At 39.5% G+C, this 144,179-nt stretch overlaps 5 protein-coding genes across 10 annotated transcripts in view; 3 read left to right on the plus strand and 2 right to left on the minus strand.

Moving 5' to 3' along the window:
* Nucleotides 1-1,556, plus strand: part of LOC105704076 (inner nuclear membrane protein Man1) — a 29,567-nt gene extending 28,011 nt beyond the window's left edge. Inside the window, exon 11 of the mRNA XM_012432965.1 lies at nucleotides 1-1,556. This exon is cut by the window's left edge and continues 1,577 nt beyond it. The gene's annotated coding sequence lies outside the window, so the exon portion shown is untranslated.
* A 10,316-nt stretch (nucleotides 1,557-11,872) lies between these two features.
* On the plus strand, nucleotides 11,873-36,829 carry LOC105703964. The gene is made up of 3 exons (XM_012432789.1): nucleotides 11,873-12,857; nucleotides 31,153-31,427; nucleotides 35,444-36,829. Exons 1-3 carry the CDS (start codon nucleotides 11,873-11,875, stop codon nucleotides 36,248-36,250), a joined length of 2,067 nt encoding a protein of 688 aa, XP_012288212.1. The 3' UTR covers nucleotides 36,251-36,829.
* Nucleotides 36,830-46,700: 9,871 nt separating this feature from the next.
* LOC105704177 (tubulin alpha chain) lies at nucleotides 46,701-51,439 on the minus strand. The gene is made up of 5 exons (XM_012433187.2): nucleotides 51,291-51,439; nucleotides 50,618-50,840; nucleotides 49,360-49,661; nucleotides 47,446-48,027; nucleotides 46,701-47,022 (listed from the first exon to the last, which is right to left on the minus strand). Exons 1-5 carry the CDS (start codon nucleotides 51,291-51,293, stop codon nucleotides 46,783-46,785), a joined length of 1,350 nt encoding a protein of 449 aa, XP_012288610.1. The 5' UTR covers nucleotides 51,294-51,439; the 3' UTR covers nucleotides 46,701-46,782.
* Nucleotides 51,440-54,141: 2,702 nt separating this feature from the next.
* On the minus strand, nucleotides 54,142-81,886 carry LOC105704112. Of its 2 annotated transcripts, none has more exons than XM_012433060.2 (6): nucleotides 81,555-81,886; nucleotides 61,355-61,560; nucleotides 58,537-58,672; nucleotides 57,170-57,303; nucleotides 55,807-56,047; nucleotides 54,142-54,588 (listed from the first exon to the last, which is right to left on the minus strand). In XM_012433060.2, the coding sequence occupies exons 2-6, from the start codon at nucleotides 61,517-61,519 to the stop codon at nucleotides 54,494-54,496; spliced, it is 771 nt and encodes a 256-aa protein (XP_012288483.1). In that variant the 5' UTR covers nucleotides 61,520-61,560; nucleotides 81,555-81,886; the 3' UTR covers nucleotides 54,142-54,493. The 2 variants fall into 2 exon arrangements, with proteins under 2 accessions (XP_012288483.1, XP_012288482.1); XM_012433059.2 differs by lacking the exon at nucleotides 81,555-81,886 and adding an exon at nucleotides 68,851-68,971.
* On the plus strand, nucleotides 79,371-107,718 carry LOC105704111 (dedicator of cytokinesis protein 1). Of its 5 annotated transcripts, none has more exons than XR_002762231.1 (23): nucleotides 79,371-79,515; nucleotides 83,179-83,420; nucleotides 84,435-85,180; nucleotides 85,918-86,071; nucleotides 86,148-86,318; nucleotides 87,105-87,485; nucleotides 87,568-87,783; nucleotides 87,977-88,299; nucleotides 88,394-88,742; nucleotides 92,488-92,586; nucleotides 95,740-95,930; nucleotides 96,648-96,998; nucleotides 97,805-98,081; nucleotides 99,131-99,378; nucleotides 99,963-100,094; nucleotides 100,261-100,540; nucleotides 100,646-100,869; nucleotides 101,044-101,340; nucleotides 101,542-101,851; nucleotides 102,470-102,579; nucleotides 103,347-103,602; nucleotides 104,713-105,295; nucleotides 105,397-107,718. XR_002762231.1 is itself a non-coding variant. In XM_012433056.2 (22 exons), the coding sequence occupies exons 1-22, from the start codon at nucleotides 79,473-79,475 to the stop codon at nucleotides 105,166-105,168; spliced, it is 5,856 nt and encodes a 1,951-aa protein (XP_012288479.1). In that variant the 5' UTR covers nucleotides 79,371-79,472; the 3' UTR covers nucleotides 105,169-107,718. The 5 variants fall into 5 exon arrangements, 2 of the variants coding, with proteins under 2 accessions (XP_012288479.1, XP_023288564.1); XR_002762232.1 differs by lacking the exon at nucleotides 105,397-107,718 and adding an exon at nucleotides 103,685-103,910 and having other exon boundaries at nucleotides 104,713-104,786; XR_002762233.1 differs by lacking the exon at nucleotides 105,397-107,718 and adding an exon at nucleotides 103,697-103,910 and having other exon boundaries at nucleotides 104,713-104,786.
* Nucleotides 107,719-144,179: the final 36,461 nt, after the last annotated feature.

Here is a 144,179-nt window from a genome sequence, read left to right on the forward strand (position 1 = left end):
ATGTCTCCACTATATAGTAATACTTTTCGGACATTTAAGTTTATCCTCGAGTTTTATAAGAAACATAACAGATATCATTTCTTTAAGCTCTTCTTTGTAAACATTATTTTAGACCACTGACATGTTTTAAAGCAATGAAATACCAGTTAGTAGAATGTTGACAAGTCGTAAGTCTGTGTATATGTACTGTTTCAGGATTTTTTCCCTTTCGTATGTACAAAATGTTAATAAATGTTGTCAGTAGCCATCAAAAGTATGTTCCGAGATGGATATTATCATCTGTTAATTTAAAAGATAGGAAGGATTGCGGGTATTAACCCTTTACACTCGATAAACGACTGCCGGTCGCTACAGGCATCTTCGAGTACAAATAGTTCCAAGTTTTAACGTTAGAGGACTTACGATGTAAACTTTCTACTAGACGAAGCATTTCTAGAAAGCGTGCATGGCTCGTCATCAAACTCGTCTTGTAAATTATAAATCATCCGTGCACCTAATGAGCTAATTTACGTATTAACCGAAAAGGCTGTAACTGCACTTTCCAATGGGTGTAACGATCTGCCTTACCCTCGCGCAATAATGGAAAATATTTTAGACAAGTATTTCATTCATTGAAATAAGGAACTTTCAGAAGAAATATTTTCTTGTACCATGGACCGTAAAAAGAGACGATTACGTTTATCTTATTCGATACTAAGTACAGTTACAATCTGTTAGCGAATAATCGGACTAATATTTTTGAAGCACTGTCAAACTTGGTTAATTTGCGGACTTAGTAAATTGTGATTGCAGTAGAGGAATTTTTATCATCTACATCGTTACTCCGGCTTAAAGCAAGAATGTTTCAATGAGTTTAAAACCATGTACCGATAAGGAACGTAGGCACTATATGATCGTTTTCACTACGGAATTAGGTGATCTAATGTACAACAAAGAACCACATAATTGTAACAGGATCTGCCTTAAACAGTAACGATGAGCACTTTGAAATGGCCTTCCATTTTCTTGGATGGAATTGTGTCGAAAAATCGTATTAGTTTCATGCTCAAGCGAATATGCCGAATTGTGAATAACGCGTTGGTAGATTAAGCCATGTACACGCTTTATCTTTGTCAAGGCATCCACTAAAGTAAACTATTATAAGGATCGTCCATGTAGATAACTGAAAGAAAAGCTGTACCTTACGCGCATTCACCTGCGAACGCACGAATATGCACTTGTGGGTGCATTGCGTATGTTAACATGTGTGTATGTCACACTTGGCGGAAATATAAGCCCGCCACGCATAGAAAACAATAAAGAAAGAGGTATCGCAAGCGAGATTGGGATGATTTTAATAGCAAGCTTGCGATTGATTTCCCATGTCTGTTATTTTATAAATTTTTCTATGTGCAGCGGGCTCTATACTTAAATGATAATACACGCCTCCATGTGAATGCGAACGCTAATGCATATCGCATAGTTGAAAGTTAAGATAGAACAATTAAGAGCAAACTATATATGAAACTGGCGGCTAAGTTATGAAATGAACTATCAATAAAGTACATATTTGTCTACTTAGGTCTTTAATATAATCCGGTACAATACAACCGTATGGTTAGTAAGAACACTAGTTTTCCTTTTCGCCGCTAGAGGTCAGGTCTGCTAATGGTTCGTTATGATGCAATGGATTTGCGTAACGGTACCTTATTCATTTTTATAATTAGCACAGGCACAGCCTGGTCGTTATTATTTCTTTTCATTCCGAAGGCATACAATAAGGATGTAATTCTGAGGTTAGTAATTTCAATCTGCCTTTTTGCTAGAGCTACTCATTAGAATAACCCTAAATAGTAAGAAATAGTTGTAATAATATTTAGCACAAATATGAACTAATAACCTTTTATAATGTACATCGTGTATACAAGGTGTTCAAAGATTTGTGTCCATTAACCTATTAATCGGGGAATTAACTTTTGTACACAACTCGTTTCGCAATGGGGAATTTTTTTCTTCGCCTAATTTCCATGACGAAAAAAGTCGTCATGCCCATTTGAGTTGTCTTTCTGTTATGACGAAAAATTTCGTTACACCCAGTTAACAGGTTTAAATATGGACAAGATTTCTCACAAGTCGGGCCGGAGCGGTGGCGGTAAGTACCGAATTTGGTTATTTTATCATAGCATCGGTTGGCGACTCCCGGGGTCATTCTGGGCGATCATTAGTTGCAAGTATTTGTTGTGTTTATAAGTTTCATTATAGGGATTGTTATATACCGTGCTTTCGAGGCCGATAAGATTTGATATTTTGTCCCTATCGGTTCGAGTTGAGAAGAATTATTTTGGGAAGGAATTGCCATTTAGCGAGCAACAGACGGAATCTACAATAGAAGAAATTCGGGCATTTAACTGCGCCGCAATATCCTTCCCAAGACCTAGCGAAAACGCCGTTAATAGGTGGCGTGTCGCGGAATCCGTAAAAGAGTTTTTCCGAAATTCGGTGGTCCTGCCGATCCTTGGGGCTCATCGTCTAGAATGCTCCGAGCGTCGCCAGTGCTACCGATTGCCACTCTACTACCATTGCTGGCGTTACTTTTCCGCCTCCGACTGATTTGGTGGGCAAACCCAATATAGGTTTCTGTAGAAGTCCGTCTCTGCTGCAGTTTTAAATAAAGTGTAACCCGAAAGACCCTCCTCGACCCGCGGCCCACCTTCCGCTCTCTTTCGTTACCGCGTAGCGCCTAATGATAGGATACGAGGTATTAATTTGTGACTTTTACCGCCGCTTTCTTATTTCGCTCGGAGTTCTTTTACCGCGGGTAAATATCGATTGTTGTGTTTCGTTGATGACCCCCCGGTTTATCGATATCGACCAGCCCGGCTAGTAGACGTCCGTGTATCGTTGGAGTCCGCGCGGAATTAGTTTTGGGCTTTGTACCCAGTTTGTCTTCCAGAAAAAGAAAAGAATATTGATTGATATTTCTAAATTATCACATATTCTGTCCATTGATAATCCGATATAATTGCATTATCACTTTGTATAAAAAAAAAAGACAAATTCATAGCCTGATATTATTTCACCTTCGAAAACATTACGAACCTTCCTCGAAATAACTAGCTGTCATCTCCTTCATTTGAAAAAAACTACAACAAACCTTCAGAAGTATCAATAGTAATTGTAATGAGTCGTGTGCCTCGGATTTGTGCGCCTGCATCCGAGGCATACGACTCGCACAAACAGTGCGGATGAGCTCCGCAGCGCGGCGGCAACCGAGTAGTACGCGCCGCGGCCGCTAGGCGGCTACCCACGGCCCACGTCTCTCGCAGACGCACGAGCTTCACGGAACCTCTATATGGTGTCAGAAAAAAGAGCACAACTAGACGTAGAAAGGGAAGAAACCTACCTACACATAGACCTTCAAATTAATTCGGAAGAAGAGATCTCGAATCGTTATAGGCGCAAATTCACGTCTCCGTCTAATTGTAACCTATACCGTCGTGTCGTCTCTCCTGGCCCGGGAGTTCGAACCATAAGACCAGGTAGATGGTTACCGTTACCGTAGTTGAATACTAAGCAATATCATTACAAATATTAGTCAATTAATTCCTTGTATTTCATATTAACACTTTACCGACCGGAAGCCTATTAATCGGTTTTGCGATCCCTGTGATCGCCATTACTTCCAAATTCGCCGGTCGGTAAAGTGTTAATCATTGTAGATAATTAAACCTTTCGATACCTTTCTGTTAGGCGACAATTAGGATTAAGCATGTTGTCATATGTATCCGGTCTGTTTTCAGTGACGCTGACAAGTTTAAAACATTTTAACCTGTACAAGGTAAGTGTACCAGTGGCCGAACGCCACTTCAAGTAATTCCCTTTATAAAGCATTTCATGAATGTAATTGCAATCGAAAAAACTGTAAGAGGACCGTCAATATTTAAGCTTTTTAGCTTTTGACGTCTTTTTGGAAACAGTTACAGCTTATCTTGTTCAGGAAGAAACAGAGTATCTCATGCAGCTGTTTATTTTCGTGCAAAACTAAAATTAGCGATATAATCTTCGCGTTCGGGACAGACAAAATATACAATGTACCTGTATCAGAACGCTGTTCGAATACATCCGGACGTGCGTGGTGGGGTGGTCTAGTAACAACGTTGTGTAATTCCGTATTGGGATCGCCGTTTTACGAAGTTCCAATTAAATGAAATTAAAGAATTACCGTTAATCGTCTATCGTTATACGCTGGGGTGTGGCACTTCAGGATAAATGCGCATTGCCTCCACCTATGGAGCAGCAATACTCATTGTTACCCTTGCTCGCCACCCTTGCTCCCATGCACGAGGACGTTCCGCCGTGATGCTTTCACAGTCGGAAACAACTCCACCAAGGGATCGAACACCTTAACCACTTGCGGTGGAAAGACGTGGCACGCACGTCAACATGCTTTTGTTACCGGAACGTCAGCGACGTGTTACGCACGTCGGCCGCTGAACGCTGCCTGAACGCACCGCGGTGATTCCCGCTCGACTGTTCTGGCACGCGCAACCGAGAATTTCTTTGCACCGCAAGTGGTTAACGAGCCTTCTTCCAATCGGTTGCCCGTTCGAAATCGAAACAATTTCGAATTGGCCAAGGAATCTTCGAGCAGGTCCATCGAGGAAGAAACGCGGACTCGGGGTCCGGAAAAAGAAGTTAGTCAACCGGGATCGACGAAGGCGTCTTAACCTACATTCCAGTATCGGTGAAACCCACCCCCAGGACGTAGAGGAGCATTATCCGTAGTTTTATTATCGTTTTCTAATTATTCATAATCATCCCAATAATCAGTATTTCTCTTAGTTTGCGTTTATTTTGTTTCCCTCTGTTTATTTTCTCCATTTCACTGAGCGATCGTGTGTTAGGGTGTGCCAGGGCGACACGGCCATGATCACCATCATCCCTAGGATAATAGGAAGGAGGATAATATAGAGAATAATATCCGAAAAACAGCTCGGTAAGTATTCTTCTTTGATAATATATGTTTAATAGACCTTGTAGCATATGCAATATATATTAAAAAAGTTGTTTATTTTATTAATTTAGGGGATACATTGCTTTTGATATCTGTTATAGAGGTGCTAAGCGAATTTGAATAGGATTATTTGTTTCTAAGCTTGAAATTATAAAAGTGATAAGCCCCTGAGCAGCTAAGAAATTGTTGGAAATGTTTCTTCAGCCTTCTGAGAGAAAAATCCAGATCCATGGGCGTTTGTAATCTACGTCTCTTGGTGTTCGAACACTGAGATGTAATAAATAATGGCTGTTTGGACCCTGGTACATTCGACTTTTCTTTACTTCTCGCGACACAAATAATAAATTATTCAATATTTCTATGTACATAGCATGTGTTTTGGAAACTAGAAATCCTAATCTTTTCGTTCATTTAAGTCATTTGTACCTCGTATCGGTCTTTATATGTTAAATCTTTATCGGAATCTGAACGACGTTCTTAGATGTTCGGCCACTGGTACACTTACCTTACCAACGGCTTCTTAAAGTAATGAAATCGATTACCGCGAGACAAGTACAGACAAAGCTTGATTAATAATCGTTTTATTTTTTCACGTTCTTACTTACATTTTGGCATATTTTAATAAATATTGTAATAATTTAATAATTTTAATAAAGACACCAAAATGTAAGTAAAAACGTGAGGTCTGAATGTAAATAAAATGGCGGAGCTAGGAAAGTAGCCAAAAGTAACCGAAGGTAGCCAAGTATGTAGCATTTTTTTGCTTTCTTCTCTGCACATATCAAAGTTGTATGAAAATCGGAGGGGATCACCCTTTTATGCATAATTACCATATCTTTCAACACTAACGACGGATGACGCAATACCATAGCCCTGTCGTTAAAGTTGTAATGAAGCATTTGCTACATGCACACCTCTAAGAAAACTTGCATTTCTAGATAGATTCTGACAATCTTACATTTGCACGTTTCACTTATATAAACTGAATATAAAATCACGTTCCTGGATTCCAGAGATATAATGGAAGATAAATAAAAATTGTTCGCAAATAATACGTTTGAATTGCTTATTTAATATGCGGACATATATAAAACGTATATCTGCATAAGCATTTATCTTCATATTACACGTAGGTAGCAATTTTCATGAATTTTTTACAAGAAAACTATTGTTGATGTTCAAATCGTTTCTTTTTTTAATATGGAGAGGCATCCTTAAAATTTAAAGAAATATTTTTTTCTTTTTATTTTCTTTATGTATCTGCAAATAGGATATAATTATCTCAGCCACTTCCGGTAGCACAGCGGCTGTCGGTGGGCGGTGTAGCACCTGTCACATTCATCTGAATGCCAAAAGTAAAATATTTTCTTAAAACTAAATAGTTCGCACAGGGTGTTAACCTATTTCATGAAGAATATTCGTAAAATTGACAAACTTTTAGCGTTTGGAATAAAAATGAATTCTTGTAGGCAAAAAAAATCGTCTTTAGTTTGCTGATAAAAATGTTACAAGTGAATAATACCGTTGATATTAGAGTTTCATCCCGTGGAGAAATGTATTAGGAATTGAATGAGTTTCGTGCGAAGTTGATCGGTTGATTAGTTTTTTAGTTATTCTGCCCGCCAGTTTAAAGAATGTAGTTTCGAGAAAAGTACGTTCAACAGTGGCCTAAGTGTTAGTTCAATCTTTTATCTGATTTTACATTCAGCACGAGTATTCTTAATTCTAATAATCATGATATTAAACAAATACTTAATTTTATTCATTATAATATTAAATAAATATTTCATTTCTAAGGAATATTATTCCAATCGATATGTTTCATGAGGCAGTATCGAAAGAAAGTATCAATCGTTGATATAGAATAGAATCCAATCATTACAATTGCATCTAATAGCTATTATTTAATAAAGAATTATTAAAATATATATATTGATTATTACTAAAGAAAAATAATATCGATTGATATTTCTAAAATATCACACCCTTCTGTCTTTTGATAATCCGATATAATTGCGGTATCTCTTTGCAATAAGAGGAGAAATTCCAACAAAAACACCTTTGGTGTAAAAAAATGACAAGTTCGTAGACTGATGTTACTTCACCTTAAAAAAATACTACGAACATTACTAGAAACAATTAGATGTCATTATCTCCTTTATTTGAAAAACAAACTACATCAAACCTTCAGAAGTATCAATAGTAATAATGTTACTTTTACAATAAAAGGGTAAAACTTGTTATGCACATTCAACCTACTACAGGCATGAGATCAAATGTTGCTGACAAGTTTAAAACATTTTAACCGGTGTACCGATGGCTTCTTAATATAATAAAATAAATTACCGTGATACACGTACAGACAAAGCTCGATTAATAATCGTTTCCATAATTTTTAATCGTTAATATATAATATGAAAGTAATACATAATAAGAAAGAAAGGTTAATGAAGTTTGAAAAATATGTAACAATGTATCTTAATCCAAACTGAGTATGTAAAACATTCGTACATGAGTTCGGTACCGCGGTTAATAACCCTTTAAATGGTTCAGAATAAAGATTAGTCACTTATACAATCGATCGAAGGCCACAAAGTAAGGAAAATAGTGGACTATGAAAACATTATACTAAGATACATTGTTGGATATTTTTCAAACTTTATTCCCTGTTACATTCATATTATATATTGGCAATTCCAAATTATGGAAACGATTATTAATCGAGCTTTCTGTGTACTTGTCTCGCGGTAATTGATTTCATTACTTTAAGCGGCCATTGGCACACAGGTTAAAATATTATAAATTTATCGGCAACACTTGATCTCATAACTGTAGTAGGTCGAATATAAATAACAATTATAGCCCTTCTATTGTAAAAGTAACATTATCGATATTGATACTTGATTTGTACAAATGGGCGATTTCGGGGAAAATGATCATTTTTTAAACAGGTGTACACATATTTGATGCAAAACAAAATGTACCGTGAGATTTGATAAAAATATTTAGTTTCAGTTTTTAATGGCATGATTGTTTTATCGTGTTCAACAAGTGGTTAATTTGTACTATTTATGGAGCAAAAGCGATATAACCTTTTTTTGTAATTTAATTAATAATTACAATGATAATCCATAATTTATTCTACCCTCGGGATGCAGTAAAAGAGCGATCAAATGTTAATTTAAGAAGAGCAGCGTCCACGAGACAGAGCTCCGAAAACAATAGGCCGATTTACAAGTGGCGCATGGAGGGGGTCCAGGGTTGGGTAAGTATAATACCTCATGTAATATACGTGGTTTTCTCCGTGTATATTACAACCTATAATACGTCCCTAGTTTTCTACGCGAGCGCAAAGGACGTTACTCCCTTTTCATTTTAAATAGAAAATAACAAATCCAATTAGAAAATGAATATCGAACAGAACTAAGTCAAAGAAATTTAAATACAAACGGCAAATGAATTATTTCTTAACAATTTTTACGTGTTTATATGTGCGGTAAAAGACGTTAACCTCTCGAACGCATATATCGTGCATCCGTAAAACCCGCCATATTGAAAACGTAAAATTCTAAAGAATTTTAAATACAAGCGCCAAATTAATTCATCGTCCCTTACAATATTTCCTTGTTTACACACGTGCTAAAAAACGTTTATACCCCAGCAGAAGCCGTATATCGTTCACCCGCGGCATTCTTTACATCAAAAACGTAATTTATTAGTTTTCTAGGATTTTCTCCGGTAAACCACTTTCTTACGCAATGTACGCGAATAGTCTCGAAAAATGGGGAATTCCCCAACCCTTCGAAAGAACGCAGCGCGAGCAGGTGTCGAGAAAGGTCTATCCGGCCTCCTAGTGGACCGCCAGCCCGTAATAGCGTCCTCCGGGCGAGGCATCCGCGAGACCGTTTTGGCCCGGCGTCGGCAGGTCTCCGCTAGGAGCATCGTATCAAACTCCGTACAATTGCGCTTGCTCCCGCCAATGCGTGTCTCGGTGTCCCCACTCCGCGGAGGGCGGCGTAACGCTCCCGCCGGCCCGGCCGCCTACCCTAAATCTTGGGACAATCAGTTAGTAATCGGACGTCAATGGGCTCGCGCGCGCCGCGCGTCCCCTCCGCCGACACACGCGCGCTTCCGATACATCCCCACGTGGGGGCGGGCTCGGCGGGCACGGCAGGCACCGGGGCCGCAGTAGAGGGCAGTCGGGAGCGGCCGCGAGCTCTCGGTTCGCTTCCGGTGCGGAGGAACGCGTGCTCTCATCACGGTCCGGTCGGTCGACGGCCGACCGACCGACCGACCGACAGACCGACAGGCTCGAGGCTCGGCCGGAGTGTGCTAGTGATCGTTGCGTGCGCACGTGGCCCGAGCTTCGGCGCGGCTATTGGCTCCCGCGAGCGGAGCTAGTGGGCACGCCGTATCGCGGCGGCGGTCGCGATGGTGGCTATTTAGGTATCTTCATAACATTACCCTCGCGCGTATGCACCCGCGGCGAACCCGGGATCGCCTCCTCGGTCGATGGACGATTCGAGTCGTTTGGACTCGTTTCATCTTCCCTAATCGGGCCGGTAAACGGCGGCTCGCTCGGCGAGTGGGCCATGTCGATGATATCGCCTCCTCCGAATTGCTAGACCTCGTTTCGGAGAGGGGACGGAAGAGGCCGAGCTAAAATGAAGGACTCCGTGGTAGGAGAATCGGAGACCGACAGGGAGACAGAGGCGAGCCGTCGAGGTGGATCTTGATTACTCATGACGCCGGGTAATGCGAATCGCTCGTGTCGGGGCGGTTTACTATGATGTGACGTTAACGCGTTTCAATGTACGGAGGATATGTAAGCGGAGGAATGGTATTTCACCGCGAGACTCGATGCTCGCGTGGAACGACCCGCCTTTTGCGGTGCCTCCACCAAATGTTCTCGCTTTGGCGGATACCGTCAAACGAGCTGGAGAGTGCTCTCGTTTTGGACACGACACCGCGGAGGGACAGAAAAGCCGCGAAATGCTTGGCGATTTTGAATAAAACCAAGGAAACCTGCCGCATACTTCCGATGAAATGCGTCATTGTTGACGCCATCACCTTTTTTCGAGTGATAATGCGCGTGTGCGAGATAATCATTAAGTATTAAGGGCATTGCGGAGCGTGAAGCGCTGAATTAAACTTAGTGCAATGGAAGTTTACGCCGGAACGTTTCGGGAGGATGGACAAAGACGCACTTAATGAACACCGTTTTCCTTGAAAAGTGAGTCCTTGATTCGTGAACTCTACGCTGCATGCCGCATCCCCGACAGAACCGATTGCCACGTGCAGGGGCAACGATTAATTTCTTGATTAAAAGTTAATTAAACGTTGGTCGAGCCAAAGGACAATAGTCGACGCACCGATAAATATCGTTCATAACCGTAACGCACAAAGTGTTAACCTTACGAAAATACGTTTGGTGTGTCCATCGCTGGAGAAGAATCAACGAATCGAACTAATTCTTCCTCCTGCGAATATAACATTCCCTAATCGACGTTAAATATCACAAGGAATTGAATCTTGCCCGTTCGCGTTGAAAGTGAGACTGTTTATCACCTGACGGGAACTGGGTACTAATCTTCAATTAGGAATCGATTAAGTACGAACGAACGGGAGGACGGCAATTGGCTTTTTTTGGGTGCTAAACGTCATTCTCGAATAAAAAGGACGGCTGTTTATTCCGAAATGTGCATTTAAAGTATTTAATGCTTGAAATATATCGGTATTTTCAGTTTAATTTCACACGTTACAAAGAAGTACCTTGTATCGTGGGAACGGGAATTGCTGTTACGTACGCTGGTGAATGAAGTTTTGTTCGACCACATTCCGAGTTTAACTATAATGGTTTATGACAGTAATATCAAAATTCCTGGCAGAATTTGATGGAATACAAACTAACCGGAGAAAGATAAGCAGTTTGCGGATGTCCATTACCGTTGCGTACACAACGCGTTACCTGTACGAAACTGCATTTAACAAATGAGATGGTCTCGACGTTGAATCGTTGACCACAAAAGTCTCTTTTTCTGGAAAAGTTATTTGCCTTGCAGATGGTATTACCGATTATCGCTAAATATTTGCAAAAATTAAATTTTAACCGTTCATGGTGCGAATAAAATCGTTTAACGTGCAATATGAGCAGTGATCCATTCTTGCCTAGAAATACATTCAGTCTTTGATAAAAAAGCAAGCTGACCTGCTAAAAAAACTACCGTCGATAGAAAGAAGAATAATGTACGAAGTTTCAATTGAAGAATCAGATATAAAGCGTGATCAACTTGAACTCCTTTCATTTTTTAATGGGCTTGAACTGCCGCCATCAACCGAAAAATTGATACGGCATTCTTAAAGAAATTACGGGTTATTTATTCGCACTCTAAGCACACGATATCTCATTTTCATAAGGAAGGATTCATTTCCATATAAAACCTAACGTTACACCCAAACACCGGAGGATGGTAATAATCGGTTTGATAAAAATGTCATCACCATTACATAAAAAGAACGTTAATGGGACAGAGTAGCAATTAATGCCCTGGCGACTTGTAGAATGCCGATTGGGGCGACTTAACGGCGTTCTATTTGGGATTGCGGACGATATTCTCCGGGATGCGATTGATGCTAGATACTCCGGGGAATTGATGTCGCGAAGATGGACACCGCAGGAGAGGCGGCGATCGATTGGGAAGTGATCCTTGTCGTGTCGTCAATTATGCATTTTAATCCCGTAGGCAAATCGGATGGATGGAAGTTGATTTAAAGACCGCGGGAAGATTCTCGCAGGTTAAACACCTCTTTACCGCGTAATCGTAACGTCGAATCGCAAACCGCCTCCTTGATCGGGATCCTGGACGGTAACGTTGAATTATGCAGCAACAAAGGCAAGAATCGGAGCACTGGCATCAACGAGAAGAACCAGGGACGAACGGGCAACAATCGTTGAAATCATCCGTGGACGAGAGCGACGTCAACGGTCGAAAAACGGATGGCGGTAATGACAAAACGGAGGACGTTCTGCCGGAGCCTGGTAAAGCTCTCGGTGCCCCGACTTATCGGAATACCCTGCTGAGCTGCAGAAGTAACGCAAATGCTGCCAATTCCGCTACGAATACGGTAAGAATCAACTCGTGGCACAACCACGTTTACGCGGTTCCCCCGAGGGTGCCTACGCCCCATGGGATCGGCGACATCCTCGGCTGGAATAAGTCTTCGGATAACGATAAGTTTATCGTTAAGGGCGAAGTCGGAGCAACCTATGGAAATACGAACGACCACAACGGTATGGGTGGTGGGAAGATACTCGCGCCTACGCCCAGGAGGCTTAACGCGAATCCTTTGATTCGAACGTCCCTGGCCCTGTACTCGCCATTGTCGATACACACCCCAAATTCCATTCAGGGATCCCTCAAGTCGCAGGCCTGCACCCCCAGCCCTGCGACTCCATTGAGGTCACCGTCCTCGGATGCTAGTCTGTCCCCGAAATTGCACCGTAGCGTGTCCATCTTGAAACAATCGATCCACCACTGCCACGAGATCGCCAAGACCGAGCATTCCTCGTTGGAAGACATCGTATCCGTTGGCGAGGAGGACGAGCGGCCACTCAATCTCAGCACCACCTCCAGGACTCAAAGCCCTCGCGATTCCTTCGACGCGAATGAATCCTCCGTGTATTCCAAGATGCTTCCCCTGACTTTCCGAAAACCCGAGTTGGAGTCCCTGCATCACCATTCGCTCGGACTTCATTACGTACCTCACCGAGGCACGCATCAGTCGTACCTGCAAAATGGCAAGGCTCCCGCGGATGAGACGTCACTCGCTCTACCCAGGAAGCGGGCCAGAACTCCTTCGAAGGGTAAGATTTTTATGCAATTGTGAAAACTGTTTTTTATATCAAAGTAAATGTCACGCTGGAACATATCGTTACCCTGCGGAGGTGGAACTTGAATATTTTATTAAACTCCTTGAATACAGGCTTTTTTACTCAGCACTCGACGCTGGGATTTCCTCGCTCAAATGTGTATTTGGCTCGGAACTCTACCGAGTTTCTTGACGTAAGGATATCCGATCAACGTCACACCGTCACTCAAAATGCTTTTTTTTTTTATAGTAGGCCTTTTTATAGTAGAACTTTAAGGGGTTATATGCGGTTGTCATAAGCGAAATTCAAGAATTTTTTGTCGTGACCAAAATGCATTTTTTAATCGAACACAGAGCGTGATTTCATGGTACAATTATTGAACTTAATATATAATTTCTTTTTGTCAAGATATATGTAAAATTTGGTGAGATACAGGAATTCTCTGAAAATGTTTTTTTGCGGTGACCACGATACCTCAAAAAGTATTTCACCGATCGGCTACAAATTCTTGGAGCTCATTATACATATGGAGGTCTGTTGAATGAACGAAGAATTCTTTTTTTTTTCTATGAAAACGCTGTTTTTTTTAAGGAAAAACGAAAATGTTATAAGACGAAAAAAGTGATTTTTCAGGAAAACCCCTGCCATTTTGATAAAAATCGGAATTACGAAAAATCCTTCGTTCATTCGGCAGTTCTCCGTGTATAGAATGAGCCCTAAAAATTTGAAGCCGATCGGCGAAATACTTTTTAAGATATCGTGGTCATCGCAAAAAGAAACTTTTCCGGAGAATTGCTGTACCTCGCTAATTTTGGTAATATATCTTGACAAAAAATGATATATTAAGTTCAATAATTGTACTATGAAATCACGCTCGGTTTTCGATTAAAAAATGCATTTTAGTTAGGAAAAAAGATTCTTGAATTTCGCCTTTGACAACTGCATATAACCCCTTAAAAATACGAGGACAAAAGCAGTTTTAAAACTTTTATCTGCAGGATAATTTTATCATCTATCAGTATATCGTTTATTTTTACCTTATTGGGGACTTGTATTGTGTTCATCGTGGATATTTAAAAAGAACGCTATTTTAATTTGCAACTCTAAGCCTTGGTAGGGAGTCCATCGAGTCTCCAAATTCATTCGATTAATAACGGCAATTCTAAAGACATAAGCTCATCTCTGGGCTTGTTTAATAAGTTCGTGAATAAATTAAGTGGCATTACAAAAACATCATAAAAAACCGGAGAAAATATTAAAAAATGTATTCTTTATCGAAAAGGGTGTAGCCGCATAAACATATGAAAAGTGGCCCTATACCAAATTAAACGTAGTACAAATTAGTTATTAACTTGTTACCAATAAACAAGTTTACTGAAGATTCATCGCTGCATCTTTGTTGTGACGATAGTTAGAGGTGAAAATGTGATTTTTAGTTTTCATTTAATAACTTTTTTTTATTAAAGCGTTAAAAATTATGAAAAAATCGTAGTACTTAACGTATAAAGATGTACGCTGAAAAATTGTTGAAATTTTTGGTTGCATATTCGACTTGGAAGAAAAATGTTTACATTTTTAGTTGCAATTTTTACTTGCGAGTTTTTCATGGCCCTTCTTTATTCAGCAAGAATATCATCTTGTATTTGTTTATTTGTAATTTTTACAGACCTTTCAAGAGGGTGCATCATTGCTTAAATCTAGAACATGCACGTGGTTCTCTCTTTGATCATTTTTGCTACAATGTTACGTGTGGGGAGGGGGGATGTTTTGACGTCTATGCTAAGAATTTGTATCATTACATCCGTCGGTCGCTTCTAATCAGTCCAGTAGAAAGCAACTTATTTTTTCGGAGTCACCGTGACCCACCTACGAGTAAATCAAAGTTACTTCGGAGTTACTATGAATTACTATTTTTTAACTTTGGAACTGCTCCGGGTATTTTCTCGTAAGTATACATATTATTTTTGGAAAAAGTGACGTTTTGAGCATTCATATACAGGTAGCCCTCCTACGACACGGCAATATAACACCGATTCGCTCTAACACAATAAGAAACTTGCGAAAACCTTTGGGCAACCCTGTACTCCTACAGTACTGGATAACATGATTTTTGTTTAACATATTTAAAACCTAAATTACCTTAAAATAATGACGGGAAGGAATAATAAAATATAGTGCCTTTACGTGAAAATAATATTTCTTGTTCTTTTTTTTTTCGTTTTGTATTATACATACATTTATATTTTTAATAAAAATGAAGTTGCTTATGTGGAATTAAAAGGAAAAATGTTTGTCTTTAATGGGTTTTCGGAACGTAATCCCACCTTTTTGTCCTGGCTCTGAGTCTTATATAACACGGTTTCATAGCACGGCATTTTCTAGAAACCTATCTACCGTGTTGTAGGAGGGTTACCTGTACAAATATTTGTATGCATGTCGGCCAAAAGCGATGTTCTGGTATAGCACAATTTGGGGGAAGACGGACCATTTGTATCATTTAAACATTAAACACTAAATGACGTTGCTGTTGTCGGCAGTCATTTGTTGTCAGCATGAAGATGCCTAGCAAACAGTTGGAGTAATGATTTTGTACACGTTCTTGATGTAATTTGTGTCCAAAGTTTTGTAGAGGATTTGACATTTTTCGTGGGCGGAAATTAATTATTGTTTTTCACGTCAAGTATCTCCTCTGAATCCATGATAGCGTGGTTTGAAGCACTATAATATATCTCTACAACAAAATCTTGTAATATTATATACTATGCAGATAATGCTAAGACAAGTACCACATTACAAATTCATGTGATGGTAGGTAAGTTAACAAAACGTTTAGATTTCAATAAATTTCAAAAATTTCTATCCACGTCGCGATTCGTTCACATGCTTAATCCGGCGGGAGTAAGGCTAATGAGTGGCATACCCTAATGAAAGAACTAAGTAGTAAGCTGTTATTTTAATTAAATTAATTAGGTTCGTGACACCCAGTCTTATGCGCGCTGGTTAATAAGGAGTGAGGAATTAACCTTGGAAGAAACTGTCCTGGGTCCGAGTCTAAGTGTGGCAGGTGTGGTACTCGTGGTCTTGGAGTGTTTGGAGTCACGGACGTGGCACTTCTCGTTGCACGGACAGTCCGGAGGCATGGGTGAGTCAATTCGCGGCTACGAAAACTATTAGGAAGACTACCCTTCGAGGCCCTCCGTCCTGGTTACGGGGCTAAGTGTGCAAGGAGGCGTCGGGCTTGTCGAGCGGTGTGTGGGGAAGCCTGAGTGGCCGTGGAGGCGATACCCTGGAGCTGTCGTGTCGTCCGCGAGGCAACGGAGAGACCTTGGTTTCGGAAGGCTCCTTCCAGGAGCCAGGTCGCTTAGCCGCGCCTTGTCCGCTGGTTTTTGTGGACCTGGAACCTCGCATTGTGTGGGGAGTATCCGATGTGCTAGCCCGCAGACGGGACGGGGTCACCGGCGATGGTGGAGGCATCAACAGCCTACCCGAAACCTTCGTTCGGGTCCGACAGGGGGTCCCTTCCTGGGACCGTGTGGACGCTTGTTGACGACAGTCCGGGTCAGCAGCGACCTATCATAGGGTGGAAATAATCTTCCCTGTGGCCAGCGAAAAGTTTGGGGCAGCGGCCGGTGAGAACTATCCCTCTGATTGAGTCCGGTCGAGTAACAATAACTGCACGATTGAACTCGAGAGGTTTTTTTGGGATAGTTTAAATACTGAATTTTTCCCCGCGTTCGAGGACTGAAACTTCGGCGGGGGAAGTGCAAAGGTCCAATGGGAGAAAAAGTCCCTTATTAGTTGGTTTCTCATTGCTTTTAGAAGGTTCTTGGGGTCATTGATTGTTTGTAACTCCCTCCGAAGTTTATAGTCTGCACGTGCGCGGAAGTTCCACTGTATCGTAATCTAAACTCTAGGCTTTGTATATTTCAATTCTTATGACCTATGCTTCGGGATTCCTTAACTAGGTGCTGTACAGTGAATATTAAGACTTCGACCTAAAGAGTTAAAATAGAAGTGCCCGAAGCAGTATTAGTATTTAACTAGGTTCGAAGGGTGTCCCAAGAAATCGGGGATCGCGAGGTCTAATTAAAAAGGATTAAGTCGTCCTCTGTCTAGGATGTATGGAGGTTACGTTCTGTTACGCGGGAGGTAACAGTGTATTAAAATGATTCATCTATTCTCAGCACCCTTATTTAACATCATTAACAGCGAACGCAACATCACAAGAAACAGGGCGGAATTATCACCTCTAATAAACTCGATATTGTCCCGAGCAATAATTTATCTCGGTGATTCTTCTCAGCAGTTGGAAGAAAAAGGATTTGAAACGTGCGAACCATGTTTTAAATACAGTTTTCGGTATTGTTTCATTCAGTACGTTTCCGCGATTCGGTGGGAAAAGTTAAAACTCCTCGCGGAGGGAAACGGTTGAGTCGAACAGGCCGATTCGACCGGTCCAGATTACCGAGCTCCATTGACCATTGTCAGTTCGATAGAAGACCGCAACAAAGGTAAACCGGAGATCAAAGAAACTAATAATAAAGTGAATATTGCAAGAAGGAAATGAAAGGCGTACAAAAAATGGCAAGGCGATGGGCGGTCGCGATTAGCTATATCGCGCGAGCAGTTACAGTTAATAATTGAAATGTTACCGAGCGTGACGTTTTATTCTTTTGAAGTCGCTTCAAAATAAAACGCGGCTCGGTCGCAATAGCCTGTTTGCGCTCTTCGCAATCGCAGACAACTACTCGAGGACCGCTGACAATCGACGATAAGCGAAGCGCGTCCTCATAGAAACTCTTCAAAATTTGCCATTTTACATACGCAGTTGCCACTTTGCCTATTTATGCGATTTTAGGCGTTTATAATTTTCAATTACGATTATAATTTCAATAGTAACAATGTTCCGAAGGCTATGATGGGCGGTATATTTAAGCTGCTCAATCCCGTTCTAAATATCAACCTGAGTTCAAAGTTACGAAACACATCATTGTTAAAAGATATAGAAATTGAACGATTCTATGAACTATATTAAACCATGAACGAAAAGTATACGTAGTTGGTCATTACCAAGCTACGAAGGAAAATTGAGCAAGCTGAAGGAATACTTTCGTTTATTTAAGATTTATTATCGTTGAAAACAAGGGATCTTTAAACTACTATAAAACAGAGGATGATTCAGGAATCTGACCACCTGAAAGAAATTATTCATTTGTCGTTCCGGAAGCTTTGGTGAACATATCAAACAGCAACAGATATCTACTTGTATACTAGTAATCGGCGAGAGGCGAGGTTGTTCCGATTTTTGATCCTGCAGACCGGGAGCAAGCTTCAAAGGATTGGTATCGCAAGGTGGATGAGCTAAGCGAGGTTTTTGGATGTTCCGAAAACATAACCATCTATGTGGCACTGGCTAAACTACGTGGCCTCGCCGAGGTATGGTACAAGGGACTTCCCACTGTACATTTCACCTGGTAAGAATGGAAGGATAAGTTTCAGCTTGCGTTCCCATCTGCGCGAGACCTTCAACAGACTCTTGGGAAATTGATGCTCCAGCGAAAGCGTCCAAACGAGAGCTACGCTGAATATTTCTATAAGAAAACCACTTTTGACCAATGGGAAAAAATTCGGCAAGGACGCTGTGTCGTGTGTCATCGGGGGACTTGAGGACGAGGTAGTGAAATCTGGTGCAAAGCCAGGCAATCACGAAATCCCGGAAGAGCTCTATTTCTATCTCTAGAGACTCAGAGAGTCGACTGGATAGATCTTACATGCCTAGCACCTCGAGGAATCAGCCATTATCAAGGTCCGCTTCCGAGGTAAATGACAAAAGATCACGTACTAGGGTCGAATATGTTATTACGTGTTTCATATGTGGGACGCCAGGTCATAAAGCTGTAAGAGGTGTACCTTTTGCCGTCGATGGGGTCACCTAGAAGCTGGTTGCCACGTAATGAAGAAACTTATGGAATCAAGAACGGTTGGATAGCTAGACGCCACGACGGAGATTCAGAACCAAACATTTTCCGGCGACATCCAAGTCAATGGCCATCCCTCGATAGCGTATGTTGACTTGGGCCGCTCGTATACCTTCACAAGGTTTAGCAAAGCTCAACGATTGTGCTTGCAACCATCAGATTCCGTTGGAAGAAAATTCCAAACAATATACCTCCTTCGTCACCCTGTCTGGACAATAGGAATACAATCGAGTGCTTCTCGGGTGACCAACGCTCCTGGAGTATTGCACAGGTTTATGAACAAGATGCTGCGACCAGTGCCAATAATTGTGGCAGTGTACCTAGACGACGTCTTACTGCACGCACGGACCGTGGACGAGGCTCTCCGAAACCTTAGAGTAACCCTTGACGTTTTTCGGAAGGAGGGGTTGACTCTGAACATCGAGAAATGTTATTTTCTTATGACGTCCGTTTCCTTTTTGGGTTATGAGATTGAGGAAGGCCGAGTGAGACCAGGTAGACAGGAGACTGATGTGGTGGGGTTATTTCCGGTTTCGAAAACGATCCAACAAGTGAGACAGTTTCTCGACCTGACGGGATAATTCCGTTACTTCAGTAGGGACTACGCCATCATTGTCAGACCATTGACGACTCTATTACGGAAGGAAAGCCGTTGGAGTTGGGGTGAGCGAGAGGCTTTGACATTTAAAGAGTTGCAAAAAGCACTGATAACGCATCCAACATTGGTACTGTTTGAGCCGACCGCATCAACTTAGGTTCCCACACACGTCAGAGCACTGGGGTTAGCGGGCAACCTCCTGCAGATGCAGGAGGAGCAGCGTCTACACCCTATGGCATACTACAGTCTCCAAACCACAGATAGTGAACGGAAATATCGCTCATATGAATCGGAAACACTAGTTGTTGTGGAAAGCTTGAGGAAATTCCGTTCCTATCTGTTGGGAGTTCAATTTACGGTGGTAACCGATTGCAACGCTCTCAAAACTACAAATGAAAAGAAGCAGCTTATACCAAGGATTGCGAAGTGGTAGTTGCAGTTACTAGAGTATAAGTTTACGGTGAAGTACCGCCCAGGAGATCGGTGAATTATACCGATGCTCTCAGTTACAATCCTGGATTGTGTGATTCCACCTCGGAGACTGAAGTCGTCATGTGGATTGAACAGGGCTGACTCAGTGCTGTCTAGTCAATTAACTCACGATAAGACCCGACAGATACGGGAAACATGATCGAAGAGCCAGGTATCTGACTTTGACAAACAAATCTACAAAAACTATGCCCTTCGCGATGGTCGAGTGTATAGGATTACCGCTCAATGGGTGGTTCCTAAGGGAATGAGACATGAGGTTGTGAGGGCTGCACACGATGATTTTGGACATTTCGCAGTCGAGAACACACTACGCCGCTTGTGTGAGCATTATTGGTTCCCTAGGATACGACAGTATGTTGAACGTCACATTTCCTGTTGCATACCCTGCCTGTAGAACAAACGGACGGCGGGCAAAAAGGACAGCTATCTTCACCCCATCCCGACGACAGTGCATCCCATTCAGGTTCTCCACATAGACCATCTAGGACCGTTTCCGAAGAGTCAACGGAGTAACAAGTTCATTATTGCTGGGATTAATGCCTTCACGAAGTTCGCTTTCCTCCGAACGGCAAAATCAACGAAAACGAAACACTTGATAGATTACTTTAAGGGCATTTTTGCATCCCACGACTTACCAAGGACAATAATCACTGACCAAGGAAGCGCTTTTATGTCGAAGAGTTTTCGACAGTTTTACACGCAGAACGATGTCCAGCGTGTGCTCAACGCAGTAGCAAAGACAACAGGCAATGGGCAAGTTGAATGACTAAATCGGCCCATTTTGGGGGCGCTTCTAGCATAGACATTGGAGGAGGATCTGTAGGATGACCAAGTTAGAGCAGTACAGTTTGCGATGAACAACATGCCTAACGGGTCCACAGGCAGGAGTCCAAGCGAGTTGTTGTGTGGATTCAAACCCAGGGGCGAACGTGACACACTCTGGCAAAATGCGATCACCTAGATTCTAACCATCATTAACAACCTCATGGAAATACGACAAGCAACCCAGAAGGCCGCTCATGACAAGAAGAGGAAGCGACCGCACCGGTACAAGGAGAACGACCTGGCCCTGATAGAGAATAACCTCATCAGCACCGGCACCAGTTGGAAACTATAGTCCCCTTTTAGTGGACCCAGGGTCTTCAAAGCTGTTGTGCGGCATGACCAGGCATGGCACCTATGAGAGAATCATTGCTGTGGATCGGATGAAACCATGGCTTCCATCGGGAGGAGTCTCGCATGATACCAATAGTGACAGCGGCGAAGACAACGTGGTCCTATCAGACGATGGCCGTGACGAAGTTTAGTACGTCGGAATGAGGTAAATCCTATCAGACGATGGCCGACTGTGAGATGGCCACAATGATAACTGGCCGGGGAGCCATTGGAAGGGGTTGAATTTAGAGCCTGGGCTCAGCGGGGACTCACTCCCCCCTGTTTAGAATATGACCTCAGTTTTATAAGGATGTCGAGAAGAAGTTCGGTTGAGTTGAGTTTTGTTGTGTTGTCATAGACCAGCGGGTTTATCGTGTGTACAAGCGGGATGAACCTGAGTAGCGTGTTTGGAGTAGGGTGATAAGCGATTACTGTAAGCCACAGATCTTGGACTATATGTGCAATTTCTGTACATTGAGCTTTGTAGAACCTTTTGATTGGGCCGGGTCATGCCCGCCCAGTCCACCTGGCCCCTTGAGTGCGGTCGTGCGATGTCCACCAGTGGGTGGACCAGATTTCCCTTCCGCACTCACAACTATGAGACCAGTGTTTGGGGAAGACGTTTCGTACGTTGATTCCCTTAGTGTCATTCACTCTATATTCACTATATATTCACTCTATATTCACTATAATTAAGGGGTTATATGCAGTTGTCATAAGTGAAATTCAAGAATTTTTTTTCATAACTGAAATGCATATTTTAATCGAATACAGAGCGTGATTTCATCGTTCAATTATTGAACTTAATACATCATTTTTTTGTCAAGATATATTTAAAAATTGGCGAGGTATAGCGATTCTCTGAAAAAGTTGTTTTTTTTTTGCGGTGTCCACGATATCTCAAAAAGTATTTCACCGATCGGCTACAAAATTTTAGGATTCTTTTTTTCTATGAAAACTTGCTGCTCTACTAAGGACAAACAAAAACGTTATAAGACGAAAAAAGTGATTTTTCAGGAAAACCTCTGCCATTTTGGTAAATATCGGAATTCCAAAAAATCCTTCGTTCATTCGGCACCCCTCCGTGTGTAGAATGAGTCCTAAAAATTTGACGCCGATCGGTGAAATACTTTTTGAGATATCGTGGTCCCCACAAAAAAAAACTTTTTCTGAGAATTGCCGTACCTCGCCAATTTTTTAATATATCTTGACAAAAAAATGATACGTTAAGTTCAATAATTGTACTATGAAATCACGCTCTGTTTTCGATAAAAAAAATACATTTTAGTTATGAAAAAAGACTTCTTGAATTTCGCCTACGACAACTGCATATAACCCCTCGAGAAGTGCCCACGCTTAACCCTTTCGTTACCTTGGACGAGATATCTCGCGACCCAATATTGGCCGATTAACGCTTTTGACGAGATATCTCGCGACCCGATACTGACCGATCACCGCTTTTGAGGAGATATCTCGCGACCCGATACTGACCGATCAACGCTTTTGACGAGATATCTCGCGACCCGGTAGTAGCTGATCAACGCTTTTGACGAGATATCTCGCGATCCGGTAGTAGCGGATTAACGCTTTTGACGATAATCTAGCTTTCTAGCACCAATATTTTGACATTCTAGATGAATATATTTTATAACTAATTCTATTCGTATAGCTAAAAGGAAGAAATAAATACAGCTACTACCGGATCGCGAGATATCTCGTCAAAAGCGTTAATCGGCCAGTATCGGGTCGCGAGATATCCCGTCCAAGGTAACGAAAGGGTTAAAGGTAAATGAGCATCGTTTTCCCATTAGCAAAACGCTCCGCAGATTCGTATCTATAGGCATACTCGTCCGCTGCAAATCCGGCGCAAATGCCCATTCCAGGGGACAGCGTGTTCGGCCGGACATTCCAGCGCGAGGCTGACTATCCGAAATCCACGCGATCGTTATCGGAAACACGAGCGATCTCGCAAGAGCGAAGATTCTTTCGTGCTTTCGCGAACGAGGGTCCCTTGGTAGGGCGCAGTCTCAGGCATCACTTTATAAGAAATAAATTAGCCGTCTAAGGATCGGATTTAGCGGTGATAGGACGGTTCATTTTAACCGAGAGCGGGCATTAAAGTGAAAACGGGCAAGAGCGATGGTCGGACGAGGGTCGGGTCGGGGGTGCGGGATAAGGGATAAGGGGTGAGGGGTAAGAGGTGAAGGAGGCGCGGGAGGGGAGAGCACGGTGTGGCGTGGCTGCGAGAGCGCTGTAAGTATCCAACTGTAACGAAAGGCGAATCAAACGGCAGCGAGACCAGGGGTGCGTATATCTGCCGAACGCGTATCGATAAGAGGGCACGAGCGGATCGACAAAGTCGAAGGTAACAAGTTGCCCGATATCGTAAGCGAGGAACAAAGAAGCCCATAGGAGGCGAATCGAGACACTCTGTATATGAGAGAAAGAGGGAGAGAGGGGGGGAGGTCAGACGACGGCGCGTGCGCGCGTTTGTGCCTCCATCAAACCACACACGTTTAATACTCTCTCTCCTTCTCTATCTCTAGCGATCATTCCGCCGTTGCGTCCTTCGTTCGAGCGCGCGCACACGCAACGCTGAACGAATGGAGTTTGGCCTTTTAAGATGAAGCGAAACGTGTCAAGAAATTTGATCAACGTCGGGGAAAAGATCGTTCGAAATACCTACCTTACCGACGTTCGTATCAATATCGAGAGCCGTGTAGAATTATATTGGGTATTTTAGGTATACACGACACGGCATAATCGATACGTCGTTTCCGTGCAATAATTGTAAATTCGATTAGAAGTAAATCTCCTGGATGCGTGGTTTTTGATGCCCTAATTGACTGCCGAGTGCCGCCTTACGCCATCTCTGATTTCAGTGCCAACTAAATTTCTTACCCGAGACCTCACGTTATCTTCCTTTTAGCATTATAGCGCGTAAGACATTTTTTGCCTTTATCCCGTTTGTCGATTACCAGAGTGTTCTATAATCGTTGTACAATTGTCCCGACGCTATCGTTTCTCATATCGGAGCCTTCAATAATTGTATATTGATCGAAATGTGGGAGCTAGGCGCCATGTTGGTTTTTCCCTGGGAAATCCAGATTTTGAAAGTGGCAGGATGATTCTTAGCTCTTCGCGAGTCATGCGTCAAAGTTTGAAACGGTTCGGTACAATACCCTTAAAAGAAGGGTCCTGTTCGAATGAACGGACTCGAGGGGGTTCCGTTTCTCCTTAAAGGGTGTCGCGAAAATCCGACGTTGGCGGTAAAGTTTGATCGAGGGCTCCATCTTCCGCAAAAGAGACCGGGTCGTCCTCTCGCGCGCCAACTGGCTGCCTAGTTAACGGCAGTACCGTGTTTAGGGGTGTTAATTGGGTGGTATATCAACTCCCTCGCCCCCTCCTGGCGCCCAGGCCCGCGCACACCCGCGCACACCCGTGCACACCCGTGCACACCCGCGCACACCCGCGCACACACGCGCACACACGCGCGCGCGCGTGTAACGGGACGGCGATAGGGTTACGTTGTATTGGATGAGTCGGTGAAACCGATCAATAGGTGGTTCCCGCCTAAAATGTTTCAAAGGCATGCCAGGTATATTACGGACTCCCTGATGAGTTCCGCGGATCGATTTAGTCGCACGATGGAGCCTCCGCTCTTGCGGAGCCCTCCTCGATTTAAATGCCTCGCTGGGAATCCGAAGTGCGGCGGCTCTTTAAACGAGCCCCGCGTACGCTGTTGCTTTTCCCCGACACAAAGACGCGGCGCGCCTAGCCAACTACAAAATCGATTGTCACACTTAATATAACACGAGAGTCAATTTGCTTTGCGTGTGGTAAGCTGCCTCGACAAATCGAAGCTGCGTCGTGCCGTCTCTCTCCCTCTCTCTCCTCGCAGGGTCGACTCGTGTAAATGATAACTACGCATTTATACAAAGGAAAGGGTCTTCTTAAACTCAAGGTATACGATTGGAGTTCAATGTAACAAACATCTCGAGACCGTTATTTAGGACCTCTAAGGATTTCTGGGGTAGAGTTGTTGGAATCGAGAGGGCTCGTAAAAGGTTGACTTATTAAGGTGAAGTGAAACACGTCGAGGTACTTGATCGACGTCGGTAAAGAAGATTTTTCTAAATGCCTACGTTGCCGACGTTCGTTTTTGTATTGACCGCTGTGTCGAATTATATTGGATATTGTACCAAATGGCATACTCCACATGTCACTTTCGTACAATAATTATAAAGAAATCGAAGTAAAACTCCAGAAATCCTCTGGATTCGTGCTTTCTGGGGCCCAAATTGACTGCAGAGGGACCCCCTGCGCCATCTGTGATTTCCAGACCAATTAAATTTTCACTCCGAGATCTCGTATTCCCATGGTTTTAGCATAGAAACGCATACATCACTTTTTTTGCCTTTATCCCGTTGAAATGCGAGTTAATCGATTACTAGAATGTTCCTAATTGTCGTAAAATTGTCCTGACCCTTTCGTTTCTCATATCAGAGTCTTCGATAATTAGATATTCATAGAAATATGAGTGATCGACGCCATTTTGGTTCTGGTCTGGGCTGAGTTAAAAAATTTTTTGCAAAAATCCAAGTTTTGAATGTGTCAGGACAATTCTTAGATGATCAGGAGTGATGTGTCAAAATTTCGGACAGTTTGGTCTAATACCCTTAGAAAAAAGTGTTGTATTCGAATTGACCGATTTGAAGGGGGTTTCACTTCACCTTAACGCTAGGTCTACCGATAGTTATCATTTAAGCTAGAATTTCTTCCGACACCCGTCTAGTCCACGAGTTCGATAAAACTAGGGTTAGAGCTCTGCGTACTTCCTGCACGATCAGGATTGGTCGCTACCGAGTTTCAAAAACGAACCTCAAACATGGCCCTTTGGTCCAATAAGCTACTCAGCCAATAATCGTCGAGGTTCCGCCACGACTTAGCCTATGGCAAGGTATGGATCAATATTGGCTATCATGGTTGAACGTACAATAATGACACAATTTCGGTAACATCTTTGGTAAATATATTTATATCTTTGGTGGAATTTAAAAAATATTGGCTATCAAAGTTGGACGTACAATGATGACGCAACTTCGGCAACATCTTTGGTAATACCTCAATCATTCGAATTTAGAAATGAACGATAAGTTGAAAAATCCGAGGCCCAAATTTGGTACTAGGCTAAATCATTCTTCGGCAAAATCTTGGCTTAATCATGGTCCAATTTCATTGAAACAATAATCCCAGAAGTTTAACTATGATATGATTCTATGGCATACGTTTTGGCCAATTCTGGACATACAATTGGTGGCAAGACATCGGTAAAATCCTTGGCTAAAGTTAAAAGCTTGGGCCGAAGTCGAGCTAACTATACAAGTTTAAAAAAAAATGTGGCGATAGAACGTTTTAACCTCATTCGCTTCAATATTGCCGTTACATTTCACGTATATTTTAGTTTTAGTAGTTTATCGTATCATGGAAAAATCGTGGTCAAAATTTGGTTGCAGTCTGTGATTAAGGTTGATATCCAACAAAAAATATTCACTTTCACTCAACTTTAATAATAGTAGTAGACGAAGTTTACTTTATTCCTCTTGATCACTGTAATTTACTGATATTTGCAATTTGGTGATATTTAAATACCGGTAGTTCGTAAACAATTTGAAATAATATCTGGAATCCACGATTAAAATGATACAAAAAACACCACGTTTTTGGAGTTCGTATATTAGTCTAGATAACCGAGAGATGATGTATCCAACTACAAAGCCAAGAGATCGGTCCGTCGATCGAAGAAAAAAAGGAATCTTCGTTTCCTAATATACATGAATTTTTTCGGATGATTTGAATAGAGAAGTCAAATATGAGTCTTTAAGTTCGGTAAAAGCAATTGTAAATAACATTTGTGGGACATATTTTTTCAACGTTTACATTTATTATAGTCAATATTGTGCCAATGCTGGGTCAATGGCTCGATGATGGCAAAACTGTGGCCCAACAATGGCAAATGGGTCCGCGTTTACTAAAATCGCTGTTATCATTTCCGGAAAGGGGGCCAGGCATAGTTGGCTAACTTTGGCCAATGATGAACAATATTGTGCCAAAGTTGTGGTGTTGTTCAATTGTTGCTTAGGTATCGATCCAGCTTACGTACACGCATGTATATCCATCGTTCGTGTCGCATGGGTCCAACAATAAAAAAAATTCGGAATCTTCCCGATGGTACGACAAACGTCATTGCGCTGATCGTTACGATGTCCACTGCTCGATGGCCCTAATAGCTTCGTTTTAGAATAAATTGACTCTCGATACATGTTCGTCAATTAATGTCCCGCACGAAATGATATACCGAAATAAATATAAACGATATACGAGAGTATTGATGTGGGTCGCAATTGTGAATCCAAGTAATGTTCATTTAATCATAATTATATTATGGGTCACTTATTAATTCTTTTTGTATTTTCTTAGCAAGATGTACGGATAAATACCGTTTTACCTTTTTATCTACCTTTATTCGTATACTTAACTTTATTTTTATTTACCTAAACGTGTGGTAAATACCTTTCTCCTTAATTTGAAATTAATTCACTAGGTATTTGTACTATCGACTTCACTGCGTATTACGGTCAATACACGTGTCGCCAAAAATCTTGAATAGCTTCCAAATGCTTTGGAGTAAATAGAAATATCATAGCTAGAATGACTGATAATATCAAGGGACGCGGTAGAGAAGTTTAGTGGCGTTGACTGTACATTGGTCGATTGACACAGGCGTCAACTGAGCGCTACCCTCTTTTACTCTAAATGTCGCTCTAATGGGCATTTAATTTTTCTTTAAACGGCCAGAACTACTGTAAGAAGATTCCAGAAGCTTTTTAATCGACGCGAGTGGCTTTATTGAATTTTTCTCCTTTTTTGAAACCGATATCGTCCGAATCGATGTAGTTATTCAATTAAAGTTTCAGTATAGACAGTTTGATTATATTCGGTCGTCGCCATCTTCCTCACCTGTGAAATCGCCCATGGATAAAAATCTAACTTACGAACCGACGCACTCAAAGTCGAGATGTTCCTCGAGCCGTATTTTCATGGCACGGGTAGTCCATGAGTATGAACGATAGAAGATAGCTCACGATGTGTATTAAAATGGTTTCGAAACTGTTACATTGAGTCTTACTTTCAACGTGTATTAGGGCGAAATGTAAATTTAAAAGTCTAAAACGCATGAAATGATAGAAATTGTTCAAAACTCTGTGGCCTTTGGTTATGTTCGGTGACGGGTTGAGGTTATAACCTCCCTGATTTTGTGACGTAAAGTAATTATTGGAGACAGAAGAAACAATTTTGTTCTTGAGCCCAAGGAAAATGAATAAAAACTAAACGTGATCCAGATTCTCAGATAAGTATTGTTAATTATCGATGCAAAAATTAACTCAATATATAAACCAATACTTTGTGAAAACTTATTTTGTTACAGGATGCTTACTAAACCAGGAGATAATTATTTGGGGAAAAAATATCCAAGGTACCTAGGCCACGACGTCGAGTCTAAAAAATACAATTATGGATATATCTGAAAGGTTCGCTCCGAAGAGCAATATGGCAAATGGTACGCTTAAAGATAGTATCAAAAGAGAGTATTAGATTCAAATCTCAATGCTTTCAAGTATCGAAATCAAATTTACTTTATGTATAGTGCATTATTTGTTATCTCTGTAAAATCTATTTCATTTTCTATTTTATCTAATCAAATAATAATTAAAAACTAAATGTAATGAAATAATGAAAATATTAGAAACTCAATTTGAAAACATTTTATTTGGCGAGGTATTGAATTTTGTTTTACGATGCTTTAGGAATTGAATGAAATCCTTAAATTACATTCTTTTTGAATGTGCGATACAGGACGATTCAGGAAATGATTACATTAATAAGGTTAAGAGTACAATGTACAAGTTCAATGTACATTCAATATTTACTTATCGTCTGTAACTCTCTGCTTAATGGCGATGCTAACGGATCATTCATCCTTCCATCTTCTGTATTTCTGCCCGCCACAGGCAGCCGAACGCAGCCTTACCGATGCCCTCTGCGCTATGCCTTCCGTTCGGGAACGTGATCGATTGGCTGTGCTTCAACTAGTTATTACAGGAAATTTATGCACTGTGGGAAAAAATAGTACAGGCCTTTTCGATTCCTTTTTCAACAAGGATAGTGCTGTATCAACCATGACTACGAGTTCTTTTTGCCCTATGCTATATTCGGTATTAAAATGTGAATTAAGGTAATTGATCCTTATTACATCTTTCACATTAATAAAGGTGACGGATTAGATTACAAATGAACATATTTGTGCCACTACTTTATCATGTGTATTGTACAATTTCACATAATAAAAATTACAATTTAATACCGTATTGTATGTAATTATTTAACACAACATAAGGTTGGCAAACTGTTTTGTTGTGTACTATAGAGTGCGTTATAATGTAACAAGATTTGTTATTAAGTAAAAATGAGTTACATTATATTATAATGAAAAAATGTGTTAATATCATATCTTATGCTTTACCGCATGTATTATCATATTATAATCGATTCAATATTCTTGGTTGTAATCTGTAATTTACATTACATTCTGACATAATGAATCGCTACACTGTTACTGCGCTATATTTTTAGACCAATGTTTTGACGTAATTGAGTTATTCTTATAGATTATTTTCTTATGTAGATGATAGAATAAAACATAAACTAACAAACTCATTGAATCATGTAACAAATAATGTAATTAACATGTTACGGTATATTGTATTTACAAAAATCACTGTTTCTCACCTACATTAAATTTCTGCAAAAAAGTCCTCCTCAAAAATTAATATTTTTATGAAACGTCCACAAAAAATAACTCTTCCAAAAATGACTGTTTCTGTCTTACAATAAGTTTCTGCAAAGAAACTATTTTATTGCAGAAACTCATTGTAGGATAGAAACAGTGTTTTTTATAAAGGATTTCTTTGCAACCCTATACTTAGCAATACTTTTTACACGGAGGTGTTTTTGGGTGGGGATTTCACAACTTTTTGATAATTAAATATTATAATGGTAATTTAAAATCGGTATTGATGAAAAATGCATAAATGTGAAATGAAATTGTGTATCAAAATATGCACCGGACATAATTACAACGTGACGGTTGTTATTGAATAAATTGTTTTTGGAACTCACCGGTTGAACATTGTATAAACCTCAATAATGTATTAACTGATTTTCCTCAGGAATACATACATACGTATCCATCAATATTTTAAAGGATAGAGAAATCTTCAGTGAAGTTTGCACTTTATCTGGAACCATTAAACCTTTATCACTCCAACGGGCAGTAATGCTGCCAATTTCTAACGCTCTTCTAATATTCTTGGAGTGATAAGGGTTACGTATAATAACATAATTATTATCTAATTGATAGATATATTAAGTGAAGAATCAATCACAAGGACAACTCACGTTAAGGGAAAGATACGATGCGTAGCATACTATTAAATGGGTGCATTCAGAGGAGAAAAGCAGTTACCGATGAGTTGGGAACATGTTGCGATTTCTGGTGAAAATGCGATCTGATTGGTCTGATCGGTAAACATGTTGAGTGAACGTATCCACTCAGCAGGTGAGCACTAACCGATCACTCAACAGTTGTCTCTTCTGAATGCACCCAATGATCAAATGTTACCCATTATTATTGATCGATTTTCCTCCTATGTTGTCCGCCATTTTTTGTTTCCATTGAAATCTTCCATGAAAACGTTAATGATTTAATATTTAAAATAATGTTAAACGTTAATGGTTTCAATCTTTGTGACAATGAAGTGGAATATAAAATATAAATTCTCATTATATAGTTTTATAGTAGTTCCAGAAGATATTCATTATTCCACGATTTTGCTGCAAGTTAATGAAAAGAAATGAAAGTTCCAGCTTACTTGTGTTTCATAATGTGTTCGTTTCTCTAAACAATTACGAAGAAACTACTTATACGAAATGTCGCACATTTCAGATAACGCCGTGTCGGTCTCAAAATCGTCCCCTGGGAAGCGGAAAAGGGTTGAGCCCGTTGCGAAAGAGTCACTCCCGTCTGGAAAGGCGAACATGGAGCTACGACTCAGTGCACCAGAAGACGCCATAGAAGCGGATAGGAAGAAGAAGAAAGCTAGGACAACATTCACCGGGAGGCAGATTTTCGAACTGGAAAAGCAATTCGAAATGAAGAAGTACCTGAGCTCGTCCGAAAGGGCGGATATGGCAAAACTACTAAACGTCACCGAGACACAGGTTATATTTTATATCTTCTTTATTCAAATACAACCAATGGCTATTTGGAATATTTCTATAACATACATTTAGAATGTTTTCGTTATTTCTTACAATATGCAGCGATTTACAGTGCACGAAATCAGATTTTATACATTAAATTATTTCCTTGGACAATTATATGATATTCGTATGTCGTGCAAATACATGTGTAAGTATAGTAGTTCATGAACTTCGTTCAACAACGAAATTTTTATTAAGATGAACATAAGTTCACATAATTGAAAATTGGTGGACAATTTCAGTGTATGAATACCAATTCTAATAACAGTCCAGAGAAAAGGGGTTCAAACAAGTTAAGATAAATGCAAATGTCGGTCATCCACGATTTAAGAATTTTAATTAATTAAGGTGAATACAAATACAATCATGACGATCAACGAATGCAAATTAATTGAACCAGACAGATTTCGGTAAGGAACGACCAAAGAATTTGAATTAAACAAGGTAAATACATCATTGAACGATACAAAATTAGGGTTAAATAAATTAAGTACATAGAGCTCATTAAAGTAAGTACAAATCGGCTTGATTCAAATACGTAGAAATTTTAATAACCGAATCAAATCAGTTCGGGAGTATCGTCGAAGGAAACTCTCTCCTGCTCTCTTATGTCGTGCCCCTTACCGTTGTATCTTGTTGTATCGCATTGTACCGTAACTCCCAAAACAATGAGTGGCTAGGCAGATCGGATTAAGTAAATTAAGTACTGCGACGAGAATTACTCATTCCCTTATCGACGAACAGTCGTACGCCCTGTGGATTGCGAATGGTAGAGGTCAAGCCCGTACTTCGACCTGTCCGGAATTCCGCTTTCTTTAAGGGCTCTAAGTGCGGAATCCCTCTGCCCGGCTGCTGTTAGATCGGGAATCGTTTACTCGGGAGCAGTGATAGCGACTACCCGAGGATGTCGATCGGACCGTGCCTCGTGAGTTTGTTTTTGGGGACTCGCTTCCAGATGGTTGAAACCAGTCAAAGACCTCGTCGAGCAAAGTAACGAAGATACTTTATTTTCGATGCCTCTTGGTTTTACAGGAACGACTCGTAGACTCGGTCAACTCAAGGGAACCAGCGCTCGCCGAGAGTTACAGGTGCCTCGCACGCAGGTTACAGAATGGAGACAGTTCAAACTTCGGTAGATCAGAGAGCGAGCCCTTCGGAGCGGGCATTTTTATACTGACCTAGGATGTTCCTAGGCGCGGAGGAGGATGCTTATTGGTGGGTTTTTAAGATTGAGGAGGGAAATGTCTCATGTGATTGGCTTGGGGACAGGTCGAAGGGGAAACAGGTGGAAAGTGTCTTTTTCCAGAGAATCTGAATGTTTGACGTTTCCCAGGGCTGTCATCTAGTTTGGGGTGCGGAAGTACTCGGATAAACAAAGGGGAGATAAGAACGAGGGAGAGCATGTCTCCAGGAGCGCTTTGGAGCGCGAGACGCGTTGCTTAGTCTCTTTCTTAATATTACTTAAAATAAAACGTTAGGTAGGGACCTAACACTGCCCGAGCACTTAGACCCGGCCCGGTCGACAGGACCTTCCAGGCTACGCAGCCCCGGGAAGACCTTGCGGCCCTTCACGGGACGGCAGCGAGATACGATACGATTCCGGGGTCCACGGGACGGGAAACTACGGAAAATAAATTATAAACGCGGATATACGGTGAACGATCCCTTCGGGAGTTTATTACAAAAAATAATCGAAATTACAGGGACACGACCCGCGAATTGGGCACACTGCTCGGAGCCGATCATAGGGTACAACACCCTAGCGAAAGCTCACTTGGATAGGGAGAAAACAGGGTAATGGAATGTATACGAGAACTGACCCTACTCCACGGCTGGAGTAGGTCACAGGGCACGACGCCCTCCTCGGGAGGACCTTTTTTTGACCCCTAAGTGCCGCTGCCTGATCGGTACATGCACGTGGCTTTCGCGAAATGCACGAAATCGGGACGGTAATGGTAATTAGCGCGAACGGGAAAATCTTTATTCGGAAACACATCGGAAATCAGCTAAGATCGAAATGGACAATGGCGCCGGCTTCAACCGGTCGCTGGGTAGGCTTCGTAATGCTAGGATGGCCATAGCGGCCAGGGCCACTTACTCCACGCCCTACATCTCCTTCTTTAGGGCCTGAGGAAGTCCAACAAGCGTTGGGCGTATGATAGACCAACCTTCATACGACTTGTACGACATTCGACGGCGCCCCTCACGGGGTGAATTTCAGTATAAGTGCTGCATTACTATGAACTTTTCAAGTGCAGTCCGAGCTGTCAAAATGGAATAAAGTTCACTCGCAAGGTTAGGAGAAACCCTTGGTAATAGGCTGAAAGTTCAGCGGCGAAATCCATTTCACTATTCATGAAAGGTTAGGAATGGTGAATGAAAGTACCGATCAACAGAAAGTCAGGTATTAATTGCACACCATGAAATCTCGGGCACGAACGTATTCTTAGACGAAAATGAAAATGAAAAGAGGATCGGATTCGTCCTTAAAATTATAAATAAATATTACATTTCTTGTAAAGCTAAAGATAAAGGGTTAGGTTTTATAACATTGATTCTTTGTGAGATTTATTTGATGATTACTTCCGTTTCCCAATCTTATCATGTCACGTTATCGTGGCCCTGAATCCGATTTGCTCCTTCCGGTCTCCGCCGAGACGTAAATTATATTAATAATATTGTGGCAATACTAGACCAGTAGTGGCTTGATAATAGCAAAACTGTAGCAGATGATTGTCAGCCTTAGTAAACTCTGTTGTCTTTGCACGTCTTATCCAGCCTCCGAGAATAATCATGTGGCAAGATTTGCAAACGATTCCGATTCGAGGATATCAACTGTCCGCGATCGGAACTTGGGCATCAATTGTGGCCCAACTATTGCAAATAAGTCCGCCCTTACTAAAATCGCTGTTATCATTCCATATCTGAGCCAAACTTGATTGCCTAACTTTGATCAATGATGTACGATATTGGGCAAAAGCTGTACCGTGACTTAATCGTTGATCGGGGTGCTGCATTTTACAGCCAAGAAGCTGGTAGGTAATTCAGGAAAATAGACAACCACGATAATGCATAGGATGTGTAAAGGATGAGACAGATTACGCGCACAAGCCAGTGCAATAAGAACAGAACTACTGAGTTGCCGGCGCGGATTGCTTCTGATTGTCTGTAATGGATCTGATAGCCGCTTCCACCCACCAACCACAATCACATCCAACCACCTACTTATCGACCACTTATGTGCATCATTATGCACGCGTGGCCCGTTAAACAATCGTCACACATTCTGAAACTATTATACCATTTAATGTGGTACGAATGTCGGTAGTCGTATAACAAACACGATCGTTTGCGCCCGTTAGAACTTCCAAGTGTAACAATAAAATATTGTACTCTGCGAAGTATTTTACACGGAAGTGTTTCCATGGGGATTTCAGAAGTTTTTGTTTTTATAACATTAAGAGCAAATGGGGTCTGAAAGAGATGGTAGGCTTTGAATCTGCACAAAAAATGTAGTAAAAATAAGTTTCATAATAATCTATAATATATAAGTAGGGTAGGCGACCGCGCCCGATGTCGCTTAACTTCGGTGATCTTACGACGTGGCTTGAGCGTTGACTAAATAAACGTTTAGAACTATGCGTAACGAGTTTCTAGTACACTACGCTTGTACAGCGTCCGAAATGTAATGGATTTCTGATCGGGGAGAACGGCGAGAGCGAAACAATACTTGCGCGTGCACAAATTGGGCTTCTACGGTTTTCCTACCGAGGTCTTTATCATTTTCACTTTCGAGCTCGATAACGCGCATTAGTTGCCAACCGCGGGACCGATGGTATTCAGCCCCTATTTCGCTTCGTGCTGAAAACTCCACGCGTGTCCTACAAATGCCTATTTTCTCTCGTTTACACAATGTATTACCGTGAAACGACCATATTTCTGCTAAAATATTAATTCTACATTTCTGATTTCAGGTGAAAATCTGGTTTCAAAACCGGCGCACCAAGTGGAAAAAGCAAGATAATATAAGCAATGCGGAAGCGGCAGAGCACAAGAATCAAATGAATCCGAAATCCATGCAACAGAAGACGAAACATAGCGGGAAGATCGGAACGAAAGACAAGGATCTGTACCAGCAGTCGGTGGACTGCAGTTCCGATTCCAATACCTCGATGCTGACCGGTGATGGGTCGGTGCCCGACTGCAACTCGTCGGAACACGGAACGGAACCAAACCGGATGCTACCGCCACTAGATGGCGCGCGCATTCCGGCAAGTCTGGGCCTGGTGACGCTGGAGCGCGGCCCTCTGGCGGCTAATCTGGGAATTGGAATTCGGCCGTCCGACCAGAGTACCCCGGCCGACTCGTGTAATCTTCAGACACGGCTGGTCCTTTCGCCGGAAAACCCATACACTTTGTTGAACCGCGAGAGTACCAGGGACCTTAATACGGGGGATTCCCTCCTGACTGAGTGCGACGTTAACCAGGACATAAGCGCACCTCGGACCGCTATTTTAGATAAGGTAGAGGCAAAAAACGAGCGCGAGGTGAGCAAGGAGCGTGTAGTGATACAGACTGCGTCACCCGAAAGGCCAAACGAGGACGCCAAAGACGTAGATTTAGTTAAGCCAGCTTTTGCTCCCGCGGTTATGTTTCCTACGTCGTTGGAGGGCGAGCCGCTGGAGAGCAACGTTCGTGAATTCGACGAACCGGCCTCTCCGCAATCCGCTCTCCAGGTCAACGAGAGCGAGGAGATGGCGCCTTCGGAGACTTCTAGCTGACTAATGCCTTCCATGAGCGAGAGCAAGGATTATCTAAGAAGTTCGAAAGAATGATTTGTCACGTAACACTCAACGTTGCCAAAATATAGGGTACAGAAACAGAGGGAAATCGGGACGGACCATTCATGTAATGCCTTTACTCGCATGTTTCGATATGTTGAGAGTACGGCAACATTGCTCGTTACGAGTGCCCGTTTTTCATTATTCCGGTAGCGATGAATTCAGACGTGATTGAGAGTTTATTTAATCAAAACAAGGTGAGACTATTTTCAACGTGGTATCGACTCCATCCTCGGATTACATTGTTTCATTAGATTAAAAATTCGCGGGGCTTTAGAACCGAAAACGCTATGTGCATAACACAAACAATTAGAGGGACTGAGACGCTAACTCGATTCCATTACAGGCGTAAAATAAAACTTTGCATTTGCCGTGAAAAATAGTGAATTGGAGAGACATTGATATCGTATTAAGTATGAATGCAAAAAAGCATGTAGTCTCGTAGACCGAGAAAAACGAAGAGGAATGTGACAAACCGAGATGGTTAAGGTGAAGTGAAACCCCCCTTAAATCATTCGCGAATAAGACACTTTTTTTAAGGGTATTGGATCGAACTGTCTAAAAGTTTCACACATGACTCGTGATCATCTAAGCATTGTCCTGACACATTCAAAATTTGGATGTTTTATAATAAAAAAATTAGTTAAATTAGCCCAGACCAGAACCAAAATGGCGTCGAGCTCGCCCATTTCGTTCGATATTCAATTATTGAAGGCTCTAATATGAGAAACGAAAGGGTCAGGACAAATGTACGACAATTTAGAACACTCTGGTAATCGACAAACTCGTATTTGAACGAGATAAAGGCAAAAAAAGTGTCTTACGCGCTTCTATGCCAGAACGATCGTAATACGAGGTCTTGGAGGGAAAATTTAGTTGACACGGAAATCACAGATAGCGCAGGGTGTCTTTCTGCAGTCAATTAGGGCCCAGAAACCACGAATCCAAGGGATTTCTGGAGTTTTACTTCGATTTCTTTATAATTATTGTACGGAAACAACAGATGGAGTATTCCATTTAATACGATACTCAATACAAAAGTGTCTTACGCGCTTCTATGCTAGAACGATCGTAATACGAGGTCTCGGAGGGAAAATTTAGTTGACACGGAAATCACAGATAGCGCAGGGTGTCCTTTTGCAGTCAATTAGGGCCCAGAAACCACGAATCCAAAGGATTTCTGGAGTTTTACTTCGATTTCTTTATAATTATTGTACGGAAACAACAGATGGAGTATGCCATTTAATACGATACTCGATACAATTTGACACAGCTGTCGATATAAAAACGAACGTCGGCAACGTAGGTATTTAGATAAATCTTCTTTACCAATGACGATCAAATTTCTCGACGTGTTTCACTTCACCTTAATGGTATAGTCATCGATGCTACGATGCATAGAAAAGATAAACCAAACTCGAAAACCACATCCTTCTTTTCCCGCATTCTTCGAAAGATATTTTTATCAATAATATTTATTTAGTTACTTCTGAATTCATTGCTAATAGCGTTCAATTGTTTTGTTACCACCCGAGCTGCTACCTTAGAGGGTGAATATCGTTGAAATTTCTTTGTAAAATTCTGAAATACAACAAAGCAAGCATAAGGTTTATTAATTGTGTCTCGCCAATTTCGATTTGATTTCCAAGGATCCTGTGATATTATCTAAAAGACGAGTGCAAGTATAGCTATCAAAATATCCAAGGATTTTATTTAAGTGTTAAAACTTTTTCTGAAATATTTCTGGTATATATTCAATTTCTTTAAAAAATGTACAATTTATACATTACTTCGCAATTAAATTCTTTACATGTTTGGACTACCGTAAAAATGCCCATGTTCTCTTAAAGTGTTTGATATAACCTAAAGTAGCACGAGATAAAAATATATTGTTCCTATATTTTTACGAAATAGCCTTGAAGTGTGAGAAAAAGTGTTGTATGTTCTTGGTTGTATGTAAAAACAGACAAGTGATAAAATATTCCTTACGTCAATAACTCGAGTACCCTTCTGCTTCTTTTCATGTCGATGTTTCATATTTCCCGATCAGACATTCAGAAAGGTCGCCCTAAGTTTTTTCTTGTACTTTTCTTTCGGTGTTTTTATATACAAGGAAATATTTATCTTAATTACCGCATTTCCAAAATATTGATCACAAAAGTCGTCTATACGGTTGTTCGGTAACCGGGTGTTAGGATACCATGTCATGATTTTATTGAGAATGCAGAAGTATAACGTTTGTTAATAAATGTTCTGCGACAAATTGGTTCCTCGAAGGATTTTATGCAGCTAAATGCTCAGTTCCGACGCATGTACACCGGTGGACATGAATGCCTCCCTTATGGGTCTGGTACCGGAAGTGCAGGAAGAGAAGGCATTCATAGCCGTCACTGTACAGTATTGAGACGTCAGGCGCAGAAACTAAAAAAGTCAAGTGGACTAACGAAATGGCATTCCTTCTATTGGATGAATACCCGAAAACTTTCATTTACTCCGGGATAGTAAACACGTAAACTTAAGAAATTGATGCACGGGTTACGATATCTATAAATTTGGGAATAGTTGTGTCCCGAGTGAAAGAAAAACGTTGGTTTCCCTTTTTTCAGAAAATAGTATGCGTTGCAATGGGTTACAATGCTGCATATTCTATGGCGACGTCTTTTCTGAACGAAAGTTTGTTGGAGACAATGTCACCACGATTACCATGCACAGCTTGATAGCGATTTTGGGCGTAAATTTAATAATTAATTTAAGCAAAAATTTAAAAGAACTAGAAGAAAGTACACGAATGAACGGTCGTACGCGAAAAAGTACTCATTCTGGATACAACGTTAGATCTCAAATTTACGAGGTCTAAAAGTAAAGGGATATAGTCCAAGTTGAATTTTCACTTTCATTAGATACATTATGCATAATAAAAAGATCTTCTGCCTTTGACATACGAAACTTCTGCGATGGGTATCCGGGTGCTCGGTTATTGAATGATAGAAACATTTTTAGTCATTGTCATAAAGGGAATAAAATAATTAATCATGACTACCAAGTGCAGAATATCTGCACAATCAAAATACTTCAATAATTTCCACTTGTGAAAGTGTAATGTGAGTATCTTGTGACGATTCGCGCGAGGATCACTTAAAATTGCAAATAACAATAGCTAAGGCAGAAATTTGAGAATTTACAAATACATAACTTAAAAACGGGGTTCGCGAAACGATAAAAAATTTTTCTGGAAACAAAAATGTGTAATAGACCATTCAAAAGGGTGAATCACTTCACGGCCAATTACCTTGGCGAGAGTTCCAACATTATTATATTTCAATGTGTAATACTCCTCTACATTTCTAGGTCGCCAGAATTAATGTCAGTATTACGATATAGATAAATGCACTATTCATTGCTACCCCCATTGTTCCTATTTCTCACTTTGTATGTGATGTCTCTTACACTTGAAACGTGAAATGGAATTACAAATTACATGTGAATTTTTCACTTACATAGTAGCATTCTTTGATCTTCAATTTTATACTGAAATTGTATTAGTCAATTTTTCAGCAGAATTAACTATTAGTTATGTTGCCTCTTCTAAGCATATCATTCATTCAGCTTAAAGGATTTCCATTAGAGACTTTCCCATGACGACTAAACAAAATACATGATAGATATGTAACTTAGAAATCCTTTAGATACTGGGCTCGTGATCACTATGCATAATCCAAGGAAATCCCACTATAAAGATAGTTATAAAAATTCAGAAAATGCTTTGTGGAATTTCGAACATCGTGCGGGTTATATGGTTTTTGAATATCAAATAAATGAATTGTTTAAATGTATACAGGGTGGGGCGTGTATGGGAAGGACGTAGATAACGAGAGATATTTCAGAATTTTCCTCAGAAATTAAGTCAGACTTAGCGAATTTAGAATATTTTCAGAAAACTGTAACGAAATGTAATAGACTTTCCTGTAGAGCAAAGTTTTGTTCCTCTGAATTTCTTTGATAAGCATTAAATACGCGTAACAAAGTTATATAAAAGTCTGCGAAGTTTAAGGAAAATCAGCGAAATTTCACCAATCGGATGATGTTATAACTATTACGTTGTATGTATGTAAATGTGACTTTATTGTATCCGAATTATTTTTATTTAACTTGTAAGAGATGCTAAGGATTTTGTAAATTAAAAATCGTATAACAGAATGTAATTAAAATAACAATTTTCTGTTAAGTGTTATCATCATTTATGGCCAACGGATGGAACTGCAATAAGATTTCGTACAATATTTCACCGTCATTAAATTACCACGTCGATATGCTTAAAGATTGAATTTTGGCGTTGAGATATCAACTCTCCAAAATCTCGGGATTCACGAGCAAAACCATTACATGCAACTGATTTAAACAAATTGGAAATTCTCGGTCGATCACAACACAGGATGACAAAACAGAAGTGTACGCAACGTTTCATTCAATAAAATAATTATCAACAATTAATAATGATAAAATAGATTTTTAGAAATGACGTATTCAACCGGATTCGATGTGATCCTTATTAGCACTGATACAGGTGACGTTAAGGTGATATGAAAGAGTCAGCCTACAGAAGTCCGAGAGGTCAAATCGTAAGTGAGAGTATTCTCCGAATTGGATGTTCCGATTCGTTTCAAATTTTACCAAATCAATATATAGGCCCTAAAGTAGGTCCTAAAACTCATGAAATTTCATTTTTCATAACAAATTTATTTATTACGGACTCGAACCAATATGGCGTGGCCAGGCATGTTTCCGATGTTTTACGCTTCTTGGACGCTTAGAATCGAAAATTAAGAGTTTCAAGATCTAGTTCGAACAATTTGGGGTACCGTAGAGATGAAATATTGCAGAGTAAGATGGGAAAATATAGAAAATACTTTGACGAACGATTACAAGAGGATGGTTTGTCTCGTGGCTCGAACGCGTGTTTTTAGAGCATACATTTAGTTGCAGCAAAACGTCACAGATGGCGACGTTGGTCCTAAACAGTCCTTAGAATAATGAATTAGCGGGATTTCGACAGTTTTACATCGATCTCTTCGTCATTACTTTACCGAAATGACACATGGAACTCTTCAGTTCGTATAAATCTCAAGCTAGACTATAAATGACTTCAACATAAATATAAATGTCGGTAACGGGCCGCGCCAGATTATGTTACCACTTGAGTATTCAAAATGTCATTGCCACTGAAAAGGGTATTTTACTTTATCGACGACGATTAAATTTCTCAGCGTCTTTCATACTATCTTAAATGCACGTAACATTTTCGGCTACTCGCCGCATTTCCTGCGCCGATATTCGATCCCCCTCCCGACGCAATGATTGTTTTAGCAATTCCAAATTTTTGGCATTCACGTTAGCCATTTTGACAATGTGATCAAATCCGGGAAATCGGTTCTGCACTACTCTCGAGTCGTATTCAATTTGTAAGCTCGATCAAAGTATTGTTGTTGTAGTCTCTTAACGGTTGTCAAATATAAGACCATCAGGGGAAAAACGAAAACATGTACAATATGTTACGATACAATAAGGACGAGTACAAATAAAATAATACTTTCGTGTCAGGATAGAAACAACTTTGTATACACTTATTTTTTGTCACCCTGTATGTCAGTGTTAACTTCTAACTAGAAATTCGTCAGCATATCATCAGAAGCTATACATCGTTCTCTAAGTTCCAGGACGGTTTTATACATTCCAAATCTATACAGATTCTGGTGTTTACATATTCGAGAAATCCAAGATAGATTTGGAATGTGTAAAATTAATGACGCGTTGATTAAATACCAAGGATTTGTGCTCGATAAGATACAGCAATTCAGGTATAAATTAAGTAAAGATGTCCTTCAAAACTTGGTCCATACTTCTACTGTGATTTCACTTATTTGTTTCAAAACAATTGAATTGTCAGTATTCGTATAGTAAACAGGGTCTCGCTGAGAACTGCTATATTATAATAGCCTCCATTTTGGAAAGAGAATCATCCTATTATATCATTGCGCGCTAAAAATTGGAAAATGAAAAAGAAACTTCGCTGTACGGACCAAGTTCCGCAAATTCTATTATGGGCGATTTCCCTTATAATCTTGGATGGGATTTGTTTCACATGTGGGAATTCAGGACTTGAATAAAATCACAATCCCACGTCTCAGATAGCTTAACAGAATGTTTGCAATCTCATTAATAGCATTAGCTCAAAAGTCTTAAGGTGATATGAAAGGGTGAGCCTATATATACATATGAGAGGTCAAATCGTTCGTTAAAGTATTTTCGGAATTGGGTGTACCGATTCGTTTTAAATTTTATTACCTAAATATGGAAGCCCTAAAGTAGGTCCTGAACCTCAGGAAATATCATTTTTCATTAAAAATGTTTTTATTTATCATGGACTGAAACCAACATGGCGTCGTCCGTGCATGTTTTTTGATGTTTCACGCCTTTTGAATGCTTGGAATCGAAAATGAAGAGTATCAGGATTATACTCGAAGAATTTAGGATACTATAACAATGGAATATCACAGAGTCAGAGAGGAAAATATGGAAAATACTTTCACAATCGATTGCAAGAGATGCTGGCTTGCCTCGTGGCTAACGCATATTTTTAGAGCAAAAATTTAGTTGCACCTAAACATCATAGATGGCGCCTTTGGTCCCTTAGAGTATCAAAAATCATGAATTTACGGGATTTTGACAGTTTACTTGGACCCCTTTATGATTATTTTACCGAAATGACATATGGAACGCTTCATATCGCATAATTCTCAACGTAGAGCGTAATAGACTTCAACATAAATATTAAATATCGGTAACGTGACTCGTCAGCTTATGTTCTTACTTGAGAATCCAACGTGGCGTTATCGCCAAAAAGGGTATAGATGGATATTATTTTATCGACGTCAATTAAAATTCTCAGCGCCTTTCATTCACCTTAATATTTAGAAAAAGTATTATTACAAGAAGCTACACCTCGTACGAAACAATTATTTAATAAAACGTATCGTGTCGCCATAAACGTATTTTTAATTTGTTGAGAAACTAATACATCTACATTTTTTATTCACGCGGTGCCATTAAAGTCATGAGAGAAAAAAAATTTTTTTATAGATATATTACATCTCAATATATATGAGAAACGATCACATGGAAAGATGAAATTTGTTCAACGGTTGTGCTAATTATGCAATTCTTCGAATAAAATATATAAAGAGTTTTGTTATTTTTTATTTTGTTGTACCGTAATTTATTTCTGACGTAGAATTTATACCAAAAGTAGTGTGCAAAAGATCGAACCCTCAATTTTTTACATTTATTTTTTTATATAAGTAAGATAAAATAAGTAAGACACTCTAACTACAGGTATTCGCAGAAGTGGATATATATTTGCCAAATAATAGTTAAGGATTGCGATTAATGGCTTACCTGAAGAATAATATGTGGTGCTTTTGTTACATATCATACACGAGTTTTACTGACTTGACAATACGCGTACGGAACTATTTTAATTTAAATTTTATGCTTCTAAATTGCGTAATGAACTACATCTTAACTGTATTAATATTTATAGAAATTCTCGTTTGGAATTATAAACGGTCTCACTTTAGTTTGTGGAAATGGAACATGGTCTTCCTTTATCTTATTTAAAATTATCATCCCCGACGCGACTTCACTCGTGATATGTACAAGTAGAATTTGAAATTTATAATCTTTCTTGTTTATCTGTTTACCCGCTTAGGGGTTGGTTACAGCAAAATCCTGAAATTGGTTTTTAAGCATTTGTATATTTACGCTATTTAAATAAAAACCAAGTCGATATCTCAACGGGCTTGAGAGATATTAAGAAATTCGTAAAAACATATTTTGCCCCTTTTCACCCCCTTAGGGGTTAGATACAGCAAAATCCTGAAATTGGTTTTCGGGCATTTGAATGTGTACTCTTTTGAAATAAAAATGAAGCCGATGTGTCATCGAGCTTCAACGTTATTAAGAAAATTATAAAAACATATTCTACCTCTTTACATCCTCTTAGGGGTTGAATTTCAAAATATCCTGTCTCAATGAGCTCCTATGTTACGAAAGGAACATAACCCCTAAATTTCACATTGCTATGTTTAGCGGTTTGGGTTGGACGATAATCTCTTTTATATATAGATAGATAGATAAGGAAACGTCCCATTTTCCAGGCAAACATTTAACAAACTACATTTACTAAATGTTGGTTCCGTATTTGCGAATAGTTAAGCCTCCAAAAATAGCAAAGAAGTTATGACTTTTGTCTACATGCAAGCAATTCCACCTGTGAAACAAATTCCGTCATATAATAGTAAAGCGACTTTGCACATTTAAAACAAGTTTGATACGCAGGACGAATCTTTGAACACTTTTTTGTCATCGTGTGCTATTCATGGATTGGTCCGAAGTAATGTGACAAAATCAGGAAAAGTTGCTCCGGTTTGATAAAAGGATTTGATAGAAAGAATTTCTGTGGTGATAGCATTTTTGATAATTAGAAAAAACTATATATGAAAATTAAGAAATGGAAATTAATAATTTTGAGATGAACTGCTTACACGGCGAGAGAACCAAACGGTTGCCAAACGGTATCGATAATTTGTCAACTAGTATTAGACCGCACAATATACTAATCTTTAGAATATATTTTTTGTGAATGGTGAAACATATCTGGAATTAATAAAACTACCGAGATACTGACAGAGATGAGTGATAAGTGAAATCCAACTGATTCTTTGTGATCGGATTCATATTCGATGTGGATGCGATAGAGGGGAGTTGTCTATACCGTACAATTTTTACATTTTTTACTTTTATCTGCTCTAAATTATTAAACAAATGTTTTATACATTTTTATCAATACCTAAGTACATTTCCCGATATACTTTTGTGAGTTAAGTTCCGACATTCACCTGTGGAAAATAAATAACGCAACGTTTCGAAGAGTCTACAACTCGTACGACTTAAAAAACGGGTTTCCCAAATCATACCACCTGTGTCCTAAATCTTACTGCTACATTATGCATTAGAGCAAGTGGAAGATTGAAACTATTGAACATATAATAACGTATAAGATTTCTGTAGCGGTTAAATATTAATGCAAGTTATGTATTTCATGTAGTAAATATAAGAAATATTTAATTACTAGCATGCCCCGTCGCGGCTTTGCTCGCGACACGTGCAAGTAGAAATTTGTAAAAACACATTTTACCTCATTTCACCTCCTAATGGGTTGTTGACGGCGAATCCTGTTTGGGGTTGTATTTTATTCGCTACGCAGAGTATCTTGTAGAAAAAGGATATATTTTACGAGAGCAGAAAGCAGAGCGCATACGAAGCGGGAGGAAACACGCGAGTAGCGGGAAAACGACCGAAGCGACGCAGTTCCGAAGCGGCGGCCGAACGAAACGGTAACGCCCATGCGCAGTCACACCGCTCAAGCTAGGCACAGTGAACAGTGATTCTCGACATCCTGAAATGGTCTTTTCGGCATTTGTACGTACCTACTTTTTTTTAGGGAGCTCCAAACTCGAGATCGTTGCCTAACCTCGACGACGATAGCTGATGGCAAAAGGCCCCAGGTGAGGGCGGTGTTGCCGGGGCGTTCCGATGTGCCGTAGAGTCATCAGGGGAGTCATCTTGTTCGATGAACTTGCCGTACCAGGTAGCCTGAATCGCGACTCTTTCGCAAGCGTTTCCTAATCGCGTGTCTGTATTTGGACTTCCATGGCTAACGTCCGGTAATCGGACTACGACATTTTCCCTACATCCGGAGGTTCAAAGGGTGCCTACGTAACAGGAGGTTTACAGCATTCCTGTACTCGGCGAAGTATTTTATACGGAAGAGTTTTTGTGGAGATTTACAATTACTGCCGCAGTCCCGTCCTTAAGGGGATGTGAAAGTGGCATCCGAAAGGTCAATCCTTCGTGAAACTTTCCTTCAAACTGGGAGTACCGAGACGTTTCAAACTATACAACGTGGATGTGGAGGCACCGAGGTATATCTTGGAACTCATGAAATTTCATTTTTTACTACAAATTTTGAAAACATCTGTAAACAAATTTTTAAAAAATTCAAATTTTATGGGTGTCAAAACCTTTATAGCTTCCATGTTCACATTGTCAAGTTTGAAACGATACGGTACACTTAGTTCTCAGAAAAATTTCATAAACGAGTCCTCTTCCGGCACTTTCACATCACCTTAATTCCGACGGCTGAATTCTGCCACGTCATAGTGGTGAACCGTGGTATACTCAAGTTTTGTGCATTTTTCTATCCTATGTTCAATTTAATTGAGCGTACCATATACAATAATATCCTAAATGTTAGAAAATTTTATTAGGAGCGTTAAAAGATCCGAAATGTAGCATTTTTATATAATCTTTGATGGTGACCATTGTAAGTAAGGCGGAGTATATTTGACTAATCATCAGTATTCTATGGATGCATCGGGAGTGGAAGGTGATTCCAACGCAACTTCTTCGTAGTCTCGTTCCAAAGCAGCTAAGTCTTCACGAGCTTCCGCAAATTCTCCTTCCTCCATACCCTCACCGATGTACCAATGTACAAATGCTCTTTTATTGTACATTAGATCAAACTTGTGATTTAGTTTAGCCCAGGCCTCCTCGATGGCGGTTGTGTTCGACAACATTGACACGGCTCGTTGTACCTACGGTAGAGTTGCAATTATTTATCTACGAAATAATTAAAATTGAAAAACAGATTTCCTCAATTTTTACCGGGCATTCCCGATAACTTGTGCATGAAAATAATTAATGTTAATGAGGTATTTATATTCTCTTTGATCAAACTATGCGTAGAAAGTTCCCCGAGTAAATAAAGGAACTTTTCGGAGATTGATCTCCTTCATTAACACATGAGAGTGATATGAACAGTTTAACACGTGATATCAGTATCTTAATTTATCGTTATTTTTTCGACTTTAAAATCATTTTTTATCATTTTAAGTTTGAATTTAAAATGAAGGTTACTCGCGCTTTGATTGGTGGAGGCCAAAACGAAAAATCTAGAAAAATCTTTTACGCTCCTAAAAATATGTAAAGTTTACATCTGAATTACTGCAGTTGATTACCTTCGCTAGATCCCCCCCAGGTACAACAGTTGGTGGCTGATAGTTTATGCCCACTTTGAATCCGGTTGGACACCAGTCAACGAATCGTATGCAACTTTTGCCCTTCATCGTAGCTATGGCCGCGTTAACGTCCTTAGGAACGACGTCACCCCGATAAAGCAGGCAACAGGCCATGTATTTTCCTTCCCGTGGATCACACTTCACCATTTGATTTGCAGCTTCGAAGCATTCGGCTGTGATTTCCGCAACGGACATGCCCTCGTGGAAGGCCTTGTCCGCCGAAACAACGGGAGCATATGTGGCGAGAGGAAAATGTATTCTTGGATAGGGCACCAAATTCGTCTGGAACTCCGTCAAGTCGACATTCAAAGCTCCATCGAACCTCAGGGACGCGGTAATGGATGAAACCACCTGGCTAATCAATCTGTTCAGGTTGGCATATGAAGGTCTTTCGATTCCTAATTTACGTCGACAGATGTCGTATATAGCCTCGTTATCCACCATAAATGCACAATCGGAATGACCAATCGTCGTGTGTGTCGTTAAGATCGCGTTGTAGGGCTCTACCACAGCTGTTGATACCTAGAAAAGTGTTCGATACATATTCGCCTTCTTTCAACGTACTTCAATATGAACCAAATTGTGTTTTAGAGAAGCTGAACTGAGTTCGAGGGACGATATCGCGGTGAAACCGAAAAACGGACGTTTTTTTCGAAATTCTTTACAAATTTATTATAAACCATTTAGTTCTACAAGGCATTTGTTAGTAAAAACGCCCTACCCACCACCCCATTGATCCCAAGAGAATGATATACCACCAGCTGTCCAACGATACTTCTCCTTCCGAACTCCATTTTTATACAGGTAGAAAGTGACTACTTTCCTCCCCTGGAAGACAAAGTGTGACGTAGCACGTAATAGGTAACTTTCACCGCATTTTATCAGGGTCTACCTTGATAAAGCGAATTACAACGTTTGCGAAACGTCGGCCCTTTGGCGACAATGAACGCGGGTCACTCCCAAAAGCCACAACAAATGTAAGGAACAAGTCTGACCGCAGAAACTTTCACCACGCTCCACAGGCACTGAAAATCGGACTTTCGGTGGGGGGGAAGGGTTAAACAAATATTTGTATTCCTTGCATCACATAAAATTGAACAGATTCTTGAAAAACAGAGAATAACATTTTTCTTTGTTTAACGGTATAAAGTGCTTTGCCATAATATGCACGTTACACTTTGCGGACCATTGACATAGTTTCTAAAATGGTGAACTCCCTTCAGGTTCCGTGAAACCCAATTTGGTTCATATATGAGTAAAAATAGTACACGTATTTCGGGAGTGCAGTAGGTGATTACGAATCGTGTGTTGCAGCTCTCGCTTCATACATACGGGAAATTTAACTTCGTAATCGCCTAATTTTCGCCCTTGTTACGTAATGAATTGTTATGTAACGCATGTATGGTTTACACGTGCTTTTACGCCTGCCTTCGGTACCTAAATGCATAACAAAGTCGCGAAAACCATGCTTTGCCACATACAATATCGTGGGTACCACCGAGACAAGATCTTTTACGCCCAGGATGCTTGCAATACTCATCTTCTGCTTGGGCGCCTATGACTTGTATTACAAAAACCATACTGGGCGTAAAAAGTCCCATTTTGCCTTCTTGGTACACGATGTACCATTATTCCTCCGGTAGTATAAACTTAACCAAGAGTGTAAGGTGTTTCGTAGGGTAGATGTGAATAGTCAAGTATTACAACAGTTAAATGTCCGTTAAGGAGGGTTCAAAACTCACTTCCATGTTCCTTCTAAGTCTGTTCGAAGTTCAGGTTCAGTAGTGGATTACTTAGTCTATGTAAAAATCGTATGGAGATCTTAGTAAGTTATGTTAATCGTATCACACTCACTTGGGGCGCTGGGTATACGGCGAATTCAAGTTTACTTTTCTTCCCGTAATCGTCGGATAACTTTTGCATGAGCAGTGAAGTAAATCCGGATCCTGTGCCTCCACCGAAAGAATGGAATACAAAAAATCCTTGCAGACCCGTACATTGATCGGTAAGTCTTCGGACACGATCCATTACGGATTCGATGACTTCCCTACCGATGGAATAATGCCCTCGTGCATAATTGTTTGCAGCATCTTCTTTTCCAGTGATCAGTTGTTCAGGGTGGTACAGTTGCCTGTATCGTCCAACACGCACTTCATCTAACATTTAAACGATCAGGTTTCAATTCACTCTTTTCGACGTTATCGTCAATGTGTATCGTTATTATAAGGCGTGTTTTTCATATTTTTCATCGGAACGACAAAAACGCAAAACTAATCGTTACGGCATTCTCGGAAAAGAATAATTATACATAATCACGTGTAATTCTGTACAGCCATATACTCTGCCGTATATGATTATCTTGAAGTGCATGTAATCGAGATCTATTAATGTCCAATTAAGGATGAAATACATATTTTTGATATATAATAAAATATAGTGCCACTTGTAACCATGTAGAGCCTGCGTGACCTGATATATTCTTGTATGGCTACTAGGAAACAATACGCAATCGGATATAGTGCTATACCTATTCCGGCAATACAAATCTACTCAATCGTGTATGACAAGATATAATTGTGCACATCTGCAGAATTAGGAAACTTGGTACACAAGAATATCAAAGGAGTGATCGTTCGTCGCGGTGCTAAATAACCAATGGGATTTATTCTCCGGTGCTCCAAAAAGAGACTTTTCAAGAATAAAATCACCCTGATATCGGTGCCTTCAATTCCTGATAATGCAAACTACAATGGTTGAGAAACATAGACGAGCTGTCAATATAAGGAACAAATTTAACCAAAAAAGTAATATTATCGCCAAAATTAATATTAGAACAATAATTCCTTGTATTTTTTCGAGCATCATCTGTGTATAAAAAACCACATGGAATTATTTAACAATTCAATATCTGCGGTCACGTTAAATTCACATTATTAAATTCACTTATATACATATGCATATGAGAGAGACCAAAAGCGTTGCTTCGACAATAGTCTATATCTTCTAATTATTCAATTAACTAGTTACAAATAAAACGTGTTTGATCTGCCCTTAATCTCTAGCCAATTGTTTTATCTTGTAATTAATAAATTTGCGAAACTGTAATGCTGACCTACAACGGTTGGTTCAAGGTCAACCATGACGGCCCTCGGTACCATCTTTCCCGAACTGGTTTCGTTGAAAAATGTGTTGAAACAATCGTTAGGTATACCGGATATCTTGTCAGAAGGCATCGTTCCATCCGGTTGAATTCCGTGCTCGAGACAATATAATTCCCAACAACTATTTCCCATTTGCACCCCGGCTTGGCCGACATGCATTGATATACACTCGCGCTATAAAAAGAAAAACGGTATAAAAATAATAAACTATGCTATTTTGTACATTTATTTAAAAAAAACAGAACACGGCATTTAGCTCAACAATAGTAGATTTCAGTATTTGATAATTAGTATGAAATCCAAAGATATTATTTTGCGTACAAAGGAACGCGTAATAATATAAAATATAAACTAGAAAAATGAGGCTAATTTGTTTAAATAAATTGACATTTTAACTAGAACGTTATAAAAGATGTTTGGAATTTGACGGAAAGGAATATATTGAAATAAACAATAATATGACTGGCCAAGAATACTAGTCACGTGGTAGAAAAGAGAGTTGATTTACTAGCACATAAATATTATTATAATGAAAATTAAATTACAGATGTACATAATAGAAGCTTCTAATAGGACAGTGACGAAGTTAGGGCGCACGCCATTGTATGTAAATATGTAACGTACCATTGTGCTAAATTCGTATTTTTCTCCAGCCAGGATGAATAGTTTTCTTAAACTGATAATTTTACGTAAAGTAAAAAAGCCGTTTATGAAGAAACGACTTTGAAAGATACTGGAAAATTTAAAAAGAAATGTTAGCTGTCTAAGCAGCACAGAAAACTACGAATTTGGTTGATTGCGGTGACCCTGGTAACCGGTAAAATGAAAAAATAGGTGATTGTTGTGACATGTAGTCTAGTGGTAAACTTCATTGATGACTTTAAGTCATGTTCCTCAAAACTGTGACAAACAAGCATTAAGGAATTTATTTTGTATTTTATACATTGAACATACTCATGGCCATCATACATTGAATTATACTCATGGCCTTAGTGTATATGGACTACTGAACTGTAATCATTTTGGAGCGCACACGCGGTCCTGTATCCTAATGTTTGAAGACTTGCGCCACACAGGTACGCGTACTAAAAATAGTATGAATCAACCTTAAGATTTACATTAAGTACCTTAAGTCGTACGTTTACACCGTACGACGGTACAACTTTCCCTTCGGACTGTATAAATGATGCGCACGCATCGCTTAAACAAGGGCAGGTATATTTTCTCTTAGGGTGAGACAATGACGGAGAGCTACCCACCGCGTATCTTCGTCGCACCAATGCTTACTGAACTCTGTGTGACAAGGATGCAGAGACAGCCAAATCTCTCTTTCTCAGGGACAAAGCTCGCTGTGTATTCTAAAGTGTGGTAAGCGTTCCAGTTTACTATATATTTCGGTGTTCATTGTACCCTGGCAATCATGTATGGCTTCCACGCAAATATGGTGCCGCCAGGTGGTGGGGTCGGATACTAAGTACCGCAGCAGCGGCAAGTTTGAATCGGAGAGAAAGCTGTAGTGAATGTTTATAAGAAGTCGGAAGTCTGTAAATAAAATTAATTATAGGAAACGTAATAAAAGTGCATTCTGCAACGCATTTGATATTTTTAATGCATTTTTTCCCGTAACCGCCATCCGGAACGTGAAAATTATACGTTGAAATACCAACTTGAAAAAGTTTATCGACTTATTAGTGAATCGGCTGGCAGACCCTCTACATTAAAGTTGGAACAGTACTTGTAATATGAAAAATCCCGTTAATTAATACTAATTCCATTGGTTGAAATCATAAAACTTGCATTACCTCATTTTGCGGGACAGCATTCCTTTTGAATGTGCAATATAATACAATGTAGGGAACGATTACAGCACCGACGAGGTTAAGAGTACAATGTATCAGTTCAATATTTATTCAACATTTACTCACCGTCTGCAGTTCTTTGCTTAATGACAATACTGATATATTTTCCATTCTTTCATTTTGTGCAGACGTAAAATATATGAGATACACATGTGCATTAATTATTCATGGTCCGCAACTTATTTAATTCAATCTTTCGTAGAACATTCTGCTACACTTACTTACGCTGCGTGTCAGTTTGTTTCTGTTTAGATTTCGGCCATTTTGCTTATGACCCAGTCCCATTGTATGCTCCTTCTGTAACAAATAAATCTCACAAAGAATCAATATCAAATCTAGCCTCTTACCTTTTGTTTTATAAGAAGTATTATCGAGATTGTCCGAAACTAAAAATGAAGGGTTTAAACTCAAAGCTTCGAAAACGGTCTCCGAGCGTTAATATTTATCATAGTCTTTAAGTGTTTGTGATCGAATTTATTATATTTGGCATTACGTCTTTCTCGTGTGTATGTGGTGAACATAGATACGATTCCCGAATACTCAGGGACAATCGACTGCGTAATATTAAATTCCTGCCTATGCATAGAGTTAAATACTCACGGCTTATTAAATTTAGTGTTTATGCCATGAAAAATAACACAATCAAATTGTTTCTGCTGTAGCAGTGTAGAAGCCAAGCCTGTAAAGTTTTTTTTAGAATCTTATGATGGATGAGCACAACGTATTCCACAATAGTAAACTGCAGTATCTTGAATACCCTTCATAGAGCAGAATGTATTTAGTTGCAGGAAGATATTTTTCAAATAGATTTTTCAACAGGGGTGGAAACCTTGATTCATTCACTGCTTCCTTTGAGGCACAGAATAATGGTATATCCATTACTCGAGATCTCTTTGAAGCCACTTTCACATCTCCTGAATTATTTGTCAGAAAAAACATGGATTAATGAAGGGTAAGCGATGATTATGGATACGTAAATGCTGCGTGTAAAATGTATTTAAATCGTGAGGTGATAACATAAGTAACGACATAAAAGTCATGGTGTTACAATAGTGTACAAATATTAAAGATTTTGAGCCAGCGGTATAATATTTGCGTTGAGAAACACGAGTTTCTATTGTAACCGAGGAATGTTCTTTGAAGACTGCCGGAAGTTTTGAAATGTTGGCATACATTTTTAAAAATCGCTTGATGTATGTGTCATTGTAAGCAATAACAATGTACAAGGTGTTGTAAGTGGTAACAGGGGAGCACACTAAAACTTCGCGTATAATATACTATACTATATAGTTTTCCGATAGTTCTCATAAATATTAAAATAACAATTTGAATATCATATTTCTGTTCACGAGAAAAACGAACACTTACCTTACATTTAAGTACTAAACGTAAAACTTTATTGTATACCATTGTAAAAGAAGCGTCCATTACTTTCATTGAACATCTGAACTCGGCCTATCGACAAACCATCGCGATAAATGGATATTTCCATACCTGCTATTTAAATATTGTCATTAATAACAGTACACGTCGTAACACATGAACGCCCATTCTATCCCAGATGTCCATTAGATCGCTATCCAAAGTATAAATATAGGTTGGATCGTTAAATAAGTATATTTTAATTCGGACATGCGTCGTGTCTTTAACCTTACCTTCTTAACCTTACTTGACAAAACGGAAGACGGTTTTATTTATTATTTTTCAGCATACGGTCGTACGTCGCTCATGTTATGATCACTCGAATGCATAGGTTAACGCATTTTATTAACAATTTACATCAAAAGGTAACATGTTCAAAAGTAACTGTATATGTTTATGCAATATTACTCATCACTCCCATAAAAATGATTCGACTATCTACTCCATACATAGTGACATACATAACTGGAAGCCCTAGTCTACTAGGTTTATATGGACGACGTTATTGGATCAGACGGTTGTACCGAAATCCTGGAAGTTGTCGAGCTACCGCAGTCTGGACAAAACGAGGCTCACCAAAAATACCATTAGTGTCGCCCCAAAACTCTCAGGAAGCCCAACCCGGCCACATCCGCTGGCCTCTGCGAAATAAAAGAAAATTCCCTTTGGAATCCATTTCCCAGTCGCTTTTCTACCCCGAGTCCTGCGATAAGAGTGTACTATTTCTCTACTCGTTATACCATTAACCCTTTGCACTCGAGAGGTGATCAAGAGTCACCATTTGGTTTGACGCGGAAACCCTACCTGCAACAAGGTATGTACATGTTTGTGTAATTTGACGAAGGGTAGAACGATATCCCTTGCCATTTAACTGGGACTATCCTAACAAATAGGAAGGAGTCGCGATGCTAATAAAAAGAAGAAACAAATTTCACAAGAAATCCATAGGAACATCCCGCAAAGGTAATACTTTAGTTCTAGCATGGAAAGACAAAAGGATCGTCACGTCTTTGACCATTTGGAATAATGCGAGAATAACTCCCGTAAAAAAGGATTTTATGAGGTGGGGTTGAAGTTACTGTCAAAAAAAACCAATGTTATCGTAAACTATTTAAAATATATAGGCGTCGTTAATCGAGCGAACCAATGTCTCGACATACTGAAATGGTGGCTTAAGCTATTTTTTTTGGGGGGGGTTAGAGATTTGTTCAGTTAATTCTTATATTCTTTACAATAGAATAAAACAGCAGAAAAACAAACAGCCGCTCAGTCATCTACAGGATGGAAAGAACTTTGGTTGACCAATTGAGAGAAGATTTCCTCCAGACTCGTGGTCGAGCTTCTACTTCGACCTCTAGTTTCGGCGAAATTCGATCGAATGGAAAGCTACATGTCATTCTAACAGGACTTAAGAAGGATTTGCTCTGAACGAAATAAGCCTGGCGAAAGACACCAAACAACATATTACTGCAATAATTGCCCCGACAACCGAAGGATGCATTTTGGCGATTGTTTTCTAAAATACCATACAAATCAACAATACAGTCCTTAATATTTAACAAATTTTCTTCTTCCACATGTAAGGATACATAAAATATAAAAATATAATAGTTTTATACGTTAATTTGTACGTGAAATCATTTTAAGTTTGCTGGATGAAATTTACTAAGTATACGAAAAATCGTCTCGAGTTGCTGATTCGTCCAGGCGAAAAAGGCCTCGAGTGCAAAGGGTTAATAAACTTGGAGTAAAAGAAGAAATCTTTACTTGTTATAGTTTCTTTATAATTGAGCCTTGTGTTAATGTTCTTTTTTTTTTAACTGTTTGCCTTAAATCGATTTAGAAAAAGACCAACTCACGGTGACTATGCGCCGATGCATCCCCTCTAATGGAAGCGATGAGGGGTGCATCTTCGGAGACTTCTAACTCAGTCGTTGCTTTGTAAACGAGTGGAATCTCCGCAAAACAGCGTAAGCGCAACTTGCCACTCTGGAAGAGAACATTTGACACTTTCATTTCAAGATTCCCCTTGGTCAACTGCATCCCATCGTGAGGAATCTTCAAAGACCGCACTTTGTACTGCGTGCCACTATCGTTAAGCTGCAACAAGAGATAAGTCAACATTAATAAATTTTACATTAGGTCGTTCCTCCTGGTAACCCCAAGTTTGAAACACCCGTGAAAAATATTTCCATGGCCAGGGAGTAAGACGTTTGGAAGGAAGTAACAGTTTCAATTAATTAATATTTGATATGAGGGTAAAATCATTGCGCTTCATTGGTAATTATTTAAATATAGAAGCCCTCATTTATTATACCCGAGCAGTCGTCATCATCAGGCAATGACAAGGTGTCGCGACTATACTTTTGGCTTTGGCCCTTTGCGCACGAGTGTCAGACAACTCTAACGTTCGTCAACCAAGGGTCCAATTTAGAAACTAACATTAGCTTGGTACATCGTAATAGAATTCCAGTTTCATAACTAAATTGTTGAACTATTGAGAGGAGAATTGAAACAATAGTTTCCGATAGTGGACACTAAGCTAGCAAGATACCCTGTATCCGGAGTAGTCGCAAACACGGGATAGACAGAACCGTGCCTGGGACGAAATGCTTAACTTGAAGTAAAATTTATTAATAATCAGTCTTTAAGAATGCACAGTCTTTAAGCGAACGTGGAAGTAGCATCTTACGGGCCAGTCATTCATGAAACTTTTCTTGCAACTGGGTATACCAGTTTGTTTCAAATTTTACCACACAAATAAGGAGACCCTAAGGTAGGTCTTGAAACTCGCGAAATTTCATTTGTTATAAAATTCTTGAAAATAACTATAAACATATTATCTTAAAATTGAAATTTCATGGGTTTCAGGACATTCCTTATAGCTGCCATATTCACATTGTCAAGTTTGAATCGAGTTGGTACATCCAGTTCGGAGAAAAGTTTAACAAACGATATCTCTTTGACGCCACATTCGCATCACCTTAACAATAAGATTAACGAAACGAAGCTACTAATTTAAGAACTTTACTTATTCGAACATACAATTGAGAGCGACAAATATCGCATATGAGCGGACCACTAGCGCCAGTGGACTTACAATGAGTTACTCAACGCTATTAGGGAATCGTAGACCTTGTCATGAAATCTCGGACAGAGTTTATAGACATGCGAAATGCCCTCACGTAACATCGAGTCATGAGAAATGATTGAAATACTTACGGAGCCACCATTGACGGTCCATGAAATGATGGGGGCAGGACGCGAAGCTCCGGAAGTGCAATTCGCTCGAAGTGTCTCGCCTACCGGTATACGTTGTCTCTCAACCATAATAATAGGATCGATGTCCGGAACATCTAGTATTCATGGAAAATGAAAGTATGAAATTGGTCAAAGAATGTCTTTCGTTAAAAGACAACTTTAGATATGACAGGACCAGTGTTAGTTCTGGCTGCTCAAGTTGCCCCTACTTTCGAGCTATTTCATCAATTTTCCATCCTGCCCCGTTTGCAACGCGTGTGTCTTCGATTTGTTAAAAATTCGCGGTTGCCTTCAAGCGTAGTAAGGGACAATTGGAAGTCGAAGAAGCTCGTGCTGATTCTACTTGTCTCCTGATACTAGCTCAATTTCAGGCATTTCAAGGAGAGATCCGCAAACTTAACAGTCATGCCAACACTTAATATTGGGAGCACTTAATACTCATTAAAATAAGTCTTAAGGTGAAGTACCCCCTCAAATCAGCCGATTCGAATAAAACACATTTTTTAAAGAATATTGGACCAAACTGTTCGAAACTTTGACACATGACTCGTGTTCATCTAAGAATTGTTCGGACACATTCAAAATTTGGTTTTTTGACAATCATTTTTTAACTCAGCCGAGACCAGAACCAAAATGACGTCGAGCTCTCATATTCCGATTAATATACAATTATTGAAGGCTCTGATATGAAAAACGAAAGTGTCAGGACAATTTTATGACAATTTAGAATACTCTGGTAATCGAGAAACTCGCATTTGAACGAGATAAAGGCAAAAAAAGTGTCTTATGCGCTTCTGTGCTAAAACGATGGTAATACAAGGTCTCGGGGTGAAAATTTAGTTGACGTGGAAATCACAGATAGCGCAGAGGGTCTGCAATGAATTAGAGCCTCAGAAACCCATGAATGCAGAGGATTTCTAGAGTTTTACTTCGATTTCTTTATAATTAATGTACGAAAACGACAGGTGGCGTATGCCATTTAGTACAATGCCCAATATAATTCGACACAGCTGTCAATATAAGAACGAACGTCGGCAACGTGGATACTTAGAAAAATCTTCTTTACCGACGTCGATCAAGTTCCTCGACGCGTTTCACTTCACCTTAATATCTCATTAAAATCGCGAATTAGGACAAATTAGTTTTATGTATTTTACCGTCCTGTTGAGACCATCAAACTTTAGTTTTTAATATTTTATTCACATTGTTAAAAATGAACTAGGTATTTAGAAATGAACAGAGTTGATGGACTAGCTTGCATTTATCGTTCAGGAAAATATGAAACTCTCGTTTTTATCTAGATTTAGGAAGAAGTTACCGAAACGTACCTACGACCTCCATCATTGCTTCTTTTATTTGGGTATGATAGGACGATGTATCTTCTGTTACCTCGCACTTGTAACGTCCGGACAATTCTCGTGTCACATTCAACAACGTCACATCCTGCCTGTTAGAATTGGACACCTGAAAAAGTCAAATCCTCTTTAAGGTGACGCAGAATTGTCAGTTTACTAGCCTCGATTTTATCAATTTTTGACCCTTTATTGTGACCACTAGCTGGTTGGCGAAACAGAGGAAGAAAAAGGGAAGCGAGGAAGAAGTTCGTGCCGCGAGAGCGAGCTTTTCCCTCCGTCCTTGACTGAGTTGCTCGGGGTCCAAGAGAGTAGGGTACAAGAAGAAACAGCCGATGCGAGTTGGTGGAAGACGTTTTATTGTCAATGCTCAAGCCGCGTCGATACACCGGTTCTTGTAAGATCACCGAAGTTAAGCGACGTCGGGCGCGGGGTCGCTCCTTGGATGGGTGACCATCAAGGAGGGGCTTCGCATAGCTTTAGCGAATAAAAAAGAAACGATGGTACTTGGCCCTTAGGAAAAGGTCGGAAATCCAAACAACAAACAAACAAGACCTTTTATTCTGAATTGTTCTTGAAGACAACGGTCCTCGTGGCGAGGTGGCAGCGCTGGGTGCTGCGATCCGAACGGAGAGGTGGGTGCGCTGAGTTTTGCGGACCGATTGGGGAATATGCTCCTAAAATGGACGATTTATACAGACCGAGCGCGGGCGGGCCCTGCAGCGTCGAGGACTGGCCAATGATCGCGACGAAACGTCTCACCCGGATGGCTGCGATTCTGCCAAGCCACCTTAGTGGTCGTGGATGCGCCGGACAGCTGCGGCGGCGGCGAGTCTTTCGATTTCAATGTGGTAAGTGCTGAAAGGGTCAGAGGAGCTAAACACAAGTACGATAACTTGCTACAATTATCGCAAAGAGGGACACTTTGCACGCAACTGTCCTTATTAATAAAAAGAGAGCGATCAAAGGTCTAAACAAAGATAATTAAACTGCGTTCAGTAAGAAACTTTAAAATGTTATGAATACAATATCGGAATCGAGTAATGGCAAGTGGCTCATGAATAGTGATGCGTCTATACTGCGACGGCGACCCTACGTCCATAGCTTCGGTCCGCAGGATCGAACTCCCGTCGTCAAACTTGGACTGATTTTTTACTCTAAAACGCGGATCCGGTAGTGGACTCACTTCCCCGATCCTTTCAGGACGCCAGTCAGGATTCACCGTGCGAGTGCGTATCTTTTCTACTGTCTAACTTCCTCTTCTGACCGGCTGATTCCGGACTAGTCGGAGAGGGGATGGCTTCTGGCCGCTGCGGAACTGGAAAGGGAGCAAAGTAAACTAAAACGGAAGAACACGCGACGTGCTAGCTATTCTCCGCTTTAATAAAATAAAGTAAAGAGAACCAAAAGCTACAAAGGCGAGACCCTGGCTAGTAGACGCCAAATCCCTCGCTCGGGAACGCGCACAACTCTTCACTAGACGACGCGAGAAAACTACCGCGGAGGCCCCTAACGACATGAACGGACCCCGCAAAACGCGACTCACCGCCCCTCGGTTACTCCCTTCGGTCGCGCAGCCGCCCTCGGACGCCTGGTCCCGGTCGTCTCTGCGTGGAGGGACCGCCTCGGGGTGGACTTCGTCGTTTCCTCGCAGGCCTTAGGTTCACCCACTCACAGCACTTCCCTAAACGCTAACACGCCCAGCACTTCCCTAAACGCTCACACGCCCAGCACTTAACTAAACTTCACTTCGCTGTCCCGACCGTAAACCGACAGTTGCCGCAAGGCCGAACTGGGCCTTTTCTCCAAAAATCGTTCGAGTCAACTCCCGATCGATACTCTCAAATTCGAGTGCGGGCTCGACGCAGACTGAGGGGCCCTCGCGACCCCCCGTTACCGCGCCCATTTTTTTCCGGGCCCCGCGGGGTCACGGCGTCTCGCGGAACTCCAGAAAAGGGACATCGGATTCACTTTCGGGGTGTTGGCTCCTTGCGAGGTCCCCTTACCGACCGCAGGCTTTGCTCCGGCTACTCAACGGAGCCTTAGCGTCACGGCGGAACTCCTCGGTCTCTCCCCGTGCCTCGGAGGCCCTCGACCAGGAAAGGGTACCACTTTGGAACGTGGAAAAGACTCCATGACCCGCCACGTTACAACCCACATGGCTTACCGCAAAGAATTCTTCTCAACGGGTTAAAATTAAAAAAAAAAAACCCGAAGATGTATAAAGACACAAATCATCCAACTTGGTCAGGCGCGCCATCGACTGTCTTTCCTCTCGTGTTCTCAGAGCTGTTCACTGCCGTTGATGGACTTATTCCATCTAATGCGGCACTTTTAAGCCTTTTTCTCAAAAACGTATTTGGTCTAATTGTTCCAACCTCTAAATGAAGTAGCAACCCTTTTATATTTACTGTTGCTGGTTATTCTCTTACAAAAATAATAGGATAGATGCAAAGATGAATTGATAAATACTTTTGACATAAATGTGATATTCAACAGAGACATATTGCGGAGGTAATTTTGTGTGTGGCTGGGCGATATCGCAATAAATACATTGAGAAAAATATTGCACCGTTGAAATCTCAGCAATATACCTCCTAAAATTATTGCAAACATGTTGCGATACCTTTCCCGTATGTTTGTAATATATTTGTCACGCGTTCGCAACGATACGGTAACTCACATCTTATGGTGTTGGGATAAGTGTTAAAAATACTCAACTCAGCTAATCACATAGCCCTGGTGCTACCTAATTTGATGCTTTCAAGATAATCATCCTGTTCGGAATACTTACGTCAACCATCATTCCCTTTACAGGGAATGTCACATGTGGTGGCTCTTCCTTCGGGATGTAACGATAAAATTCTTCATCCCCCAGGTACCATTTGATGGAGTACAGTTGAGAGCCGATCAAGTCATAGTTGCATGTCAGTAATGCCGCGTCCCCGGATCTTACCATCGGTGGTACGATGATTTTTAAGTCCCTCAGCCCGGTCGCTCCTACGAACATACAAAAAATAACAAGAAGTTAGAAATCACTCTGAAAAGTTGTAAGTAACCACGATATTAGAATATGCATTATATGTATACTATAATCAATACATTTGGAATTTTTAGACATTCCAGAAAATTAATGGCTATATTGGGTAGAGGCGTAAGTTCATGCGGTTTTTTTTAACGACACGAGTGAAAAATGCACGAATATATAGAATAGGCTGAAATATTTTAAGTCCTCCCTGTAATATTATCTTGACAGGCGTTTTTCATATTATAAGATCTGTTGAATTTAATACTTCTAAAATTAAATGTAATGAAAAATAAATATTCAAAGTGTTCCACTTGCAGCGTTACAAAAAGTTTAACGCCACACATCCAGTTTCCTGCGTTCTTAATCTTGCATACCTATTTCAAGAAGTTCACTAGGGAATATAAAATTGCTGTTAAACAATATTACGGTTATTAGTTAAATGACCAATCCCTCCAATATTGTAGTATTTAAATTTCTGCTATAGATTATCTCCAAGCAATTTGAAAACAAAATAAAATTGCGCTCACATTATTTCGTATTCTGCCATTGCTCCAAATATTATGACCCTGCAAATTTCTTAAATAATTATTTTCCTGCATTTCATAATCTGTTGCAATAATTTGTATAACAACGCACAATTTGCTAGACGTAACATTTTTTTCGTAAAAATGTATTTATTTATACGTTATGACAATTGCCGTTAAAATGTTCAGTTTGGATAGCGACCCGTCAAGTAGTCCTCGATAAGGAATCACGTAGCGTTAAACATATTAGTAAGTAACAATTAGATTACAAATAATTGCTGTTGTAGTAATAACGCAAAGATATAGTGAATCTAGGAAGTGTGGAATGTAGTGTTGAATTATATAGAAAAAAGATACTTTCAATTAGAAGAAAAGATATTAACTCTTTAACGACCAAAGACACGTATGTGTGCCTTTACCTTATTGTTATGTATACCGGTGGTTCAATTACAATCCTCAAAGAGTTAAGTGACGTACATACTTGGTGTTGTGATATGGTTTCAGTAATTTTTTTACAGAGACTTATTGCAGGACAGAAATGGTGATTTTTGGAAAGGTAACATTTGGATGGAAATTTCATAGAAATCGTCATTTTTGGAAAGAACATTTTTTTTGCAGAAACTTGATGTAGGGCGGAAACAGTAATTTTTGTAAAAGATATTCATTGCAACCCTATACTTGGCAATGTTCTTTTACACGGAGGTGTTTTTAGATGGGGGATCTCATTTGTTTCATTAATCTCGTAAGAAAATATGGGTATTTCGGTTTAAGTACTGTTGTTGTAAGTTTTCGCGACATTGTCAGTTCTAAAGAGTATCGTGTAGAGCATCCAGGCTAACAAAATCATTTATAAAAATGGTTTTAATGAATCCTGTAAATGTTATTCTTCCGCTGATGGAAACGTACAGTGTTATACACAACGCGCAAACATTTCCTAATAGTCATGAAATGGAATCGCATGGTTTTTTGAGTGATACAATTAGAAGAAGTCAACAGGATACACAATTTTCCATTAAAAATGACGCGACACTAGAATTTTTAGAATCGTATAGACCTCATTCGATTGAATTTGTCGACGACGTGGTACCACCTACGCACGAAGAAAATTTAGAAACAATGAAATTGAGAACGAGTCATGCGTGCCGAAAGAAGGGTGTATAGTGGATTTAGAATATAAAGAGAAAGCAGTCGCTTACTGAAAAGTGGAAAAGGAAAACGACGTTCTTTGGAGACAGTAAAAAAAAAATTAAGGAAGGAACTTTGCAGCAGTTATACATGTAAGGGAATTGATATTATAATTTGATGACAAAGTATAGTGAAAATACTGCAAGAACACTAGTTCTTTTACATACAATCAGATGGGAGGAAACTGTGGAGAGAAGAGGTACATGAAGGAATAAATTACTGCAAATGTCGGAACACGTATTCAATGTTTTTCTCGAAAAGACGGAAGCCCGTGTTATTATTCACGATTTAGATTTGTAGAAATGGGCATTGCAATCCAATGAAGAAGTAGGACTGCAGGATTTCAAATCGTCAAAGCACTGGATTTGGAATTTTAAGAAATCGTATAAAACAGTGCCCCGGAAAGTTAGTAAATTTATAAGTCGATCAACCGAGACGGATGCCACGAAATTAGATGAAATTTTTGAAATTATGTAATCCGTGTAAAACCATACATCCCAAAATTATGGTTTAAATAATATATTTAATGTCGACGAAAGTGGTTTCACTTTGGAATTGCATTCTGGTCGAACATTAGCTATTCAAGGGTCAAAAACGGTCGAAGGTAGTACAGTCTATATCTACTATCACTCATAGCTATACCATACTTCCTATAATATCCGCTTCCGGTAAACTTGTCCCGCTATTAATCGTTGTATTAAAAGAATAAAGTGGAACTTTTAGACCGCGAGTTCTGGAAAGTTTATTCCAACAACCGAATGTTTATCTCGCGGCATCAACTTCTGGAAAAATTAACAACGGCACTTCTTCACGAATGGTATGCACAACGATTTACACAGTTACCTACCAATCACTGGACCTCGTAGGGTGTTATTAATAGATTCATGAATAGGTCATTGCTCCTCTTCATTAAAGGAAATTATACCAGCTAGAAGAGATATTGAAATATTTAAAATACCTACAAACAACAACAGGGATGATTCAATCTTTCGACGTTTACGGATTTCGAATTTAGAAAAATTTCGTAAGAAGATTCACCGATATTGTTATATTAGCTGATTACGACATCAATTTATGAACGCGCAATAATGTAATAAAATTACAATATTTAGTACATTCCAGCTTTTGTCGCCAAAATATCACAAACCGTTCACCTATGCATGGCACAAGAGCAGACGTCTAAATCAAAGACCTGATGGTTTTGAAAATCTCGTTGACATTGCATTCAGTCAACAGAATTTTATACAAGCGCCACGTTGTTCTTTATGCGGCAGTCACACCATAATTCGACGTTCACGGTGTGACAAATTTCTGTGCTTTAACATGCAGAGACGCCATGATATTTCGGTAGTTATAACGTGTAAAGAGAAGGTAACGTAGTAATTGATTTCCGTATCCTTTGAAAAATTTCCACAAATGATATGAATTTTATAACCATTTTTTAAATTCCGGTTAAAGGACAACGCATTCACAGAAGCCCAAGATGCCTCGCTGTATCGTTTTCAGAAAACATCATTAAATATTACCAGTTTCGCCTTTTCTTCCTTACGTTGCAGGATATTCAAGAAATGTCGTTCATTGGTGCACAAGACACTATATACCTTTTTTAAACTAATATTCGCAAAAAAAGTATTCAACATATCAAATCGATCCGTAGAAAATATTGGTATGTTTCCGAAGAACTCTCAGATTAATATTACAAGAATATATACGCAATAGGGGGGCAGACTTCATGACTATGGAACGAGTACCTTTCAGAAAATATGCACAACGACATCACTAAAGGAGAATTATTTAAAATCCGTTTGTCATTTATGACGGCCGTCTTTGTGAGCGCGTCCCTAATTGTTCCTTTTGGTGGATCGAGTTAATCAATTCGTTTTCAGCTCAAATCCCCGCAAGAAATCCATTATAGAGATGCAAATGAGATTACCTCTACATACGATAAGCAAGTAAAAATTCTGGATCAATTTCGTGCCTTCGATAGTGCAAGAAAGAACAGGCCAGAATAAAAACGAAGGGTATCTTCTGAGCAGCTCCCCCATTCGGAAAGTGATTGCTTCCGTATCGATGAGTAATCTCATTATAGGAATGCTTATTGTGAGTAACTCTATCCGTTAACTAAATAACTTTTGTTTCCATTTCTTTGACCGTCTCTACGACAGACACGACGACCTTATATTAAATGAAGCCAAACGTCATTTCTCCACAATCTAACACTCGACTTTTCAGATCAAACATTACAATTATATGCGCACCTATTAAAATATCCTTTGACTTTTAATATTATTCGGAAAGTAATGTGGAGCACTGCGTAAAACTTCACTTCCCGCGTAAATGTGAATATTCAGTTCTGTGATAAAGAACAAACCTTTTGTTCGCCGTTTTGCATTGTAGGAGCGTTATCTAACCAAGTTTAGAAAACTATACATTGTATGGATTATGCTGTTTTAAGAACATTACAGTTATCGTGGCGCCAGGGCTGGAAACTTGATTATAGTTGTGTATGGTATGAACAAACATCCTCTTAAAGGAAACGTCGATACTTCAATTACTTTGGGAGATATTAATTACTTTCTTTGATTTTAGATATTTTAATTTTTGTTAAATATCTCGAATATTGTGCGAGATGCAATAAACTTCCATACGACCTTTTCAGTAGAAAATGTAATTCCCTACAAGACAGGTGATATGCCTTTTTATCGTATCTCGTATAGTTTCTTAGATACAATTCATTTAGTTAAAAACGTTTGTTGACACAACGATTGTCAATTCCTTCGAAGAAACATATAAGATACAAATGAACAACATAGAATCTTTTTTATAGGGAATTCAATGTTCTACAAAACCGCTTGTATGTATTTTTTTGTATTTGTCATAGTTTTTTAGATATTGCGAGTCGAATATTGAAGGGACGTGTGTCCGTTGCAAAATTTACAATCTTGATATTTTCTTTGCATTTGGGTCTACCATGTTTGGCTCCTGCCAATTCGTCCTGTTGTCGAAATCAAAATTCAAATTCCGAAAATTCATATTTGTGATTCACGGTTACTTTATATCCCAAATGTCACTCATACGTTTACATATATACGGTAGGAAGTACACACCAGAAAGTGAACAAATAGAAGAAATTATATTGGCAATTAGTTTACAATCCCTGTCCATTGTCATATTACCAGGTATAGACCATCCACAAATGTGTGGCTGGGGGGCAAAACCCCTACCCCCACCCCACTTAACTAACCTAAACCATGCAGATTACTATATTCGTCAGACAATAATTCGTGAAACCTAGGGGGCGTGGAAACGAATAAATCAGTGGGTCTGAACATTGACAAAATAATTCTAACGAAAACTGATCAATTTTTATATTTATACATCAAAATTTTCGTATTTATATATTTTTAGGTATTAATAGTTGTGCACTCTAGCGGCGGTCGGAGGAATTAGCAAGCAATGGTCGCGGGGAGTATTTCTGTATCAAGAAAAGCCAAAAAACGAAAAATTGATATCAAATATTTTTTTTTAATATGATATCTGAATAAGATAGCTTCTTATATTTAAATTCCTGTTTTCCATGCAAAAAGTTGTAAGAAATAATTGTCACGGCGCCACGGAAACCATTGTATCCCCAAGGGGATTATCGGGATCGTGCACGTCTTCCAAGTAGTCTAATAAATGCCATCATCCAAGGACGAAAACTCGCGCTTGAGAAACACATATTATATATGTAAATGCAATTTCATAAACGTGCGTGTTTTTATTTTTCAGATTTGCATTCATTGCGAATTCAAGAGCTCCAAAAAGTATATTACCCATGCATTAAGAAATCGTGTTCCGTTGGCCAACTCGGTTCGTTAAGAGATGCTCAATTATTTGAAAATTGCAATACACTTCCAAAACGTAAAACATCAATCAACTACCCTTGATAATCGGTAGCCCAATTTTTCAGACGGACAATTTCATTTGAGCAACTAAACCCGCAGACGCGCAAACTCAGGAAAAATTCGTTTCCGGATTCATGTATTATGCGATCTTATATACGTATTTCTCTTATTTCTTGAGAGCGATATTCATCGGGAGAGCAGACCGACGGAGTTAGCTGAACTTGGTTACATATTGGAAAATTCAGTTCCGTTAGTAAAGCTCGCTCCCGTAAAGAAGTACATAATTACGTAAGCAGTGGCATAAGACCCCCCTCCCAACCACAAGAACCATTTTCGAAGCGGGTGAAAACGGGGCAAAGTATCAAAAGCTCAAGGCAGAATGCAAATCCCACGAGGGAACGTACCTTTCCTCTACAATATACAGCCTTAATTAGATTATTAGAAAAGTACTTGCGCCCTTATTACCGGGATTATAATTCCGGAGTAATCCGAGGCGTATATTACGTTAAGTTATTTCTACATGGCCGAAAAGATAGAGCCGACCCTTCGCTATTTTCAATTTCGCTTCGCTTTGTATTCGCTACCCATGGAAAGTAGCGGAGAAAAGCTTCCAATGTATGAACCCGACGTTAAAACTAAAAGAAATTGGAGAAGTCGTTAGCAAGCCGAATGATTTTATTCCCTCTTTAGAAACTAAAAATTAGCCACCCACGGCTATGCTATTCACTGATATCGAGAAGGAGTCAGGTAGCTTTTACGTCAATATAAGAAAATCAACCCTATAAGAAAAATAATAATGTTAACAAAAGAAGATTATTGAGCGAATCCGACATCGGGGAGGCTCAATTTTTTCACGTCTCATGAATTGTATTCAATTAAAAATTCTTTTAACAAAGAGTGCGTGAAAATATCTTACCCACTTCGGCTGGAAAGCGAAGTATATTTAAATCAAATAATTTCATCTAGAAACTATTCACTTTTAACCCTGCAACTATCAAACCCATAAAAATAAAGGATTTCAGATGGCCCACCAAAGACAACAACAGCAGCCGGGAGATCCAATTACTGACATAAATTCTATAACGCGTTGAGATCGAGTCGCGAGAAGGAGACAACGTGCGACGTTTTTAAATATCAACGCCAAACGTGAATGTTAAATGGAGAATTGTTGATGTCTCTTGGACAGCTAGAATTTTGTGAGCTTCTCATGACGACGTATACAAGTTCCACCGACTGGGTCTATTTTTTCGCCGCTCGAAGAGCGGGCGAAGATACTTTTTCTCGTCGCTTCGCGCCGAAACGTTCCAGAGGAAAGATTAAGCGAAACGAGTAAAAGCGTAGGTTGTTCCGGAGCAATGCCCGAAAGTGCGGCACCAGCGGGAGCCAAGGTGGACGGCGTCTAGGCGCAAAATGTGTTTTAACATGGCATCAAAACGGCGACAAAACCCCCATAATCTAATCCCGAGGCCGGGGCGGTGCTAGCGGAACGTAAAGGAAAAAGAAGGAGAGAAAAAGGAGAGAAAAAGGAGAGAAAAAGGAGAGAAATCGGATGAAAGCGGTTAACGCTTTCCCCGGAAGGCCTGGAATCTTCCTCGGGTGGTTTCGGTCCGGGCCGGACTCGCGGCCGACCAATGAGAGGCTCGCAGGGGTCCATCACGTGACTTACCGCCGGCTAGTAAAAGCAGGAAGGCCATGACACTTCGAACTCTTCCGGTTTCCGTATCCATGGTCCTCGGCGTCTGCACAGGCCGCGGGAGCGATCGCGCTCAGAGCTGGGCCGGAGGTTCAAATGACGGGGGTTCGGATCACGAAGTCTGGGCCGAGCGACAGGGGGGCCCGTCTTTCATCGGGGTGGCTCCCAGGATGACGCGACCTCGGGAACCCTGGACGACCCTCTGCACGGGAACCTCGTACTCACTGGCGGCCGGGACGCGATACACCTACAAAATGGTCGCGACAATTTCTGACATGCAACTGACTAGGAAGCTGCGTGAAGAGTTTGCGCCGGTCTCGCGCCCGCGCACCAAATCCTTATTCGCTTCCCCCCCCGACAACGGGGCGACGAGCCCCTAGGTGCACCCCTAGCTACACCCCTCCCTATCTTCCTCCCTGTCTGGCGCCCTCCCCCTTTCCCTCGCTCGTGGGTTATCACACTTGTGACGAGTACGCACAGTCGGACCATGGCTACGTGGGCCGGAACCCGGTCACGGCCGAGAGGAAGCTAATCCATTGCGGCATTTTCCAAACACGATTTTACTCCTTCCGGGGACCCTACGCAATCCCGTTTTCCCCTTAGAGGGAGACAACTTGGGGGGGAATGGACGATGCGTATATCGTTAACTTTCTAAGGAGCTTGGGTAGGATTGCCCGCGACATGGGATCGAACGTGTCAACATTTTTCCGGATCGTTATCCTCGACAATTTTTCAGAAACGCTCGATAGTTTCTTATTTTAATGTAGCGTCGAATATGCCTTGAATTATGGGGCGCGTTTTGATGCAATGTTGTAGGTACTCTCCGAGGAAGCCGAAAGTGGTTTCGTAAAGGAGATATGAGAAATGATTCACGTAAATCGTTACGAAGTTTTTAAAGTGTATCGATCACGCGAAAGGGAAGGAGGAAATATTATTATGCTTTCGGGAAAACAACACAGGGGGTATATAAAGCTTTCAATTTACGTTGAATGTGCTCAACCTTTACATCGGTTGCTTTATTTTAACACCTAAATTAAAGCATTTTTAAATTGTAGGCAGATACATCAACATTTTTGCGCAGCATTTGAGCGTAATGTTTGGATCAATGGGATTCATTGTAAAGGAATAATTTTCACGATTGCACGAAACGTTATTCTATCCATATGAGTCCTACTCTTATACCGCTGTTTCATTGTCATAATCGATTCAATTATTATGACTTACGTATGTGCACGTTAAAAGGTACGAGAGGCCATGCCCATAATCTCCAGGGCGTGATGTCCAAACAGACCGCGGGGTGCGGCACTTTACGTTTCATTTCAATAATTAAATTAATAAATAAATTAAATAAATTGCTTTACGTGTACACACGGAAACTACAATCGGTATTAAATCAATTGAGGGAGGTGACGCGTCTACTTGAAAGCTGTCTAGGTCATAAATTGTTTAAGGATGACCCCCACGTGAAGACAAGACTTTACACGCTATTGCCGAATGGACTTATTGTAAGCATATATAAAAAATACTCGGCACAGCTTTTCCTTCTATTCCTACCTCTTATTTCCTTCATTCTCGTGCCCGACTGGCAACGTGAAAATATAGCAGGTGTAAATCTATCCTTCTGAGAGATTAAAAATGTAAACTAATGTCCTTTCTTTAGAAATGTGATACTCTATGTTATCACATTGTGCCGCATTTGCCGCTTTTCTTGTATATGTCTAGCCACAAATTGCAATGTCGATTTCAGAGCACAGTGAATGTGAAATGAAAATTGATTCGTACATATCCGTTTCGTGCCGGTGTTATTTCCGCGCGGTGCTTATCGGCGTAAGGGCGCAAAGAGTTCTTGATTAAATTCCAATGGACCAGTTGGTACATACACAGTCACATAATATTTCTGTACGTATTGTATTAAGGTGATACGAAAAGGTCATTCTATATATTCAAAACCTCAAAATATTTATAAAGTCCTTCTCCAAACTGGATGCACCGAATCGACGGAAATTTCAGTATTATTGTGGAGGCCCTAAGAAACCCGATAAAAAGGTTGGAATTGATTGGAATCGAAAATTTTAATTCCAGTGAATACCTTATTTTTCCTGTGCCTTTTATTTCATTGGTGATAAAAGAAAAGAAGTAAAATCTAATCCCAATCAATTTACCCTGAAAAATAGAGGGAAACGGGATTCAAAGGAATTAAAAAATACGAGAACAGGAATAGAGCAAAGGAATGTGAATCTCGGTACTCTCTGTGGAAATGAAGCAAATTTTTTATTTGCACATTTTAAAAAAATAAACAAACGAAAAAAGTCGATTATTATGATTACATATCGTTACGTATGTTATACTTATGTTCCCATTTGTGTTCTCATACATTTCTACCTTAAGCAGTAAAATATGATTTAATGCTCAAAAGGGTGGTTTCTCGATAATAACTTCACTTTTTCCTCTCCTTCGGGAAGGGGTAGGATCATTGTAACGTAAACGTAAGGAATAATAACAGGTCTTATATGCAAACGAGCTGTCCGCATCGCCTGCGAGGTCTGGCCATCTGGTGGTTCTGTCCAAACTAATGGTGCCAAACCATTGTTTCCGCAATTACATAAGCAAGTTTGGAATAACCTTGCAATGTGTAAAATCTTACTATAATTGTAGTTACAGCTACCAGATAAACCTTCTATCTTATTGTACTTATTATAACCTCTTCGTATAGATAATATTACCATTTCAAATGTTGATCATTACTGCACCGTTTAAGCGTAGCGCTATGGACACAGTACCTATTGACAAGGTTATGTTTATCATTCCATGTAGTCAATTTTCGTAGTTGTGTCGTTTCATTTACCTCAGTATTTTAAACATGTCGCTATAATAATTGTAACCAAATTTTTTTTCCGTATACTGACATTATAGGGGTAACTGACTAAAGTGTAAATTACAATGGCAATTTTCAACAATTCTTTTCAATGATACCTTTTGCTTTTTACATATAAAAAATGTGAAATTTGATGTTTATTTAATTATTACTTTTTAAAATGCATGAGGTTTAATCAAATTTATATTTTAAATTCAGGGGAATACAATACATATGAAACCAATATCAAATATTGAAATTCAACTATTTAATCTCTTAGGTATATAAAATAGAATTGGTTTAAATTGGAAGGTACAAACTTTTTCCAAAATAAGGATTCAAGGCAATGAATGCACAAATTTTTTAAAGGAACTGGAAGGAATTAGGCATTCCTATAATGTAATCCTCTGAACGAAATACAAAATAATTTAATACCGATATTTTTTGCCGGACTAGAAGGAATTAAACAAAGCAGAAGTACATTCCTCTTTTCGGAATTCAACAAAAATTAGAGTACACAAGGGGAATAGAATATAATTGATTCATAGAAAATGTATTCCTGTTGCTGGAATTGTACTTGGAGAGAAAAATCAGGTATTCAATTGAATAAAAAAATCATCACTTTTATGTTGAAACCGTGAGACATTGAATCCTATTCTATCCAAGTCTTTTTACCGGGAAGAACGTGGTGCTCGTGAAATTTCATTTTTGATAACAAATTTTTTTATTTAGCCCAGACTAAAACCAAGAATACATATATTTTTTTAAATGAAATTCCACGAATATTACGTTCTTCCTTAAAGCCTTCATAATCATGTGCTGAAGTTACAAATGATTCCGTGCACCCACTTAGGAGAAAAGTTTTATAAATATTTTGACGTTTTATATATATACAATGACCCTTTCATGCCACCTTAAGTATCGGTGTTATAAAAAATGGAATTTTAAAAATATGTTTTGGATTGCGAAGAAATCTGGAGCGTTCTAATTCGTGTTCCAAGTGATAAAATAGCTTTTAACATAATAAAAATTATTTTCATTTTCACAAATAGACGGATGAAATTCTTCTTTTTGATTCGTAGAATGTAATTATGATTTTGTATTACAATGATATTGCCAGGAAATAGATGAATGAACAAAATTAAAGGATATTTTTAAGGAAATGGTTACTGACAAAAACAATTAAATGGTAACTAAAAATCTAGAATAGGACAAACGTGTTTGAACTTTGTGCAACAAATGATTTCATATGATTTACACTTTGAAATTGTTGTTTGGTACACATGATTGAGACGCCACTTTTCCATTGCCAAAAAGAAAAACTGAAAATACTCGTTACTCTAAACGCTTAAACCTGGAAGAAAATTGAAAAGGTGTAGTGCGCGTCTTCCATCGCATTCAAGTTCATGGCACGTCTCTTCTTCCATAATACTCGAGTAGACGACATTGTCGAAAAGGCGAAAGTTTAGAAACTATTTATTACAAATGTGAAATACCTTATATGGTCCAGTTGACGAGAATTCACCCTGATCAGATGTCATGGAAACAAAAAATTAGTAAGCTAGTCAATGCAGACCTACTAAATCGTATTTTTTATATCCTCATGGGTACTCTGCTGTGCAGTTACGGTACTAAATTAAAAGCATATAGTATGTAGATTAATAACGAATGCTCCTCAATCAATATTTTTTTACAAAGCTTTATTAAGAGGTATAAAATATTTCGACGATAAAAGATATAATACCTACAGTTGTAATTTTGTAAGTGCCAATTGGTAGCCTTTAAATGGATTCTATATTAGCTATAAATTTCCAAAATCTGAATCGCTGAAATCAGCTGCTTCAAAAGTACTTGTACGTTGTAAAGTTGCATTTTTATTGGACGTCAGGAGCGCGTATTATTATCGGAAGTTATAAATGTATTTTCCGATAGTTTAAAACGCAGGTGAGGTATAAACCGAAACTATAACGAATACACTTGAACGTACATGAACTTTCGGAAGTGAACATTTAGATATATTTGTATTTTTTAGAGGATGTGCCCTTTTGGTCCCTGGGAAATTTGAGAATTATTAGCCACAGAAGTCTTCGACGCTTTCGAGGCGCTGTAGCATTCTATCCTCTTCAGATTTCGGTGTAAGTGCTATATCACTAGGAATATTTTAAATGTAGTCCGACCTGTCAATTGGAGAAAATTCATTTCAGAGGTTTGGAGAAATCTTAGAAGAAAGGCAAAAAGAAAACTCATCCGAATCACCGTCGAACTTATTAGATAAGTATTGTATTTCTTCTGAAATAAATAATTAAGTTTTACAACATTGATTCCTTGTGAGATTTATTTGTTACATAGTGTATCGTAGAATGTGCTACGAAAGTTGAAAATAAAGAAAATGCGAACCATATGCAGGGTGTAACAGAAATGGCGGTCACGATTTTGACAGCGCTATCCTTGTTGAAAAAGGAGTCGAAAAGCCCTGTACTATTTTTTCCTACAGTGCATAAATTTCCTGTAATAATTAATTGAAGCACAGCCAATCAATCGCGTTCTCCAACGGAAAGCATAGCGGAGAGAACGCCGGGAAGGCTGCTATACTGCGGACAGTCGAACGCAGCCCGTACCGGCGTTCTTTCTGCTACGCTTTCCGTTGGAGAATGCGATTGATAGGCCGTGCTTCAATTAGTTATTACAAGTAAGTTATGCACCGTAGGACAAAATAGTACAGGACTTTTCAATTCCCTTTTCAACAAGGATAGCGCTGTCTGAACCGTGACCAACATTTCTGTTACATCCTGTATATATAAGAATGCAATCACAAGGTCCTCCATTGTAAACACGAAACCGCCGGACCACCTCTCCTTCCGCAATTGATCGGGCCGCTGTGAAGTCGGCTGTGCTTCGGCTCTCTACATCTCTCTCGTCGTCTGGCGCCCATGCACCCCGGCGCACATAGAGATATTTGCCCCAAAAAGTTGGCCAACATTATTTGTTCAATTAAAATTGCTTGAACCCATGTTATTTACTTAAATAACACGTTATATGACAATTATGACACGAATTTCAAATAAAATACATGGTTTACGTCTGTGTTGGTATAAATTTAATATTATCGATCAATACATAAATGTATTAAATTATTCGGTTGGCGCCGATGATTCTTCAGCAGTAGGTTAAGTTTTTAACATAATTTAGGAAAGTTTTTTCAACAACGGATTCCTGGAGCAGAATTTCATGTAACGTGGGCGTCATTGGATGCTATGAATATAATTCGCCAGACAGCTTTGCAGTTACTAAGCAATATAAAGTAAATTTCTCTACGTATATTGTTCATCTAACCGAGAACATAAGTATTTGTATGCACTCGCTCCGTCTCCACCTCGTGCTGCAGACTTCACACGTGTCCTACAAATGCCTATATTCTCCCCTTGACGAACAATGTGTCACTGACGTTATCTGAACGGGAACACTTCTGGAGTGTTTACATAATAAATAGATCGTTGCCCACTTTTGATTTTGATAACAGGCATACAATCCGTTTCAAAAAAGAAAACGAATCCATTTTTAAAACAAACGATAGAAATGTTTCTTCCTAAAGAACCAAAACCAGATACATGTCAGGAAGATAAATAATTCCATATAACGCTGAAGACATATCCCATGAAAAAATATAGATGTTATCAACCGCATAATTTAATAGTTTTGTATTGATCGAAAATATAACCTCCACAGTTCATACCTACACAGATATAAACCCTGCATTTTATTTGAAATTGACGTGCATAGTTGTCATATAACGCGATATTTAATCAAATTACATGGTTTTAAGCGATTTTAATATAAAAAACAATGTCGGCCAACTTTTTGGGGCAAATACCCCTATACGCGGCGCCTGCTCGCCGGCCCGCCGCGCCCTTCGCTCCTCGGTCGAGCCGATATCATCGTTTCCCGCGCCCGCACCGCGCCTCTTTTCGTCTCTCTCGGGTTGTCACACTAGTGACAAACACGCACGGTCGGACACACGCGCGGCCGTACGCGCCGGCCGCATACATATATGCAGGCGTCTGGCAGCCAGCGGCGGGGCTCGGGTGCGCGCGCACTCGCGTCGCTCCGAACCCCCCTTTCATTTCCCACTATTACACTTCTTCCTCTACCCCTATTTACCGCTGCTCACTTTCGCCGAAATGTTTACCCCAACACTAAAGACTTTCTTACGGAATTGAATTGAATTTCCCGAATTGATTGTATCGTTAAGCTTTAATCTATATGTTAACTAATCCGAGTTGACGGAAAGCCGTGGGTACGGCTAAAGAGGTTCCTCGGAAAACTTTCCCGATCCGACAAATCGAAACCGTTAAGGTCCGGTTCTTATATCTTCCGTTCTATTTGCTCCTTTCTCCTCCCCTTGTCTGGCGTTTTTCCCCTCTTTCCTTCGGACCTTTTTCGGCGCTGCCGGCCGCCCCGCCTCCCTTCGCGGCGAAAGGGGACCGTTCTTGGCTCGCCCGGATATCCGGACTGATCAAAACGTGACAAAGATACAACGAACCTCTAATTAAACGCGCCGTGTGCTCTATCATCCGCGGGATTATGTAGAGGGATGTTCAACATCCCTTGGGTTTATTCCCAAGGCGAATTTCCGTTGGGAATAAAATCGAACTCTCTTTCGTGCAATTTTTCACGATTCTCCGTTTGTGATATTCCATTACAAAAATGAGAGGTTCTGGGCCGAGTTTATTTACGTTATCTTTGCATACAATATTAAAAAAAGATTAGAATTTTATAACGTATTTGTTGGAAGTTTTATTCAGACACGGTATACTAATTTTATAACATATTTTCAAATAAAATGTATAACATGTTATAAATTTAGTACATATGTGTAATAGATTTATAATATATGTTTTAAATTTGTGTTGATCGGTACTTGATATTAAATGTTTTTGCTGCAAACGAACAAATTCGACGTATGTTCCTGACACGTTCGTGGACGATTTTAGAGACAACCCTACCTTAAACGCTGAACAAAATCTTTTTGAAATTATCGTGGTATCGAACCAGGAACTCACGGAAAAATAGCAGGTACGTTGTCCATGATGCTATCGTAGTTTTCTGTTGATTGTAAGAATTTTTTTAAATATTATTGAAATTTTTCTCGGACTCAAGAATGTCGCTACAATGCTTCTCCAGTCCCACCGATACTCGTCATCTCTCGATTAAGTTTCTTTAAAAATAAACTCATGTAAACGATCATAAAGTTAAACACTCATCTAAAAAATGCGCAAACAATGCGTACTAAATGACTTTCGAACATTACATTTATAATTTTTCTATGCAATTTCACAAAATTCCAACACGGTGTTATAAAATTGTAAATTTACTTAGAATTTTATAATAAATGTATACTAATTCACTGTTAAGATATCAAATTTATAATTTTACTGCAACCATATGTACCACAAGTGTATGAATTTTATGAATTTTTTTAACAGTGTATATACCGCGCGTACATTATGTACCAGCGTGGCTGTAAGAGACTGTTGTATGTACACCTATGTACACTAAAAGTTCAATTGCGCTTCATCGAACATCCGTAGTATTTGAAATCACCGTGCAAATTTGTCCGGTCTAATGCACACTCTCATATACACTTCTGCGTAATGAAACATTTCCAAATACAAGGCTGCGACGCATCTCCTTTCCAAAAATCACTATTTCCTCTATTACATTAAGTTTCTGTAAAAAAATTATTGAAATCATATCACAGAACCACGTATGTATGTACATACGTTACTTAACATCTTCTCTTCCAATGTAAAATATCTTCTTTCTCTATGATTTAACAATATATTCTCCACTTTGCAGATTCCCTACATCTTTCCATTACTACTGCAACGGCAATTATTTTTCATTTAATTGCCACTTACTAATACGTTAAACGCAAACCCCTGTAGCAATGAATATTGGTAAAAGTTTAATATAATATTGGCCTAATAATTATATCTTGAGATAGTATTATCAATTACCAACACAATACACCCACATATAATATACGTATACTTTACGCTAATGTGACTACTGTACGTATATGTAATTAATATACGAAAAATATATGTATCGATTACGTATGTTGAATGTGCGTACATGTTCATATACTGGAATACCGAATCACGTGTATTATATCTGTACATTTTTTGATAATAAATCTTCATAAGGGTATGGAAGTATTTTGATGCATAGTATACGTATAACTTGGAGATATACATAGATTAATGAGTCAACTATACCTATACTAGCTGTATACGAACATACATGTATGTATTTTTACTAAATGTACATGTTTTTTCCTGCAGTGCATAAATTTCCTGTACTAACCAGTAGTAACTAAGTGAAACACAGCCAACCAATGGCGCTCCCCAAAGGAACGCATAGCGAAGAGGATTTCGGGAAGGCTGCTACGCCTAGGAACGTCTAGAAACTACTCAAATCGCCAAAAACTCCTAAAAACGCGTATCTCCGCTGAAAAAAATCGCAGCCACTCGCCTGAGAGATCAATTTGAAGAGAACAATCTTCCACGTCGAGCTATTGTGGTCGCAAGTGTAGAAAAAATTCACCGACGGCTAGGCAGCCCGAAAACCGGCTGAAAAAGTCATGGACCCCTCACAAATGCTTCAAACCCTGTATCTGCTATCGCGATTGCGTTAGCCCCCACCAGAAATGTGTTGCGCCGCCACTGAGGGGTAACAGGTGGCAAATGCGTTAGCCGTCCGCATTCTCCACCAGGTAGGCAGCACAAGACTAGAGTTCTAAATCCAGTAAGTTACGTCAGAAACGAAGAGAAATTCCCGGTAACTTATCGGTAATTTCTCCAAAGCCTTTTTTATCGAGAAATTATGAGAATTTGAATTTTTCAACAGAGCGACGAGAGGTTTCGATTAGCTATAGAGAAACATCGTAGAGAGGAATTTCCGTTGTACATACGTTCTCCGTAGCCAATCAAAACCTCCCATTCGCTCCGTCGCAGAATGAAATATCAGTTCGTTTAAAACAAATCGCATGGAATTTTCCGTGAAGTTGTACATACGTGAATATTTTTAGCTGGAGGTAAATACGACCCTATAATCAATATTTTCCATAGTAATTATTACTCTTTCGCTTGAACTTTGAAGTTGATTGAAAAAAAAAAGTTATATAAACGAAGAAACCTAAAGTATAAATAACAAAATTAACGTTCTCTTAAATTCTCAATGTTCCCGGTAACTTACGGTATGTTTCACAGTTACCTTCTCCAATTTAATGTTATCGAGAATTTCCGAACTCTATGCGCGGACAGTTTCTTGTATACTCTTGATTGGTTCTTTGCGGCGATCGTCACGCCGCCTCGCGGCCGTTGCTGGATGTGTTCGGATATGCTCCGTCCTGGTCCGTGCGTGGTTTCGGAACGACCCGCGATCTATGCGCCTCTGGCGGCCAGTGTCGTAGCTGGGTGCAGGACCGTCCCAGTTATCGACCAGGTGACGCCCTCTGTAGCAAGTTCTGGCACCAAGGACATCTTGAATCCCTCTTCGAGAGGTGCATCTCTATGTGCATGCACCTTCATTGGCTGGACCAATCTGTTTCATGTGTTTCTCGGACAGTCGTGTGAACGACAAGGTGGATGTTTCATAAGTTCTTCGCATAATTCTCATGCGAATTGTGATGTGATAAGTGTATATACATAGGAACGTAGGTGTTAAATGGTCAGTTAGCATGATCGGAAAATGGAGGAGAGTACAGGAACATCTTGGTGTCGGTAGGATATTATTTTTTGGTCTATTATCAACTATCAGACAAGATCTTACATCCTGGGAGGTTCCCTTTAGTACTCTAGTGTATCATGTCACGTGTGTAACGTAATGTTTTTACTCAGCTCTCGATCAGCCGATGTTTCATTGGTCAAACGTTTCATTAACGTCATCTTTTCCGTGTTTTTCCGAAAATATGAGTCGTTTCAATAAACATGTTTCATTTAGTACAATTGACTGAGTATACGTTAACATATGAACGGTTTCATTTTGTAATGCGAGATAAAGTGACAGACGATTATTTTCAATAATTGACAATTTCGTATAACGTCCGTAATTTTGTTTTGGTGCGATATGGCAAAACATCAAAACATAATTATTTATTAAAACACATTTATATCACTATCAAAAGCTTTGTAGAAACAGTAAAACTTTAAGTAAGAAGCAAATTCTTTAATTTTTTAAAAGCTTTGTGAAAGTAGCTATTCAAAATGGGAAGAGACTAAACATTTCGTGCCAAATTAGCGGAGTAAAAGGCAATTGTGGAGAGAAATATCAATACATTTAGTTCATATTAAACATAATGATAATTTACATTGTGAATTACAAAGTGTATCAAGGAACTGGTAGATTGATTAAGTTTCGTGATAAATAGTAATCGATATGTGAATCCATTTCCGTGTGTTACAAGGTTAATCCTTAGCGCTCCGCAAGTTTTGAAACGTTATGATGGATATCTTCATAGCGGAGCCAACGGAGCGCTAAAGGTTAATAGTAAAAGTAAGATTGAATTTTCTATTTTACTCGTTTGTGCCACATAATTGGACTAAGTCGTTAACATGCCATTATTGAATTTATTACTTCTTTTTTGTAGGTAAACTTAGCCAAGTCGACGATAATTATGTTTGATAACTTATCCATAAGAATCACCTGACGAAGGTGCTACATTTTGCAGTACCGTATAAATGTTTAAAATTGCCGGTGACTATCAAGATATGATAGAAGCATTAAATATTAACCCTTGTTTACTATTCGTGAAGGTTAATGTGATTGGAAATGTATTGTTTAACCGTTTGTGGTTCAAGATTTCAGAATCTTGTAAATATCAAATCAGTCTCGACATAGGAATGTAAGAATTAGCATATGTATTAGTTTGAACACAAACGATGCTCTCTTACATATTTTTCATAACAATTGTACATTATGACTGATACTTAACACTAGAACTACCAAGACCAGTTAAAATGACTGGTTTCAAATGGCCCATCCTATAGAAAAAAAATCCACCGGTAGTTCTAGCGTTAAACAGGTGTAAATTCTGAAGACTACCAAAATATTTTATACCGAACCCTTAGCTCATATTGTAGTTTTCAATCGATGTAGCTCATATTTACGAGTCGTTTGTTTTGGGTTTATTAAGTAATATTGAAATTGTGTAAATGGGATCAATTTGTACAGAAATATTCATTGAACTTTTTAGATTAGGGAACATCTGAAGGATTAGCCAAGGTTTCCACGAAGGAAATATGGCAATGCCTAGTGATAGTTAACCTATAGAGATAGTAGTCGCCATTGTCATTTCGAATGGTATAGAAGTATTGACATCTCGAGTGGTGCGTAAGTAGTGACCATTGGCATCTCAAGCGGTACGGAAGAAGAGTAGCTATTGTGATCTCGGATAGTACGGAATAATAGGAGGAAAAGTGCCAATGGAAGTGGTTCCGGAAAAAGAGTCGTACTTGCTTCGACGAAGAACGAAGCCGGCTGAGAAAGGTGCCCGAAGTGCACGAAGACGAGAAGAAGAACGACGATCGACTCGACCGATTGACGACGACCAACGATCAACGAGGGCGATGTGATCGACGTTTTCCGATAAGAACATTATATACCAAGCAAGTTATGATGTATATTAAATTTACAACAAACTTTACTCAACTCGTTATGCTATAAACTAAGAATTTGTATACCTCTTTTTATGAACTTTGAGGGGTTATTTCACCCCCTAAATATGAAAACGGGTAAAAATAAAAATACACGTGTTTCTTACTTTTTGGTCCCGTGGGAGCAGAGCGAATGTGGGTCCCGCCCTGTCCCGCTGATTCCGCGTTGAGCGGTTAGCGCCCAGCTCGCAGTCGGTAAGGGCGCCTTGCGAGAAGCTAGCACTCCGAGAACGAATCCGAGGTACTACCTCTATTGGACTTCTGCGAGGCTCCGTGACACCGCGGGGCCCGGAAGGGAGCGGGCGCGACGACGGGGAGAGGTCGCGAGGACCTCGACGAGAAACCGTTGCAATCCGACCCCCCAAATGGTATTAAGCCGTCGCATGAGCTTTGAGCGACGATCGAGCCTCAGGGAAGGCCTACTTAGACTTCGCGACAAGTGTCGTTTCGCGCCCGGTGATACTGTAGTGAAGTGCTGTGCGCGAGTGAACCTGGAGTCTGCGGGGACGGACGAGGGAAGGCAGGAAATATCGAGATGGACGGTGAAATCCGGCTGGTGCCTTTTGGGATCGGGAAAGTGAGTCCGCTACTTGATCCACATTTCGGTCGATAAAGGGCGTAGGTTTGTCGATGAGAGGTCGGTCTTGCGAATCGCAGTTGCGAGCGTAGGATCGTCCTCACAAAACGGATCGAAGACTTTTTGTACCTGCAAGCAGAAGACACAAAATGACTTAGATCTCAAATGTCATTGTTCTCCCCTTCGGGTCGGTGACCGCCGATCGCAGTCCATATGCCCTTAAAATGGGCAAATTCTTGGGGCTGGAGACTGCTGGCAAAAATCCACTTCCGTCTTCTTCACAGTGGATATCAGAGGGGAAAGACGAGCGGCAGTGGTGTCCGCGGGTGCGTGGCTCAGAGAAGCTTTCTTGGCTCATATTTCGCTATGCCACGTCCCGACCTAACCCAATAGCATCTTAGGCTACATCTGCATTCATCGTTGTAACTGCTTTTGAAACAAAACATCAGTTACCGTTGAATACACAGACAGTGCAATAATTGATCAGATTTTAAGCGATGGAAATATTTCTGGTCGCTTACTGCAGGCTGGTCGTCCCTCCTGTGTCGCAGGGTATGGATGTGATACCGGTGGAACGCAGGTTTGCTTTGCGTAATTAGCAGGACTTATTGGGACGATACTGAACCGAACATCGAGACGTTTACCGAAATACAAGGTACACGTGTTGTACCCGAACAGGCCGGTAGGGAGGTTCCGTAGACCGTTATTGTGGCGCCACTGTTCGTCTGGCCTCGCGCCTCTCTATCCGTTCCCCACTTCGCTGAGTTGGACTAGGTTGGGGAAACTATTCCCTACAAAACTATTAAAAGTCACGAATGCAGGAAATTTGAATGTTACTTCGATGTCTTCATAATTTTTCTATACCGAAATAACATACGAAGTATTCAATTTTGTATAATTCGCATTGTAAAGTGCAAAATAGCCGGATAAATATAAATGTCGGTAACATGGTACGCAGTTTCAGAAAGTCTAACATAATTCCTTCTTACTGACGTCGATTAAAATTCTTGGTGCTTCTCACATCATCTTAATGACGCGACGTTACATTCTCGAGATGTTTAAATTAACCTTCCCTTTACATTATGGACAACATTTACGATGAAAGTGGAAATTATTGAGGCCGTACTATTATGGCTAGTTATTTTTTTTAACAGCTGTCCACAATTTTGGACAAGATGGTCCACATCGATTGCGGTTAACTATTGGCGAAGTCGTTCAGTTATTAGAAGAGTGCGATGATTGGTACTATGGAAGCAGTAAATACAAAGGAGAGTATGGGATTTTTCCGAAATCCTACGTTCGTGTTCTACCCCTGAACAGAAACACGGAAGCTTTAACGTATGAAATAACCAATGTACTGAGAGAATGGGGCCATCATTGGAAGCACTTATACGTGGTCAGTATACTGAACATTTATATAACATGTACACATTGTTTAGGAACATTGAGCGGATATTTCGTCAAATGGCACGTACAATAATTGCGTAATGAAACGTTTCCGTACGAAAAGATTTAATCACAAACTTCTTTAAATTGTTTCTAACTTAAGATGTAAAAGGGGAATCTGAGGAGGCAATCGTTTAGGAAATTTGTCTCCGAACTGAATGTACCGAATCGGTTCAAATGTTAATTATGAACACTTAACGATATATTTAGCCAATGAGCCGCTGCTGCCTCCTTCGTGGAGCTACAAAGAAACGTAATATCCGATTAGGTAAATGTAAGTCATCTCTTCGGGGAGCGCACACGTTAAACTAAAATCGCTACTTTTTCTATCGTGTAAGTTACAATTATCAATTCGAACCGTATCAAATCCGTCTCGCTTTATAGTAAGTCGCTCGTAGTAAGTTACAATAGTCTGCGGGCCCGCAATCGGAGCTGAGATCTGCCCTGGAGTTCGTCCCAATACAAAAGCATGATCGGTACCCCGAAGTTTCCCTGTTTTATAGTGTTAGGACGTCCCTATATCTGCATCGCGGTTCCTCTCGCGTTTGGAAAGCGCGACTTCGCCGTCGCCTCCTTGTGGCCGTTCGTGTAACTAACTGGCACGTCGGGTCGTCCGTGCCTTGGCGCTGCGTCGAGCGACGTGTCTCATAACAAGTATCAGAACTTTTCCACATTCACATTTTACAGTTTGACACAATTCGGTACACCTAGTTCGGAGAAATGTTCCCTAAATGGGACCTCTTTGATGCCACTTTTACATCACATGAACTATCTAAAAATAAAAGATAAATAATGATTACTAAAGAGATAAAACTTGTACTGGGTTGCGGTAAATAAGATATTCAATGGAATAAAACAGAAATAGGGTTTAAAGGAATTCTCTATTGTTTTGTACATGTAATAATGAATCTTGTCCACTCTGAATAAAAGATTGTTTAACTATAAAGTAGGGTAATGTTTGCAGACACACTCGAAGCATTTCTTGCCCATTCAACAAGAAATCTTGGAACTGATAGAATACAGAAGTAAAATCCTAAGCGGAACGTTGACGGTCGATGAATTGAAAGATGTGAAGAGGTTGGCAACTGCCAGAATAGATACTGGAAATCAACTTTTAGGTTTGGATATGGTGGTTCGTGACGAACAGGGAAATATATTAAATCCCGAGGAAACGAGTGCCGTTCAACTTTACCATTATCACGAGACAGGGGCCGAAAGAATAAGAAAGGCAACAACGGAAACCAGAAGGAAGCACAATAAGCCCAGAACGCCTATATACTCGCATATATTTTTCATCAGCGTAAGAAATTTTGTCTGCAAAATGGCCGAAGATGTGGAACTGCTGCTAACCCTGTACGACGGCAAAGAAATGAAAGCGATCACTGAGAACTACGTTGTATTTTGGAGCAAGGAGGGCCTTGCCAAAGACATCGATCAGTTGCATAATTTGAGGGTGTTGTTCACCGACCTTGGATCTAGGGATCTGTCCAGAGATAAAGTATATTTAGTATGCTTTGCCATTAGGGTTGGAGGCATGGACGCGAAAGAGGTCGATCACAGAAGATCGAGCATTGTACAGAATAATCAAAAGCCCAAAAATGTTGACGACATGCGGAGGCCATTCGGCGTCGCCGCGATGGACATTACGTTGTATATTACAGGGAAACTAGAGGGCGATGTTGAGCATCATCATTTCATTCCGTTTTTGCAGTAAGTACTATTTGGTATAATCAGTAACTGAAATTAAGTACATCAAGATTTCGCTCAATGAAAACGCTCTTAACTATTCGGAACTAAGTAAGTTGTCAGTCTTGCAGAAGATATTATTTTAGGACTATGTTAACGTTAAAGTTTTTCAATGCCCAATGTTGCAATGGACTGTCTACGACGGAGGTTAGATACCGTTTTAAAACAGTACATCTCTAATATAGGGAAATTCTGAATTTGTACCATCGTTATTTATGCTACAACTCGTAAAAACATGTCAATATAATAGGAATTTGCAAACATCGCGATCCCGGGATACCACAGTTTAATGTTTTATTGTGAACTTTATTTACAGTTTGCCATAAGAATTACGACATAAATAATTCCAATTGACATGATTTATATCTTTACAACCTTATCGTACGTGCAGAAATATATAATTGTAACCATTATGTTACCATTGCTCGCGTCTAAAACTATCGTTAGAACTATAAAAACAATTATTGCAGATATCATTCCAATTGTTTGTCCTTTTAGCCATTGCGGTAATTCAGTTGTACATTTTACATTTTGATTACTTGAGTAGTTTTGACCATTACTTGGTTATTTTTAAACGATATTACTTTAACCGAGCTTTTTTCGAGGTCGGGTAAGTTTTTGTATTCTCAGGGTATTTAATAGGCTTTTTCCGCAAAGATCGAGGGATGTTTTGTTGGTTTAGTTTTGTTTGGATTCAGATGCTGTGAGAAGGAGAGTCTGGATGGAACGTTACGCAGAATTATTTCCCAAAAGGAAACAAACAGCCAGAAAAGTAATAGTGGGAATTGCGGAAACGTTGCTGGAGGTCAGGGCTTGTGGGCTAGCTTGAAACTACTTATGGGTGATACTAAACAAGTGTGTATCTTAAGAGAACGGGAACTGCTACCCTTTAACATTTCATTAGTGTTGTTGTAAGCTATTACTATTATAGGTACGTGAAGAATATCCGCATTTAGTACTAGGTAATGTGGCTATCGCACGTAAAATGGGATTTCCAGAAGTAATTTTACCAGGAGATGTGAGGAACGATCTATATCTTACGTTGATATCTGGAGAGTTCAGCAAAGGATCTAAATCTACCGATAAAAATGTTGAAGTAACGGTTAGTATGTACAGCCGTGCGCTATGATATATGTATAATGATTAATTATAATTTTTAAGTAATAAGCTTCATAAATAATTTTCTACAGGTAGGTGCTTTTAATTTGGGAGTGAACTTTGAAAAATGAGCATTATCAAATATTTCTTGAATACGCCCCGGGGTGGTTCAGTATCTAAAACCGAGAGGGTAATTACCCTCGTATGTACATGTACATACATGTTTAGCGTATTTGATAGGTAGCGATACAATATATTCTAAATAGGAAAAAAGTACATGTAGAAATTATACGCATTGTTAATGCGAGACTTTGTCATCGCTAGGTTCTGACTTTAGAGCAGCAAATTACCAGCAATCACCTCCGGTTGGTCTACCTGGCCTCGACTTTTCCGCGAGTTCTCATAGGGAATGTTCATATTCATACAAAGGGTATTAGGTATACACTATAAATGTGTAGTAACTTTCCAACACTTTATAATTATGTAGTGAATTTTTCTTGAACATTGAATTACTATTGCTATTGCCATTTCCGTGGTATTACATCTCGATGGGGCAAATTTATACTTCTTCACGACATTTGCAACTTTCTAAAAGTCAATTACTTAACAACTCTTATTTAAAAAGATCGTTGTGAATTTCGTCCTACATGTATTTCATTTATCATAATGAAGCCTACGGTGAAACATTTAATGAACGGACTTACTGTATCATTACACTTGAATATTTCATCTATTTCATGTCGAGTAGACTACAATAATGGCAGTGTATGATGTTTATTTCTTTATGTAGGTAAAAGTTTGCAACGAGCATGGGGTTCCAATACCAGGGATGATGACACTAGGTGGTGGAGCAGCCTTGATAGACGAATATCGTAGTGTTATATATTATCACGAAGATAAGCCAAGATGGTGCGAGACCTTTAAAATAGCCGTGCCAATAGAAGAGTTTAAACAGGCTCATCTGAAATTTACTTTCAAGCATCGTAGTTCAAATGAAGCCAAGGACAAATTCGAAAAACCGTTTGCTCTAAGTTATGTTAGATTGATGCAACGCAATGGAACAACGCTTCAGGACATTCAACACGAATTATTAGTTTATAAATTAGATCACAAAAAGTACGAAGAAAATGAAGCAACGTATTTGAGCTTACCCTCTACTCGAGGAGAACTGGTAAGATATCTCGTTGGGAATTGTAGAAAAAATGTTACCATTTTTACGTTTAGGCATGTAATTATGTGATGTCTATTTTTAGCTAGAGCTCCATGGTGAAAAGAAACCGTCAAGAGGTCCGCTGACTTTGAGTTCTAAAGATAATTTCTTAATAGTAACCAATATTTGCTCCACTAAATTGACGCAAAATGTGGACTTGTTAGGTTTATTAAATTGGGCATCATGTAAAACGGATTTAAAAGACTCTTTGGCAGCCTTAATGAAAGTTGACGGAGAGGAAATTGTGAAATTTTTACAAGTAAGTAGTTCCGCATTCTATGTGCCACCTTTTACTCATTATACGCGATTAAACGTATCCTTTTTTAGTTATTTGGGACGAGATTTCAAGTTTGAAAGTGAAATGAAAATTGCCGTGTTAAATGTGTCAAATTAGTTTTCATCGAAGCTATCACTCTCATAATATAACTATCACGATTAATTTTTCTTTTCAGGATGTCCTAGATGCTTTATTCAATATATTAATGTGTAATTCAGATAGCGATGTGTTCGATGACATGGTTTTCGAATGTTTATTGTATATAATTGGATTGGTGTCCGATAGAAAATACCAGCACTTTCAGCCAGTATTGGATTTGTACATATCAGAAAGCTTTTCGGCGACTTTGGCATATAAGAAATTGATCGTCGTTTTACGAAAACGCATAGTTAGCGCCTGTACGAATGATGTGCAAGAGCGAGACTTATTATTAAGAACTATGAAGAGTTTGCAATACTGTATGAGATTCATTGTCGAATCTCGATTATTGTTCACGGCGTAAGTGTTACATATAATTATATACCATTTCCGGTTTATTGCATACCGTGACATGATATTGTTATTTCATTATTTGCCTGGTTATGAACGGCAGATTGGATGAGGACGAAGAAGAATTTTCTCAGACTTTAACGGACCTACTCAGATCTATCGTTGATCTAATGAGTCACGAGACCGATGGAACTCTATTAGTGCAAGGAGCATGTCTTAAGTATTTACCGACAACGGTACCACATTTACTGCGAGTGTATAGTGGAAAACAACTGAGTACAATACTAACGGATTTATTAGTCACGCTACCCCCAGGAAGGTTAACTAAACAGAAAATGATGACAATAAACGACATTGTACACAGTCCACTTTTTTTAAATGTGGATTGTAGGGCAATACTTTTGCCAAGAATCGTTCTACTCGTTCGGAATCTTCTTGAAGCTAAAGAAGAGGTAAGTCTTGGATCAATTACATTCATTTATAGACGTATGCAATTTCTTACTGAAATGTTCAGTTCAGCATGACATTTATATACTGTCAAAGTGTCAGTAGCTTTATTGAATGATACCGTTAACTCCGATGCTAAGTATGAACTTCGATTGCTAAATATTGAGCTTTCTCGGGTTTATTTTTACGTTTTGTTTATTGTATATACGAAACCTTGTAAAATATTGTTACAATAATTGAACGCAGAAGCAATGTTTTACAACATTTGTTTTGGTTAAAAGCAATTTCTAATGTATGGCTTGTACCTGTTGGCTTATTGCGAACATACTGTAATATATTGTACACCATGAACACGCTTCTTTCCAGAATGTCTAATGTTAGTCTTCTAGCAGCGGCTAGGAGACTGTCAAAAAAGGTCAGTCAGTTGACAGTTGCCTTGCGTGGTTTACATATTAATTTGACACTAAACCTACCACCAGTAGGTAAATAGCTGTTTTTAAATGGTATTGGTAACGAGGGTATGCATTGTCGATAGATTTAGTGATAGTCAAACAGGAAGCGTGTTCACTAGCGGATATGAATATCTTCCTATCATGCACTGGTAATCCTATATCGTAGCAGGGAAGACATTTGTTTCCACCAGTATACAAAGGAAGCCGAAGACATCGTTATATTAATTATGCTCAAATTGAAGATCCTTCAACGGTACATTGCCATACATTGCTTTGTATCGATGAGCATTACTAATGGAATAATAGTGATATTTTGCATGCTAACGAATGCATGGCAGTATTGTCAATTTTGTTAATTACGTAAGATATTGTTCAGTCAACGAGCACACCATTGCCCATCAACTGATTCAAAACGAATAATTACAAGATTGTTTTGACCCACGGGATAATATTTACAGTAAAGTAATATTTTTCTTTAAATAGAGTATATTCATAAAACTCAATTAAAAATACTTAAAGCGACGTAAGAGTGACATTTGAGAGATGAATCGTTCATGTAACTTTTCTGCAAACTTGATGTATTGATTCGTTTAAAATTTTACCCCATACAGGTGGAAGCCCTAAGAACATCCCGATGTCCATGAAATTTCATTTTTGTATACATATTTTTAAAAATGTTTAACAAAATTAAAAAAATTGACATTTCATGGGTATCGGGACCTAGGTTCTCCATGCCCACGTGGTAGAGTTTGAAACAATTCAGGACATCCAGCTCGTATTCGTATGGGAAGGGCCCGACAGGTTCGGTACTGCGGTTGCTAACCACGGAAATAACTTGCTATTAACGATAAAGCGATATGGCGCGGATCCGTAGTCGAGTGGTCCCCATGATGGCCATGATGGTAATGGCCAGTTCGCTTTGGGACGTTTCGTGTTCCCGGCTTCCGAGACGCGGCTATTTGCAATGCGTACCGCTGAATTTTTCTAACATTAACGTCACTTGCATCGTTGCAGCTGCACCGGGAGCCAATTTACTCACATGGTTGCAGACTTAGTTACGCGTAATTATTGACATGGTATCGTGTCCAATTGATTTTGTTACACGTTGCAGTATGTAACCGGTAACTATCTAACGACCTGATTAAAAATTCGGCTTCGCCTTCGAAATCTGCAGTCGAGCGACAACAAGAATGTCTTAAATGTATACGTGACGGAAAGGAACAGGAACAATTTAATCAGTTTCTTATAAATGCCTCATGTTCTTCGAGCACGACAGATCAAGAAAAAGATGGTCTTTCTACGTACGAAATCGGAAACTACGGATTCAACTGAAGAGAAGAAACGTAAATCAGCCGAACGTGTTAGAAAATTTCAAAAAGGAAAATAAAATTGCGGAATCGATTGAAGATACAGGGAATTTAAAAAGAAAAGAATACTCGTACATTCTTTCCCTCGTGGGAAAGACGTGGGCCCATGTGGATTGTACGGGCTAAAGACGCCATAAGACATATTCATGGGCCCATGTCTTTCCCACGAAGGAAAGAATGTTCGCGTCTGACCGACCCCCATTTCCATTAGTTCTCTGAAATGCAAAAGTGACTTTTTTATAAAAAGAAATAATTTATTTATCATGGTAGCGCGCAAGTGCCCTGTGACCCGGGCGCGGACCCGATTGCGCAAGGAAGTGGGACTTGACCTATTGGCTTACCGAGATCACGATCGATGTTCAGGATCCATCGCTGAACTAGCTTGCGTTTCGTCCGTGAGAATCTCCGGATGAAGTCGTGAACAGAATCCAGAGGCGAGCCCCGGTAGTGTACCCCCGCAGTTACCCAGCAGACCTAGAGAACGGCCGGAGTTGTGAGGTTTAGCCTTAGATCATATTAAGAAATTCGGTAGAGTTTCGCGCCGAATGTATATCTAGACCTCGCATTGGATCTCCCATTCTCAATTTTTTAGTAACCGGAATGGTTTTAACTGCGTGGATTAGCGGTCGACTTACGTGGTACGTTCGAAGGGGTAAACCTTCCATTGCAATGCGAGATCTAAATATCTAAGGTCTAAGGGTATAGCGGCGAGTTTCGCAGGGTAAAGGGCCCATCTCGTATTTCTAAGGGATGCGGCGGAGACCACGGGTGAAGATGTTCGGTTCCGGAGTCGAGACCGGCCAATCCGAGAATCGTCCACGTGGGCTGCCTCCCGGGCCCCCGAAACATTACAAGGGGCCGGTGTCCGAGACAGGACGAGCTCGGAGCTCCCTCTCGCTCTCTCGTGCTTTATCCTGGCCCTCTCCGTGGTTCCGAGATGGCCGCAATTAGAGCCGTTTGGGGTCGTGTCGCGAATAGTGAGCACCTCCTCCTCGCAAATCCACCTAACGTAGAATGGTACGTAAGCCTCCGTCTAGGGAAAATACATTAACTTTCTCTCTTCTCGCCGTGTAACGCTTGCGGGTTTATCCCTTATATTTCCACGGATTGTCTTTGAGCTCGAAAGGGTCCACGGACCCGTTACGATACCGTGTATCAGGAAATCGCGTACGAATAGGGTTAATCGATTTCCCAAAATCCAGATGTATTTCACCAAGTTATTTTCGATGCCTTTCTTCGGCATCGTCAGTGTTTTTTTTACCTTTCCGATTCCGGACCTACCCCAATTTAAAATCGCGGCCACCACCTCTACCGTGCCGTGCCATGCCGGGCCATGCCGGGCCAAGAGGCCCTCACGGAATTGAGTAGCCGGTTGGGCACACCCTTACGTCCTTTTGCCTGGAATTGGTTGCTTGGTGCTCGGGCAGCCGGAATCGCGGAGCTGCACGGTGCGCGCGCGCATCAACGCTTCGAAATTAAAGCGGTGCTTAGAGTAGGCCATACCTTAGATCTGACCCCTGTCCTTATCGCGGCTAGGGCATGCGCTAATTCGTCGGCCGAGAAATCGAAACCCTGTCGCAAACTCTTTGCTGGAATTATTTTTCAAAGGAATTTTCTTATCGATAAATTGTTTCTCGATGAAAAGTTTTACATGAATTGACTTTTCGATAAATAGTTTTTTGGTCAAATGTAATTGCCTTTCTATCGTATCTATATTCTATTATGGGCAATGATGTAACGGCTAATGACGGTCTGTATCTTGGTTAGGCATTTTTATATCTTCAGCATGTACTGGACTACATTAACATTTGTAATGGTAGTAGTTACGCAAGAAAGTAAGTAAGTTATCATTGGAAATTACTGTTTTATTTTACTAACAACGGGTTTTTGTTTTTGTATTTGGCTTGGTTTTGGTAATTGGCGTGTAAAAGGGACTGTCAGGCACGCCTGGAAAAAGCGTGGCGAAGGTAGCCAGGTTGCTCGGCGAAAATCGTCACCGACTGAACCAACATCGGGGATATTCCGAAGAGGTAAATTATAAAATACTTGGTAAAATACCCTACAATTTAAAAAGTCTTTTGAGCAGATTCGCTTCCGTTGCATCTAGCGAGAATGATGATTATTCTTCATGAGCTAACAAATTACATGCAATATTAAAACACGTATATACCGTTCTATACGCCGTAAACGTATTGAATGAATTTTAATCAGGGTAAAATCACAACCTGATATTATATTTTACGAAGCATTATGTGAGCATCTCGGTTACAAACGGGTGGGTTGTTTTTAAACAATAGGTCAATCGCTTGACAAATTTTCTCTGGACAGATTTACCAATGGCCGACCAAATGTTTGTAATGTTTTTCCAGTTTGTGATAACCTTGACGGGATATATAAATTTGACGACGGTGATTTTAAACGCCTTTTTCCTGTTGACTGATAAACAAAATAAGCAAATTACATTTACTTTTATATGATTGTGGCTACTGTGAAAATTATTTTAAAAAGTTCTTCGTAGTTATTTAAATTTCAGACACGTTCAAATACATGCATGCACGCGCACGCACACACATTGAAATAATGAGTGTTTTTTAATGAGAAAAATAAATCTTAACTTTTATTCCATTGAGATATTTCAATATTGATCACTTTCTTTCGTTAGGTAAAAAAGTTTATCATTGATGCTTTGTGATTTTCGATATTTTGTTATAAAAAAACTCTGAGTGATGACCGACAAAAAGATGCTTGATGTTTAATCGAGAATGTTATCTAATTTATATTACATGATTTTCACCATCATCGGTGCCTCATAGCAAGGTAAATAATGTCGAAGGAAAGAGATCCTTCGCTTCCTCGATTAAATATATCTGAGTTCTTATTACGGTAACAAAGGAATCGGGTAAAAATAATGATGAAAATCCATATATGTACAAACCGTAAATATTGAAGCCTAAGTCAGAAACGAATAATCGATGAATATTGACTCAATGGCAATGTATCGATTACTCGTCATTAACAGAGTTGTTTTAGGAAATATATAACTTTCTTGCATCGTCAGATGTGGTTTTAAAAACGTTTAGGAGCGATTTGAAGGAAGCCATTATATTCATCATCGATGGGGCTTCCATGATTTCGAATATTGCACTAATGTACATACGTCTTCGGTTAAGCGAAATGTTTGACACAATTGATTTCGATAATGGTTGGTTCGGTGGAAAGTATATTCTTCTATTTGGAGATTTACTTCTTCCTCCTATATATAAAATACCGGCATTTGTACCCGTACAATAAAGACCAAGCTAAACAAGGTTCCTTCTCCAAGAAGCGATTAATCTATAGACTACTTTGTTCAGATATAATGCATTAATAATCAGCATGCGCCAACAAAATGATATTAGTTTCGTGATTTACTTTCGCGACTCCGCACCGGTATCGTAACGGATAATCATTCAAAAACTTCGGAATCTACACGAATCAATTTCAAGTCATGAACTGCTGGATTTGGATTAACGGAACTTACGTACTCGGATTAGTTGTCTTCTGATGCTGTTTTCTCACTGTTCAACCGGTAAACGTGCGAGGTTTTAAACACTGCAATGTTGCAACAAATATCGACGGAAGAAGTATTACTAATTGCTCAAGATGGCGGCAAGGGACGGCTGATTGTTCTGCTTATTTTTAAAAAAGAGATGCTGTTTTCTCACTGTTCAACCGGTAAACGTGCGAGGTTTTAAACACTGCAATGTTGCAACAAATATCGACGGAAGAAGTATTACTAATTGCTCAAGATGGCGGCAAGGGACGGCTGATTGTTCTGCTTATTTTTAAAAAAGAGATTTCCACGATATTAACCAAAAATGATGAAAATAATTCCCTAACAGCAGGCTTTTCTAAAATTATAGTTATTGAATTAAAAGCGGAGGTTATGATTTGAAGAAACATTGATGTTACTTTATGTTGTTAACGGCACAATTGGTCAGGTGACTTTGATTCATCGGTCCCCTGATGGCGCGGATGTTGATTGGATTAAACTGATGTTTATCCGACACAAAAAGTGTCTTCGAATCGACCGATTTGAGGGGGGTGTCACTTCATGATATGAAGGATTCTTCTATATCTGAAAGGTTAAATCGTTCGTGAAAGTATTTTCATGATTGGGTGTACCGATTTGTTTTAAATTTTACCCCGTAAATGTGGAGGTCCTAAGGTATGTCCTGGAACTCATGAAATTGCATTTTTTTTATAAAAAATTTATTTTGGACTCGGACCATCATGGCGTGGCCCATGCATGTTTTCGAATACCGTCACCAACGATTGCAAGAGAATGCTGTCTTGTTCCGTGGATAACACATGTTTTTAAAACAAAAATTGAGTTGCAGCTAAACGTCACAAATGGCGGCGTTGGCCCATTGGAGTATAAAAAGAAGTGGTCACGATTGATATGTATAGTATAATGCAACTTGTTTAACGTTTATTACTCAATATTACTTACAATGATTTCCTGAAGAATATAAGTTTAATTAATGCATCCAAAACCAGTATTTCGTTTAAGTATGCCTTACGTTATGAACCAGGCCTTTAATGTTTATACTCTTCAGAATTACTTTTTCCGAAGGAATTTAAATTTAATTTCTGCAAAGATTCGGAGTTGATGGGAATTTTTTTAGATGCTTTCGGTTAGCTCATGACAGAATATCATTTTATATGCTTACTGCAAAAAATAGAATCTGTGTAAAAAACGCTTTTAATGTTAAGTCTCTAACACATAATTAATTAAGATAATCCTTCGTAGAAATATCGGAAAATACATTTTAAATATTAATAATTTTTCTGTGGATACTTCACCTTTGCATCATCGAGCTTCTGTTGCTATGAACGTGTAAAAAAGTATAATTAAGCAACGAAATGTAAATCTGTAAATACTTTGACCATATATCCCATACCAGTGGAACAAGGTTTATAACATAAATGTCATAACTCATTGTAACAAATTCAGAAACGTTCATTCAACCCATATAGAAAATTATAGTTTTAGGCCACCATCACCGAAAATCTGAAATTTGTGATCATTAAAACGGAATTAGTTGACGTTAAACGTCACACGTGTTGAATCATGGCTTTTTTGTTTAAGTATTGCTGCATATAACATAATTTAACAAGGATATCTGATTTAACATTTCTAGGTGGAACTTTGCGTTAAAATCCTGTCGGATATTCTCAAATTGACATTTAGAAAGGACGTCGGCTGCACAGTTTCGGATGTGAAGGAAATCATGTTAACAGCACTCAGAACTGTCATACAGACTGTCATATCGATGGATAGAGAAAACCCTCTAGTAGGAAATTTAGTATCCGTGATGCTGGCAATATTCAGGTATGTGAGCCTTACGGCGTATGTGAAAGTATTTGAAGTTGCTTAGTTCTTTTTTGTTACAGATGAAATTTAATTACATTCTGTATTCAAAAATTCTTTTCTCAACCGATTAACAATGGATAGTATCAAAATAACATCCCATACTTTTTATATAATCATTTTTTACGAATATATGCAATGCATTAAGGGGATGTGAAAGTGGCATTTTAGGGGTCAATCGTTCGTGAAATTTTTCTCCGAATTGGGTGTACCAATTTTTCTCCAATTTTACCACGTGAATAAGGAGAGCCTAAGCTAGGTTCAGAAACTCGTGAAATTTCATTCGTTATTTGAACTGTTGAAAATATCTATAAAGAAATTATCTTACAATTGAAATTTCATGGGTTTCAAGACCTTCTTTATAGCCTTCATATTAACATTGTCAAGTTTGAAACGATTCGGTACACCCAGTTTGGAGAAAAGTTTCATAAACGATACCTCTTTGACGCCACTTTCACATCACCTTAAGAAAGACGTTCGGATATTTTTCCATTCCATAATGAATACGTGATCAAACTTTGCTCTATTATCCCAGCTTTCTGAGATTCTACGATCATAGCACAACCTTATCGAACGTACTCAGCAACTTTACTTTCACAATGATCGTATTCTTTGAATATACAAACCTTCTTAGCTGAGTATACAAAAAATGCCTTAAACCACTCCGATTTCTTTCAGACAAATGACCCAACAACACTACGAAATATACATTAATCATTTCGGTACGGAATTTGACTTGCTTGACTTCTTGATGGAGATTCTGTTAGTTTTCAAGGACCTTGTTTCTCGAAGTGTCTTCCCCAATGACTGGTGCGAAATGATCATGCTTCAAAACAGCGTTATTTTGAAGTCGCTCCGTTATTTCTCAGGGACTATCGTGGAACATTTCTTTTCGAATTTCGAACAACAAGCTTGGTCCAATTTCTTTCACGGTGCAATAGCCTTTTTAACGCAACCGGCACTTCAGTTGGAAACATTTAGTCCTGCGAAACGTAATCGGATCGTCGCGCGATACAGTGACATGCGCAGGTATTTAATCTTATATATTTACACAGTGGTTTAATATTATCGAATTATTTCAACAAATTGGATATGTGAACCTGTCTTTTCTAATTACATTTCTGATGGTGAGGCCATGTTCTCGTAAAACATTTATAACGAAATTAATTACGTTGCAATTCTAAATGGTCGATCCTCCTTGTGTGCAATTTTACTACATATCGTGATTTGTCCGCATTAACGATAAATATATCAGAATTATTATCCGATTAAATGATTTCCAAAAGAATTTTTTAGTTTGACTATTCGTGATGAATACTTTAAATAATATGAGACCAACAACTTATTGTCAACATTGTGTATATAATAGCAATAACGATAAAAATACATCCTTGTATGTATAAGCAAAGATGAGTGTTTGAAAGGGAGGAATGGCTCCCTGGCGCCCTCTACGCCCTTTACACCTCTGTAAAAATTGGAACTACTTTCAAAGGGACGAAATCTCTTCGTGTTCGATGCAACGGGGTATACGTGGGTGCCGCGTCGTAATCTCAATTATCCACGCATAATAACTTTATTTGGTATTCGTAGTCTTCTTTCCCAACCTACGTTGACCCTGATACTAAAAGCGAAAAGGCGATAACTTCATTCTATCGATACTGTGCCGTATTTGAAATCTGCAGACGCGTTTTTCTTTACCGATGGAAAACATTTCGCCCCTCTCAAAACAGTTTCACGGAGCTAGGGAGCCGTGCCTCCCTTTCGACAATGGCGTGAAACATCTCACTCGTCTCTGGTATAACATATTAACAAACTTTCGCTTTTCTAATTCACAGGGAAACTGCTTTCGAAATACGATCGATGTGGTTCAACTTAGGCCAATATAAAATCTTGTTTGTGCCTTCCTTAGTTGGTTCCATTTTGGAAATGGCTTTGATACCAGAAACGGAACTAAGAAAAGCTACCATTCCTATATTCTTTGACATGATGCAGTGCGAATTTTATAGCTCAAGAATCGCCGAAGGATATGGAGATACAAAGAGAGATCCTGCCTATATTAAAGCTAATTTCATTGATTACGAAAACGAGATGATTGCAAAGCTGGACATTTTGGTAAATTGTTTTAGTTTACAAATAAATATCGGCTCATTCCGGTGGAAACCTTGTTACAAATTATATAAAACAATTTAAAATTCATCGTTTCAAGAACTCTCAGTAGTATAATGTTTTTTTTAATCGTTAGGTCAAGTAAAACATAGAGGAATCATGTTAAGAGGATGCTGAACCTTCCTACTAATACCGGTTAAAAGACGATTTACAAGTTCACAAAAAAAGGGAATTTTTCTTTGAAAAAATGAAAAATGCTTTTCCAAAATAATAAATAACTAACAGATTAATGGAATTATCATGCAAATCATACTGAAATCAAGAAAAACAATTAACACTATTTCTACCACAATTTTGTGTATACCTATTTCGACCAAAGGTTTTGATGAGCTGGAGGAAAATGATACCGCTAAATAAATTTAACAATTATTATACGAAAACTCAAAACATTTATTGAGAAAAAATTATTAAACTTTGAAAATAATTTCAAGTTAAAATTTTAAAAGGTGTCTTTTGACACCTTTGGTAGAAATAGTGTTAAAATGTACAGATTCTGTTACCATCCTAAATGTCACTAGCGACACGGCACACGGTAATGCTCCTGCCTATTTTTATTTCGTTACCCAAATGACGCTTAGATCAATTCGATCATTCTAATCGACATCAGCATCCTCTTAAGCATGAAAATACAAGTAACTATGGAGGTGTTTCCAATATTTCCCTTATGCCTATTGATACAACATATGTGTCTTTTAATCATTACTAATACCCAGACAGCATTGAATATTAGCTTTCAATGATAGTTACTTTGCAACGTAGTAGGGAATTTACTGTACTTCTACATGATAAGATTTATCACTATAAATTTATTATTTTGTTTTGAAAGACACCATTTTTATATCAACAGTTAATTGTTTACTCTAAATCATATTGTTTTGCTGTTTTTTTTTCTTTTTTCTTTTTCTTCCCGCAGTATGCCTTTCCCTCGCAACATTATGTAGAGTTGTACAAATATACGCTCTGATACATTATACTATAATGTACGTTTTCACTAGGTCGAAGGAGGAAAGGGAGACGAACAATTTCGTAATCTCTGGGTGCAAGTAATGAGTTCCCTTTGTGAAAAACATTCGACAATGCGAGAACAAGGTTTACGATTCGTAGAAACCGTGGCTAAATTAATGGAACGTCTGCTACAATATCGAGACATTGTTCATGCCGAATCTCAGGAACATCGAATGCTCTGCACGGTTAACTTGTTAGAGTTCTATTCTGAGATAAACAGGAAAGAAATGTACATCAGGTACGTTAATATTATCTTCGTTCTAACATCCCATACTAATTTTTTTTAAATACTATTCCTAACCGATGAAACGCTAAATTGAATAAAGATTTTAAGCCTCCGCGGTCAGAGTTGTTCCTTAAATTTGTTGTGGCTTGCTGATGATCCGCGTCCATTGTCGCCAGAGGGCCGACGTTTCGCAAACGTTGCAGTTCGCTTCATCAGACAGGCCGAATCGGCCAATCAGGATGACCCTCAACCCCATAAGAGGGAACTACCCAAGAACAAGAACACATTTCAAATCAATCACGTAGAGAACTATACATTTAATGATATTCGTGTACTTTCCAATCGTGTAACCCACTGCGTTATTATAGGAACTACTTTAATTCCGACAAAGCTTTTTACAAGTGATCCAATTGTTTCGACAGAAATTACATTTGCATTGCAAAAATTCTTCATTACAAACTGTGGACCATATCGAATCTCATATTACTGTTTTGGCAATCGATGAAACATTTATATATAAATTATTACTTTTCACTGCGTGACGCCGGCATAAACACAATCATAATTAATTTTTTGTTTTATATTCCTGTAATTAGATATGTGAACAAATTGTGCGAACTACATTTGGAGTGTGATAACTATACAGAAGCTGCTTACTCGTTAAAATTACACAGTCAACTGTTATCATGGAGTGATCAGCATTTGCCTCCTTTGTTGAGATCTAACAGGTAAGACGTTTTATTTTACCACCGAATGGTACGGACGTGTAAATATGTTATCTCAATTTGTAGTAGTGTATTTAAAACATATAAAAGTTCGTACGACGTACTACGTATTGCTGCGGAATTATCGAGAACTGATGACTAATATACAATATAATTCTTATAATTGAAGATATCCACTGTGTCAGACTCACCGCCAACTAAAAGAAGCTCTGTACAATGACATGATCGAATATTTTGACAAAGGAAAAATGTGGGAATGTGCGCTTGGAGTTTGCAAGGAGTTAGCAGCACAGTATGAAGAAGAAACCTTCGATTACGCTCAACTGTCTTTACTGCTAAGACGAATGGCCAAATTTTACGACTGCATAGTAAAACAGTTAAGACCTGAACCAGAATACTTCAGAGTAGCATATTACGGACGAGGTCATCCACCGTTCTTGCAGAACAAAGTATGACATTACTTTACTTTTTATACACCTCTGTGATTATGTAGCCCATCTCCTTTACACATTCTAACTACGGTTCCTTGTGTGATTCAAAAACCTTTCTTGCAGGTATTCATTTATCGGGGCAAAGAATACGAAAGGCTCAGTGATTTTTGTTCGAGAACGCTGAACCAGTTACCTAATGCCGAACAAATGAGTAAATTATCTCCACCTAGCGAAGATATTCTGGAATCTAATTGCCAGTATGTACAAATTAACAAAGTAGATCCGTTAATGGATGAAAAGAAGCATCGTTTAAGTGGAAAACCGGTCATTGCAGAAGCAGTTTTGAGGTATACCTCCTAGATTTACTCTTTTTTAACAGAGTTGGATTTAAGTATTGTATCCTTCACGGGGTTATAACGATTCCCGTATTCCTTACTCTTTAAACTACTTTAACTTCTTACGTCATTTGGCGAATGCTTTACCGGTTGGTTAAGAATTTTAATTTATTAAAATTACTTCAGGTACCACCGCGTTAATGACGTCCAACGATTTCGATTTTCACGCCCAGCTCCGAAAAAAGAATTAACAACGGTGCGGACTGGAGATAAAGATAAGGAAATCCAAGAGAGTAACAGTAATGAATTCGCCTCATTGTGGTTAGAAAGGACAGTGCTTGTAACGAGTCATCCTCTGCCTGGAATTTTAAGGTGGTTTCCAGTTACATCGAGTGAAACTTATTTAGTTAGTCCTTTGCGGAACGCTATCGAAACGATGGAAGCCACTAATACGGTACTCCGAGACCTCATCATTGCTCACAGGTAAATCATTTTTATTACATTGGTAAAATCTCCAATTGTGGGTTCGCACAAAAATATAATATGCAACTAAAATCGTATCTAAAACATTATGAATAATCTGCATACGATTTAAATGTATTATACGTAGCGGAACTCCCAATATATGCAAATTATACAAAAATGTTATAATATTAATTCTTTATATTCATGTTTGATATTTAGAGCGGATCCCAATCTTCCTTTGAACCCCTTGAGTCTAAAGCTGAATGGTATTCTGGATCCAGCTGTAATGGGAGGAGTAGATAATTATGAAAAAGCTTTTTTAAATCCCGATTATCGAGAAACGCACCTACACGAAAGCGCTGATCTTTTGAAATTGGAAGGTCTGATTGCTTCACAAATACCTCTTTTAGAAATTGGAGTGCAACTACATAAAGCGAGGGCACCCCTCGAACTTGCTCCATTCCAACAACGGTTGGAACATTGTTTTGCATCTATGCGCATCCAAATAGAATCAAAATACGGTAAAAGAGTAAGTAATTTTTAGTACATTAAAATTATCGTCGTGAATTTTTTCAATTTTTTTAATCACCTCTGTTCCTTTACTGCTTAATTGCGAACTGATAAGCTGTATAAATAAGCAGTTCTAATCATGTAATTGTATGCAAGTTAGGACAGAGATAGACTGAAATTAAATAAATCGGATTCGCAATAGTATTTCACACAACTAAAATCTAAAGGAATCTATTACGGAAAACGAGTAATTAGAAATTATTTCGATACGTTCCTAATTCGGTCGTTCAATCCATCTAAGAGCATTTGTGTTGAATCCATTCACGTACCGAACATTTTATGTAAATAGTTTCTATAATTTGGGATAAAGGATAGTTAAACGTGATAAAAGGTTTAATTCTTCTGTATCTTTCAACATTTTTTAATTATTTATTTACCGTACAATGATCATTGAATTACAAAACAAAGAAACAGCTGACGTCTCTTATTTTTTGCATTACATTTACATTATTTCTCCATTTTATGACTAAACTGTCAGGTTTTTATGAAGATCACTAAAAGTCAATAGTTCATTTCTAATTAACCTGTTAATTTTTTGAAAATTATATTTTCATGTTTCTATTTGTCTTAATTACAGACTTGTGACCTGAAGCTTGAGAATATTACTCATACGGTTACGATGCGCAGAAATCAACCTACTAGAGGCGAGAGCCATCGTTTATCAGAAGCCAGTGCAGTAAGCACAGAGTACGTTTATATCTATGATGTCTATTGTCCTTACTCATATCTCACTTTTAGCGTTAAAAGATGTATTTTAGAGCACTGTTAAAGCGATCCTCCTCGTGTCTCGCTTTTAAACCACTTTTATAGAAAATCCTTAAAAGACGTATTTTAACAGCAATACCGTCTCATACAAAAGGGGGTTTTTAAGCTTCATTCTGAGCGCTTTTAGGATAAAAGTGAGCGACGATTCCCTAAAAGTGGGGAGGGGGACTTTTAAGCCGCTTTTAGCTGTCAAAATCATACATCAATTTTTGACAGCTTTTAATTGTCAAATTCGTACATGAAAAATGGAATGCATTGACGACATTTTTAGCAGAACAAAAGCTCACGAAGTGAATACAGGGCATCAAAAAATGCCAAGGACTTTTAAAGTCGAATTCATATCGTTCTTGGTTGACCAAGAAATTGGGCTTTGTTTCCGGCTTTATTCCGTCAAACTCGCTTCCATTTTTGCGGCAAAGTTCAGCAGACTCTGAATTTTTGGCGTACAAAAAACGCACGCGAAGCGCAGTCGTCACGTTTTTCCGACGTTATCATATTACATTTCATAAAAGTGGCCTTTTAACTAAAAGCGGTCATAAAATAAGGTATGAGTATGGCGTCTTTTACCAGCGGTCCGATCACCTTTAACTAAAAGACGCTTGAAAGCGCTGCTAAAAGTGAGATATGGGTAAGGACCTATGCGTTTAATGCAAAGAACGTTTTGACTTTAACGATTTATTCATTAACAGAAATAACTCCGTGCGATCCCACATTTTGTCTTCGGCATCTATACAGAAAGCACTCGGAAGTTCCAGCCCGGGTACAAATAAGAAAAAGGACTCTAAAAGGAGTTCACGTAAAAGCGATACAACCGCGGCAAATAAAAACGACCAACCAAAGAGTCAGTGGTACACGACATCTGACGTGATGCAGAACACTATCATGACCGATACTTCACCGACAACGAGTCTTTCTGCGACACATATATTTGAATTGAGACAAGAAGTAAGTGTTCTTATAAAGGTGATTCCTTAAATAAATCTTATCTGTATTATAATACATGAAAGAAACATCAGTTTTAGAATAGATTATTTCACAGGAAAAACCTTCAACGTTATTGCTGACGTCTCAGTAAACAGAAACCGGTTATTTTGTAATTATCGTTGGCTTGAATATACGGAAAAATTGGCCTCTTAGTGTTATCCGATTGGCCAATTATAAGTTGCAACGCACATTATAAAACTATTGAACAATGGAATATACATATTTTCACAGAATTTTCTCAATTATTATTGACATAGAAACTTAAATAGGTTTGCCAACTTCCGTAAAATTTCTATGTTTCTCTTAAATGTTCGTAATGCAGTGTCAATGTACTTTTGTGAACATTATTGGATAAGAAATGCTTTAATTTGCTTACCTTTCAGTTTTATGTCATCATAAGTAGTTTGCATTGCATAAACTGTCTTGTAATTCTTTCTACAAGTTACACGTACTGAAATTTAGTCATTAACTTGTTGAACCAATATTTTTACTTATCTGTTTTTTATTTGATGTTGACAGTATTTAGCATCTTATCGTATGTTCTCGATATCATGAAATCATAAACGAACTAAGGGAAATTTAGTCACGATCGCTTTAAATTTGTTTTACTAATGGCGCTTTTTCCATGGCTGTGTCGGTGCGCGTTAGTTTTATATTTTTTTTAAGTAAGAGGCAGAGTATACGTTTCTGTGTGCGCATCCACCGATATTTTTTAGTTAAGCGGAATGTTTTGACATTACGTAAAATGTTATCTTTGGATAACACATATTGAAGAGTATTCCTTATAAGCTTATTATATTATAATATATCCATCGGTAAACACATTGGCGGTTTCCAAATGCCCAAATACTATACTTTTTTTTTTCAAACAAAGCTATTTACTTAATTTTTTTTCATTTGGGATATCAAGATGTCAGCAGTGTTATTGAAAAATCTTTTTTTTTTTGTTCCATTTCGAATTAAGCATTTTTTATGTCGAGTTCTGCTTTTGCCTGTAATTCTCGTGCATGTAGCAAACAACATGGCGAGAAGAAGACGGAATTAAAACTTTTCTAATTTTCCAACTTGTAGTTAACTCCTAAACGTCCTCTAAGATCGGAAGCGGAAAAAGAGCGGAGAATAAGTACTCGATGGTCCGGCCAAACACAATATTATCCAAGGATTTCAAATAACGGATTGGAACCTACCAGTCTATCTAAGGGAAATAGAGATAGTATTGGAACAACCGACAGCGCTACCTCCGAAGAAGATCCTCCACCACCTCTGCCAATCAAAACGCGCGAAGCAGATTATTGTAATCTCCCAGATGATGATCAAGCTCATCATGGCCAAATGAACATCCTGAGCAACATAAATAGACTCCTGTGTCACCCAGCAAAGAGTAAACTACCAACTCCATCTGACGGTAACCAAAGCAAACCACCAACACCGCCTCCGAAACCTAAAAGGCCGATGCACACCACGGAGGATGTTTTTCTTCCGGCAGGTGATCTAACCGATCGAAGTCGTGACTCATCGGCCACATGATGATCGTACACATACAATTATTTATAATCACCCTCTCCTATATTACTTTCTCATTGAAAATAATTTATTGCCGAAATTCAAACTAAACTTTGACTGTAACCGAAATTGAATTTGCTCTTCTACTAACGTAAGTAAATGTCCGTCATCTTATTATGTTCCCGAATGGTCTATGCCATTTTATGAGGTATTATTGACAACATTTACATCGATTTTAATTTATGCTTTTAGATACAATTATCATCCCCGATATATGAAAGGTTCGTGACATGTTCGTGGCATGTACCACATTGCAAGATTTTCGTAAATTTGACTTCATTTGACAAAAATCTGACACAAATCTTGCAATATAGTACAGATCTTGCTGCAGAGATGCGTGTTTAATCCTACGTTGAGAATGTCTAAAGGTTGTTGTGCATCTGTACATTCTGTACATTTTGACACAATGGTGTTAATACTAGCAATTTAAAGTTACAAGATTTATATTGCTGCGGATAAATTTTCCACCTTATCATGCAAATATGTAATTTATTAACAAAGATCTTTGTTATACCGTACACATTGGCGAAGACAAATGCAATGTTATAATCCGAAACGCCCAAAATTTCTGATTAACAGATCAGAAAATAGTTTTTTGGCAGGCGCTAAAAATGAACATCTTTTGTGCTAACTTATATACCATTTTCTTTTTACCTTCGATTTCATTCAAATACATGCATGAAGTAATGGGAGAAGCATCCCTTTTCTTTAAATACATCCACCAAACTACTTTATTTCTTGCAATTCATATATTTGGATTTATACTATATAAAGCGTGAATATGTTTCGCCATATACTTTTACAACACTTTTCGACCACATATGTACGGACTATAATACAGTCCGACGCATGAACAATGAAAGATGCTTCTGCCATCAAGGGTGTGAATATATTTCATTTTTATACAGTAATTTACATTATACATATACATTCACTATAGTACAGTGCGCATTTGCAGTATGAAATGGCTTTTCAATGATATCGTCATTGCTATACCACATTACACACTCATTTACATTATTTATTTGTTAAATATGTCAATTCAAGTAAATAGTTAATATAACGTGGTTTTAAATGTCTAGTCGATTGTACGGTCGGATGAAAGTTGTTGGCCAAAGGTTTTATTTGGCTTTGTCTTGAACCGGATCGACATATGTTCAAATGCACATTAATTTTGGTATGGTTTATATGCAAAAGAGTTTTATTTAAACTAAACCAAATTTTAGTTTTAGGGCATTTATACACTTGAGAATGTAGAATGTCAGGACGAATTTAAACGGAACAAGCCACTGTAGAATTCGAGATTTCATATTTGTTTCTAAACTAGCTTGAATCTAATCAAGACTACTATAATATTAATATTTCTAATGATATCTGAAACTATGGCAACAATGTTCATTTTATTCAGGTATAAATAGTAACATGATTTATACTAATTTTATCAGGAAAGTATAATAATAATAATAATTGCTTAATTCAAAGTACCATAGATCTATACATTGAAGACGGCCTAAAAACTAATTTTTGCTCAGTATGTGTTCCTGTCATATCAGAAATAAACACAATACTTGAATCGTAAAGCTTTCAAATGTATAACTAAAATTACTACATGAAGTAAAAAGATTATCATTAACAATGCTTGGGCAAATTTTTAAACTCTTGCATTCTATTTTTCATGACACGTAGACTTTTGTGTACATTATGACGTCTATTTAAGATATTTCTTAAATCGTAGGCAATAATACACTTCATTAATATTTATTTCGTCGCCGTTTATCTTGTACTTTTTCTACGAATTGTAAATGAGAAGCCTTTTCAGAAAAACTAGGTAAATAAATTTCCAAAGTGCATATTGACAATAAAATTGTAATGCATTACACTCTAATCATCGTAGATACTTGAGATGCATTTGAAATAAATATGGCTTCTTTTATTCTATTTGAGAATGACACTTCCAACATATCAAGCAAACCGATTGTTAAATGGTTTCCGAACTTCCTATATTAGAAAACCAACGTTCTCCAAATAATGTAAAATTTTTTACTGACAATACTCCATTGACAAAACGAAAAATATGTATCTAAGAAATCATGTTTTATTACTGTACCAAAGAAAGTATTTTTAGCGTTATTTATTCGAATTAATCTATTGTACGTATTAACGGTGGTATAAGTGCGGCATATGAACGATGAACTCGAAAAAGAAAAACAATCTGCAAATGATTAAGAAATCTTAAATGTAAAACATTTACCTACTAGTCTGCTTAATAAAACTACACCTTTGTTATGAATCGTTACAAATGTAATATATACGACATGCACATTCGTTCACTTGCACACAGTCTATATTAGGTAATTTGTTTATAATGACAAACAAATAATGTAGTGCCATTTTATTTTTTTAAGTTTGTTGTAATTATATACCTTCCTAGATAGTTAGGGACCAACGCAGTAACATTTTATATTGACATATTATGTATTATATAATGGTAATTAAATATACGCTGCTGCATAATTCTCTCATTATTTATCCTATTCTGCTTAAACATACTTTGCACACAATGCAATGATGCAGTCGGTGTCATTGCAATTTCAAGTCTATAATGAATTATTTTTGTTTGTGCTTTTTAAATCCAAACACTTAGTTCACCAAATTAATGTTAAACAGAAATATTAATGTAGTTATCATTTGTGATTAAATTTAAACATGTATTGTTAAGTGTTATAAAAAAAAATGGTCTGGTTTTTCCTTTGAGACGATTTTGTCTGGTACAATGACAACTGACATATTTGGTAGTCAAAAATAGAAAAGGAACTTCTAGCTCACAACTTCACCCTCTTTCTCCCCTTAAAAGATTAATTATCTATTGTGGGACACCCTGTATTATTTGCCCATTAATACAGTCATTCGAGTCAAGTACATGCAGTTTTATCTTCCAAGCTTTACTGATTGTACGCCTCTTTTCTATAAATTCGCTTGCTGTATGAATTTGCCTCACACTGACAGGTCCTGTCCTACGATTTCTTTCTAATTTAATTTCGAGGCATGCTATAATTGTTACTTAACAGTTAAACAAAATGTTACAACTCTCTTATTATGTATCGAACTAGTAACGCAGCTCAACGCGGATAAATGTATCCTTGCGAATACTTGCATTTATCGCACGGGATAAAAATTCAAATGTACATGTTTAATTTCGACAGTTGTCAACATTACTCCAAAATTTCTTTTGGACCATATTCTATGTACATCGGCCTATTAGTAACAGAGATGAGTTGGGAGATAGCTCACAGGCAAGGTCGCGCGAACGCATCGTGTGCTGCCCTCTGGTTTCGTAACCTGCAAACCCTGAAACTGACCCCCTCGTCGAGGCGGCGACTCTAGGACGCAGGCACATCGAAGTGCCCCCTCAACTCGGGTCAGAAAAGACTCGCGAGGAGCCACACCCGAGTCGAGGGGGCACTTCGATGTGCCTGCGTCCTAGAGTCGCCGCCTCGACGAGGGGGTCGGTTTCAGGGTTTGCAGGNCGAATGGGCAGTCATCCATTTTTTTCGCCACGTTGTCCCTCTCATTTTTTGTATATTCTTCTGTCTGGATTGACGGGGGGAGACGGTGAACTAGCGTTTTCATGAAATTTTCTCGAGTCTGCATTTAAGTAAGATAAATATATTAGATTTTTGTCACGCCATGTAATGTATAATTGAATACATATTTACTGGGTCAATTATACGAGATCAATGCCCTGCGAAATATTCTTGACTTTAATGGTAACTTTAGTAAATTATTAGCTCTTGTATCACCGTCTCTTTCTCGCTTTCCCAATGGTTTCGTTTGTGCCTTTGTGTGTCCCTTTCAGCTTTAGGTGGGCCACTTCGGAAAATCTGGCGACTTCCTGGTGTTTCTTCAATGTTCCGTTTTACCTGTACTTTTGTGCCCCTTTGCAGGTTTAGGTGGATCACCTGGAAGCAGCCATTTTTGGTAAAATCATCATGGGCTGTTAATCGAAATCGAGCTTGCTGCACTTGTTGGTAGATGTTAAAATATGTTAAAGGATGTTTGTGAATTTTTTTCGCGATGCGAATTGCGTCCACGGTAGCTTGATGGGGAAGGTTGTGCGGTTTAAATTGATCTCTCGAGCTATTGGTTGCGATTTGTTTCGAAGGAGATACAGGGTTTTGGAGTTTTTGTGAGGAGTTCTTCACTTTTTCAGCCGGTTCTCCGGCTGCTCAGAGTTGGAACAGGTGGCAAGTGCATTAGCCGTCTGCATCCTCAACCGGAGGTCGCTCGATCCTTCCCGTGAATCTCTCAACTCATCTCTGATTTGGCAGAGATGAGTTGGCCCCTACCAGAAATTCGTTGCGCCGCCCTTGGGGGCAAAAAACGGTGAAAGCTAACGTACGAAACCAGAGGGCAGCACACGATGCGTTCGCGCGACCCTGCCCGTGAGCAATCTCCCAACTCATCTCTGTTAGTAATTACTATCATACAGTTGCGCTTCTTGAAATTACAGCACACCTTTTCGTGGCGTTAACAGTATCCCTACTAGCCGCCTAGTACTGGTAGATGACGCTCTATTACCTAACTACTATACCGACGGCGACGAAAGAATTGCTCGACGTTTTTCACTTCGCCTTAATATACTGTACTATTATTGGCATATTTTAAATGGAATTTTAGGCTATTTAGCGTACTGGTTACAGCATTTTCTCATTACAAACATGTTTCATTTCTGCGGATGCCGTGTTGGTTTTATTGCGTTCCTAAAATAACGCAGCGAACTCTTAATACAATTCATAAATGGGGCTACAGTTCGTTGCATCAAGTACTTCGTGTAACTGGGAGATGGTGATATATCACTTATCGCATTCCTGAAACGAAGAATCGAGTGATTGGTTTGAATCAGTGATGGCGCTTCATCCTTCGTCCTGTCTTTGAAACGACGCATCGGGTGCCATAGACATCCGCAGGAATAACGGTGCTCGTGTCATAAGAAGTTTGACAGCCGCGCCCCCCGGCTGCTGTCATCGTCTCTCTGCTGTAATCTCAAAATTACGGTAGCTCGGTAAATAAATACACAAGACACATCATAAACAATTGTATCGTCTAAAAAATGTGGAAATAGCCCAATAAATAGAGGAGTCCCGTTATAATGAACAATCTGTTGAAGTGTAACCGACGCTAGGCGGTGCCGCGGAAATCTAAGAAAACAGCGAATGAAAGGGGAGTTTCTCATCTAGAAGTGTGAAAAAGCGTGTAGAACAGTGTAGAAAATGATGGCAAGTTCGGTATTGCAGTTTGCAACCCCTTAAATTATCTAAAATTAACCTGTAGAATCGAGAGAAGGCCATAAAGCGAAGAAGACGTTCAACAGCGAGAGCACCATTTAATATATTTTCTTAGGATTCTCCAGGACTTGATTGACTGTTGCTATTGACTGCTCAAAGTTTTAAACATTTTTATTTATTGAAACTTCATTTGGACTTGTCACGCGGTAACTGATTTGGCTATGTTAATAGGTAAGTTGTGGATTAAAAGTGCTCCTAAACTTGTTACCAATATCTAATCTTATTACTTTTGTAGGTGAAATATGAAACGATTTTTTTTTTAACAAAATGATACAATAAGCTTATATAGAAGTGTTTTCGTGGTGTATCATTGTGTGTAATGTAATATGCTAATATAATGATACAAATTAATATCAGTTAGTATCAATAATATTAGTAGAACCTAACATTTTTTTATTTATATGTCAAAAAGTATCTATCCATATATAAAATGTCTACTGATTCGATACAATTTGTTTTAATAACAAACTTTGATTTTGAAGTACTTATTTATTTTATATGATTTTAGGTAAGTTCTACCTCACAACTTACTTCATTTTTGACGTCAACATCTCCCAAGGACCAACATTAATATCAGCTTAAGGTTCTGCCATTGATCTCAAATATGTACTTCATATATGTATGCACGTGCCGGTAGGAATTATGTAGCTGCACTTTGTCTTGTCCACAATATTGCCCAGTATTATCTCGTACTGTACATTGCAGATTCCTGTCAAACAATATGAATTAAGCTTGGAATTTGTAACACACGTGATAAGGGAAAAAAATATAAACATGTTACATGTACAATACAAATGATACAGAATGTACAAACATAATACTAATCTAAATTTACAGACAGGTGTGTTTATAAGTAAGAATTTTATAATTAACCTCTTCGACTTGATTGTCAAATTCAATCAACGATCACCTGTAATGTGGTGGGTCGGTAGTCCCCCACATTAAAGGGAGATCACATTCTCGTGAAGGATGGGGTGACTGCCTGCCCGTCATATTTATCTACAGCGCAAATTATACGCCCGCGACCGGCGCTAGCGAACGCCCAAAAATGGGGGACTCTTATAGAAATTCTTGCGTCCACTTCGGACACTATCCGGGCAGTGGGGGCAGAGAAATGCACGGTGGACGCTCGAGGAAGTTTAAAGAGGTCCTCGGAGGACAAGCGCCTTAGGGTTCGCCCAGCGGCCCTGGTGGAGCGCAGGGGTCTCGAGCCACCGATGCGGCCCTGTAATGCGCCGCGAGGCAGAAGCCGGCGCTGCAGCGCTGCTTCGGGGACTGCAGCCGTATTGGTCGGCTGACGCTGAGCCGGAGTTGATCCGAGTGCCGCCCGTGACGTCACGCGACCAATCCGTGCCCCAGATGCAGCCGAAGCGGACCCGGCACCGCGTGCATGCCGGGACCTACCGGCATTCCACGGATAATCTTTTGAGCATAAAAAGTAGTGTACCCAGCAGTATCCATTTTGAAAGAAAGAAAGATATTGAGAGGAAGGATTGAGGAATTTGGAAAATTCACCCGTGCATCCCTACCTCCACATAAGTCCCGAGCGGTCGGATTGTTCACAGGGCAAAGTCCGTAAGTTAATGTTTCGAGAGATTCGCGATTAGTAGGGGAATTCCTGATTGGGAGTTTGAAAGATCGGTCTACGCGAAAGTCGTGATAAGTATAAGGGACATTCGCAATTATTAGGGGAACTACGAGTCGCGAGGGTTACGAGGGCGTTTGCGAGTGGCGGCCGCGGTGTATCGAAGTAACCGTATTACGGCCGGGAACCCGCGCGATTTTGGATTTTTCGTGAAAGTGTGCGAGTTTAAATTTAGGGTCGTCGACATGCAGCTGACGCCCAGCGAAATTATTATTGAGTGTTTTGTTGTGAGATAAATAAATTGAACGCCGAATATTGTGGCGAAAACCACGCCACACACCAAATATATATCACCTAAGTGTAAATGACTGATAGATATTGAATTAATTCCTTAAATTACATTCTTTTTGAATGTGTAATATAGTCATAGATATATAATACATGGACTGCTTATTGGCTGCCGCTCGCAGAGCGGTGAGAGAACAAGAATTGGTCCGATCGGGTCTGCACTTGTCTGCGCAGTAAGTTCTTGACAATTGGTTGACAGCAATATATATATTCAAGCATAGGGAATGAGCGGTCCATGTATTATACGTCCATGAATATAGTACAATTCAGGGAACGAGTATTGCGTTAACTAGGTTAAGTGTACAACGTACAACTTCAACGTATATTCAATATTTACTAATCGTCTGTGGTTCTCTGCTTAATGGCAATGCTGACATATCTTCCGTTCTTCCATCTTATGCATATACACGGTGTAACGGAACTCGTAGCCACGGCTTATACAGCGCAATTCTTATTGAAAAAGGAGTTGAAAAGTTTTGCACTATTTTTTCCTACAGTGCATAAATTTCCTGTAGTAATTAATTGAAGCACAGCCAATCAATCGCATTCTCCAACGAAAGGCATAGCGGAGAGAACGTCAGTAGGGCTGCATTCGGCTGTCCGCGGCATAGCAGCCTTACTCTAAATTGAATGAAAAAATCGATTTTTTCAGACCTCTAGATTAAAATACCTCCTTAATACTAGTTGATCACTAATGATAGAAAACGATACCTAAAAAGATCCAAGTCTTTCGTCCGTTTTCGATTCATTCCGATCATCGCATTGAAGATATTTACAGTGCGTACAGATAACAACTGTCCGTAGAATAGATTCCAGCACGTGTTGATTGGCTGTCGCAACGGTAACATTTTTATTGCGTGGCACTGACTTTTGATCGGCAAAAGGCAGGACTCATCGCCAATACCAGAGAATCTAGCCTGTGAGATATCGGACGCGACGTCACAAGTTAGGGTCTCAGGGAATCGGCGACACGGCAGGCTTTACATTTGCCCGCCCGTCGTGATATAACTTATCATTTCTCTTTTCTCAATTCTTTCCGTATTCTTTTACACACTTATGCTCTATCGTTTTATTCATGATACACACTCTCTATACCGTTGATCTGATTGTCTTCTTGGTCTTACGGTTGGTGTTACTTGGATCTAGCGACATTACCGCTGTCGTAGTAAACGTACCTATTTCAATTCAAGATGGTGCGTTTTATCATCAAATTGAATTGAAGACATTTCTTCGTGATTGGCCTAGTTACTAATGAACTTAGTAATATTTCAAACACGAATTTCGTTCAAATAGTGTTAGGCATTTGTAATAAACGGTAAAATAAATCGGCAACCAATTGGACTTAAAGAAAGATTTTTTTCACGATTATCAATACTACACGAGTAAGTTACCTGGAACTACTTAGAATTATATTATAAAATGAACTGTATATTGCTAAAAGTAGGTTTCGTTTACTGACTGAAATGAATTAAACGATGAATGATTGTTTATTGGCATCCAATTGTTTTTCGATCGGAGGTATGCGAAAATGCGAACATAGAATGACAACTGAATACGTCGTCTGAGCCAAACGTTAACCTTGTGAATCTTTAGTAGTATGTAGTATATAACAGATAGCATCAGAAATTCTGAAAACATTATAGCGACTACGAAGAATAATGTACTTTAAATCTGTCAGACATGAATTCATTGTCCGAGATATTAATAATAATAAATACAGGGGTACTAAACTTACGATACAGACTAACGTTCGCGTATGCACACACACGTACGCGTGTATGTATGTATGTAAGTATTAGTATTTAAAACACTAACGAGTAACCTGAGGGAAAAGCACGGAGTACATTCGCGAAGTCTTAGGGGAGGGGCCAGTCAATCTTGTAAGATAGTTGTCAATTGTTCCACTGTTTTTGACATTAAATATTTCGAGGAGAATGGGGTAGTATATTACAATATGTTACAATTTGTTTAATCATGTACGTCTTGAATGTGTAAGAAACAATAAAATATGTGCGTTTTATATACCTCATTGTTAATAGGTAACTGGTATATGCTGAATTGATTATTCTATGTATGCAATTTTTATTTTGCCAATTACTACAGTTACAATTTCTAGGCTCGCGATGCTGACGTAACATATCTTCCCTGCGAGATTTCGAAGATTTTTAGATTATTCTAATACTTTTTCTGATTCTTTCCAATTTTAACCAAAGGTAGTGGGGGAATTTTTCAAAGAAATGGGTAAAGCTCAGAATTTTGTAACCCGTGAACATCGAATTATAGCGAGATTGCCGCATATAGAACAACTTGGCGTTTGTATAAAATCCTATTAACTGAATGCAAAGTCAACGAGATTTTCAAAATCATCTGGTCTTTCGTTTGGATATCCGCTCTTGTCCCATGCATAGGTAAACAGTTCGTGATATTTCAACGACGAAAGGTGGTTGTGTACTAAAGATTGTAATTTTATTACACGATTGCGTGTTCGTAAATCGATGTAATAATCAGCTAATATAATAATATCGGAGAATCTTCATACGAAGTTTTTCCAAATTCGAAATCTGTAATCATCGAAGGGTTGAATCATCCCTGTTGTTTTTTTATGTTTCTTTAGGGTTTTTTGGGGTTGGTTAGGAAGTTTTTTACCACTTTGGAATAATTACTTTACCATTGCGGGTTGGTTATTTCGACTTCCAGTTTATACTGACCGTTACTGAAGGCTGCTGAGGTTAGTTTCGACCGGATCGGTTGATGGCGAGGCTTTCTCGCAAGTCGTACCGACAGTTCGCTTCTAAAAAATCCGTTATTGTCTTTTACATTTTAGTCATTGTATCGTTTTGCCTTATTATGGTAAATGTCGACTCTTCAGCTTCGCATCAAGAAGACCCTACTCCACCCGTAACGTCCATCATCCTAGAAACTGATTACTAGAAATAGTTTTAGTGGTTAACACAATTATACAAAACGGTGAAAAAAATACTATTTGTGCATGTAACATTTACGATGATATGTCAGTAATGTTAAAAATAATGAAGTGAAATTTTACTACATAAATAGCGACCATTTTTGACCGACCGAAAAATAAATAAATAAAGTAAACAGCAAATTAAAGAGATAGGGTTTAATCGGAAAGATCAATCGAAATTAAACAGAGAAATATACTGGCCTGTTCACAATAATTTATCATCGAGAGACGGGAGAGTCTCGGATATAATTACAATCAAAAGCTTACATGTATCCATTATCGTCTTAAGGAAGGTTTCGCTCCTTTTCTAGGGTTCGGTGTGCCGAAGATCGTTTCGTCTTCTTCTTCGCCATTTTCGCCGCCAAGTTCTGCGCCGAGGCGCCGACGACCGGGAAAGTTAGCAAGTTGTACAGTGGACTTCACATTTACGAATTTACATTCCCTACTATACAACCTACTACCTCACCCAGGCGCCGCCGCGAAACTATACGTCTATACCTTAATAGCCTTCCCATTTTTCCCCTCCACCTCCGTTCACATTATTGTACATTCTTTGGACATTCGGTTATTATTATAACTACGTTATGAATTCTGGACTCCTTGTCTACTCGTTACTTATCAATTTAACTTACTTGAATCTACTACACTTTCTAACGTTGTAACAAGTAATCCTTTACAGTACCTGCTTTTAATGTCATGAACTCTGTATAGCGAGCTGCATGTCTTGCGTATATTTTACACTTTCATGGGCTGTACTTATCGGATAATACGATACCGCACGTGTACGCGTTTTAGGGGAAACAATTCGCACGCTCTTTAACATTTCAATTTTTAGGTACGTCCTAGGTGGGGTATCCGCCGTTGTTTCGAAATCCATGTACATGTAACATATGCAAACACGTAAATGTATGTCTGCAACATCAAATAGCTGATGGTACTGTGTCAAATTACCTCAACCCTTTGCCCTCCCAATTATTGCGATGTCGATTACTGATGTGGAGTCACACTCGACAAAAGAGTGCAAAGGGCTAAATATATTCAATCAAAAGTGATTGTGCGTTACGTCCGTAAAAAGAGTTTTTGTAAGCAGTTCTAGTATATAGGCATAATTTACGAGACATCCTACCTTCCAGGGATTTATTGACTTTCTATGTATTCTCACGGTGTACAATTGGGCACCAAATGTCGGTTTTTACGTTTGTGCGGAGGAATCGAACTTCCGCGAAATTTTGAGTAATCACAACCTTAAAAAATACCTTTGAACGGTACGCGATCATGCAAAGGGATAGTCAGGTCGTCCTTGACCAAGCCACACGTTTGCCTCGCTGACGATGTCGTGGGAAACGACATTTTTAGTCATCCCCGCCTTTGCGTAGCTTCAAAAACGACACTCTGCTTTTTACAACGACAGAAGGAAGTCTTACCTCACTATTTAACTCGAACATAGAACGATCTTAACGCGAAGCTACATCCCTCTGACGTACGCTTTATCCTAATAAAAGTCTAGTTTAAAACAATTGGTCAGAACTAATGGAAACCGTTCGCCTTTGCGCGTGCAGTGCAAAGAACAGGGTCTTTAAGGGTACGCATGCATGTCCACAGATATCGGATGAACCACAAGATAACTTGATCATTAACCTTTAGGCAAAGTTAATTACTGTGTAACAATATTTTGTAATAACGTTTTAATACCCACGGCCGATTTCAAGCTGATATCGCCGGAAATGTAAACAAATTCAAAATAGCAACCATTCTTGAAAAAAAATTGTCGGGCTGATAGTACATTTTGACTCTAAGACATAATACCATATTTTTAATTACTTTCGTTCGATGGGAACGATATGATGGTCGCATGGTTTGCGTATGCTGTACGTATATGTATACGTACCTTGCCTAATGTAGAGGGTGTCCCAGACTTCGTAGTGATCCCCGAAATTAGTGGAAATTGAAGAAAGTCGAATTCGAGATTTCAACTTCGACTTTTTTCTCAAGTGATTGTGTTTTGAATTATTAACGATTAAAGTTGATCAATCTCGGATGCAGAATGTAAACGGGCTAGTGCCGGTGCAGGCTGCTCAACGCGTGTCCCTATATTAAGGCAAAAACTATATGTAAGCGAATTAAGTAAATCGCTTTAACGAATTAATTGATTCACCTTCACGTACTAAAGAAACATTAATTTAATTAATTAGTAATAAGGTATGACGAGAGTTATTCAAGATTTATTATTCAAAATTAGTGTCAGTATTTTCTAAATAATTAATATAATAATGACCTGAAGGCAAAAGAAAAATTTAAGAAAACAAGAAATAAGTGTAAGAGAAATGCAGGCACCTGCAGATCGGATAGCTTGCCACTACTAGCTGATTTCCGTACCCGAGATTGGTCAGTTGTAATTGTTAATAACTCGATAAATAATCACTTAAGGTAAAGGGCGACATCCCCGTAATTTAGTTTATATACATCGATGAGCTAATGTTACTTTCTTAAAATTCACTGTGTATATATTTTGCATTTTACATATGACAATAATATTACTTTCTTCAATTTATATTTTATTTTAAATGTAATACACAATACACCGATTTGGCAAAAGTGGTAGATTTCATTTGGGATTGCTTTGGGGGGCGTATAAATTTTATCTCTTACCTTTCCGCAACCCACGCATCGTACGAAGTACAATATCCGTATAGCAAATGTATAAATGAGGTCAACACATATAACAAACGTTGCGGGGTGAAAACTAAACTAAACTGATCTGAACTAAACTAGAGAGGGGATTTGGTGGGCTTGTCACAAAAGGGTTTGACCTCGCCGGGGTCAGATACGGTTCACTTCACCTGTCGTGAACTCAGGCCGCACTTCACACTGTTCTCAGAATTTTGGGCGCCAAGGACTCCTGGGTACCAAGGAAATTGTTCGCCTCGAGCCCTGCCGGATAGGGGCCAGCTAGGTCAGGAAAGATCCCTGCGGGATACGGAGAGGGGGTGGGTTCGTGAATTATAAAACGGAAAAAAAAAACTCTACACGTCAGAACTGTACGGGAACAGGGGGTTTATTTGCGGGTGGATATGCCCGACAAAAATGTATACAACCGCCGTTAGGGTGGCCTTTGTTCCTCGTTGGCTGCAGTGTTCCGTGACAGAGAGGCTACTCAGGACACTGGTCGAACACGCGCGCACGAGTACTCGGCTCCAGAAGAAAAATCAGAAACTCTGCAGTTTAGGTCACCATGAGGGGAAGAACGAGCTGTCGTGCCCTGGTCCCCCTTAAATAGACCAGGTTGCCGGCCAGGTTGTCGCTTGCTAATAGACTGATTTCGGAAGGTGGTGGATCGCAGCCCAATTATCTTCGCAAGTTTACTTAAATATCAAAAACTCGATGCGAACAGGGCGGCGATGGGGTGGCTCATCGGCGCGCTATCTACGTGCGTCGCATTGATGCAACTAGAGCAGCTACCTTGGGGAACTCCTGCCAGGCCCCTTGACGATATCCTCGTGGGGAACTAGCTAAAAAGCCTATTTCTTGAAGATCAATTAAAGGACGGAACCTCTCTGCATAAGGTGCCGCATGATGAGCTATCTAGGCGATCTCGTGTGGTGATGCACGTGTAGGACCCCGTGAGACCTGTCAAAGAACCTTTAAAGTTCATTGATAGACAAAATGCGAGCCTTACCGCAAGCGAATGAGTTGTGGTGAGGGGAAGCAAGAGCAAAGATACGAAAAGCGCCCAGTTCGCGGCCCTGATCCTCGAGTCGGTGCTGGTAGCCACGGAGGCCTGCAATTTTAAACCTCACTGCGGGGTTCAAATCGCGGCAGTTAGACTGCTCACGAAGGACCTCGGTGAGCATGTTGGATCAGACAGCGCTGTCTGCAAGAAAGAGGCGGCCTAAACAATGGTTGCCTCAATTGGCAGACTGCATAGATCGACCTGTTTCATTGCAAAGGCGCCTCGCCTTGGCTCCTGAACACCACTACAGGCTTGGGTGTATGCGGGGACCTCTTCCATGTGAAAACCTCGGAGGAACTAAGGACTTGCATCCTAGTCAGGGGAACGAAGGCAATCTTCGTACCACAACTTAGCGGGGGAGACCTCATTGTTATTCGAGTGAGACTTCCGCTTGGAAGAAATGAATACTTGGATGTGTTTGTGGACGTGGCATATATTCCCTATGACTTCGAAGAACCACCCCCATCCGAGGTAAGACGGCTGGCCAAGTCCGTGGGAGAGCGGAGGCTGAAATTTCTATGGGATATGACGCTAACGCGCACTATATTGTGTGGAGCAGCACGGGCGTTAACCAAAAGGGGAGGATCTCCACAATTTCATTACCGATCAGCACCGATCTAATAATTCTCAGCAAAGGAAAGGAGTCAACCTTCCTCGATTGTAGGATACAGGAGTTTATAGACATCACTGTATGAACGAAGATTATGGCGGGTCTGGTACGAAATTGGAGGGCCTCCAATGAGCCCTCTGTGTCCGACCATGGACAGATACGCTTGTTCCTTGTAACAAGCCGTGCGCCTTGGACCCGAGCGCCCGAGTCCGACCCATACGACTCGCACAAACAGTGCGGTCGGGCCCCGCAACGTGACGTCTGGCCCCTACAAGCGCGACGCTAACCGACTGGTACGCGCCGCGAAGACCAACAGGGCCAGCAGTAGGCCTGGGAGTGGACACTCGCGACGTCCGCTGAAGGAATAGTACAAGTGATGTACTCAAGCAAAGTGGAATGGGCTGTCAAGTCCTTCGAACCCTACAAGACACTAGGACTGGATGGAATGTTCCCCATACTTATCCAGAAAGGCCTAGAAGTACTAATCGGCCTCCTAACCAAAACTCTTACAGGCAGCATAGCTGTAAGATACATCCCACAGACATTTAACGGAACCAGGGTGGTCTTTATACCGAAGCCTGGAAACAGCCCTATACAACCATGTACATAGAACAGAGAGCTAACCAAGGTATCCAGGAATATCAGGCAATGAGGTGACGGACGACCTGGCCAAGAAGGGAGCCCACGAAGCATCTCCAGAACAAATTTTAGGGGTCCCCTTCGCGGATCCACGAGAACTGCTGGAGAAATGCCACCAGCTTCCAACACACAAAGAAGCTGATGAGCAGGCTGTTCTCTTGAATGTACGGAACTTAATAGAAAAGCAAGGTACTTAAGAAAGCACCGATAATATAACATTTTTTACAATGTATACCGCCAGTGACCCTTACCGTCCCTATTCTCTGAGCCCTCTTGTCACCCGAGCCAGGCGTTCTTCTTTGCTTTTGCTGAAATTTTGTAACACCTTTGTGACGGCATTTCCTTCTTGAAATGTCACTTCACGCTATGAACTTAACAGACGCGTATCACAAAATGTATTGGTGTTCTTATCGTAAAATACAATTTAATAATCTTCCAATATGCGATTCATTTTAAAGGAAAGATACATCTGAAGTAGCCTTACTAATTTTTCGATCTTATATATGGTGTACTTAATTGGAAAAAGAAGAAACGTGTTATTTCGTAAATTTAAGAGTTTGAAACCACCTTCAAATCACTTTTAGAACTCACTTTTAGAACTCACTTGTAGAAATAAATTTAGTAGATTTTTACGTTTAAAGTGTTTGTAGGAAAATGAACGAGAGTAGCAAGGTGGACTCCGAAGCTTGCACGAACGTAACAATCAATTTATTTACAATAACGATACAGATAACAAAAACTAACGTAAAGAAGTAAACAGAAAATTGAGTGTAGATGACGTAACTAATTAAGCGGTGAGATAAACTACAATAAATCTCGAAATTACAATTGTTGAATAATCGTGAGCGCACACGAACGAGACTGTTTTCTCGGACAAGGAGAAGTTTATGCGGCAGCTCAGCAAGGAGTTTCGTAGGAGCGACCGTAGAAATTAAAAACACGTGAGAGATCGCCGAAGGAATCTGAACCTTAGGAGATAATTAGAAAGAACGAAGGCTCAGGGAGGGTTTCTAAAGGGCGAAATTTTGGAGAGGAAATTAAGGACTGGTTGACAGAAAAGTCGGGATGCATTTTACAATGCAGGCGATTGGCTGGAGAGTGGCAAGGAAAGGGAATGTTGAGGGGCCTTAATACTGACCACGTGGGTAACACCGATACCTAATTCGTTGACATAAATTTATAATGGACTTACAATCTAAACGGCAAGTAATAAACGGAACATGTCAATTGAATCGCGAGACCGAAATTGTAAAATCTAGGGAGTATCACTTTATTTTTATCTTCCTAACGTATTTTTTCTTAGCTTACATCTTTATCGACCATGTATTCTACTTACTCCTAATCCGCTGCACTTTTAATGGCTTTAAAAGTCATGCCCCATAGAGCAGCAAAAAGGAAACCCATCAAAATAAAAATTATGATTGTATATGATGTATTTTAAAAATTAAGTGCATTGAAACTTTACGACATAGTCGGTACATTTGACATGACGTTTTAGGCTATTTTAATTCACGGAAATTCCGCGTGAAACAGCGTCAATTGACGCCCGTCACAGAAAGGATTCTCATTTCGAGACATGAACTATCATTTTATTGGGCAGATAGTGGTTCTCATTCTCGGAATTTGATTACTATCGATGGATCCCCCTAGCCTGTTACCTCCTGGCCTATGTCATTTCAAAACGTCACGAGCTTTGCTCTCTAGTCGGCGTCACTTATCGTCGACTGTTCTCCCTGTTCGAGTCCCCGTTGGCCCAAGTCGCTTCCTAATCGTAGATTTCCTAGACCGCAAATGTTGTACCATGCGCACACTATGTTTCTATAGACAACGTGGTAAATCATCAGCTAACAGTCAATGTGGAAATATCGTAAAGTGACGACCATTATCGTCAATAACGTAGACTCATTTGTAAAAAACTCATATAATTTCGGAAAGAGGCGCAACGATCGATTCAGCCAACTGACTCTTATATTATGGCACTTTAACGCAGGTCAAATAGCTCAAGTGGGGACTGGAAAATGAGATGTCGGAAAAAGACCGATGGACGGCGTTCGGCTGTCTGCGGCGTAGCAGCCCTACCGATGTCCTCTCCGCTATGACTACCGTTGGGGAAAGCGATTGATTTGCTGTGCTTCAATTAGTTATTACAGGAAATTTATGCACCGAAGGAAAAAATTCTACAAGACTTTTCGTCTCCTTTTTCAACAAGGATAGCGCTGTATAAATCGTGACTACCAATTCTGTTATATCCTGTATATGTCATTTAGATATCAATGACATGTATTGTGTAGTCAAATACATAAAATAGATCTATATATTTACAAAAGACATTTATTTTAGATGGATGATAGACGATATGCGTTTGCTATACCTATTGGCCAAATTTGGACGGGTAATATACGGATATTGTACTTCGTGTGATGGCTGGGTGTATGGGAGCGATTTTCGATAAATCGTCATTTTGATATAAAAAAAAATGCAAAGACATAATTTGAATGCACATTTAATTAGGAAGGAGTTGTTTAATCGAAAATCGCTCTCATATAAACACAGGTCAACGTTTTATCTTAAAAACGAATACTCATTGAATTCTGCATGTTGAGAAATACATTCGAAATCGTTGTCCCCGTGAAGCACCCTTTTCACGATATTCGGGTTCATCGGGAGTAATTTGGACTCTCCTTAGCAACTGTTGCTGAATCTAGGCGGAGCGTCCAACTGATGTGTGCGTGCGTCCGTGTGGAAACACACGCTTTGGCACCTAGTCAGAGTTGTCTAGCCATTGTGTGCGTTCTATACGTGCAAGGTAACGTACATATTTTTCAACCGTCACAAAACACCGCCCATTAAGCGTCGCGTTTCCCTCATCCGAGCGGGAAAGTATGTTTTTGTTACCTTCCATCGAATTCGATGCTAATGCCATCTAGCGATTGAAGTCCTCGTCCCCACATTGGTGGTGAACGCCGTTAACCACATAATTCTCCACTCGTTACACACTTACAATAATTCTTCTATTACGAGACAGGAAGGATAGAAAAGATTAGAAATTCGAGAGCGAGGGAGTGGAAGTCAAAACGCCGTGATTGTACAGTTTCTATTTAATTTGCCACTTGCATTGTTTTTTGTACGGATTGTGTGCATTAAGAAAGAAAACCCAAAAACTAATATTACCGAAAAGCAGAAAGAAATACATTTACATTTTACGAAGGATCATTCGGATTTCGGCACGGGAAGATTGAAATACAACCCTCAAAATAAACTTATGGCATTCATGCCGATTGTTCGTAGTTCTTATTCCTTTTGGGTCAGAGTTTAGCTACGTCGAATATTTACTTTCATCAAAAGTCGCTTATTTTCTCTTTCTTTCTTCATCAAGGATCTCCTTCACACATCTCGTCACTTTGACACGGAGTTTTGAAGAATACTATTACGTGAAGTACATACCTCACATTTTCACCCTGCTGAAAGTTACAAAATTACGGGAACTGCTCACATTTAGCATTTTCACCAGATTCGAATTCCAAAATTGATCCCTAGGTCTTATTACGTGCTGTCCGGCTATGATAGGTCACAAATCCGCGTGGGAACCATTCCACTAACCATCTTCTTCGGACACAACACAATTCATAAAACTTTATACAACCATTCAATATTTCGGAGTTGGGATACGGAAAGAAAGAAGGACAAAATACAGCGGCACTCCACGGAAACTCTTTTATTTTATTATTGAGCCAGACACCAGATCATTTCCGAACCCCACCGGCAATTTATAAGGAAGGCCCTACATGATAGGGAGGAGTTGCAGGCTCCTCGCAAAAGATTCCTCCCGGCGCTCCCGGGAGGCAAACCGGGCACAATGCCCAAAACTAACTTCGCCCGGACTCCAACGATATGCGGACCTCTACTGCCGGGCGGGTCGATACCGATAAACCGGGTGGGTTATCGACGAAAGACAACAAAAATTGATATTTACACGCGTTAAAGGAGCTCTAGACATACACAAAAACAGCTTTAGAAACGGCCCTAATTAAGATATCGCGGTTCTAGCACACGGCGCCACGCGTTAGCGAAAGATGGAGGGAGGTGGGTTACGTGTCGGGGACGGTAGCAAGGTGGCGACGATATGCGGTGGACGAACGGCAGTCGGTGGTCCTGGCGACACCCGATGTATCTTGGACAATGAACTCGGATGATCAGCAGGACCACCGAATTGCGGAAGACTTCCTTCCACTGATCCGGCTGGACGCCATCGAAATCGCTAAGCGCCGGCAATTAATGGCGCTTACTCTAGGTGTCGGGAAGAATATCGCGGCGCGGTCATTAAATGCCAAAATTCCGTACAAATTCCGTCCGTTGCTGGAAGTTCCTTCCCTGAATAATCCTCCCTGACTCGAACCGATAGCGACAATGGCCCGCCCAATAAAATTCTACGCGCGAGGCCTGTCGGCCTCGAAACATACTGCATAACATTACAGTTAGACCCGCCGCATAGTCATTTCCGGAAACCGTACATTTTTTTCCCTGAACGGGAAAGCTCCTCGGACCGCAACTCCTCACCGTGCAGTTTCTAACCGTAATAAAAAAAGAGCTCGAAAATTTTGCCAAGTCGCCCTGCGCGATGTAGGGGGTATTCTTATCGAGTCGCCTAGCGCGACGTCGAACGGGAGAAAATTAATGTCACTCCGTGCAATTGGAAAGAATCCAAAAGAGAAGGGAACAGAGAGAAGCAAAAATCTTGCTCGTGGAGTACGAACCGGGATCCCCTTACCTCGTGGTCCGGCTTACCAGCCTGGGCTCGCCGACGGTTGCTCCGATGGCGGTTTTAGACGGCGGACGACGGCTTTCTCTTCGGTAGCTCGAGTACAGCAGGATGTCGGTGGCAGCATCTTGGGTACTCGCGACCAAGCGGGCGAAGAACCCCGGAGCCCTTGTGTCTCCAGCATTTATGGGATTCCTCCCCGAAGGGTCTAGAAGTTTCGCCGATGCCCCATTAGTCTATTTAGGCGGAGAGGTAGCCCTCGGCGAGCGTTTCCCTGGAACCTGTCGTTGGCGGGGATCGGCACGTGACCGGCGTCCGCCGGTTTCGGGGGTTAGGGACGACGCCATGGGGGGTTCTGCCCGGTCCGTTGGCGGGATTCACGCCAACCTGAGTTTTTGCCTGGCGATGCCCTCCAGGTCTTGGTTCTGACTTCTTTGAGGCCCATTCGGCGTCAGGGCCACTAGAGCCCCGCCATCGCGCGAGCTGCCTGGATCTCCTTCCTTGTCCCCGAGGCACCGATTATCGTGTGACATCTCGGTCTTATTCGCCCCGGGCTCTATGCACGCGATTTGGCCGCGAGCGAAGTTCCCTGGGGATGCAACTCAAGCGTGCGAACGGTAAGGAAGCATCGAGACTTCCCCGGTCCTCCTGCGGAGCCGTTGGGACCTGACAGGCAGGCGGCCCTTCCCTGTTCTGCAGGCAGTAAGGCGGAGCTCTGGAGGGCGCCCACTTGGTCGCCGGCCCTGGGTGTTGCTGTCCTTGTCCCACGGCGGTTGAACGCCGCGCGAAACATATCAGCCGGTATCTACGCGGCTCGTTCGAATTTCGGCGTAAACATACAACAAAATCGCAGGTACTGTTAATATAAATGAGAAACAACGAATATGAAAAGGCTCAATAACGTTGACATTTTATGTTACTTCAGCCCTTCTAAAATAAAAGAATTCGGATGGGAGATCTCTCTTAGGAAACACTAATAACGTGACTTAACAATAATTATTGAAATACAAAGGAAAGTCCAATGGAGCGAAATATGAGACCTAATGATAACATACATTTATTAAGAAAAATTCGGATCGAGGCTCTTACCACTCCACTCCGTCGAATCCTCCGGCAACATGAGCAAAGGTATGCATCGTTCTGTGACTAAATCTTGTGACGATGTTTTCCATTAAAAATACCATGTCACGGTACAAACGCTTAAATTATAGATCGTATGGCCCCACGCGTCCGCCATTACCAAATCCGAGTTAAGAGTAGAATATCGTTCGGCATGTATATAAACTAGTAGCCAGGCTTACTGTGTTATGGGTGCTTGAGACAATTGTTCGCTTTGCCGTTAGAGCAGATTAGGAATCCCGTGAATCAGCTGCGTTGAAATATAATGTCGGCCTGACTACATGTACCGGTAGATAGGAGCTTGCGGTATGCATATAAGGAGCCCACAAGTTCGGATCTACGGGTTAGTGTCATCAAGTAGCTGATTAGACCTCTTCCTTGAATGAGATGGCTGCCGATGAACTGACTGGATGGTGAAATCCTGTAAACCCGGGTATGGTAGGGAGAATATAATCTGCAATGATAAATACAAAAGTACATTTTAGTTGGTTTAAAAAGACGACAAAGACGATTTAAATCGATCGGAAAGATGAGAATCGAATACCTCGAGTCGCACACACGGAAGAGAAATGTCTGTTCCAACTAATAAGAAAGCGGAATAATTTCAGTAGGTATTAGAATTTATAAACCATCAATCAGTAAGAAACAAGATTCAATTATCGAATATTGCGAACTAAACTCGTTTACTACAACGAATTTTTCAACAACGGCTACTTCTTATTGGAGAAGAGACCGGGGCAAGTCGTCCTATGGGGTAAAATGACCAATGTTTAATAAATTTTGTTTTTCACTTAATATCATTCTTAATTTTATCATACATTCCTAATTGTGCCCCACACTTTTGCTGGTACTTAACATAATTTGCTGCAGCTTCGTTTATTTAAAAAAAAAATAACACACGAATACCATGATGGGAAGTAAATTTTTTCAGTCCCCATTTTTTTCTTTTTTAATACAGTGTATTGCTTTTTATCAGTTTGAAAATATAGAAAAAAAGGAGCATCTGTTTAGCTTTGCATTGCTGTGCATATATTTTTAAATAAAATTGTTTATCAATTGTCAATATACTTTAGATCGTTAAAATGACGTTCGGGGTAAATTGACACGACAAGCAGGACAAATTAATTGACATGCCCTTGGTGTCGCGCTGGCTATTAGTTTTACTGTCATCGACTATGCTTCAAGTATATTCCGAATAATTATTTATTAGTTCACTTAAAATAATGAGCAAAACTTGGTGTGCATTAAACTTATTGAAAAAGGATTAAAACGTCTAATGTAAAATCCAAAGCGAAGCCGAGGCAAATACCCAAAGAAAACTCTAAAGATAAGTGTGTAAAAAGCGAAGCAGAAATGAAAACGGCAAACCGGGACGAAACTGAGACATTCCGTTTAATGTGCCATCGATCTCATTCTTTGAATTTTCATGGACAAGTTTAGACACATTTCTCTCAATTCGGCCATGAAAAATATGAGGACATGAAAAATACGTCGATACAGACCAGTTGCCGTCTTTGTTGTGCATTTTTAGTAAATCTGGAGATCTCCTAAAAATGTCTTGATTAGTACCTGTTTAACGCTTCCGATACATTTGTGATTTTAACAAGTACTAATCACAGTATCCTTAGTAGGAAGAAGTCCTTAATTTTGTATAATTTTCAATGTAGAGTATAATAGACGTCGATAAGAATATAAATTTCGGTAACGTGGTGCGTCAGCTTCTGTTGATAACATTCAAACATCGAAAATGGCGTTACTGCCGACATAAATGGATGTTATTTTTCGATGTAAATTAAATTTCGCTACGCCTTCCTATCATCTTAACATCGAGTATATCATCAACTATGAATAAGAAAATAGTTGCCTTATCCGTTGGCGAGGCTTCCTTTGTTTCAAAGCTGTCCCTTTAATCGCAGACAAATTTCGAAGGGCCTCGACACTTATAGGAAAACCGTAACAACGGCAAAACAATGGCAATGAATTCGTTTCTCTTTGTCCCCGATCGAGAAGTAATCCGTGCGAATCGAGACCGGCAGCTGGGGGAAATCTCGAGAATGCGTGTGTCGGGTGGCGTGGTTCGGGTCGCGGAAAAGCAAATTGAAAATGAATTTCAGAAGTGAAAAAATTCGGGTGATGGAGTGGCTAGAGGGGAGAAGAGGGGAAAAGAGGGGAAAAGAGGGGAGAAGAGGGCCCGCAACGGAAAATGATGCGAGGGTCTTGTGTCGAACGGAGGCGAGGCAAGCCGGTTAGGCAGCCGGTCGAGTCGACAGGTCAGGTACGAGTAGGTACCCAGCAATGGTAGCGGCAAGATGGCGGCCGGAGTTCCGTAGCAACTGCAGCAACAGTGCCCGTACTTACTCCTACCCACCAGCTCCTGCGCTAGTCTTGCCTCGCTCCATCCCCGCTCGGAGGGAGACGAATTTTTGCGGAAGAGCAGGACACCGATCGGGATGAACATTGCGAGGAAGAGAAGGACGAGAGAGACGGCCGCATCCCCATAGCAACACGAAACCAGACACGCCGCGGAACCAGCTCGGTCAATCGTTGCGTCTTCGATAGATAATTGCTCGGTGGTCCACCGTCGCTGGACCGTCGGGACCACCGTCGGGAATCCGGGATCAGGATTAAGGAGCTTCTAATCTAATGGTCCGAAAAACCGATTTTATGAATTGTGTTTTCCGATAGTTTAAGGTGAATTGAAACCCCCCCCCAAATCAGTCTACTCGAATAAGACACTTTTTTTTCAATAATATTGGACCGAACTGTCTGACACTTTGACACATGACTCGTAAACACCTAAGAATTATCCCGATTATATATTTTGTATGCGTCAAGGAATAAGTAGATATTTGTAGATCAATAGTGGACATATAATTTTTATATTCAAGAGACATAGATATTCGTGTATGTCGTTTAGGTATTTATGATATATATTCTATAGCCATATACATAAAATAGATCCATATACTTACAAAAGATATTTTTTAGGTGGATAATAGACGATATACATTTGCTAAACCTAATTTATACGGGTAATATACGGATATTCCACTTCGCGCGGTATTTGGGTATTATTAGTTTTATGAGATGTACTACATGATTCCGATACCTTCTCCTTCCAATACCGAAGAACAAATATGTTTTTTCGGTGCCGTACCGCTACCATATCGTAGGTACACCAGTATCGGAAGACAATTTCGAAAGGATTGACACTCCTTTCATCGGAATTAAAGTAGAATCATGTAGGATACATTAATGACATCTTATGTTTACACAATAATATAAATATAAATATAAGCATTTCAATGTGTATTACATGATTCTGCTTAAAAGGAATGACGATCCAATCGATACCGTCTTTCGTACTTATTAACATACCTACGATATGGTAGTGTCAGGCATCGAACAAACATCTATTCTTTGGTGTCGGAAGGAGTAGGTAATGGAATAATAAAAATGAAATTGTACTAAGATAAATATATTAGTAGAAAGAAACTTATTTACCTGTTATTACGATCCTGCAGGTTCCTGCCAGCTCATCTGGTCTGCTGTGCTTCCGATTGGGCCCCGTTAGTGGTACCACGGAGCCCAATCACCAGGAAAAGCCGGGAATTCATCTGACGGCGTTGATGTCGACGTTGGTGTTTGCGTCGACGTTGACATCGTTGTGGCCGTCGTCGATGACTGTGTTAAGGACGACGGCGTCAACGTTGGCAGCATTACCGGTGCCAATATCTGAAAGAAAAACGAAAATAAATGAAAAGCAATAAATAAAATAAAACTCTTCTTAAGAAATTAATACCATAATATTCTATAAGTTCCTGACATTATCTAATCAAATCAAAGGAAGAAAATGTGACTTACCTCGTGGTCGAAATTTTCCCGATCCGCCTTTGTCGATGAAACGTGCAACTGTGCCTCCTTCGCCACCGTTCGCAATTGTTCGCCACCGTTTGCCACAAGGTGTATCTTCTTATTTTCCCGCGTAACAGGCAACCAATCAACGAGAAGCATGAGTTAGATTCCATTGGGTGATGCCGAATCTTGTGACGTACGGTGGAATTTATATTTCAATGTACATTTCCTAGATCCATTATTCTATGTAAGAGGCGCTCGTATCGCATAAATTTCATAACTTTATTTTACCGGTACGGTGCTTCTGCCCTTTGTAAGGCTGGTTACACCAACATTCGTGTTAAAATTCTTAATCACGGACTGCTTTACGCCCGATTTCGAATGTTTACTTAGCAGTGAATTTTAATCTTTGATTATACCTAAAATTGTTTTCAACTCAATCACAGAGGTTATACAAATGGAGGATACAGTGCTATGACATGTGTATACGTTCACGTGTGTGGAGAGGTTAGACAGAAAAAGGGAGCTTCTCTTTCTAAGCGTTACCGGAAGTGTACTACGCGTGTTTAAAGTTATCCATACACGAAATTTAAGGTGTTAAGAAAGGGTCAGGCTATATATTGGAGAAGTCAAATCGTTCGTGAAACTATTCTCCAAATTGGGTGGTTCTATGCTCTATAGTCGTTTATAGCGCTACAATATTTCCTTAGTAGTGAATGTCGTCGTCACTCTGCAATCACTTGACTTATAAAAGCAGGTATCTTTAGATTTTTGGAGTCGTTGAATTCAAATCTAATAACAGAATTTCAAAATCCACAATAGCGGATCCAATATGCCGGACAAAAATTTCAAAATAGCTGGATTTGTATAATAAATGGTAGCTCAAAGTTTATGCTGAATCCAAATCTGACAATAGAATGTTTAAATTCAAAATGGCGGATCCACAATGGCGGATCCACAATGGCGGATAAAAAATGTAGAATGGGTGGATTTTTATAAAAAAAAGTATTTCAAAATTCATAGTGGCGAATCCAATACGGCGTATAAAAAGTCAGAATGCTTAGAATTTCATAAAAACTGGTATTTTAATATCCTTAGATGAATTCAAATCTGATAACAAGATTTTTAAATTGCAATGAGGAATTACTACGAGTTCTGAGCTCCTGCGTAAACTGTACTTGTATATTTTATACGTTGATTGTTAAACGTCTATTCCACCAATGTGTTATTGGATAATCGTGAACTGTATACCCTGATGCAAATTTTTTTTCTCGTAAAACTTGTATGACAGTTACCCTGGTTAAAAAAAGAGATCCGGACAATCATTTATTTGAAATTCTGTCCTTAAAGGAAAATATAACTAGCGGGGATAATGGTACCGGTAGTAGTAGAATTAGTATTAATGATACGATTGACCCTACACCGGACACAATTAGTGACACTAATAATAGCGCTAACAATAATGAGTACTAACATCGCTGTTTGCGATTGTTAGTTTAGTTGGTGGCACTACCGTAATTATCAGGTTCAAAAAGTATCATGAGCTGCGGCATCGTGACAGATCCCACGGCGGTATGATAAAAATAAGGCATGAATAAATTTAATACGAATGACAACGGTATATTTGTCTACAAAAGGACCTTAATAAACCGTTAAATTTTCAACGCAACGTGAATGAAATACTCAGTGAAATATTCTTTTAAGAACAAACGAGTGAGCTCTTTTGACAGGAATTAGTTGCTTTTTATGATCAATGTCACCGACTTAAGGATAGAATTGAAAATATGTACCTTAACTTTCGGGAAGATCCACGATGTTGCAATTCGTTGATACACCCTCTGGACAATGGCAGGTGCACTAAAATCCCATTAGATGGCAGAATCTGTACGTTCCATCATCCGTACGTTACGTTAACCATAGATCTCCTTGAGAATTGCGAAAAAAAATGAGGCGGCTCTGCTCTCGCTAAACCGCAGGCCGAAGTTTCACCTCCTTCAAGACGAGACGCCTCCTCGACATCTCGATATGGAGAGAGCGCACCCTTCAAACGAGACCCTTTCGCCTCCTCGTTTTCTGGACTGCACCCATTAAATCGTCGGAGGCATTTTCCCTTCCGGTACGCGGATGAGTAAACGACAATATCGTTCAAACATATATATTAGTGGGTCGCATCTGGAGTATCCCGGAACTTCAATGGCGGTTGATCCTCGGCACGACACGCAGTGGGAAAGGTTCCGAATCGCTTCTTTAAGCTCGCCACGCTTTCGTTAAATTACACACACCGATTTCTGCCCACAGATTGTATACATCCGCCGTAACTTCTTTACTCTTCACCGCGTCTTGTTTCGCGTGAAGATCCGAGGAAAATGGAGAAGGGAATTGTGTCGAAAATCTAAACAACCCTTAATCAAGCTACCAATATTGATCACAGGACCCAACCAGAATTCGCCCATAGCTTTCTCGAGATATGATAAACCATCAAGAATTGGACTACCTGATAGAAATCCATTATTTTTTATCTTAGTAGTAGATATAAAAAATATTGGATTTCTTTCCGATCCCCCTGATATATTCACGGGATATTTTCATTATGCATACCGTAGATGATGTAAGTTTTCTATACTTACTTCCTAATATTTATGTCCACTATAAGTATATTATACTTCCTACGGTGCTTAGTAATGCCTCATAATTTACATAATGGTTAAAAATCATTATGTATGGTCACCAGCCAAGAAAAAAGTAAATAAAAGATCAGAGTATGGGTGAAATTAACAGTTTTATCAAGTTGGAATTTAGATATAAACATTAAGTACGTATTAGAAATGTTAGGTCACGCGAGGTGTTTTCTTATTTTTCTAAATGTCGTTTATGTTTTATGAATACCTGTCAAAGATATAACCTTAATACCATTAAATATACATTAAACAAGCATATATTGAGAGATATAGTATATCCGCATTTATCAATGATGTCGATTAACCATTGGGGCATGTCTACCAGAGTTATCAAATATTTTGTATACGTCAAGAAATAAGTAGATATATAATTTTAATCCACAAGAGACATAGATATTTTCATGTCATTTAGATATAAATGACATATATTGTGCAGCCATGTATATAAAATAGATGTATATATTTACAATAAATTAATTTTAGGTGGATGATAGATGATATACGTTTGCTATACCTATTTACCTAGTTTATACGCGTGATATACGGATATTGTACTTCGTGCGATGCTTGAGCGGGACGTTTTAGCTTGGTAATTGGACACGTTGACCACTGGGCTATTTAGACTAATGTACGCGTTTAAAAAATGATTCAGGTTTATAAACTACCTAAGACTGTTGTCCCGTAGACCATACTTCGATTGCCAAACAATTGCTAAAATTAAATTATACTTACAATACATTCTATAAGTAAGTAGCCTTTTTTGCAACATTATAATTGTGGATTTTGGATATTGTTTCAAATTGTTTACAGACAACCAATATTTAAATACCTCAATATGTATACCACATATGTCGCGTATATGTCCAGAAGTGGCCCAAACGTATGCCACAGTTAGTCTTATTTAAACCTCGGCAATTATTGCCGAGGTAGAATTTGACCATGTTTAAGCCGAAACTTTGCCGAGAAATTACCATTTATCAATAAATTCGACGTCTTTAGGGAATGACTTCCCTCGCGGAACTATGGCACAGGTATGGGCCAACATTGGCTGTCAACAATTGTCTGTGTATAATAACGGCAGAACTTCGGTAACATCCTGGGTAAAACCTCCTACCAAAGTCGGCTGAACTGATCAAATTTCGTAATGAACAATGCGTTGAAAACTCCACGGCTTAAAATTGCTAAGCTAATACCTATATTGGCGTAATCCAATTTTTCATCGTTTACGAATTTTGTCTCGGGAAAACTCTGGATAAACCCTGATTTGATCCTATGATCAAGATTGGCAGCTGAATTTAGGGTTTAGATGCCATTCTTGGTCACAGGATCGAACGAGAATTGGCTCAAAGTTTTCCCGAGACGATTTCGGGAAAATCTCATCGAAAGTTGAATTACGCCAACAACGGCGCAAGCAAGCAACGTTAACGAAGTGTTCCTCTCCGATTTTCTACATTTTTTTTATATTTTAGAGATAGACATATTCTAAGAGACACTGTTTTTTTTACACGTGCGGTAGAACGGTTCGACGGGGTGAAACTACCCTCCAAAGTCGATCATACAAGGGGGTGATTTCGCAGATTCACCCAGAAGGACTCGTACCAATTTGAATGGAACGAACAGCAAAATTTTCGTAATAATGAGGTTAGCAAACGGCATTATGACTTCATTATGGCTGAACATTTGAAGGGAGAAAATTACCTCTTCAATGATTTGACATAATGAACTCATAATGCATGAATAATGAAACTATAGTTTCATTCCGATGGGTTAGAAGTGATCATTGAAGGAGTGGTTCACTTCTTCAAAATGATCCGCCACAAAGAACTCATAATACCTTTTTCTACCCTCGTTATTACGAACACATTACCATTCGTTCCATTCAAATCGGTAGGGTTCTCCTGGGTGGAACCGCGAGATCACCCCCTGGCATGCTCGACTTTGGAGGGTTGTTTCACCCCTTTAAACCGTTTTACCGCATGTATAAAAAATACGCAACTCTTACAATATATTTTTCTACAAAATGTAAACAATTGAACAGAATCCGAGAGGAGCACTTCGTGAACGTTCCTCGTAAGCTTGAACCAACTTTGGGTCGAGGACTTTTCAACACCACGTTCATCTTGAAATTTTAACGATTGGGTCGACCTTTGATCGACATTTTACCAAAGACGATACCGAAGATGTGCCATTATTGTACGTCCAACCTTGATAGCCAATATCGATCTATACTTATGCCATAGCCTAAGTATTGGCGAAACCTCGGCGATTATTGCCTGCGATATTACACGTATAAATTAGGTCAACAGGTATAGCAAACGTATATCGTCTATCATCCACCTAAAAAAAATGTCTTTTGCAAATATATAGATCTATTTTATGTACACGGGTACACAATATATGTCATAGATAACCGAATGACATATATGAATATCTATGTCTCTTGTAGATGGAAATTATATATCCACTTTTGATCTACAAATATCTACTTATTTCTAGACGCATATAAAATATTTAATAACTCTAGTAGACATCCACCAAAGGTTAATCAACATCGTTGATAAACGTAGATATATTATATCTTTCGATGTATGCTTGTTTAATGCAGGTTAAAATGTATTAACGATATATCCGTGACAGCTATTCATAGAACATAAACATGTAGCAAAATAAAAAAAACACCTCATATAACCTAACATCAAGAAACTCGATGGAGTTTCAAGCCAAATATAGCAATTAATAACCTACTAAGAAAATAAAGAGAGCTTAGATACGTTTGACAAATTTATTATAAAGAATAAAGAAATTAGTATACGGAATTTTACAAAAAAGGGGAAGGAAGTAAAATCTCTTCAAAAACACCTAAGGTGTAAAAAAAAAACGTTACCAAATACATTTTTGTTTTCCCTTACAATTAAAAAAATAGTTTATATCATTTTTTCTTGATGCAAAATGAAAATTAATTATTTTTGCCAAATCCGATGGTACATTCAACCTTTTAAAAACCTAACAATAAATCAAATACGTCGCCTATCGTTATAGCATATCCTGCCCTGCGTAATGCACAATATGTACATCCATTCCAAAACTTGAGTTTCCCTCGAAATCGTATGTCTATAAAAATCTAAATGAGTCAACGCGAGGTCACAAAAAAACGTTGCCGGGTTAACCTAGACCAAGTTCAAAGGTTGCCTAGTCAACCCGCGAACCGTAACGATCACATGCCTTTCAATTGCATCGTCACGGAAATATAGTTTGTGCTACTGAAATCCGGAAAACATTGAAAATACTAATTGAGCTCGTCTTCCCCAGCCCGAGGATTTGGGATCCTCGGAGATTAATAATCGCGAGTTCTCTTAGTATCACGGAACATTTTATGGAATAGGGACTAATCCGCGACATAAGTTGTAAGAAATGTAAGGACGTTTCCATCCCCCTTCACCGAAAATCTGACTTTTAGTGCCTGTCGAACGAGGCAACGGTTACCTATTACGTGTTATGTCACACTTTACCACCCACGGGAGGAAAGTAGTCACTTTCTGCCCACATATGGAAAAGAAGAGCTCGGGAAGAAAAATATCGTTGGACAGTTCGTGGGGCGTCGATCTCTTGGGATCGATAGGGTAGCAAGTGGGGTGATTTTATTAACCCGATACAACTAAATGGTTTATAATTGTTTATAACAAATTTGTAAAGAATTTCGAAAAAGTTTCCATCTTTTGGTTTCACCGCAACATCGTCAGGTCGCGCAAAAATCGAAAGGTGATTAACTTGGACGTTTACGTATCGACAACAACTAATTGCTAGATAAACAGATCTTGTGAGATAATAGTTTATTGCTTAATTATAATGGATGAGAATTCAATTTCGAATTTTTGGCCCTAGAATAATTGCATGAAAATAACTGAGTAGTGGTGAAAAATGTGACGGGCCAATAATTGAATAATTAATTGACATACCACGTCGTGCACTGGCCCTAAGACTGGAATTATTGAGGTAATATTCTAAATACGCCCTCCCGAAAATTGAATAATCTAGAGAAAGGGTCTTTCACCCAACTCTTTTAACCCCCAAATGGCCGTCGTCACTTTGCCGGACCGACAACCCGTTCCGACCCCACACGCGTTCGCCTTCGACAGCCGTACTTTCCCTTTCCCTTTCCTTTTCACCAGTCTAAACTTGTATCTCTACCTCTTTGCGCGCGAATGCTCTTTCTCTCGTCCTTTCTTTCAATTCTTCGTTCTAGAAACGGTCCCGTCACTTTTTCTAGGAGGAGGACCCAGCTAGATGACATTTTCCGAGATGGTATCTCCTAGGTTAAGTACGATATAATTAAGAAAGGACAACGCGAAACTGGCCTCGCGTGCGTTAGAAGAAGATAGTGGTAGGTACTTTATATATATAGACTTAGTTTTACGGGGCACATCATTCCACCCTCGGGCACCGCCGTGAACCTTTCCTTAACCCGTTAAACCTCGGGTATGACGGGTATGACGAAATTCCCCATTGTGAAACGAGTTGTACAAAAGTTAACTCCCGGGTTAACAGGTTAATCTCCAAATTAACGATTTCCTAACCCGAACGACTTGCAAGGAATGTTCACGAAGTGTTCTTCTCTGATTCTGTTGAATTTCTAATATTTTGTAGAAAAACATATTCTAAGACAGTAGTAAAACGGTTCAAAGGGATGAAACTACCCTCCAAAGTTGAGCATGCAAGGGGGTGATTTCGCAGTTCCACCTAGGACTCTACCGATTTCAATGGAACAAACGGTAGTGTTCGTAACAGCGGAAGTAGAAAAAGGCATTATGAGTTCTTCATGGCGGAAGATTTTGAACATCCTTCCCCACCCTTTCAATGATTACTTCTCACCCCCAGGGTAACCCATCGGAATGAAACCATCGTCATTTTGTAATTGCGTTTCTTTTTTCGAACAAAAATCGTTGAATATGGAAACAACCCCTTTGATCAAAGTAGCGAGTGTTCGTTCAACAATCGAGTTTCTTATGATTTTGGAGGGAATTGTGGAGGCCTCTGAATGCAAGCGAGAGTCTTAAAACATGACTGAAAAGCTTTCAAGACTACTCAGGCGACAAACCACCCCTAAACTGCAACTCGAAATATATAAATATGGTATACAGTACAAATTCACGGTTAGTGGCGACAAGTGAAATTTTGTGAAAGTAAATAATCGAGGATATGCGCATCTATTTCAGGAATATTGCCGAGGGGGAAATCCATCCACATTTGAAACCACCTGCCCTACAAACGTCGAGAAAAATGTCTTATCCGTTAAACCCTGCAGATGGCGCTACAAATTCGTAATGATGAGTTTTACAAATATGTTTCGCACATTTTACTTCCTCTTCTTCGTCATACCGTTGTTTAAAAAATACTTAATTTTTAATATATTTGAATTTATTTAACCCTCTGGCTACTAAGAGTGCCTAAAGGCGCCCGACGTTTGGTCCAATATTGCCTGCACGGTCAGACGAATTTCGCCCATATGTCGAAATGGCCCCGTGTTCAAAGGGTTAAACAACCCACTTACGCGTTCATTCCTTTTTCGGAGGAGGACAGTCTGTCCTGCCGGAAAATACTGGATTCTCTCCTTCACAATGAACGGAAAAACCACCATTTACAGGAAAAGAAATTCTTCCGTCGAACAGATATTTATTAGCTTCTATCAACAAACTAATTTGAAAGGTTGATCGAACGAAATTAAGACAAATTTCAAATAATACTCCATTTTTCTAAGCTCAGCTTCATCAAATTTGACTCATTGTCGTTACATTCTTTATATGTAAACGTATTCGATTGGAAACTAAATTCACTTAAAATACTACAGAGCTTTGCAATAATTAATAATATGCTTGCAACAAAATAAAATTGAATATATCTACCAGGATGTCTAGCGTTTATTTCAAAACCTGCGACAGGTACTAATGATTACATTTTTGCATTAACTCCAAGCAATTTTTATTCGCCATTAATAATATTTAGAATCAAACGTTAACTTGTTTCAGTTAAATACAATATTTTACCTGAAAAGTATGTAATTGTCATTAACCATTTTGTAATAAGTATACGGTTCATGTTTTATTGCCCGTTGAAGAAATAATGAATAATGCGTTGCTTTTATATAAAAAGTTTTGCAACCCTGTCATGGAGTAGTCGTTGTCTAAAGGTTTTACGCGAAGCCCCGCCTAATAATAAACATTAATACCAATGATTGTCCCAAAAGGAACAACAGAAAAAATCCAACTGTTAGACGTATTTGGGTTCAGAATATCGAAAAATAATGTGAGGTATTTTTCGGATAGCGTTGTGATACTTAATTATGACTTGAATTTCCATTTACGAAACAACGTCGTAAAATTTGCATTCGTTAACTCATAATCAGTCATCTTCTCCCAGGTACATAAATCTTTTTCGTAACGCGCGGTTTAAATGTGTAACATGGACGTAAGACCAAATCATTTTGAAAATCCCGTGGAATTCGCATTTGGGGAATCATGAAAAGTGCAATGTGAGATCGAGGGATATAGTAACATGGCAGTTATACTATGCGCGTGTCGTATGAAATCATTGCGCTTAACACACTTTTTCGAAGAATATCATTTCTTTACTACTTATAATCAGTAACTTCAAACGACATGATAAAAATACGAAAATAAAAAGTATATCCGAAGTAGTGAATGCGTACACGCAGAAAAATAATATTGTAATCATTACATATGCTCGCGGGTTAAAGTATCGTTGTAACCTTAACAACAATTATTGTAGATGTAATTACAATTTTTTGTCCTTTTAACCATTGCGGCTGGAGCACCAACTCCAGAATTCTTGTAAATAAATTGTAGTTATATTTGCATCCAGCAGCGTTACATATATAACATTGGAAAGTAAAAATGACACGTATAAAGGCACGGGTAAAAATGACCATCACAGTTGTAAAATTGAAAAACAAGAACTCTATTAAAAACCGTATAATATACCGTAGCACTGGTAATTTTTACAAGCGTGAACTGTTATTGTTCCTATTGTGCGTTTAAGACACAGCGCGAGAAGCATTCGGATCGTGACGTGCATTAATTGTGCAGTCCTGCGAACCGTTAGATTCATTATGATTTCGGTCCTCTCCGAAATTTGGTTTTCGATCTAATTTAAGATCGAATTTTACTTTTTCAATTCATTGTAATAGTTTGATTAAGTGACTACATGGATGACTTTGTAAAAAATGAACTTCAGAAGTAGAGGTTAGAAAACCTATAACAATCGTTCCAAGGTAAGCTTTACATAAAACAAATATTTATCGTTTTCAATGTATTGTATCTGTAGTGATTTCCCGAGTTCCCGACAGGAAAGGATACCGTTTACGATGATACTTTTTACATGCAGCAACGGCAACATACATATATGTTGACGTTTGTCAATGGTAGTTTTTACATGAGCCGATTGTAATATACACATGTCGCTGTTGTATTTTCCAGCTACCCCAACGGTAATAAATGCGTTGCTGCATGTTACTTTCTACGTGTATCAACGGTAATGGGTACACTAGCGAACGTTATCATATCCACGCGTTATGTGGTAACTATTGCTTCAGTTGACGAGTTTATGCTGTCACGATTGTAAACATAACTGTCGCATTGTTGTAACTGTAATCATTGTTTGTAATAATGTGTACTACAATGAAATTGTACATTTGACATTTTTAACAAAGTAATCGTTACTTTGTAGAACTGCTGTCCTCATATATTTCCCAGCGATTGCTGTTATATCTATCCCAATTATAGTAATTATAACAACTTTTTTCTCTCCGTGTAATTACATATACAGGATCATTAGGAGTGGCTAGCAATAAAAGGGGGAGAGGCTGCTAAGCCTTCTTATGCAATGCGCGAAAAATTTACTTTCAAGGCGAAATTACGTACTTCCGACAACCTAAACCTTTCTCGTTAAAGAAATTTCTTGGTTCCAGCAAAATTCATTTTGGAAGAATGACCAGTGTTGCAACCCAAATGACATCAAATTACTATCAAGTAGAAATGATGTAGCGAAAAGAACTTCAAAGTACAAAATTGGACTCAAGTAATGAAAATATTAATGACAAATACATACTTTTCGGGTAAAATGTTGTATTTAACTGAAGCAAATTAACGTTTGATTCTAAATATTATTAATGGCGAATAAAAATTGCTCGAAGTTAATGCAAAAATGTGTTCATTAGTAACTGCCGGTTTTGGAATAAACGTTAGACATACAGGTAAATATATTAAATTTCATTTTGTTGCAACAATATTATTAATTCTTGCAAAGCTTTGTAGTTTTTTAAGTGAATTTAGTTTTCTTTCGAATACGTTTATGTATTCGAATATACAATATGTAATATAGAATATAGTATATATGTATAGAATATGTAACGACAATGGGTCAAACCGATTTGCTGAGGCTGAGCTTAGAAAAATGGAGTATTACTTGAAATTACGTGAAATTTGTTTTAATTCTGTTCGATCAACCTTTCAAATTAGTTTGTTCATAGAAGCTAATAAATATCTGTTCGACCCAAGACTTTCCTTTCTTGTAAAAAACGATTTTTTCGCTCAATGCGCAGGAGGGAATACAGCATTTCCCGGCAGTACGGGCTGCCCTCCACCACGAAGAAAAAGGAAGGATTGTAAGTGGGTTGTTTAAATAAATTCAAATATATTAAAAATTAAGTATTTTTTAAACAAATGCATGACTCTTAAGAAGTAAAATGTGCGAAACATGTTTGTTAAACTCGTCACTACGAATATGTAGCGCCATTCGCAGGGTTTAAACGGATAAGAAATTTTTCTCAACAATTGTGGGGAAGGTGGTTTCAAATGTGAATGAATTTCCCTCTCGACAATATTCCGCAAATTGATGCAGATACCTTTAATTATTTACTTTCACGAAATTTCTCTTGTCCCCTCTAATCGTGAATTTTTACTCAATACTAAATGCATTTCGGGTCGCACCCCAGTGGTGGTTTACCCCAAGGATAGTCTTAAAAGCTTTTTGGTCCTGTTTTGAAACTTCCGCTTGTGTTCGGAAGCTTCCACGATTACAAAATCATAAGAGAACCGATCGTGAAACGAGCACTCGCGTCTTTAATTAATGGGGTTGTTTTCACTCGCGACGATTTCTTTTTCTAAAAAACGCAAAGGTACGATCTTTCTACTTTTTCGGCAGCTACAAAACGTCGATGGTTTCATTTCAATAGATTACCCTAGGGGTGAGAAGTGATCATTGAAGAGGTGGTTAACCCCTTCGAGCTGTTCCGCCATAAAGAACTCATAATACTTTTTTCTACTCCCGATATTGCCAACGCTATCGTTTGTTCCATTGAAATCTGTAGAGTTCTGGGTGGAACAGCGAAATCACTCCCCTTGCATGCTCAACTTTGCAGGGTAGTTTCACGTCTTCAAACCGCTTTTGCGCACAGATAAAAAAATGCGTGTCTTAGAATATATTTTTATAAAATATCGAAGATCAAACAAAATGGAAAGAGGAACGCTTTGCGGTCGTTGCTCGTTAGTCTTTTTGCCATCATCTAGCCAACTTCCGCGTCCGAATCCCCGTTTTGAACCTATCATCGCCTCCCTCGCGATTTTCCGGAAGACCGCGATGGAACCTCGTACCAACCCTTTCGTGTCCCCCTTCCTTTTTTCCGAGCATGCCCTCTTCTCTCTACTCTCGCCACCTCCCAGGAACACGAAACGGGACCTTGGCTGCTCCCCGTGCCCCCCATCAATTTATGAATTACTAAATGTCTGATTCTCTTACAATTCATAGTCTCCTAGGTATTTTAATTTCTTTATTTACAGATATTCACACGGACATCTTCCCGCTCTTTTTTATGTTACCCCTGCTTCTATACATTTAAGGGAGATGCGTTGTCATCGAGGAATGAAAAATACCAGTTATCTAGTCCGTATTTAAAATTTCACACTATTAATCCCGAGCAGATAACGGTATTTAAAGATCGATCGTGTATTATGATCTCACGCGTCGTGAACTTTTACACGAAAGGGTACGTTGAGGCGATTTCTGTTTCCTAGGATCACCCCAACTTTGATCTACCGTCTCTTTATTCGATGCTGCCGTATCAAGGGGATATGAAAATGTCCTCCGAATCGTCAAAACGTTTATAAAATGTTTCTCTGCACCGAGAGTACCAAACTTGATGGTAATCGAGGGAGAGAACGATAGGGGGAAAGGAAGAGGGAGAAGGAGAGGAGAAGAGGTGATGCATCGCGTTGCCCGGCTTTGGCCTCTACCTCTGCTCATTCGTGGGCCATCGTCTTCCCATAAACATTAACGGCCAATGTAGTCCGTCATCGAAGGGTGTACCGCGGATACATACTGACATCCAATTGCCAATGGCTGCACGGCCATTTCGCGAATCGATTCTCGACGCATCCCAAAACGTCGAGCCGAGGATCGTTATTGCAGCCGCTGGAGATGTCACTTTCCCGACACTCGTTGCATCGCCGCACGAGTCACGATCGCGCACTGCCACTGCCAAAGTTCAGAGACCTCGCGAGAAGGTCGCTGCATCTTCCCTCGCTCCAAAGACCTGGGGCTCCTCGTCCCAATTCCCGTAGCGAGGCCGCTTTCGATCGTTGTAGATGCCCAGGGTTGCTATGGTGAGCCACGGCACCGCCACTCGTGGATCCACGTTGCTTCTTCCGAATCATGGAAATTTCTCGACGGTTTTGGCTTCCTCCTGATGACGGTGGATTTCTCCAAATCATAAAAAAGACCATTTTTTATATTACCCGTATTGCCTTTTTTGTCAAGGCGCGCTAGCGGAATTATCGGTGCTCTACGCCTTCGAGCTACAACGATCGTTTCGTGGAATGAATCGGTTCCATTTGGAGTTTATAAACACTGCTGCCATTATACGGAATTAAATTTCCGTCGATTGGGCATTTGGTCTTTCTGCTTTTTGGGAATTTTATTAACATCCCGACTGCCGGCGAAGGACCGATCATCTCCCCTGGCTCGATAGATTCTTCCAATCGTCTCCGGACGTCTTTCCGAAGATATTGCACATCCTGTAGTTAAGTCGTACTATGGATGCCTGGGGCAGTGAGCCGCGATACCGTCGGACATTATAGTCTCGAGTGCAGCTAACGTGTAGCTACGTTCCCAACGGAAAAAATATCGTTTGTCCAGCGAATTTATCCCATCGGTCGTTTCTCCTCAATTTTGTAAACGTTTTTATCGCGCAGCGTGTCGTTGACATGCAGTAACAATGCCGAATTTCGGTGAACGTCCAAATCGATAGGATTGCGCAGAGCCGTATTCCGTAC

This window comes from Orussus abietinus, unplaced genomic scaffold (genome assembly GCF_000612105.2).
Source record: "Orussus abietinus isolate OABI.00-Male unplaced genomic scaffold, Oabi_2.0 scaffold84, whole genome shotgun sequence".
NCBI classification, from domain to species: domain Eukaryota; kingdom Metazoa; phylum Arthropoda; class Insecta; order Hymenoptera; family Orussidae; genus Orussus; species Orussus abietinus.

Coding starts and splice junctions, on each gene's coding strand:
- LOC105704111 (XM_012433056.2), top strand. CDS start 79,473: ATGATCGGAAAATGGAGGAGAGTACAGGAACATCTTGGTGTCG. Junction 99,379..99,962: donor AGGAAAGAAATGTACATCAG/GTACGTTAATAT, acceptor TCCTGTAATTAG/ATATGTGAACAAATTGTGCG. Junction 100,870..101,043: donor ATTGCAGAAGCAGTTTTGAG/GTATACCTCCTA, acceptor AAATTACTTCAG/GTACCACCGCGTTAATGACG.
- LOC105704112 (XM_012433059.2), bottom strand. CDS start 68,911: ATGGATACGGAAACCGGAAGAGTTCGAAGTGTCATGGCCTTCCTGCTT. Junction 56,048..57,169: donor GGACCGTCAATGGTGGCTCC/GTAAGTATTTCA, acceptor CTCTTGTTGCAG/CTTAACGATAGTGGCACGCA. Junction 54,589..55,806: donor TGCATCGGCGCATAGTCACC/GTGAGTTGGTCT, acceptor TTTATTTCGCAG/AGGCCAGCGGATGTGGCCGG.
- LOC105703964 (XM_012432789.1), top strand. CDS start 11,873: ATGCAGCAACAAAGGCAAGAATCGGAGCACTGGCATCAACGAGAAGAA. Junction 12,858..31,152: donor GGCCAGAACTCCTTCGAAGG/GTAAGATTTTTA, acceptor CGCACATTTCAG/ATAACGCCGTGTCGGTCTCA. Junction 31,428..35,443: donor TAAACGTCACCGAGACACAG/GTTATATTTTAT, acceptor TTCTGATTTCAG/GTGAAAATCTGGTTTCAAAA.
- LOC105704177 (XM_012433187.2), bottom strand. Junction 48,028..49,359: donor CCGTATACCCAGCGCCCCAA/GTGAGTGTGATA, acceptor ACACTTTTCTAG/GTATCAACAGCTGTGGTAGA. Junction 47,023..47,445: donor CTGGGGGGGATCTAGCGAAG/GTAATCAACTGC, acceptor ACTCTACCGTAG/GTACAACGAGCCGTGTCAAT.